Below are 103717 nucleotides of genomic sequence, written 5' to 3'. Positions count from 1 at the left end.
AACATTTGCTAGATTCATTTAGACATATATACAAATAGTACATATGGATCAATAGATGAATTTAGATATAGCCAAAACGTCCTATAATATGAAACGGAGGGAGCAGATGATACCGTTGACTTTGTTACGGGGCATTTAACTTTTTGCCACTCTTAAAAATATCACCTAATATATTTGCCACCCGCTGTCTATGACATGTGAGTTCTCATGTGTCTATGACATGTATGACATGTGTGCCCGATGACAAATATGTTAGCATCCTTCTAAGAGTGACAAAAGGTTAATTATTCCTTTTGTTACACGTTTGATCATTCGTCTTATCCAATAACTTTGTGCTAATAAAAAATTTAAGTTATAATTAAAGTATATTTGGTAATAATTCCATTCACAATAAAATAAATAATAACTTATAAGTTTTCTGAATAAAACTAATGATCAAACATATATCAAAAGTTAACTGTGTCATCTGTTAAAGTACAGATGTAGTAGTTATACATCTGTCCCATAATATAATAAATTTTATAATGGAACGTGAGTGTTAAGTTAGTTGGTGGATTAAATGGGGAATATTTATGATTAGTTAGAAACATGAAATAGGTAAAAAACTTTAGCGGTGGAAGTTTACAATTGGTTAGATAAAGAATTAATGTAGGTGTTAAAGTTATTATATGTTGGCATAAATCTTGAAGGCTAAACATTGTTATAGTTTATTACGGAACCAGCATTTCCTCTATTATTCAAAATCATCACTGACTATGGTCATCTCACTTTGACCCTAACTTACTTATTTAATACGATGACTGAAATGTGTACGATTATATTTATGATGGTACATATATACTTCTACAAACATATTTTCGTGTGCAGCAGTAAAAATATAACCTGAATAGTACCGTAAATTATTCAAGAACGGATACATAAAGTAATCAATTAATTTGTTTTGCTCAGTTTTTGGCAAGAAGCATGTACAAGTAATTAACCACTTCTAGGTAAGATTGATCAGTTGATCGTGTGAACTAGCAAGAAAGTGAAGAAACGGAAGGAATAATATATGAGTGGAAGTCGACGCTAAGTCTAATGTACATGTAGACTTTTCTTTCTGAAACGAATGTACATGGAGAAATTCACTGTACATGTAGACTTTTCTTTCTGAAACGAATGTACATGGAGAAATTCACTGCCGGAGGAAACAACACATCGGCATCGCTCTGGGCGACTTCTCCATAACGAAAATGACTTGATTTGTCTTAGCTAAGCAAAGAACCAAGAAACATCCACATGAAAAGATGGTGCTATAGCTAGAATAATGTCATGAGATTAGACACATGGGCCTTTCTAGTAGGCCAGCTCGGTTTAGACTCTCCTCCATCGATCCAGTTTCATTTTAATTGATTAATGAATTAATTTGGCCTGCTTTTTTCTATGGATGTGTCAACAATCAGGTGGCTGTTCTCTCTTTTTTTTTTTTGTTATATCGTGTAGCTTTTATCGGCTATACATTTAATGAAGAGATTGAGTTGTTTTTGTCATTTTCATTTATTTTATTAATTTCCTCTGTTGGAAATATGTGCCGCGGAGAAACTTTTTTTCAAGCTAGTAATTGTAGCAAATAATACGTCGCAATCTGATGGGGACAACCACCGACCTTGGTGAGCTTCATTCGGCTAAACTTATCACAAAATATATATCCCCAATCTCTGCAACTTTTTGGACAAATATGCAAATATCTGGTACATAAATAATTGCTTAATTATTTGGTATAATGCATGCCGCGTTGTACACTTATGTCAGCTAAATCATGTGCACATCTAGCTAGGTCGGCTGCGTGCATGACACGATAGACACAACGAATCCCCAACATGCCTGCATGTATGCACCTATTTCGTGGCACTACATTTTCCACGATGGTCGAGAAGATCAATACGCTTTCAAGATGAACGCTACAATATGCTCTGACTTCTGGCCATATATATAACAAAAATCTACCCAACATCATCCTATCTGGATGGGATGAGTAATGAACAAAACGTGACATCATAGTCTTCTTCTTCACTGAGCATTGCTTCACCAGCTGGTGCTGGCGCTGCCTCGCTCGTGCAGTGCCGATGAGTACCAGATGATACCAATCAGTATCATTTGCTTCATGACTTGTTCCGTTCGAACAGGATCACGTCCTCTAGTCGACATGATATATATAGCCATGTAGCCGTACACGTATTAAGAACAGAAATTTGACGGTCTCGAAGAGATATTGAGCTACCCAAAAAAAAACACGAAAGTGGTACCTATCAGGTATCTTGCCACATTTGTATAGCTTGGGCATCATGCACATATTAGCTATAGTTGAATCCCACAGTGGCCATGCATCAGCTCTCCAGAAACAGACCACACATATACACTGTAGACATTCCAAACAGCCAGATGTATGGTGACAAAAAGATCTGCAGTGTTCACGCATTTAAAGAAGCCAAGCTATCTCTGGTAGTGCGCGTAAAATGCATGGAACCCTACCAGCAGCTGGCCGGGAGATTCCCTGCTGCTGCAGCATGCTCGGTGATACAGTAGTAGCCACCACCACCACAGCCCGACAGCAGTGTCGTCGTCTGCCTGCGCGAAGGACGTAGGGACGGACGAAGAAGAAGGCCGGGGACCTCTCCGGCCGGCTCAATCATGCCGCCTACTATAGCTCCTCGTGAAAGAAGAAACCAAGATGCGCTACAAAAATCGATCCATCCATCCATCTGATGATGATGATTGCTGTATGGTCAGTTCGTTGGTCAGTAAATTAGAGGCGGTTTGGTTGGTGCTCTGAGTACTATGCCTGATGAATTTGCATGTCTGTGCCAAGTCCACAAATTTTGCCTGGTCAGGTAGCCTGTCTCTGTGGTTGTTTGGTTACTACAACTAATCAAATGTTAACAGGAACACAATATTACCACCATTATAATAGTGCATGGCTGCTTCAAACAAAATTCATCTTCTGTGGTAGCTTTACATAATGGATGCTTATTCCCATTCATCCGATGGGACCTTGACTTGTTGTCCCATTTTACCAGAGATATTAGAGTACTAATATAAACTACGGTGATGCCTGGAGCTCAGGCAACCAAAATCGGTAGCCTGACTCAGGCTAATTCCATGCAAGATTGCTTCAGGCTAGGCAAGGACGAAGAAGCATCAGGGTGACGACCAAACAGCCGTCTATATTTTTCAGAGAGGTGTCTAGGCCAGGCAAACTTTCTCAGGACACCAACCAAACAATCTCTTAATCTCTCTGATCAGCATCTCACTCTCACAAGAGATGTATCACTTCGTGCGTGCATTCAGATCGATTCTGAAGTAGCTATAGTACTTATCTGTCCTAAATTAAACAGTTATTTTGTTCTAGGTTATTTAGCTGTTTAAGAAAAAAGAATAACTATAATATCTTTTATTAAAGTAGGTGTGTGATTAGGGTAGAATAATATTTTTTTAATACGAGATATAAGTAGTACTTGACTATTTTGGGAAAAAAATTTGAACTCTATAAGAACAAATATTTTGAAATAGTTAAGATTGAAAGACTTAAAAGATTGTCTGACTTTTATGATAACTATAGAATAATACAAACACCCAAAGTTATTTACTGTATAAAAAATAGTTATTTTATATTAAAAATTTACGTAAGAAACACACCGTTTAGTTAGAAGGATAGCCATGAAAATTCACAATCTCCCAGTAGCAGTATAAACTAGTGTGGCCCAGTACAGATTACTTGCTCATCCTGAGCCGATCGAAAGGAGATCGAAAAAACCCTGCAATATGATGCATGGATATTGCAGATGTTGAACGGTTGGTTCAGATCTGATCCAAGCCGGCCGGCCGGCCAATCTCGTCTCGTCTCTGACACACGGTCAATCATGCTCGTACAACGGTCGATCGATCGAACACTTTGGGCAATCACGTGAGGTTGTTTGCTAGTAGTAGCTGTAGAATATACTGACACAATTTAATGGAACTAGCTTATTGCCGGTACTACGACGTACGCACACATGCTGTACACCTGTACGTACGATACGATATATACTTAGCTGCATGCAGACTTGCAGTCTTGCAGAGTGATATATGTATGACCTGTAATTCTGGCTATATATGTGCGAGAATACGCATGCGTACGTACGTCGCTGGACCACACGCACGCATGCAGATACGGACGTATGTACCACCTGCCGTGTACGATATATATATATATATATATACACACGCGCATGCAGCATGGATACATACATGTGCAGATAAAGTCAATCGCGGCAGTATAGCTACGATGATCGTTTGGCTTTTTTAAGTGAACATTCGAAAAGTCAAATAATATATTTATAAATAAAAAATAATTTATAAAAACTTATATATATATATATATATATGAATATATATTTTTAGCAATCTAAAAGATAAAAAAATAAACTACGATAAAAATTTAAATTTTAGATTATAAGTATAAACAGAAGTAAAAAGATAAGGGTATAGTATTGCTTTTTTTTTCTTCTTTTTAATTTCAACTCTTTTTTTTCTCTTCCTAACAGACGTCAACATATGTACGTGACCCTGACAAGTCAGTGCATAATGCAGCGCTTGGCTCCAAGCAGATTTGGCACGTCGTCGACGAACGTTTCGGTTTGGGTCATGGCACGCGTCGTCGTCGGATCAGATCGATCAGAGTGACATATATGACAAGTAACAAGTTATTGGTCGTGTATGGAGCATCGATCGATCACCAGTGTGATGGCGAGCTTGCTTGCAGAAACTGGCAATGAGCTAGCTTTGTCAGTCTTGACTTTTTTTTTGTTTCTCCCAGATATGATAAGCCTTGTCAACTGTCACGTACTATGTGACCTGTCCTAAGCAGTAACACACTCTCCACCCATGTGTCTCAAAATATAGCTACATTTGTAGTTAGAGAGGACTCACTTTCTCCAATCTAAAATAATCTCCTCTTTCTAGTTTAAATTGAAAAGAAGTACTAACTAATTATGTACATATATCTTTGCTATACTATTATATAGATATAAACTTTTGCAAAGATTATTATTGGTTGTAATGCATGCATGATTGTTGGTAAAAGAACATATTTAGAACCTGCGTCCTCCTTCTCAACCACACGGACAAGATTTGGTTGAAGATCGATTTACAGCTCAGTTACTCTTCGACAACTATCTACCGGTCTAGTTCGATGATAGTCGCCAATAGTGATGTGAGCAAAATTTGGTCGGCTATAGACATTGATTGCGGAGATTATGTTTCCTAGTTTAATGAAGACAAGAATTAGATGCAATTTGCAATCTAGTTGAGAAACAACGGTTATGCAGTATGTCACCAACTATATATGGAGCTTGTTTCTTTCTTCAGGATGGTATTATAATTAGTTTTTTTAATCAAGTTATAGTTTTGTAATCACTAGTTAGTCGATCTATAGCGTTTATAATAATTGGTTGTAACTTTTTTTAAGTAAAGGATAGAATAAATTGCACTGTCTAAATAAACAGTTTACTACCATTCAATCAATTCATCTGAACAGGTTGTTTTCAGCTGTTTAATATACTTTTTGCCAATTTGAATATTATCCTCCTTGCAAGAAGAGAAAAACATTCCATCCACAGATATACAAAAAAGATCATCCAGAAATTATCGTACATTAATTCAGTCGCTGTCAACATAAATTCTACAAGCCAGCATAAGCAGCAACTTCTCGGAAAGGAGAATTTCCCCTCAGCTATTCTGAAGAAACACGCTTGATCCGTATGCGTGTCTTGCAGAGTTGCAGTCGCCCACACAATTAACAATAGAATCGTGATGGGTATTCTTGATCTTTGTCAGCACACAATCACTCAAGAGAGAATTAAAAAACTGAGGATGTGTGAGAGTATACATAAGAATTGAAATTCAGATGACTCTCTCGCAATCAGAAATATATATTCAGAGCTTGACTGCTTGAGCGCCTAGCATATAAATTAACTGTATATATAGCTCGCTGTCACTACTCTCTCCGTCCCAAAATAAACCAATTTTCCATCTTTTACCTTTAATTTTTGACTTTCGTCTTATTCAAAATTTTTTTCGATTAATATTTTTGTTTTTATTAGATGATAAATCATGAATAGTACTTTACATGTAACTAATTTTTTTTCTAATTTTCTAAAAAAATTTTAAATAAGACGGATGATCAGACACGGAAACCGAAGAATTCGTTTTTTTTTTGGACAGAGAGAGTATGCGTCTAGCTTCAGTAGTGTTTCACAGAATCACAGATAATCAAATATTCAGATATATACATGATTCTCAAGTACTCACAACCAGCAAAGTTTCAGGTGTTACATTTGCTTCACTTGAGCAATTCAGCAGCTGCTCTTCCTAGCCAAATTGAGAGAGACAATTAATTAACCAACCAGATAGCTTGTGCCGCCACACTAGCCATGCATTCTATCGATCCATACAGCTAGTACACCGACCATTGATGAACACTAGTACTACTTTACCGAGTAATTGATGAGAGTGGTAGAGATGAGCTATCTCACCGCAGGAATTGAATGGATTGAATGCTACTCCCTCTTTCTCTAATCCGGCCTGATTCTCAGATATTATACTACTGTCCACTCTATCCGTTACTAAAACGAAGCTGTGTAATTTCGTACTGTTTTATGCTTTTTACGTGATGTTGTTAACTTTTAGATCCGTTTGATTATTTTTTTATTAAAAAATTATTCAAATGTACAAAATTATAAGTCATGTTTAAAGTTTATATAATAATAAATCAAATTATAACAAAATAATTAATATTTATATATTTTTAATAAGATAAATAATTTAACGTAAATATAAACTTCAACGACGTCGTATAAAAATTTGAAGAGAGTAAAGCCAGCCCGATCATACCGTCTCATCAGTCTCGTCAGCGGTCAGCCTGCTACGACTTGCCAGTAATAGCAAGTTACGAATCTGGTCAGCAACTTTGACTCCCCGTTGACTTCTGAATGATGACCTCCAATTTTCTCTGCCTTTGACATTTCTGCCGGTGGTTACATACTTACATGCATGCAAGGATTGCTGACCATTCCGATCAATAATCCCTCTTGGTGTGGTTAATTAAATCTGAAAGTTACACTTCACTTTGGGGGGAACGAGTCTGACTGTGAGGCACTGAACTGAACTGAACGACGACCACAAACCAAAAGGAGGGGGAAAAAACCCCAAAAAAATGTCAGGTTTGAGTGTCGCATTCATGTTCGGAATAATCCTTTTTTACCATGGTTAGGAAATGTCAAATTAATGTGTCTCATGTCTCCTCATCATAACATCCAGCAATATTATTTTTCCCTTTTCGTCTGATCATGACACGGAGAAAATACTTTTTTACCATAAGAGAGATGTTTTTAACTTTTTATCACTCTTACCGATTGGTTGAGTTTAATCTATCTCACAATACTCTTAGAGAGAAGATATTTTGCCATGGGCAAAAAGTTGAATTTTCCTTGAGAGGAGAGGCTGGGAATCCGTAGCAGGCCAAGATTTAGTGGCTGGGCCTAGATGGGCTGTAGGCTGTGGGCTGTGGCCTGGATGGGGTTGCTGTGTTGGCTGGGCCGCAGCCTGCTTATCGTTGGATCATGCGACAGATGGGCCCGCGTTGCAAGGTGCATCATGCGACAGACCATGCATGGCGGTGGGCCCGCTACAAAAATCAACAACAGCTCCGCTAAAACTGGTGCAAGCTTGATACAAAAGTTTTTCACCTATAAAATATATTGAGTGCTCTATCGAGAGTTACAACTTCCAATTCAATAATACATGGGTGTGTTTTTTTCGTGATGTTCGATGAAGATAAGAATTATCTAATTTTTAATAATTATTTAATAGTATAAATGATGGGATGAATTAATTTATTTTAGAAATATGAGACGATAAACTTTTCTACACAAACTTAAAAAAAATATAACGTTTAACCATTCCGAAAAAAGCATGAAATAAAAGAGATTAATCAGGGAAAGAACACACAGTTGCATGCTTCTTCAGAAAAGGCAATTTCATGGTGCAGATTAAATATCTCCTTAGGACATGTATAAAATAGCCTTCTATATATTTAGGTAGATAACCTATTGTCTATATATTGTCTACACTGTTATGTTATACATGCTCTTAGGAGCTGTTTGCGTGAACCGCGAATAGTACTACGATTTAGTACTGCCTCTACATATTAGGGGATGTTTGTTTCTATTGGCTAAACTTTAGCCTCTAGTCACATCGGATGTTTGGACACTTATTATAAATAGTAAACATAGTCTATAAATAAAAGCCATGTATAATCGTATACTAATTTGCGAGACGAATCTAATGAGCCTAATTAATCCATGATTAGCCGATGTGATGCTACAGTAAACATTTGCTCATTATGGATTAATTAGGCTCAAAAAATCCGTCTCGCGGATTAGCTCTTATTTATGAAATTAGTTTTTGATTAATCTATATTTAATACTTCAAATTATTGTCTAAACATCCAATGAGACACGAGGCTAAAAAGCTTCGTCTAAACAACCCCTTAGGAGATACGCCCTTCAGATTCCCTTTGCTGTCATCTGACCAATCAATCAATCACTCAAAATCAGTGATAGCTGATCAGTGGAGCAGTAGGCCAGGAGAGCATGCACAACAGTGCTTCAGCTCCACGGGTCATCGGTTTTTTAATGAAAAATGAAACGATATATTTAGAAATCAAAAATAATTTATAAATAATATTTTTATATGTGTTCTTAACGATTTAAAACCAAATACTGAAAATAAGTTAGGCTGAAAAAACCAAAAATAACTCTAATTTTAATATTAAAAATTTAAATTTGCTTTATAAGTATAACAATAAGTGAAATGAGTAGGCCCTCGGAGTTTAGGTTTTAGACAAAAAAAAGAAAATAAGCAAGAAGTTTATATCACGTACCAAAGTGCACATGAAAATATTCTTTAATAAACAAGGAAGGTACGAGAGCTAAAGGTTAAGTGATGATAAAATAGAAAGAATTTAGAATGAGAAGTGATTGATAGGACAATTAATGTTGTAATTAGTTCTAAAAATATTTATATTTTGTTATAAGATTCAAATCCTCTAAATGTTTTATCATGTTCTATATCCGTTCCAAAATATAATCATTTGTAAGATGTTTAGTATAGACTAAGAAGGTGTCAAAATATTTTTTTATTTTAGTCATTTTAGTGGTTAATTGTTGAATTTTTACATGATTAGGTTTAATTTCTAATTATTTGTTTAGCCCTGAAATTATTGAAATGATTGCAATTATGGAAATCAATGCATAAATGATTGTATCGCGTACAAAAACTTGAATTCTAGAAATATTTATATTTTATTATGGAGGGAGTATACAATACACGAGATTATATTCTTGCAACAAGTAAGACCTTAAAGGCTCTACTCATTTACTAAAACTAGTAATATGCCTGTGCTAACGCTACGGTTGTAAAATATATATTTGATAGCATATTATTAAATGTTTGGTAAAATATATTATTAAATATAATTATTCTAATCGAGCTTTAAATCAATCTATATCACATATTTGATAATCAGTTTAGTAATTATGCACGTGCAATGTATGTTTTTTCATGGCAAGTCACACAAAACATATAAATACACCCAAACTTTATTGTGCTTTCCACAATATATATCGCATAAAACACAAAATCTAAACTTAAGTTCAAGAATAATGTGTAATATAATGCTATATGTCATATATTTTTAACTCCTTTTTATACTTGATAAGAAAGTTCAATTAACATCATCAATTCGCATGCATAAACAAACATTTATGCAGCTAACATCCTCATTTACCAAAAAAATTGACTCGAGGAATTGGCTCGTTTATTCAGATGGATGGAACGAGACAAATGGAAAAAAGAAAGCAATGCTACCTGTGAGTTTGAGAGTGAAGGAAGAAGAAAGAACAATATCATGCAAATGAGATATCTCATTAGAGCAAGTATAATAATAAGCTATAAGCTAGTTAAATGCTGATGTGAAAGATAGTTAAATGCTGATGTGAAAGAGAGAGAGGAGGAGAGAGAGAAGAAACGGGCTATAAGCTTATAGTCAGCTCAGACAAAAGAACCAAAATACTTTGTGAGAGATATGTGGGTCCTACATTAAAGATAAAAAGCTAACCACTATATGAGTGGACTATAAAAAAACTACAAAGAGTGTTATAACCAGCATTTTTGCTATATTATTTGCCTTGCTCTTAGTAAATGATAAGTTAAGTGCTAACTATTGCAAACTTGAAAACTGAATTAATATTGCCTTGGCACATGCATATCTAGGCCGGAGAATATGCACTACATGACATGGTTTTCTGCAGCTCAACAATCACTTTCTTTGGTGGCTTTTCTGCATGAAGATTTGTCACTATACCCTTCTTGGTGTAGTAGTCAATCACCTAGAGTAAGGAAACCATTCCAAAAATTAAAACTGAACAGGCAGCAAATGCTTTGCATTATGGAAGATAAAAAACAATAGAGCTTCCACAACAAAATTCAGGATTAAAAAAATAGTGAGTGGTGAGCAGCAACCAGGGACAAATCGACTCCAATTCTTCCTATAACACCGACAACAATATATATATTAAGACCAAACATGGAAGCTTTAAATATAAGCCAATGTGATTGAATCTATTTCCAACATCTAAAATTTATAGGAACAAAAACACATTTCAAGCATCTATGGCCAGCAAAAGAACCATGAATAGATTCATTCATATGCTGATCTTAAACAAGAAAGTGTTGCCCACGTTCCATGCAATAGCCTTCCACGTTCAGTTCATAGCTTTTCCTCAACAGGTGAAGGATATTCTGAAGACCGATTAAAAAGTGCACTCTGAAAAATACAGGTGCCAATTCGGTCATTTTAAACCTAACACCTAACTCATGGGTGCTATGTGCTAATTAGACACTTGAAAGCACTGGAGTAAGCACTTCCAAAGTTACTGAGTTGTCAAAATATATTATTGATCCTGACAGATCAAAGACTTCATCACCAACTTGTCCAAACATGGCAGACCTTAAGTACTACTTTCAGCTGATAACTATAAAATCGGACAATCCTATATCAGATAAACATGTACCTTTGACATTCTATAGATGCTGCACATAACTCAAGCAATCTCTATCACATATTAACATATAACTTTGTGGGCACTTGTTGGCCATAAGCCTATGACCCAGGACTTGATGACTGAATAGTTGATACAACCCTACATAGTTCAGATAACATATTTTGACTAATGGGTCACACTTTCAACAAAAATGCCAGCTGGAAGACTTTACATCAAAAACTGTTGTGTTGTAAAAAGGATGATCGTATATTTTTATTATGCATCACATAGTATACGAAGGTTCCTGAACAAAATAATATGAACTCACTGGAATTGATGCAGGTTTGCAAACTGTCACAACATCAACCTCATTTGGAAAGATTGTAATGTCACCACCCAGAACTGGCGGTCCGTGCCTGTCATAGTAATAAACATGAAAAATATGATGATTAACCGTAATTGAGAAGCATTTTTTACCAAGAATAAAGAGCTCCAGTTGTCAAAAAGCCAAGGTAATCATGTAAGGAGAACATCAACACAAGTCAATTTTGAAAAATCTGACAGCACATAAGCAATTGGTATTTCCTTGCAACTAACTCACCATAAATTACAAGCCTATCTTAAGAATTGGTTGTTTTCTCTTGCACAAGTCATATTTTGATCTTATCATTGGATTTTTGCTTAATACATTGTCATCTTGATGCTGCCCAATGCCCCTATATTGTCTATACCATTCTTTGTCTTGTACTAATCACAGAATATCTGATATGAGATATTGAGATACTGCTGCTTGCTTTAATTTTGGGGTCTTAAAAAATAAAATCTAAACGTGAATACAAAATCAAAAAATAGACTTCCAGCCCCTTTCTTTGGAGCTCCAGTAAGTCACTAATCAAACAAGGTCTGAAATTGGTCGTGCACATCTCATGCCGAAGAACACGGGATGTAGTAGAGCACTAACTTCAGGTTGAACTGGTCTATAAAATGACAGGTCTGTAAGGCTGGAACACTGCAACCAAAAACATGTGATTTTTGCTCTAAAGGTAAGAATTCCAATTTCCAAAAGCTAAAGTATGTCCCAATCAGAAATCATGTAAAAAACAGGTTTTTGTTATTTAAAGAATTCCTTCTCATATGATGTTTTGTTACTTACCTTGTATATATATTTGTTTCATGCTTTCAACTGATGCCCTTGTGAAATTACCTTCTGTTTTACCATCTAAAGCATAGATCATGACATATTTGTTCATTTAATTTCATTCATAAAAATGTTTGTAAACAATTAACCACCAGTATTAATTAAGAATAGTACCTGAATGTTCAATCTTCAGTAAGCAGTCCTGCTTGTCTTATCAGCCAAGCACAAATAAGGTGACAGATAATATATACCTATCTACTGAATTAAACAAAATCAAGATCTGAGGACTCATGGATTTCACTAAAATTTGGATAAACAGATTATTATCTCTGAAGCTTCTTACAACCTGATTCTTAAATCATCGAATAGGGGGTAAAGGGAAACCAAAAATGCATGATTTCATCACATTCACGGAAAAGAGACAAGTAAACAGGTGACAAATTACAGCAATCACCTATGTCATGACTCATCCTCCCTAGATAAGAAACCAACATTACAGGATGAAAGAGAACGACAAAGAATGAAGAACAATAATAGTTCGGGTAGCATGAAAAAATGTATATACATTCTTTTCTGAAAACCAAAAATATTGGTGTATCACTCTTAAAAGGAGAGTTTGAATACATAAGTCTAACTGCCAATGCCACTAAAATGACAACACAAAAATGAAAATGGGGGCCAGTAAATTTTGAAAAAGGAGAATCTGAACCAACCAGTGCTGCAATTTGGATTGTCTGTTCTCTTTGAGACTTTGTTCTCCTCCTTTGCCCCAAAAAGTTTTGGGCCACAACCCTGGAACACAGTCCTCTCTTCTGAAGTCAAGTGCTTCAATTTTACATAATGCAACATTGGAAATGTAATTAACAAGTCACCTTCATTTTTCCTCTGCAGTGGAGGCCATTAATCACTGAAGTCTGTTAGCTGCCCTTTTCTGTTTGTCAGTTTCAAGTATTAATATGAGTTCAATGCATCACAAAGAATCTACAAACAACGCATCATCGTTTTCAGACACGGAAAATGCCACCAAATGGACAGTTCAAATACTAATTGTGCAGTAATTGGGTAAAGCGTAGTGCAACGAAGCGATTAAGTTGAACAAGTCATGAAAATGCAAACTTTTAGTCTTGATCAAATTAAAGCCACCAAACGTAACTCCTGTAGCTAAAAATCATTAAAATTGAACAACCGATCCATTTTATATTATCTGCTCTAAAGATAGGCAAAAAAAACACGAGAGCACACACCAATCTTCACAACTGTAGCTAGAGTTCTTCAACAATTGCTAGCTCAAAACCCACGCGACAAAGAAAATGCAATTTTGCATCCGTAAACATCGTCTCCAATGCACAATGCAACAGAAGATCTACCCACCTCGGCTCAGCCTCAAAGGAGGACCACCTCCTCCCATCTCGCAGGATCCAAAAAGCACACCCGCCCACACCGTAGCCAACAGGAGCAGCATCCGATGCTCCTGCCAACCCACACCCTCCACCTTCACCCACTCATGAGTATCCTCATACTTTAGATATTTAAGGACTGCCAAGAAGGAAAACACATTACTTATTAGAGTGACATGCTGAAGCAATGGATATTGTTTACATTTAGATATGCTAGAGGGGTGAAGGCGCGCCGAACACTGGATAATTTTAAACAGATGTCTCGAAGTAACAGAAAACCAAGTTGAGAAATCAAATATGGCACAGGGTTCATACGACCAACTTCTCTTGGAACCACCTCTTTTTATCTCCGAGAACTGTTATGGAAACAACCATTGCATATGGAATAGAAATGAACCCTCATATCTGTTGCGTTGTCTCTATATCTAGTAAGATGTAATTTGCAACCTACCAATCTTTAGGAAGCACTGCACTGTTATTCCAAATATCACCAGCATATTTCTTCATCCCAAATTCTTAATCAACATAAGGTAAGTTGGCATATTAGTCATCCAATAAGTAGAAAGTCTTGTCTATGAACCCCCAGTCCACAGTCCACACAAAGAAAAACCTGGCAACTAATAATCTAGAATGGTGCACCAATAACAAAATATTTGAATGATAACCCTAAAATTAGACTTAATCCTCCCTACCATGCAAAACCAACATCCATCAGAATAAATTATCAGGTCACCTCCCTACTGCCCTTACACACAAATCTCCCCTCCAAATGAACTGCGCAAAACTCTGTAGACCATACACACAAGCAGTGCAGCAAACCCATCACAAAAATTCAGATTTAACAGCATTCTTCCTCCTGAAACCCATCACAAAAATCATGCCACCATTGAATTCAAATACCTTGTCTTCCATGAAATCATGTTCATGCATATTTCCTCATGCAAATATTTTATATTTAAATTTGGTTTTCAGATATTGTCACTATAAGGTACCATATGACTCTGCCATGAATAACCGTACATGCACATCAACAAACAAGCTTTCATAGAGTGGTGCCAGCACACAAGTACTCAAGTAATAAGCCAAAATTTACGGCAATCATAACAATTTAGTTTTTCCTTGCCAATTGGCTCTGAGAAAGAGAATGACTTGTTTTTCAAATGTGAGAGCTATGAACTACTATCATTTAAACTTTTATTTGTACACACGATGGGCAAGCATTGTGCTCTACGGTGACCTTGGAATCTTGAGGAGAAACGCAAATGCATATCTGGTTTCCCATAGAATGGAGCAGAGGCGAACAGTGGGCGGTGGAGATCCGAGGAGCGCGGTGGAGATCATGTAGCGGGAGCGTCGGTCGCGGGCGGCGATGTGGAGCAACGGCAGCGCGGTGGATGGGCAGCGACGATGGGCGGTGGAGCGATGGCGTTGGTCACGGGCGTGATGTGGAGAGGTGGCGTCGGCTCGCGGCGTCGGCGGTCGCGGAGAGGCGGCGTCGGTCGCGGGCAGCGCAGTGGAGCGGCGGCAGCGTAGTGGAGGGGCGGTGGCGGCGGCGTCCTGCCCTGGGCAGAGGCGGCGCGCCGGAAGGGGCAGTGTCCTGGGCTGGGCGGAGGTGGCTTCCAGCGCCGGGCGACAGTGGGATGATGCGGCATCCAGTGTCGGGAGAGCGTAACCAGGGGGCGTGTCTAGAATTGCAAGAGATGTTTAAAAATATTTGGGCCATTAGATATGTGTATTTAACGGTGAAAAATGGATCTGCTAAATCCGGTGTACATTTGTTAGTGTGGCTATAAAAAAAATTCCAACTCCTCCTTTTTATATTAGTATAGATGACAGTTGTTTATTACTCCCCATCCTAAAATATAAAAAATTATAGGATTCAAATTTTATATCATAATATAAGCATTTCTACATCGATACATATAATTTTAATCATTTTAATGGTTCAATGGCTAATCAGATGCTTACAAAGTAAATAAAATCAATTCGAATTTCAAAATTGACCAGTGAGTGACTAAAAAGAATTTTTTTTAACATTTTCTTAGTCTATGATAAATAATATAAAAATACTTATATTTTGAAACAGATATAGCGCTGATTTTTCTTTTTTCGACTCTCATGCAGGTAAGCTTCCACTTCGTAGAGAGTTGTCATCAGTGATATTTTGTCTTTCTCTTTCCCTCTCCACCTGTCTCCACAAGCATTTTTAATTAGAAAGGCTAAGAGGCCCTATTTAATTACTGGTGTACAATGTCCTAAATGTCATCAGAATCTAAGAAAATGGACCTTCATGATCCAAGAAAATGGATACGAAATGGCGTAATGCAAATCACAAAGTTGATGTGTTCGTCCATCTGAAATCCATCTCTTCTCCAAAGGTACCTGCACTGCACCAACCTGAACTAACGTCTGGATTCCTGCTCATCAGTTCATCAACCTGGCGGCCATGGCGACCGCCCTGCCGCAGCGCCATGGGGCGGACTGAACCTGGAAGAAGAGGGCCGGCATGCGATGGCGAGCAGTTGGAGTTCGGGAGATGGAAAAGGAGATGGCAGCGAATGTTGCTGCCATGCCAATCTGGCCATGGCCAAGCTTTCCAAGAAGCCTACCTGCTCCTTCTTCCTGCTTCTTCTTCCACCACCATCAGTGTGGCCACTGGATGCGCTTGCTTCCATGTCCCTTTCGCGGTTGGTGCATCGGGCCCTTTCGCGCCACTCATCAAACCTGTGTCGAGATGGCGACAGCTGCAGAGGCAAAAACACTTTGCACAGTAAAACTACTTCACCAAGTTCAGGCCGTCTGCATTGTTCTTTTGTTATATACTGTTCTTTGTCATGCTGATATATAATAGTGTCCATGTAGACAAGAACAGAGTGTAGAATTTCTGTGCTAGTAGATTCTGTTCTATCATTTATATCTGGACAATGACGTATGTACATGAGTCTTACTGTGTCGATATCCATTAGTAGAAAGGTTGTTCTTGATGTAATTCGGTTGTTCCAATTGGTTAAAACCATTTCTGGTGATATATCCGTTGACAAGAACATTACTTTTTGCTTATGCTTCTAGGCTAAAATTTCATTTTTTAAATTTAATTTTAGAATTGATTTTAATTTTTTTCATCGAAGGCTATTTTTTAGACTTAACTTTTAGGTCAGTAAGAATACGTTGTTTAAAAAAATTGGTCTTCCTCATTTGATTGTTTTAGATAAGGTTGTGTGATTAAGCTTGTAAACTTTAGCTATTAATAACCTTTCAGATTTTAGTTTAAAAACACTGAGAAACCATATATAAATGCTTTAATATATATATATATCATAATAGAAAGTTATATATTCAAAGGACTGTAGATTTTAAAGACCCAACATCGACCATCAAACGGGAGAAGCACGTAAGAAAAAATCACAAGCAAAAGGAAATTACTCGAGCCTACGGTGGGCCGGGTCTATGCACCCCTCGTGGACCAAACGAACAGAACGAGCGCCGAGAGGGCTCGATTCGAAGTCCAGCGCACGCACGCACGGATCAAATGGACCGGGTTCACGTCCTCGCGTAAACGCCGACGAAAATTCTCCGCAAAAAATAAAATAGAAAATAAAAATAAAAACCCACCTCGTCTCCCTCTCCTCCTCCGTCTCTACCCCTCTCGCTTCGCCCCGTTCACACCCACCACCGCCTCGTCGGCGTCTCGTCGGCGTCGTCTCCGCGGCCGGGGACCCAAACCCTAGCCCACGCCATTGCCCAAGCGCGCGCCTCCCCCGGCACGATGGAAGGAGGAGGAGGAGGCGGCGGCGGAGGGGGAGGGGGAGGCGGGGGAGGGGGCGGGGGTGGCGCGGCGTACGCCACGCGCACGGCGGAGGAGGTCTTCCGCGACCTCCGGGGCCGCCGCGCCGGCATGATCAAGGCCCTCACCACCGGTACGGCGCCTCCACCCCCTCCCTCCCCGATTTGTTCAGTTGCCTGCAGCGGATTCGGGTGGCTGAGCTGTTTGTTTTTTCTCTCCTTTTGCTTTGTGCAGATGTGGAGAAGTTCTACAAGCTCTGCGACCCTGGTGAGTGCGCGCCGGTTTCGATCTCTTCGGGTTCCTCGCCCCGGATGCGGATTGGGAGCGGAGGGGCTTGTCGTGTTTTTTGCTGTTTGGTTTTGTTTGCTCTAGTGCGAGATTGAATGCTGAATTTGGAAAATTTTTAGCTCTTTCTCCATTGCTGGTGCTTGGAGTTGGGACTTGAAATAATTGGTGTTTCTGTAGTTTTGATCAATGCCGCGCTGTGTGGTAGTTGTTGGATTCTGGTAGGAGATTGGGGCTCGGGACTACAGTTTTCTCAGGGGAAAAAAACCCAAAAAAAATGGGAGTTGATTGAAATCTGTGAATAAATTGATAGGTTTTCGTTTTTTTCGCTGGATTGCTATCACTAGCTGCTGCCATGAGATGACATGGGATATTATCGACTAGTTGACTTTGGCATGTGGCTCGTTTGGGTGCCTAGGAATGCTGGTGTGTGCCCTTGCTTGTTAGATTTGTTGTTATTGCAACAGCCAATTTAGTAAAACCGTAGCATAATGCTTGGATAAGATGGCAGTACCGAGTTGGCAGTGTTTCTTCCATTGCATTGATGGTACTATGCGTCTGGTTGCTTGCTTGTGTTACTTGCCCTATTCGTGTAATTAATGTCCGATCTGCTTACGTGCTATTATTAAATGTTATTATGACTTGGTCCGCCTGTGCTGTCTGCATGAGCATTGCTCTCTTGTTTCGCAACTCTGCATGCATGTAGAGCAACTTCTAGACTCTGAACACCATGATTCTGTGCTCCATTGCTCAGCAAAGTTTATCGTAGGGTTTATGGATACTAATTCTTCTGTTTTGAACAGAAAAGGAGAACCTGTGCCTTTATGGATATCCTAATGAAACATGGGAGGTGACCTTGCCAGCTGAGGAAGTACCCCCGGAGATCCCTGAACCAGCATTGGGAATCAACTTCGCTAGGGATGGCATGAATGAGAAAGACTGGTTGGCGCTAGTTGCGGTTCACAGTGATTCCTGGTTACTGTCTGTGGCATTCTACTTTGGAGCCCGGTTTGGATTCGACAAAGAAGCAAGGTAATTGTTTTTGAAGAAAAAAAAGTTATGCAGTTTTCTTATTTCAAAATGACCTGTATGTTTTTTATTGCTCCTGGTTGCAGACCCCACAAGGTCATGTTCTACTTCATCTTTTGTCGTTTATATTGTCATTGATTATATTTTGCGCAATAAACCATTGTGCATCCCATATAGGATTAACTCCTGGAATTCCTGTCTTGGGACTTTTGACTAGTTTCTGAAATTCCTGGCTGTCAGCTTGGACTATGATAGGATCTTTTTTTTGGGTGGGTGGGGTGGGGGGGGGGATTGAAATGATTGACTTCAATGTTCTCGAAAGTTTTATGAGGAACAGAACAAAATTATGGATGTAAAGCCTTTAGTTCCAGTTATAACTAGTTTGAAAGTATTTCATGATACTATGTAAGCTTGGTTGGATACTTTTGTACTTGTGATCTGTGCAGTTATTAAAGATTTGCTTTAGTAGACTAGATTTCAGTCTGAACAACAGCAACAAATGCAGTTCACTGTTGCTATTATCGGCTATTCTAGTCTAAACTAGAGCAACAATGTGCATCGTCTAATATTGGGAGTGTAAAATGGAATAGGTCGGGGGCCACCTTTCTTACAGAGCACGTAAAAATGATGGGACTGTACGTTGCCAAGTTGACCTAGTGAGAATTATACCTAAATCAGTTATAGCGACACTTATACATTTCAAATTCCTCTGTGGAAACATGAATTGGCGGATATAAGATTTTGGAAGTACTATCAGTTTCAATTGCACTATTGTTTCCACTAACAGTAACATGTACTCTGGGCTTTCCACGAACAGCTAATTCACCTCTTTTCCTGAATAGTGAATACGATACTACAGGCATGTTTTAGCATCATCTTGCAGGTTATTTTACTATTCATGAGACAAAAATGTAAAACTGTTTTTGGGTCCTTCGGAGGTATTGCTTAGGTAGAGTTGTATCTGGAGGCATAAGTATAAAATGTTAACACTAGGAAATACCTCTACTTCCCAGTACCTAATTACCTCCTAAGGACCATTAAAAAACTTGGTTCTAAATCATATTTTTGCCTTGCAGTATCTGGTTCTGTCTTCTCATGTGTAGTTTGAGGCTTTGACATTCTATTTTGGAAGGCTAAATGAATGCATCAGTGAGACTGAGAGCTTGCGTTGTTAGATTTGCTTTTGGTTGCATTCCAAATTGCCAAAGGATCACATATTTGAAGTTCTAAACAATGCTAATCAGTGCATGAAATATATCATCCTTTTTTTTAGTGTTTGTTACGATGATGAAATTACAAAGACAACGCTTGTTTGCTGCTTGGAGATATCTGCTTAGTTCATCACATGTGATTGCTTTTAGACTGCTACTTTGGGATCAGATTTACACAAAGTTCAGTGTTGTCGCCACTGAGTACCTTCTTCCCTTCATCATTCTATACCTGTCTATGGTTTTGCATAATTCATATTCTGAACTGGAGCCACCATATGGCATGGACCTTCATATGGCTATTCAGGGGATGCATTTTCTTTTGAATGTGGTTTCCATAATTTTTAGAGTAACTTAATGCTGTTAGAAATGCACACATGCTGTGTGCATCATGTTTTATTCAATAATCATAATTAGCTGTGTTTATATGTAATAATTCATTTTTGTTTTTAGAAAAACTGTGAATCATTTCATCCTCTACAAAATCAAAATGCCTTCACCTTGAATCCTTACATTTGTCTTTTTCTAAACATGCATACACACCTAAGCACACAGACAAAACTGTTTCCTTTTAACTCTTTCTTGTCACAGACTCACAGATTACCGACCAAATAGGGTCAATTTTCGCCATGAATCTGAATGTTTTGCTGAATGTGGACCTGGTCAAAGACTCAGTTTACATTCAAGATAGAATCATATCTAACGTTTTGCTGTGCACTATCTTGAACTGATTGTTTTGCTGTGCACCATCTTGGTTGACTCCACTCGTTGTACAGAGTTTCATTATGCAAGGCTTTTAATGCCATAGAGGTTGTATCTCTGGTGTACAGTCTTGCTTAAAATGGTTTTGACTAGTTATTGAGCAGCAACCAAAGTGTTTTATGGTTTAATGATTTTTTTTAAAAGAATAGTGTGCTAGTGGCAGTGAGTAATTTAAAGACCTTTGTGCTGATATTTTGTTCTAGTATATTAAATAGAACTGTATACTTCTACTAAAGTAATTTCCATATGTTTTCATCATAGGGTCCATGGTACTAGAATTTTCATACGCTATCTGTAAGATTTTATTTTCTTTCTTCTCTTATGTGTGTTTCCTTTACCTTTTTTGCTCTGAATTATTCATATTCGTGATGCATTCTAAGTTCATAACATCGACTGCTCACTTTCAAGACATTCTATTAAACCTTGGTAGTAGCTCCTTATTCTAAACCTTGGACGATCTTAGGACTTAGGGACTTGGACAAATTTGCATAGAATTGGTATTTTGGTGAATCAACAAACACTATTGGCCTGCGTTCTTTATTAATACTGACCACTTTTTTTCAGTTTCTGTATGTTCGTACATCTGTAGCTTTGTTCTGTCATCTATTACTACCTCACATTGCAGTTCAAAGGTGTTTCTCTTGTATTATATTATCTACAACAGTACTTGTATTCAATTGTAACTAACAAACATTGCTTGCCGTTAATGGAGGCAAGGATAGTATTAACCTGGCTGCGTCAAGACTCAAGAGTTAAGACAACCTCACAACCATGAGACAAGAAAAATGAAGGGTTTTGCTAGTTGGTTGTTATAACTGACTGTTCTGTGATTATGGCTTATGTTGATTGAGAATGAATAGCCAAGTATTTAACCAATGTTTAGTTTATGAAGTCTAACCTAACAAACTGAACTTGATTAGAATTTGGTGTGTGTAATTTTTTCTCTTTTTTTAGAAACCTGCCACCTGGTCGCTGGTTATTTTTATCCTTAGTTCAGGCTTGTTTACCTACATTAGTTACATTTTGGTGCTACTGTTTTCTTATGCAGGAGGCGACTCTTCAACATGATAAACAATTTGCCTACAATTTTTGAGGTAGTGACAGGGGTCGCTAAGAAACAAACAAAAGAGAAGACCCCGAACAGCAGTAGCAAGAACAACAAGCCTAGTTCGAAAGTGGTAAATGTGCATGAAGTTTTGTTACATCCTGACTTGAATCTCTGCCGACTATGAATCTACGATTTCTTTCTGCAGCAGTCGAAAGGCGAGGCTCGTTCGAAATCTAAGCTGTCAGCCCCCAAAGATGAAGAGGGGAGCGGTGATGATGAAGGAGAGGAAGAGGAGGATGACCATGACAATACTCTGTGTGGAACTTGTGGAACCAATGACGGCAAGGACGAGTTCTGGATCTGCTGTGATAACTGCGAGAAGTGGTATCATGGGAAGTGCGTCAAGATCACACCCGCTCGAGCTGAGCATATCAAGCAGTACAAGTGCCCGGACTGCACCAACAAGAGGGCCAGGGCATGAGTAACAACGAGCGGTGGCAAACTGTGTTAGGATGGAGCTGTCTATCTCCAGATGTCATCATCTCTTAGATATCATTATCTTGCCTTAGCTTTTAGTAGTTTGTAAGCCTGTCTCTAATTTAATTTGAAACTGTAACTGTTGATTAACCTAACTGTGTTTGAAGCTTCACATCTTTCCTGTGTTAGCTCTAGCATTTCTGGTGTGTAAACTCGCACATCATCCTTGTGTCAACTGAAGCATGAAGGGTACGGCGACCCCTAACCATACTTACCCCCATCTTCTTCTACTTTCTAATTTAAATTTAAATTTAGAGTTGATTATAATTTTTTTATTATACTTTACTACTTAGTCTTGACTTTTAGATAAGAATATGCATATAAATTTTTTATTCACAAATTATTTTTAGTTTATAAATACGCTGCAAACAATCACTCCCTTATGTCTGTGTTCCCAGCGTCCTAAGACACGCATCGACCGGTAAATCATCCATCTTCGTTTGAGGGACGTGCGTGTACAGGATGATTGGTAAATGGTCAAAATGTCAAGGACGGAATTACTACTGCACTCTGCTCGCGTGTGCAAAGCTTCATCGCCCGGCAGGCGCGTCTCGTTGGCATTCCTTCTCTGCTGCGTAGGACTCCCGATAGAACCGCGAAGCCACCCCCACCGTACGTGATATTCGCTTTCCGATTCGGCTGGCGCAGTTCGCATCCGACTCGGACCGACCTGGGTGAGTCGCGAGTGTTTGGTTGTTTTATGAAAAAAAAACGCTAAACGCATATTTGCAAAGGAAAGATAACTTATGGATAAAAATTTTATTTACGTATTATTAGTGATCTAAAAGTCAAGACTAGAAAATAAACTCTATAAAAAAACTCTAAAACCAAATCTAAATTTAAGTTTAAAAATTCAAATTTTAGCTTATAAGTACGAGCATAAATGAATTCCGGTATTGTTTGTCTAGATTTACTAAACGACTGTACAAGTAAAACAGAGTAGATAATTAATTATGTATTAGCTAAAAAATCTTTAAAAATAGATCAATTTGATTTCTAAATTAACTTTAGACCATTTTTTTTTAAATACGTACCGTCTGTCAATTCAGGAAATGTGCATGCGTGTTTGAGCGTGAGCTGAGGTTGGAAAGGGAATGAAATTTAGACCATTTTTTGTTTCAAGGTTTCGACCGAGGCCAATTGAACACCCTGAGGTCAAGGCCCAATCCGGCCCAGGACAACCAAAACTCCACCCGAAGACGATGTCTATCTATGCCTCCGACGCCATCGGCTCCGGTGCGGCCGTGGCGCAGCCGAGCCGAACGCGGGCGGCGCCGACGACATGGCTCGGGCCCTCCTCCGAGTAGCCCGCTGCTACTGCTACTCCCCCTTCCCGCGCGCCCCGCCGCTGCTGCTCCACCGCGGCGCCTCCTCGCCTCGCCTCCGCTTCCTCTCCCTCTCGTCGCCCTCCTCCGCCGCGCCGACGGCTAGCTCGGATGGCCCCGGCGACAAGGGCCGCTGCGACGACTACCTGGGGATGAGCGACGACGAGCTGATGGGGCAGTGCGAGATGGGCACCTTCAAGGCGTCCGGCCCCGGCGGCCAGCACCGGAACAAGCGCGAGTCCGCCGTCCGCCTTCGCCACCGCCCCACCGGCATCATCGCCCAGGTTCTCCGCCTCCGTTTCCCTCTCCAATTTTGTTGCTTTAGTTTTATTTATTGCTAATCTAATTGAATGTGCGTGTTCACCTGTAATCGTTTGATAACACTGTTGCGTCTCTGAATTCTGAAGGGAAGGAAGAACATTTGAATGCACATTGGCTATTTGAAAGAATATGCCTGAGACCATGTGACAAACTTGATAGTGCTTCCATAGTCACAACTTATAGACCATGAAATCTGCTAATGTTTAATGGTTGATCAAGATCGATTTATAATCCTTTCAACTAGTGATTTTGGTGAAATTCATCAACCTGTGTTAAAACCCGTTCATCAGATCCACTTAACTTAAATGAACATTCCATACATTGCTTCTTGGGTTGTTAGTGTGAAGGATGGATAGAAGATTGGTCTATGGACCCATCATGTAGCATATCAGATTAATGCAATCACTAGAGCATTGAACTTGAGCTACGTTGAATGCCTAATTTCTGGCTTGTTTGTGGCCTCTCTGTCATCCATGGCATGCGATGTTTTTGGAATTTAACTAGCTTCGCATCCTTCTCATTATGATTCTCGTAGGCTGTGGAGGATAGATCACAGCATAAGAATCGAGCATCTGCTTTGTCTCGGCTTCGAACCTTGATTGCTCTCAAAGGTAAATTCTATTATGCTTCAAGTTAAGCATGTGCGTTGGGTAGATACATACATATCCAGCACTAGAACATTGTAAACCAAACAACTTCATCTGTAGTGAACCTGCTCACCATAGGTCAGGAATCCAATTACATGCTTTAGGGTTTGACCTAGTGTATTAAAAGTGTTAATCTTGATCAGCTTCCACTTTCATATGATTACAGCATTGCTAGTAACTGATGTTTTAACATGCTTGATCTACAAATTTCATGCCGCTATGGAACACTTGGATATTCATAAACTTGGCTTCATCAGTTAGAAAGCCAATAATTCTCGAGGAATACACTCCTCCAGTTGAGCTTCTTCAGATATTACCCCTGAAGTCTACAATCCGAGGAAAGGATGTTGGCCCCCAAATTGGTCCAAATAACCAAAAATTCGCTCCAGTAGGTTTCTGTTCTTTCCTTGACGTGCAACAGAAAGTTAATATATTGATCACCGTATTCAAAATTTGAATGCCGCATTTTCCACTATCTCTCCTTGTGAGCAGGGAATGCAAGCTTTATTAGATCTTCTTTTCGCTGCTGAAGGCTCAGTGTCAGAAGCAGCAAAAATTTTGGGGTAATGCTCCAAGTTTTGTACTTTATCATTGAGATTGTGCTACGAATTTCTATTTTATCCTCTATGCCGGCTCACAGCATGTTCATTTCATCCTGGTTTTACAATGAAGCCACCTCATACATATTAGTTCCGTAATTGTATTTCAGCCTAAGCACTGGTGCTGTGTCGAGGTTGATTCTATCAGATGATTCACTCCGAACAGCTGCAAATGAACTGCGAGCTGCCAAGGTAACCCTGCTCCAAATAACTGGTGTTGTCTAGGTTCATTGACTAGAGCATACCAGACAGCACATTCTGAAACCAAAACATAACCTTCTGGAGTTCTGGGGTCGCAGCAATGACCGCTATTGGCCCATTGCCTAGACACTATAAGCCCTGAACTTTAGACCAATGCTGATCTGTTACATGATCAGCAGTATCACAAATTATTTACAACTTTAGAATTAGAAAGTAGTTGGGAACTTAGAAATTAGATGAGCTAAACCATTGGCCACTTTATGTTACTCTTTATTATTGAACATCTCCTATATTTTGACTATTGATAAAGCTGTGAATCCAATTAATTTCATCTTAAGTTCGCTAATTTACTGCATGCTTTGCTAGTCCAGTGAAAACTACCATAACCGTGCATCTCTCTTCCCCTCTCTGTGTGTGCTAATTTACTGCATGCTTTGCTAGTCCAGTGAAAACTACCATAACCGTGCATCTCTCTTCCCCTCTCTGTGTGTGCAGGGTCTGAAGCCACTTAAATGATAGGGGACTTGCCTGCACAACATTCTCATCATCGATGATGCCACAGGTTCGTGAATGGCATAAAACTCATGACTTGAAGGCACACCGGGGTACTTGGCCCAATTTTCCTTTTCTGCAAGGAGTGATACTCAGGATGTCTTATAGATGGGACTGGTACCAGCTGTGGATGTTACACCATTCTATTTGTGGCCTCACTCTGGCCATACATAGGCATCAATATCATTCAAAAGCCAGGAACCATCGTTTTTCAGATGGATCTATCTAACATGTAACCCTGATAGTGAATTCTGTTGTACATGAACATACGTTATAATTTCTATGTATTGCCATTGCTTGATGCTGTCTTGAACAAATGAGCCATTGTATAGTATGAACTTGACAGAAACTCTTCAATTTCGAAAGAATGTTACATACATGTCAGCTATCTTGTGTCTGAGGGCTCTGAGACTTTGAGCACCATAGTAATATTCTGGGTTTCAAAACTGTGCAAATGCGAAGGAATGTTGCCTGTCGTACAGGTTTGTCTAGAATCAAGTGAAAGTTAACCTTTTCTGCCATCAGCTCTATTTCTCATTCATCAGGCGCTCAGCCAGGAGTAGGTCATCAGGAGTCGTCACCTGCAAATAAATTCACATTACAACCAATCTCTTCAAACCTAGGCACCTCAGATGAAAACATTAGAGCTAAATTGGGAATACCTTTATGTTCGTGTAAGAGCCCTCCGTGATATAAACAGGATGCTTCAAGTATTCTACAATGGATACATCATCTGTGACCTCAAGTCCATCCCTGAAAATGTAAAGTATATTCGTCAATGAAAATTGTGAATCAGGATGTTTGTGAATTCTTTTTGCAGGGACAAGACAAGAAAGGTAACCTTTTAACGAGCTCAAAACCATCTTTGAGTAAATTGGGCTTCATGACCTACAACGAGAAAATGTTCTTGTAATATTTCAAAAAACAAACACTTCCCTTTTACAGATTAGATAAGGATTAGTGTGTTCTTACCTGAGGAGTTTGCATTTCCCAAAGAGTTTTCCTATCAAGTGTTTTTACGACAAACGAATCGTTGTCAGCCTGAAGAAGAAAGAATGAAAAGGATTACACTCAAGCTTGAATGTTTTTAAACACGATGGTGCACAGAAAGAAACTTTACTGAAGATTCACTGAACACATCGGATAATTATTCAACAAGAAGTTGACAAAGACCTTTGTAAGCTCATCCTATTGATCATCATCTGGATGATAAAACTCACCTCCTTGATAGTAGCTTTCACAGGAACGCCAAGAACAGCAGCTCCATGCACCGCAGCATCTTCTAAGACCTAATAAGTGAAATGAAAACCAATATTATTCCTAGCAGCCTGCAAAACACATGGAGTTATTCCATGTTTCTTTGTATATAACTACTTCCGAGCCAGAAAATAAAGTTGTCAGGCCACAATGAAACAGAACATTTTCGACCTGTCCACAACAAGGTACAGTAACGATTGGAATCTGGTTAATTTTATTTGACAAAAGCAATGCAATCGCACATATTAGTTCATATGAACGAAGTGTAGGTTGTAAATTCAAATTAGAGTGAAAGTTTTCTGTTGGTTCAGCTATGAAAGATAAGATACTTTATGAATATTCTGGAACAAGAACATAGTAAAGAAAAATATCTTAGTTCAATTGGATCACAGGAGCTAACCTTTTTGACATCTTCAGAGGACACTAAGGGCCTTGCAGAATCATGTACACAAACAAGTTCAGAGCCTCCATCAATCTCCTGCAAAGAACACAAGACAAAGTTAGAACAACAAGGAAATACATACTATATATGTGCCCAAAGCAGCATTGTGAAACTGGGTTATTACCAACCTGTAATCCATTAAAAACAGAGTCTTGCCTCTCTTTTCCTGGGAGGGCAAATTTAATCGGTATTTGCACATTTTCAATAGAATCTGTGGAAGTGAACAATAACATGGCCATTTAATCACAGGCAGTTATAGTGGAAGAATTTGAATTTGATAGAGTTTATGTGAAAAGGCCCAGTCAAGTTTGGAACCTTCAAATACATCTTTGTAGCCTGGATCACACACCACCACAACTTCTTTGACTTCCTTCATCTGACAGAATGTCTTTAAACTGCATGATAGAATGTAGGAAGCCCAAATCTGAATTGCATTGCATGATGGTGTAGGAATCCCAGAAAGGAAGGAACCTATGCTGAAGAAATCAACCTGTGCAGTGCAATCGGCAGCCCCAATAGTGGTAGATACTGTTTTGGCATACTTGCCTGGTGCAAAAGGTGGGTTAGAATTTGGACACAACAGTCATTCTCTGGATGGCTACTCTCAGAAAAATCACACTGGAAGTACTTGACAATTTCATTGTCAAATAATTTTGGCATTGACAATTTCAATGCCAAATAACAAAGCACATTCCATTGCACACATCTAATATTCAGTGAGAATTACCCTGCATTTTGTTCCAATTGTTTTTCTGCTCCTAAAAACTACTACCTCCGTTTAAAATGTAATATTTTCTAGCATTGCCTAGATTCATATAGATGCTAATAAATCTAGACATATATACAACTACTATACATTGATCAATATACATTGATCAATAGATGTATCTAGGAATAGCTAAAAAGGCTTATAATATGAAACGGAGGGAGTAATATTCTGTAGGATGAACAACCTTGATGCATCGAATTTATCCTAATTCCTAACACGAACGTCGATGTAAAATATTCAACACCAATAGCTTCAGAAATCGAATAAGAAAGGTTATGCTTAGAAAACATCAACACGACGTTAACAACAACCCATTAAGGATTAATGTGAATAGCACATGATTACTTGGGAGCATCGATTATCACACGACAGCCATTGAGAAGCTTGTGAAGCGGAAGAGAGAAGAATACCCCCATTCTCTTTCCCTGCCCGCCGGACAAGAGCACCACCGAGACGCTCCTCTCCTTCACGGCCTCGCCCTGACGAAACAGAAGCGCGTCAGCGTCAGTACATCACTCCCTCTTGGTCAACTCAAAATCGAGCAAGCGCGCCGTGCCGCGTCCTCTGAAGACTGAAGAGCCACCGCACCTGCGCGGCTCCGGCGGCGCAGGCAACCGAACCCCAGCGCCTCCCGTGCCGCCGCGGCGCAACCGCGCAGCCCCGACCTGACCACCAGCGACCCCCCCCCCCCCAGAAAAACGAAGGCATCAGCACGGCAGAAACGAGAACTCCCATATCGGAAGCGCTGGCGGGTGGCGCTCGGGCAGAGCAAGCGCGAACCCGGGGCGGGACCGCGAGAGGACGGAGAAGCGGCGCCTCGGAGCCATCCTTACCAGTCCGGAGGCGGCGGAGCGCGAGCTCAGATGAGAGAGACGGCGGTGGCGGCGGCGGCGGGGAGGGAGCGGGCCGCGCGTGGAGGCGGAGGGAGAGGCGGAGCTCCATGCCGGAGTGGTGGCAGGTGGGGGGTGGGGGGAGACGGGCGGCGCGGGACGGAGGAGACAAAAAGGTCGTAGATGTGGTGGGTTGTGGTCAATTCGCGGCGTCCACGTGTTTTGGTTTTTCCACCGCATGGAGCATCGATTTGAATTGAAATCACATTTATGTTTCTTCATCAGTCGCTTGGTTGCTCAGGTTTGTGGTATACTGCTATGCGATTTTGACCGGGTTTTACTGAGGCGGTGAGATCTTGAGCCTCTCAAACTTCACCACCCAACTCATAGTCCAGTTGACCAAAAGTTCGTTCTTTTCCCTTAATCTGTAGCTTGCCCGCGCATTTGCACGGCTAGATTTAAATCATTTCTATGTTTTACTCATATCTCTTTTGATCTTTAAACTCTAAATTTACATCTCTTAATATAATTATATTAAATATTTTATCTATTTATATTGATTCTTTAAGCATATTAATCTTGCCATGGCGTGAAGAAGAATTGGAAGAAGAAAAGTTTTCTCAACACGAGGAGAAGGGCCCTTCGAAATTGCATTATTGTAAGGGGATTTTGAGTATTTATCTAAATGAGGGAACAAACAAGGATAAGTTCCCAACCTCTATTGCTCTCGCGTAAAGCCTTTTTTTTACGCGACAGAAAAAAGTGACTACGAATTCCTCTTTTTGTTTGCGAATCCCTGTTTGTATCCTTTCAGCGCACGCTCATAAGTAGCGATCACGGAAATCGATCAAACGATACCCATAGCTGCGTGTGAGATCTATTTATATGTTTTACTCATATTTATCTGATAAACAGAATGATAGCAGACTAATTTACATATATGAGAGATATGTTTATGTGTTCTACATACTTACAAACAGAATGATTCTATTTGTATATTTTACCCATATTTATCTATTTGTTTATCTATGTGTATCTTGAGAACAAACCTGTACATTAATGATCTCTGTTCCTATACACACAGGACTTTAGCTTTTGCCTCGTGTGGGAAATTAAGTTTCACAGTTTCCTTTTTGATTAGGCTATGTTATCATGATGGTACATGTCCACTTGTCAGATTTTGTTGTTATGCTCAAAAATTTTGTGGGTGTCCGAGTCAACGGTTATATAACTTTCTAAATTATAAAGGAGAAAATCAAATCCACCATGATCTAACCGTGCTCTTCTTACTATTTTTCTATTCTTAAACATGATACACAAATAAAATATCTCCATTCATAAAATTTTTACATAAATATACATAAACTTTACCTATAGATAAAATATTTCTTGCTATAGACTTTAAGTCAACAGTTATATAACTTTCTAAATTAGAAAGAAGATAATCGAATCCACCATAATCTAACCGTGCTCTTATTACTATTTTTCTATTCTTAAACATGATACATAAATAAAATATCTCCATTCATAAACTTTTTACATAATTACTATTTTTCTATTCTTAAACATCATACATGAATAAAATATCTCTATTCGTAAACTTTTTACATAAATATACATAAACTTTACCCATACATAAAATATTTCTTGCTATAGACCTTATGCATAGATATTCATAAACTTTAAACATAGTAAAATATTTCTGTTCATAAGCTTTATACATAAATAAAATAATTATATGTAGAAATATATTTTCTCGTTAACTTTGTACAACGATCAAAACAATCTACCGTAAAAATCACAATAATAATGATTTAATTTAAGAATTTATTTAGATGTCAAAATTTTGGTGTTAAATTTGCAATCTATTGTTTGATATATTTAATAATAAAAAATATAAAAAACAACACTATAAATTAAAACTCAAATATAAATTTTAATTGATTATTAGTCGGCGTTGCAACCTATGGGAATCGAACTCAGACTTTCAATTCCATACCTGAGTCCGATTAAAAAAATTATCTTATCTTATCTTTTTTCTTCCAATTCCAAACTTGAGTTCGATTCAAAAAAATATATTATTTTATCTTATCCTTTTTCTTATTTTAATTAAGACATAATCTGATCTCGGTGGACGGCCAACGAAAACAATTTCCGATTTTATAATATGTATATAGATAATAGATTTTACTTCTTATACAAATATATCTATTAATCTACATCGTTATAATCTAGACCCATGATCTAACGGTCCATATTTTTCTTCGATTATGTTTATATAATTATAGTTATCAATCTACACCGTTATAATCTGTACCTATCATGATCTAACGATTCATATTTTTCTTTTTCTCCGATTAACGTGGAAATTTCTAGCTTCAAGCACAAACGTGACGCCTCCTTTCAAGACTGTCTTTTATTTTTCTAAGCCATCGTGTTAGATCCATATAAAAGCTCTTGCATGATCTACCTGGAGCTGTACCACGATGGACGATTACTGAAGCAAGCTGCTACCTACCCTGTTGGAGTCAGCCATGGCGGACACGGGACACCGTCGCCGGAGCTTTCGATTAGTGGGCGCCTCGGTAAGCCATGAATTAATCTCATGAATTAATCTTTCTTGTCGGTGATTCCGGCGATTAGATGGATCGATGGCATCGTGAGCGATCATCTAACGGCACATATTTTTTTATTTTCTCTAAATAAATTGCACTATTTATACAACTATAGCTATCAATCTGCACCGTTATAATCTGGACCCATCATGATTTAACGGTCCATATTTTTTTTCTCCGATAAACGTGAAAATTTCTAACCTACAAAGCGAACGTGGAGCCTGTCTTTATATTATAATAGATAGATAGATAGGTAGGTAGGTAGATAGATAGATAGATAGATATTATAATAGATAGAACTGAGTAAAGAAAGAAGTTTTTTTTTTTTGGTTTTTTGAAGCGATATATGTTGAGTGACTGTGGGATAGAGAGAAGAGGATGTACTCGCTTTTAATTAGCAGAGACAAAGTTTTGAAACCCTTTACTTTTTACCTCTGTTTCACCTTATAAAATGTTTTGCTATCTACTTCCGTTTCTAGTCATCCTCTATTCTGGTTTCTATTTTATCTTTTATTTTATATTATAAAATATTATAAAGACATATATAAAACATATACTTGATCCATGTAGTAACATAAATTCTTCTAATATGAAGCTGACAGGGTAAACTGATGGAGTATTTTGTAGTCTTCTATTATTACCTTTGTTAATAGTCTATTTATCACTAGATTCACTATATTCACAAGGATAGTAGTAAACTTGACAAATAAAATATATTCATCATCTATGAATTGCTCTAGGTTTGGCTAAAATATATTAAAACGTGAAACAGAGTGATTACGTTGTATTCTTCTTCAGCTTGCTTCGTTGGTTTTTTTAGTGGAAGCGAACATTAAGCCACGGACAACAAGGTCACTTTCAGCGATGCGATATTCTTCGAGAACATTCTTAAATCGAGGAAAAGAACACTTACAATTATTACCAGCCACGTATGTACATTGTACAAGATGGGCTCCGTTCCATATGGACATAACTCTCTCACCATGAAGGAAAACCTCAACCTACATTTGGCCCTAAGCAAAGGTCGAAAAGGGAACAAAACATCTCAAAGATCGGCAGATCCGCAGGAATAAACAGCTTCAAGACTGAACAAAATCTCACCCTCCTAGCAAATAGAACCAGTTACAGTAGGACGGCTAAGCCAAGCTCCTACACAGCAGCAAACATATAATTTCTCCCTCTGGAATCCATCCCCGCGTCATGTGGATCCTGTCCTGATTCCTGGTATCCGCGATCATGCTCTATCTCTCTCTCTCTGGGGTTTATTCGATCAGGTGATGAGATTGCTTGGTGCTTGTTCTCATGGTTTTGGTAGCTTTGGTGCCACCAAATCGGATTTGCATGGCATGACAAGATCACTGACTGATTCATACTTGGGGGGCCCAACGTATATCAGTTCAGCTACAAACAATCGAGCATCCCGTCTAGCTGAGAAGTTTTAGTTAGTTGAAAGATGTTTTCATCCCAGAAACAGTAAAATCACTGTGGCCTTGTGGCACATAACCGAGCTTTCCCAGGGTTAAGCAGTGATTCTGACATGATCCAACCCTGAAATGCAGAAAGGGGGAAGTTGTTAGTCAAGCTGGCAGCAACCGTTTCGTTTAAGTGGCTTATCCACAATTATATCTAGTAGTTGGGGTGCAAGAGTCAGTATTTATCACAAAGACAAGGAATGATACCTGTTCTCTAGCTTTCTTCTTGAAAGTTCCATAAGAGGAAGAAACAATTTTGCAGGATTCTGCTATGTGTGCCATGAAATCCATGTTACATGGGTTTCCATAGTGATCTGATCGCTTGGAGTTCATCTGCTTCCGCACATGTGATGCATTAATGAAATGCAGTAATACATGAGCCTGTACAGCAGAATTCCATGTTAGAACAAACAATAAATGATAAAAAAAAAACCCTTAAATATGGCAATGCAGTGAGGGCAGATGCTTACATGGAAAGCCGCTTTGATAATGTCATCTGACTTTGCTTGGTCCTTGAGCAAAGCATATACTTTATCCTTTGCTGGGTTATATGTTACCATGTATCTCTCATCCTACAATTTACATATGAAGGAAATATTTCAGATATACAACAGCTGACCAGTGAATGAAATGACTCTTAAAGAGGGAAACAGAAAACACAATGTCCTCTGGGGGTTTGTGTGTATGCAGGTGGTCAAGGAACTAGGGATGTACCTCAAACAATGGCCGTATGGCAACAAATGAAGCAGGTTCTTGAAAGGCTTCACCAAATCGTGATCCTGAAATTACATACTATGAAATGCCATCCAACATGTATAAGGATTCAAGAATGATTGCAATCAGAAGCACTGGTATAAACCTATTGCGATTGGCTCATGCCGCCAAGGTGGATTAAATATCGTCTCCTGTGAGTTCCCTTCCTTCAATGAGGGGATATGCCCTGTACCACCGAAAATTAGAAATTAAAGTATTTGACAGAATGGCAAAAAGGCAATGTGCCTAAACAGGTCGCCTATCTAATTTTACATGAAAAGGTCCAGTTTCAGTTTCAAGATCAGTATTTCAGGACTTTATTTTAGATAAGAACACTAGATAAGAAAACACTTATCTTCATACTTCATAGCAATCTCATGAATTTGACTAAAAGAATATTTACATTGTGTCATATTATTATAAGAACATCATTTGTCCGGTTTTGAGTTTTCTCCACACAAAGGCACTGCTTCATTGACTCAGTAAACAATTAAGGATCAAAATTGGGCCCTCCAGAACAATCAAATATGACATTTTAGACTCAGTGACTCACCAGTCTTAATGAAGGAATCCACTGCAACAGTGAACCTTGCCCTGTTTAAAGTGTTTAGCACGACTGATCTCACCTGATAAAAGGAATGGAACCAACATATGTTATACAATCTTCCAGAGTTCACGAAAGCACTGAAACGATAACATAATAGAATGAATGCAAACCTCATGATATGAACTCAGAAGATAACCACATGAAAGGAAGGCAAATGAAGTCACCAATGATGGATTCCGTTTTGAGATAAAGATGCTCAAGCCAGTGCCCAGCTTCATGCAAAATAAAGTAAAGTCAGGGAAACTGCTGAATTAAGTCAACTAGTATGAGACTAGTAACATTCCAGCCTGAGTTAAAAACAGACTTTCAGGTCAACTTATGCTATCAAAGCAGAACTTTCAGGTGCATGTACAATCGATAAATCACAAGGGCAAAGATTAACATATAGGGCAAACCAGAGAAACACTAGTTTTTCATTCTGTAGATTTCATAGAAAAAATTGCAAATTAGACCCATAATTAGTGCTAACATAACAATCTAACACTATATGCACAATGCACATGTTTGGAGGGGCCAAAAACATGGACAATGTTTTGGCGTAGAAAATTATTTATAGTAGCATTAGGAAGCCCTGGCATTGATAAGCCACTTAGTAACAAGAAAGCTCAATAATTACCAGATCTGCAATGTTCCCAACAGATTCGCCTTTAGCAGTGACATCTCCAATGTTTTCTCCTCTTGCATAGGCCTTATAAATTGGAGTTCGAGTTGATGTTGATGTAACAGCAGCAACATTCTAAAACATTGCAGAAAGAAAGAACAACCTTCATCAATACTTTTGAAACAGATAGATATATTGTAAGTCCAATAGTAGCAGCTTGCAACAGTTGGTTAGGGCAGACCTTTACAACATTTGCTACACAAGCCATGGGCAAGAAAAACTGAGGGAAGGCTGCAGTTGCCAACTCAATTCCAGCTCCAATCTCCAGCAATAGATCACTAGAAAAGCGGAGCTGCAGAACATTTCATCCTCAGTCAATTGTGTATATGGGACCAAGAAGTTGTGAATAATGCGGATATTGCAAAAATGACATGCTTCCATATGATTTTACCTGCTTTAGGTCATAGTCAAACTTCTTTCCTTGACGCGCAAAAAGCATTTTTCCAACACGACCAGCACCATCCTGAAGCAAAAGCATAACAAGAACTAATGCTATATTACAAGGCAGATTTAAATACCTACTTTATTGGTAAGGACAAGGAATAAATATGACCAACAGGAAAACAGGAGATATTGCTAGGCTGTTCTGCAGATTGGATAGACAAAATACTAGAAGAATAAGATCCACCAGGTCGTTGTGGTATGGACAATCTATAAAGCTATTATAAGGCAACAGCTACTTCATTGGGAAGAATTGGCGATCACAGAGAAGATTATTTTAGCATATACTCACTAATTTCCACTTTTGTGTTCATGCCTGTGGTAATGGATTGACTGAATCCTTTTGTTTACACAAATTTACATAGGTCCCCAAATGACTTCAATAAATTACACGACAAGTATGGTGACAAGAAAAAATATCCTCTTGAATAGACATAATTTATTTACCTTGAGGATCCAGTTGATAGCAATGGCTCCTGGTGTTACCTTGCTTTGAGATACTCCAACAGAGCTCAGCAAGGTTCTTGTTGTAAAAACACCCATTGCTCCACCAAAGAAATGCTAAGGAATGAAAGAAATAATTTAAGATAAAAATGATTTATTTGAATTTATTATTTACAAATGACAAGCGAACACAAGTTCCAAAATATACCTTCAGGGCTCTCCAGGTCATGTATGGGACGTATGACGGAGTAACACTGTCTGGAAAGCCTTCAGGCACAACATAGGATCTTATGAATGCCATAACCTCCTGCAGCCATATTATTTTACTTGGTTATTTATTTTCAAGCTGTGTATGGTGACTGTAGATAATTTATTATAGTTTGATATCACTTCTGTCACACGGCACTTAACAATCTTCCAATAATAATAACATAGGATCTTAGGGATGCCATAACCTCCAGCGGCCATACTATTTGGCTTGGTTATTTATTTTCAAGCTGTATATGGTGACTGTAGCTTATTTATTATAGGTTGATATCACTTTTGTCACACGACACATAACGATCATCCAATAATAATAACGGAAAACTAAAATGTTAAAGAGTCGATCCTATAATACTACTCGTAGTTAAATACTTTGGACAAAACTTCAACAGCAAAATCAATCCTTCTAACCGAGAACATGCTTTGAAATAAACAAAAACGACAAAACTGAAGAACGTTGGAACTTCCGCATGTATTCATAAAGACCTCTAGTCAAGAAAAAAAAAAGCAAAATCTCGCGAGCAAAAAGAGCACAAATCTTCAACCTATCTGCTGTAGAAATTGATGTGATAAACAGTCATATGCGGAACTTACGAATCTAACACTAAACCGGGAGCCTCGACCATGTTCTACTTCTCCCAGCTTCACCTCAAATTACCTCGAAAATATCGAATCACTTAACTCAAAGGTGCCGAAGGGCAAAAATCAGCCAGCCCCCACGTCCTGAGAGAACAAACAAATATGCCGTACCAAAATGAGTTCCTATTGCATCAAATACCCCCAAAATCAAATCTGCCGATGCCTAATCCTCCAAATCAACAAATCTAAGTATCCAACTAACAACATAGACCAATTTGAACCATCCAATCACTCAAATCCGAATTTAATGCCCTAATTCGAACCCCCAGCGCAGAGCCATTTCGCAAACAGTAATCATCAAAAACATGCCAGCCTGTTACAACTCGCACCAAACATCTCACCTCGGCGGGCGGCAGCGGCGACTGCAGCGGCACGGCCCTGACGGAAGCCCCGAAGGAGACGGCGGCCGACCCGCCCCTGCCCCTCCCCCTCCCTTTCCCCTGGCCCCCATCCACCACGTAGCTCCACCGCCTTCCGTCCACCTCCTCCAGGCACAGGAACCCCTGCACCGCGGCCGCCGGAGCCGAGGCCCTCGCGGGGGCCGCCGGCGCCTCGACGGGCGGCGACGCGATGGTGGCCCGCACGGCCTCCCTCACCGCGAACCGCGCGTCGGGCGGCGGCAGCGTGATGGTCTGCGTCGCCGCCGCCGTCCTCTTCAGCCCCACCGTCGGCGCCATGGCTGCTGCTGCCGCGCGCGCCGGCGCCGGCGACCGCCGCGGGCGCGGCTTAGTCAGGTGTGCGTGCCGGTACCCTCTCCGGCGTGCCGCCGCAGAGGACGAGACACCGATGCAGTGGTTAGAGAGAGAAAGAGAGAGAGAGAGAAAATTGTATATGGCGGACAACGCGAACAATGCCAAGATGGAGGTGAGATAGAGAGAGAGAATACGAGGGTGGGAATGCTTTATAGCGGAAACCCACACCCTTCGCTACGCGCACCAGGCGAGCTGCACCTGACCGCCTCCCCGAGCCCCGTCGACATGTCAGCCCGGGCCCACCCGTCATCCACACACTCCTACCCGCGGTACGCCAACGTGGTGGTCCAGGGTGGCGTGGGTGCGCCAGATGCACGAACACCCCCCGGTGTAAAATCGGTTCGACCGCCCGCAGCTCTACCCGTCTCTCCGTCTGTAAGGTGGGTCCCACGTGGGGCCCGGATGTCATTGACGTGAGATTGAATGGTGAGGTGGGAGGCTAAGGCGGAGGTGGGGCCCGCGGTCCGGTGGTGGGCGAGCGGCAGGTGGACCGCGGGTGGAATTGGAGGCGGAGAGGGGAGGAGCGGTCGGTCCCGTCGACTGTGATATTTTTGCGGGCGCGTGGCGTGGCGGTGGGGCCAGTGGATTCATCGGAACTCCGTCAGCCATATGCCGGGACGGGCGTTAAGTACGAGGTAAGAAGAGGAGAGCGCCGTGAAAATATGAAATGGTCCGGTCTTCTCTGGCCCGTCGTTTCGTACCTGTAGAAACGTGGTACGTACTCCCCTCTGTCAAAAAAAAAAACAATTCATCGGTTTTCGTATCTAATGTTTGACCGTTCGTTTTATTTAAAAAATTTTAGAAAATTAAAAAAAATTAGTCATACGTAAAGTATTATCTATGATTTATCATCTAATAAAAACAAAAATGTCAATCGTAAAAATTTTTTGAATAAGACGAAGAGTTAAAAATTATAGGTAAAATTGAAATTTTGTTTTATTTTGGGACGGACGGAGTATCATTTTTCCTCCTAAAACAGCCATAACCAAAATGATTTGTATGATTACTGGGATTTTTTTCAAGTATGAATTAAGGTCGAGAAGAAAAAATATAATGTTTCGTAAGAAATAAATATCCGATGGAGAGTACGGGTGAGAATGAGCAAGGCCCGTAAGTTTTTTCATAATCCTATTTAATTTTTAAAAAAAATTTAGCTCAAAATTCTATATAATTTTATTTTTAACCCGTTTTGAACCCAGCTCTTAAATTTTATAGGCAAAATAGTTGGATCCATTACCGCCCACAATGGAGAGAGAGGAGTGGTAAGCACATTTCGTTTTTCCCCATTACAGGTCCATATTCACTCGTTTTTCACGTGCACGCTTCCCGAATCGCTAAACGATGTGTTTTTTACGAAAAATTTCTATATAGATGTTGCTTTTAAAATATCATATTAGTCTATTTTTTAATTTTTAAAACTAATAATAAATTAATTATCTACTACGTTTTCCGCACCAGCTAATTTAACCCCAGCTGAACACGGTTGTAATGGGCTAAGGATTTGGGGTTATTTCATATCCCTATTTAATTCTTAAAAATATTTATTTCAAGACTCTTTAACCCATTTTGAACCCAACTCTTAAATTTTAGAGTACTTTTTTCATCCTTGAGGAGGTACCATAAGGTACTACTGTTTTCTATACAAAATTTGGTATTTTCTAGTATCTAAGGTACCAAGATATACTAAATTTTACATAGAAAACAGTGATATCTCATGGTAATTCCTCAAAGATGGGAAAATTGCTCTAAATTTTATAGGTAAAGGAATTGGACTCGATGAGATGGAATGGTAGTTGAAGTTAAACTTAGAAAAAAGTTCGAATGAAAAATGATGAGACAAGTAATACTATGAGAAGTGCTACTAATAATTGTATTTTGGTACAATATTCAATTAACTGAAATAGTTATATTTTAGAACAGAAAGAGTAACATATAATTTGTAAATACAATATTTATATGTGTGTTCTTAATTATGAAAACATATGTTAAACTATCATGAAAAACTCAAAAGTAACTTTAAATTTAAGTTTTAATTTTTAAATTTCAGATCAAAAGCATACAGATGAATATAAGCAAAAGAGGAGGCAGAGGGAGGAGTGGTATGTGTACGGTACGCATTATGATCCCATATAAAATTACGCTCGTAGATGCGTCTTAACGTCAACCGCTGCGTCTTGAGATCATCAACAGCTCAAAATCACCGTGGTGGTAAGCTCAAACAGCAGAAGAGTCCCGACATTCGACAACGATCAACATGTACAGAACCATCGATCCATTCTCACGAGATTTGTCATCCACCGGCGAGAGCACTCACGGGAAAAACCAGCCTTACGTACGTGCATGATCCAATGCCAATTTCCACACGAGGCCATACCGCCGTATGGCAACAACAACCAGAAATCCCAGCCCGTGTAAATTCACAAGTGTCAAGTCCCTCTCGTTCCATAACCACGCCAAGGGCGGTTCTAGCATAGGAATATAGAGGATCAAGCCCTACTACCCATTAATGCTATGTAAGTCCTCGCTAAAGCCGCTACTAAAATTTCATATTAAAAATTAGTGAAAGAAGGATCAAATTTTATCTGATTTATTTAGACAACTCTAGCATCCGGTCAAATCCCTCACCAACCGTGGAAGATACCGAGAGCCGTCTTGTTTAGAGATTGAGATTGTTTAAAGTTACTTTCCTAACATGGTCATTATACGTGGGCTTGAGAAACGGAGGACTTACGTATGTTAGTAATCACATCATGATTAAAAATGAAAAGATTACATAGATGTCATTATAATCGCAAAATTAAATATATGTCATCATCACCCGCATATCATTGACTCATGCAGCCCCACATGCTGTTGAGATATCAATGATATATCTCTAACTTTACAAAATTTTAATAATAAGTTTGTAAATTTCCTAGAAAGCACACGTCGGAGGAACTGCGTCTGAGATCGATCAGCCCGTGAGCGAGCCGCGAAACGAGTTGTTGCTGGGAGGGGCGCAGGCGCAGGCGCAGCGAGCCAAAAACCGGATGGTGGCGAGGCGCGGGGATAGGTGGCAAACAGGCAGCGCTGCCGGTTTCGCCTGCGGCCGCGTGCACCACCAAGTGGCGAGCGCGAGCGAGCGGGTAGCTAGGCGACGGCCCGGTTTTGTTTTCTTGCTAGCTAGCTCGCGCGCGCCGCGTGCGTGAGTCGTCGATCGGGAGGGCGTAAAGATATTTTTGTCTCGTCGTCGTCGCGCGCACCTCGCAACGGTGCAACCGCGGCGCCGGTTTTAATTCTGGCGCCCGCCCGGCCGTCGCCGTCGTGTGGTTGGCCGCTCATCTGCCCTTCTCCGATCCCCCACCCCCTGGCCATCTCCCGCTGCCCGGGCGCACCGCTGCCGGCAAACTGCTCGGGTTAATTTAATTCCATTTTTTGTGTTCACACGTTTCGTTTTGTATTTAGTACTGATAGCCAGGTAAAAGTTTGGTGGTTAGGCTAGCTAGTTCGCTGCACTGAACAAACCTGGAGTGAGGCACTACTCATCAAAAACGTTTTGGTCAAAGCAAAGCATCCTCCTCTCTTCAGGTTTAGCGTGTTCTGCTACCCCGGCACATTTAGTGTGTGCATTCCTCTCCGTGATGATAACGTGATATCTGCTACCAGCTTGCGGTTCACCTAATCAGGATGAACGCTTGCGCTTCTTTTTTTTTGTCATCATGGTACTCCTCGAATCATCGAAACAGAAACAGCAGAAAACTTAACTTGTCTTTCGATTCCTCTCCTGGGTCACAGCTCACAGGCAGTGAAGAGCCCTGACAAAGTGATGACAATGCCTTTGGTTTAACGGCTTGGAGAAGTGACAAAAAAACTCTGTGTTTTTCCTCGCTCCATGCAGCGGTGTGTCTTGTCGTTGAGTTGACCTAGGACGTAGTACGTACGCACGCACGCATGGGGTGATGCGGTGCAGGAGAGTGGAGACAAACGCATGCAGCAGCCCGTCCGGTATGATGCTAGCGTATTTATTGTCATAGCGTTTGGTGTGGCGATAGTAAAGAGGGGGCATTTCTTGGTTTCCCGCCTAATCGTCACCGACTAAGCACCAAGGCGTGTGCTTTAACGTACTCGCCGTCACGATCACCGTCCAACTGTGAACCGCGCACACCATGTCGGCTGTGGACCTCTGATACTCTACCATACTTCTCGCTGATATATGATCCAATAATACGTGAAACTCATATGTAAATGTAAATGAGTACTGCATAATCAGTAAAGCTCCTCATGTGTTATCATATATAGTGATATTAATACTACTGCTAAAATGTTAGATGCATGCCACCGTTCACCCATAAATATTGTTTTTCTTCTTATTTTAAGATTATTATTTTTGTCCTAATCGGCGATTGACAAAGCTTATATCTTATCTTAACTACTCTTTCTGTAACATAAAAACTTTATTTTAAACCAATTTCATGTATATTTATACAAAGTTACAAAGACTAAATCATCCTTCATTTTTTTTCAAACTCCAATGCATATGCCCTATTTTTTTTCAAATCTCATGTATTTATATTTTACTTTACCAAACTTCCATGTAACAATTGATCGTCAAATAAAGTCTTTGTGGAACAAATAGCTTACCTTAAAAATAAAGTCTTTTTAAACGGAGATAGTACTACCTAGCGTCGCAATTCCTCCTCTTCCTCTTTGCACTCACATCTCTCTCCTTAAGAAAATAAATATGGTTTAATTATGAACTATTTTACAGTCCAACAAAAAGTAAAAAAAATATCTAAGGTACCAGTACCTCACGATACCAAATCATTTCTGATCGTTGGATCTAACATCGTACATCCTACTCAATTAAATTCAATGGTGAGAAATGATTTGGTATCTCGAGGTACTTTTTTTTACCGAAGCAAATCTCTTAATTTATACTTAATATCCCAACACCTAGTATATTAGGTTCATTCACAATAAGACCATTCGATAGCATATTAGGGCATGCTCGATGTATAGGGTGCATGAGGTATCAAGGTAGACTTCACCAAGATATGTTATATATATAGGAACATTAATTAATAATGAATAATCACACCCCCACTAAAATACCAAACATTCTAACTACTGCTGCTCCTCGCATACCATACCATTACCACCGAGGCCGAGGTCATCACGATTCACGACACACCTCTTTTCTTCTCTCCATGTCCTCGTGGCATCTCTGGTGATAGCGGCTCTAATGCTCGTAGGAGAGGCTCCATCGATAATGGTCACCGGCCTCGCGCGTGGATCCAATGGCGGTCACCTCACCTGGCTCATGGTTGTGCTAGCGAGGGAGAGATAGAGTATTAGAGTAGCAGAACATTTGAGAGGGGAGAGTGGCTAAGTGATGCTTCTTTTATTCGCTGTGAGTGGTCATGCATTATACATATATGTGCATATCTCTCATTTAAAAAACTCATGAAAAGACTACTTTCACAGTGGGTAAGGTTAATTTTAAAGGCTTAAAATATTCCTTTTACGGCTCCACCGTGAATGTCCTCATAGCAGGGTGTCTTATCGTAAAGCACACGGATACGTTAATATTCCATTTTAAAGGAACAACATGTAGCTGTTTCGTACGTACACCAGCTGGTCAAATCAATTGGGCAGCGCCGCCGGTGAAACGAGAAAAACGAAGTCAAGCCAGGCGAACGGCATGACCGCCCGCCCGCCCGGAAGCGCTCTGCTGCGTGCTCCTTCTGAAGCAGTCAAACGGGTGAAATTTAACCGGCACAGTTTGGCGGGCAGTGCCCCCTGCCCCTCTACATGCTGACGACGCACCGTGCGACGACGAGCGTACTAACACGCAAGTCTCGCCGCCCACACCGATTGACACCTCGACCCAGCCGATTTTTAACGTATCTACTACTACCAAGTACTGACGATTACTACGACTAATCATCATTATTAACTCATTTTAATATAATATGTTATATTTATTTTAACTTATATATATAGTACGAATTGATTCACGACTCAATATATATAGAGGGGTTTATATTTTTGAGAAAGGTACTGATGGTCGTATTCTTGGAGTAGCTGACCAAATGCAGTCAGGACGTTCCCGAGGCTCCCAGAGCACACACGCATCACCTCTGCCCGCGCTGTGCTGTGCATCATGCAAAAGCCGCTTCTTTTTCTTTAATACGTGAAGAATCTAAGACGATGCACTTTAATCTTCTTCTTAGTGCTACACACTACTCGCTACATATATAATATCGATCGAGAATGATCGTTCATTCACACGTTATCGGTACGTCTTTTTCGCTCAAAACTCAACTATTCAAGGAGCATTGCATACATGTTCTTTTTGGTTAATAAGATAAAATATTATCTAATCAATAATAAAACTAATTGTTAGTTATATGTACTACTAAATTAGTGGTAGTAATAAAATGTCACCTGCCCTACCTCAACCCTCACTTATTTTTTAAAAATAAAAATTAATTAAAACCTATATATTAAACTATTTTTATTAACTCTACTTTAATAAAATGCTAATGATATTTTTTAATAAAACCTCGTTGCATCGTATGTGAATTAAAAATCTGCTCTATAAGGATTTCATAAACTTATATATATATTTAAAAAACATATTATTTAATAATTTAAAAAACATACGAACATAAGTGGAGAAATTGGTTGGCCAAAATAACAGTCTACATGCATCTGGGTTTCTGGCAAATCCGTCTGCGTGGCTGCGTGCTACCAGTATGGGAAGCTCGACGTCAGATGAACACCTTGCCGCCACGTGCATGCCGACGCGCGCGCGAAAGGAGAAGATGCCTTGTTGCACGCCTCGTCGCGTCACGGCGTCACCATCTTCCGGTGACCTGGTGAATTGGTGAGTGCACCGTCAGTTGAGTTTGGTCGCATGGTTCTCGGTTATATCGACAAATTATAATGTACTCTCTCGGATTTAAAATACAATTATATCTGCTATTTAAATTTTATATTACAATATAATTATTTATGCGCTGATTCCCATGATTTTAATCATTAGCTAACCAAATAACTAGAAAGATAATTTAATCAATTTAAAGTTTAAGAAATGATCACCGATGGAGAAAAGAAAAGAATCTTTAGTATTTTCTCAATCTATATTAAATAATATTTATAATTTAAAACAAAGATAGCATTATATTATGTCCCGCTCAACTCTTACTTTTGGTCTGTGCGTGCAAAACATGGAAGCACACAAGGATTCCATCTCTTTTTTTTTCTTAGGCCATGGGAGCATCGAAATTGCGTGCAAAACATGAAACACTGAAATTCAGAGTAGAAAAACAGTCAAAAAAGACAACGGGACGCACTGGAGAGTGGGAGACTCAGCAGGGCGAGTCATCTCACATCGTTCTTTTTCCCTCTTTGGATGACAGACGACTCAATTTTTTGCTTTTGCTTTTGTTGGTAAGCTAAAATTTAAAATATTAACCTTAAATTTAAAGTTGATTTTAAGTTTATTTTCACCTAATTTTATTTTCTAGTCTTAAATTTTATATCGCTAAAAATAGATATATAAAAGTTTTATCTTTAAATTATTATTTATTTATAAATATATCATTTGATTTTTTAATGGAAAGACCAGCTATCCCTATATAGCTATAAGAGGAAGGAAGTCGAGCACATGTGTTCAGGATGGTGGAAAGAATAGCTGCGTCGGGAGAATCTGCGTTTAGCGGTCCTGTGCTGTCACACACACAACTCCCCTGCTTCGTCACGACGTCGATGTTTCGAACGGCTTCGATCGTATCGAGGCGATTAGCAACCTCGGCTTGGATTTGTATTTATAGGAGTTAAATCGTATGCGTGTAACTATAGCATATAACTATGATTGGACTAGAATGTAGTTGTAGATGTAACTAATGCGTAATCCGTCATTAAATAATTTTATTTTTTATTGATCCCACGTATATCAATAAAAACACAAAACAAATCAAATCTCAATACACTTTCCTTCCCTTTATTTACCTTCAATGCTTTTATTGACTACTTTCATAAACCAGATACAATAATTGTCCAAAAGTGAAGAGACAGTGACAAAAATAATCTTATTATAGGTCTCATGAAAAAAAAACCCACAGGTTAATGATTGCTACATTGAAATTACATGCATTATAACTATACTATGTTATATTTAAGAAAGGAATTTCTCGAATCTCTTGTAGTGAAATACTACTCTGATCCTCGGTCCAGTTATTCGCATTGTTGCTGCCCGGTCGAAAACCTAGAACGATACACTGGGCCGATCCACGATGCTCGATGGACAAAACAGCCTCATTTCTTCAGAGCCGAAACGGGCCTGTGTTGTCCTAATCAAAAATAAATTTGGGCCTTTATTGTTCGCCTTTCACCTTTGGGACCAATTGAGAAGTTTGGATTCTCTTTTTACAGAGCTGGGCTTTTCTGCATGTTATTATGGTTTAATTTAACCGCATGTATGATTGGTGATTGGTCATTTGGACCGCATCCCGAGGGATCGCGGATAGATCCAGCTCTCGCGTCATGTGCACGCACGTGACGAAACAAGGTGAGAGAGGAGAGGGGAAAAAAAAAGCACACCGATATCAGCGAATATACTTGGTCATATGTCTGCTAACTTGTTCAGTACCACGTTATATCGGATATTTGATACTAATTTAAAGTATTAAACATATACTATTAATAAAACACATCTATAATCTTAGACTAATTCACGATACGAATCTAATGAGCCTAATTAATCCATAATTAGCTTATGTGATGCTACAGTAAATATTTACTAATTATAGATTAATTAGGCTTAAAAAATTCATCTCGCGGATTAGCTCTCATTTATAAAATTAGTTTTTTTATTAATCTATTTTAAATACTTTAAATTAGTATCTAAACATCCGATATAACTAGGGACTAAAAATAAATCTCAACAAACAAACACCACCTTAGTGACGTTTCTGCTGGCCAGTGTATGCTTCCTTGTTCGTTCTCATTCCTTCGAAAAGCGTAAACTTCGTGTTACTGACTTACTGCTACTGCTTTTCAGCCAGCGTTGACATTTTTTCTCTTCATCAACAACTCCCACAAACTTCCAGTAGTTAAGCACTACAGCTAATACTTGAGCTGTTCACAAGTCAAGTATAAGCAAAAAATGCAAAATGATTATGTTGTAGACCATCTTTTTTTCTGGAAGAAACCTGTTACACAACTCCATTTTTTTTTTACTTTAAAGAAGCCACTGCCAATTATTCATGAGTTTGTAAGTCAATTAAGTGTTTTAGCCTTAGCTTATTTGAAAAGGGCAGAATGAATTTAGGCCATGGTTTGGTTCATGGCCTAAAATTGCCTTACCAATTTTTGGTAACATAATTAGTAGAAGGTAAGTTTTGGTTTGAATTCAATTTTTGGATAGCTTATAGAAAAATTGCCAATGTTGAGCTAAATAGTTGAGAAGCCCAATTTTAGTCCCTAGCCAAACACAACTTAACCTTAGGCCAATATTGGCTACCCAAAATGTACCTAAAACCAAAAATTGGTAAGACGTGTTTAGGTTCCAAACCAAACCAACCCTTAAAACCGATATAACTTTGTTCAAATAATACATGTCATACATCATACGAAAGTGTAGAGAACATGACATGCATGCTGGCTTCCTACCGGTATCATTTTGTGGTTTGTCTTTTGTTTATCTAAATTTGGATCTCGAGCTCTCCAAGCACGCAAAGATCATGCATGTCTTCTGCTTCTCCCAGCACGTCTCCGGGAGAAAAAAGCCGATCTCGTGTAACCCATAATCTTTTTATTTCTGTATATATTTATAGGCTAAAATTTAATTTTTTTAACGAGTTGGTTTTAGAATTTTTTAATCAAAGTTCTTTTAGTCTTAACTCCGAGATCGTTAAGAATATATATATATATAAATAAATTTTACTGATAAATTATCTGATAAATTATTCTTTAACAAATACACCGATGAGACTTTTCGCGTTTACCCAAAGAGTTTGCGTAAGCGAAAGCCATCCGGGAAGATAAGGTTCTCCTCCATCTCCGTTTCCCTCCCCGTCACCCCCCGCATCTGGTGGCGAGTGACCGGGCTGGTGGGTGCGGGCCCCACGTGCCTCACATGGCAGAGAGGCGGTTCCCGCAAACCGGTGGCCCACATGTCGCCCTCCCATCCAGCCCCGGCCGTTAACCGCTCCGGTCCGCAGGACGGTTGGCGCGGGCACCAGCGTCGGGGATGGCGTCCACGTCACCCCCATCCGACGGCCCGGATCGCCCCAATCAAAATCGCGGCATAACACTTGGCTCCGCCTCGGTATAAAGCGAAGCCACTCCGGCACGCCGCCCACACTCCTATTATCTCCTCTCCGTCTCGTCTCGTCTCGACCTCCACCTCCACCACCACCGCATCGGGGGAACGCTCCGCTCCCCCTCTCGCCATGTTGCGAACCTTCTCGAAGCTTCGGGAGGCGGCGGCGCCCCTCACCGCGGCGGCGGCGGTGCGGAGGTGCTGCTCCGGCGGCGGCGGCGGAGGGAGGGTCCGCGCGGAGGCCAATTGCCCGCGCTGCGCGGCGCACATGGCCGTCCAGTTCTCCGTCCACCCGCTCCCGGCCGCGGGGGCGGGGGGAGGGGGCGACGGGTCGCAGGGCTACCACCACGACGGCGCGAGCGTGTGCCCCGCGTGCAGCGCGGCGTTCATGTTCCGAGCGCACCGGATCGAGCCCCTGCGCGGCTCGTTCCTCGAGATCCCCGCGGGCATCGGCGGAGAGGACGAGGACGCCGGCCGGGAGGGGTTCGCTGATCGGATCAGGAGGATGATATCGGAGCGCCCGCCGGACGATTTCCCGATGCCGCCTCTTCCTACGCCGCCGTTGCCGGCGATGCCGCACGTTCCGTCGCGACAGCGGAGACCGGGGCGGAGGAGAGTGAGGGAGGAAGGAGGAGGAGGGGGAGGAGGAGGAGGCGGCGGCGGTGGCGGGAGCAGCGGGGATTCCTCGGGAGGGGAGGGTACGAGCGCTGCACCTAAGAGGGAATGGTGGGGAGGGGCCAGCCTGGGAGAAGAGCTTCCGACGCCGCGGGAGATGTGCCGGAGGCTTGACGAGTTCGTCATCGGGCAGGGGAAAGCTAAAAAGGTACCCATTTCCCCCAATTTCGTGTCCTTCGATCTAAATTGGGGTAGGATCCTTGTGATTTGGTGCGATTGAAGACTTGCAGTCATGGGTGATGCAATGTGGGTACCTTGTGCAGGCCGGTGCGGGTAGCTTGTTTTTGACGAGGTGAAATTTTAAGGTGTTCAGAGAGCATCTGTCAGAATGTGTGTCTGCATGACATAATTAGTTAAATTATGTCTGTCTGGGGCAATGCAGGAATGCACTGGATTTGAACACTATCTTAGCTTAGAAGTCACCGCTCGGTCGTGTGTTTGCTTGCCCGTTTGGTTCTCAAATGGGCTCCCAGTTCTGACTTTTTTTGGTTTGGTAGCAAGGTAGTTGAATTAAATTCTGTTAATAAATTCAGCAATTGCTTCATAGATCTCCATCAATGCTGCAGATTGCGGATTAGAGGCCCCTATGCAGATTGTGGATGACTGCTTGATTTGAATGATACCATGCTGTTGGTGTGTGTATGAATGTGCCATGAACCAAATTTGGCTGGAGTTACTTGTGCAATCTGCAAAACCTATAAATACTGGATTAGACACCTTTTTGGTTTTAAGAGCATCTCCAAGAGACTATCCATCCTCACTCTCTAAATCCTGACAAGGGGAGGATGACAAGAGGGTCCTACCCACGTGGGACCCACGGATAGCAATTGTGTTAGTGGGGGAATGAGTTGCTAGATTTGGCCATTGAGAACTCAAGTTTAGCCATTCAAATAGCATAGCAAGTCAAATAGCCACTCGCTTGGAGAGTATTTTTTATGCAAAATTGTCAAATTTAAGTATGACGAGTAAGATGGTCATTCTCTTAGAGATGCTCTAACTTGGAAGTACTAATAGTTGGTAGCTTGGTGCATAGCATCTTGTTATAGTGAACTGCACTAATAAGTACTACATCATTATTCTTTTCTGGGAGTCAAATTTGTTTTTTCACACTTATCCAAAGTTCCAAACCTCTTTATTTTCGTTTCAGGTACTATCTGTAGCTGTATACAACCACTACAAGAGAATATATAACGCGACTGTACAGAAAGGGTTAGTCTCTGTCATAACATTTCTGCATTATTTTAGCCTTTATAACAAACCTCCATAATAAATATCATGAGATAGAAAAAATACCGAAGTGTTTCTGCAAGCTTTTAATGCGGGAATTCATAAGGCTGCGTGTCAAAACAAGTTGCTAATTTTTGCAATTCCACGTTCTGGTTTTTATGTATGCATGTGCTGCTGCTGTATCCAGATGTTCTGCCAATTCTGGGTGGCTAGACACTGCAAACGATGATCAAAATACCATAGAAATAGATAAAAGCAATGTACTTCTAATGGGTCCAACTGGCTCAGGTCAGTGATTCTAAAGAAACATTCCATATATTCTATATAACTTTTGCATGATACCGTACAATGTATGAACAAATTTACTTTAAATTGCAACTGGCAGTGATATATCTCTAAATGTTATCTGCTGGCAGGAAAAACATTGCTCGCAAAAACACTAGCACGCATTGTAAACGTGCCATTCATTATAGCGGATGCAACATCATTAACACAGGCAAGTTTAGTGATTGTACTATGTGTTTAGGAAATTTTAGATGATGGTCTATATTAAAAGTGGCAACATTTTGCAGGCTGGTTATGTAGGTGAAGATGTAGAGTCGATATTGCAGAAGTTACTAGTGGTATGTGTAGTTGGTTATCAATTCTTTTCCTTTAGTTGTTGGATTATATCATTATACATGCTCATTTGAGAAAGAAATTCAACACTATTCGTTCTGAATTTGTTTGCAGGCTGCTGAATATAATGTTCAAGCTGCCCAACAAGGGATAGTGTACATAGACGAAGTAGATAAAATAACAAAGAAGGTACATATTTTTTTCTTGCCAAGGAGCTTTTTGACTGGAAGGTTTGTAAACCACCACCATATTGCAGGCAGAGAGTGCAAATGTTAGCAGGGATGTATCTGGTGAAGGTGTACAACAGGCGTTGTTAAAAATCCTAGAAGGAACTGTAAGTGATCAGTGATCATGCATGTTATTGGTTCTCCCCTCTAATTCCAATGTTTTGAGTAATTGCTATTTAATTTTAGCAGCTACAATATGAACTATCTTTAGATTACTTGCATCTCTGATCAAGAGACTGCAGTCTATAAAAACTGTAACAGTCACTTTCATACATGCATTACATACAGCCAAGGATTTGATTATTCAAGTAAGGACTAGGCTTAGTGTAGTGCAAACCTATGCAATACGGTCATTGATGTAATAGGCTAACAACAGCAGCTGTTGTACATAGAAGTTTCCACTTGATCCTGATCTCGTTGACCTTTCTGCTCTACCTGTAATTCAAATAATGGAAACCATTAACAGATGAAATTTGCTAACAAAGTGGTATTTTAATTTTCTATATATATAGGGGAGAGTTTTAACTTATATTTCTTACGCAGGTTGTTAGCATTCCTGAGAAAGGATCTCGCAAGAATTCTCGCAATGAAAGCATACAGGTTACATACTCTTCGGGCCCTTATTGCATACATTTAGTATCATAGGAACGCAAAATGATCACACTCAACATGAACATATTGAATTGTTGTGGTTGTGAGTAATTTTTGATGAATGGGAAGGATGCCTCTACACGGTACATAGTGAAGTGAGAAGAGTTAAGACTTGGAAAGCTATAAACTAGACTTATGGTTGGTGCAAAATTGTATGCATCCATTAACTGTCTCAGAGAGGAGTTCTATAATATTAGCATTGACCCACCGGTTGTTATATCGATGCCCAATGGCATAAAAATATTTTTATTTCTGGAGTCTTTGTTTTCACTGAGCAATGTCAGCACTTTAAGGGTATTTCCATTTCTTCATTGTTTTTCATCATGACAAGCCTGTAACGGAATCTCACAATTGCAGATAGACACAAAGGATATTCTTTTCATATGTGGTGGTGCTTTTGTCGACTTGGAGAAGACTATTTCTGAAAGGTATTGCAGGTTTATTGAGTGTAGAAGCTGGCCTTTTTCTTGCTATTTTACAGAAATTTTACAGAAAATTGAAAATTGGCATTTAGTGTCAATCATTTACTAGCCATTTCTATGGGGAGTGCGGACTTTAACTCTGATATCTGACACAAGCAGGCGCCAAGATTCATCTATAGGTTTTGGGGCACCCATTCGTACAAACATGAGAAGTTCTGGAGTGACTGATCCAATGGTTACTTCATCATTATTAGAATCCGTAAGCATTTGGGAACCTAATCAACAAAACTCCTTATGTTCTACTTGTTCGCACCAAGATTATGGACCTGTGTTTCATCTTAATGAATTATCCACATGGTCGTGAATATGAAAACACATCCTTTTGCAGGTTGAGAGTGGTGATCTTGCAAGATATGGTTTGATACCAGAGTTCATTGGACGCTTGCCTATTTTAGTTAGTTTGACAGCTCTCAATGAAGATCAGCTTGTTCAGGTAGTTGGAGCAAAATACTATGTAGATCCTCTTTCTTTTGGAAAATTGTTTTGCAAAAAAAAAGTAGGCACAATGTTGATGAGTTATGCCGTCAATGTCGTCTTAGCTCAGTATCATCATGCCTTCCATCAGATAAACTTCTATGCCCATGATGAAATCTGTTTTATATGTTCTGTACAAGTTCTATATAATATGTCATACCTGCCTACTGAAACTAACTGAAGTTATTTGATCCGCACTCAGGTCCTTACAGAACCAAAGAATTCTCTTTCCAGACAATACAGGAAAATGTTTAGCCTGAACAATGTGAGTCCACAGAAACCTACGACGCTAATAAATTTCTTATATTCAGTCACATCTAATCCCCACTCGTGTTTTTCTTTTTCAGGTTAAGTTGCACTTTACTGATGGTGCACTGAGAATGGTAGCACAGAAGTCTATGGCCAGAAACACTGGTGCACGTGGTCTGAGAGCCATCTTGGAAAGCCTTCTATTGGAGGCTATGTATGAGGTAGGCTTCATGCACTGTTTTTGTAATAGTGACGCAGTACATTCTGACGCTTCTTTTAATCAGATCCCAGACGAGAAAACAGGAAGTGAACGGGTCGACGCCGTTGTGTTGGATGAGGAGGCAATAGGTTCAATTGACAGGCCAGGATGTGGAGCTAAAATTCTTCGGGGTGACGGTGCATTGGAGGAGTACATAACAACAACTAACACGAAGAATTCTCCGGTAGGATACTCGATGCAGTCACAATGAAAATCTCTTTATATCCAACAGATCAAAAGCAATTAATCCCTCGCAATATTTATCTTATAATTGCTGTCGAGGAATAATCTGTTAAATCTTATAGCCTCGTAGGTAAAATAATGCAAAAGGAAAATGGCAGCAGAACTTTCGACTTGCATACTCGGGACTAATGTCTGTGTTTCACTTGCAGGAAACTAACGAGGGTTTGGCGGGTGAACTTGAAGATGCATATATGATGACAAGATTTGTTAGCTTGTAATTAATTTGACCAACTTCATTCAACATGTAACATGATCTTCCCCTCACACTCACATCCAAGCCGCTTGTTGTCTTACAAATTTTTCTGTAATTTATTTTTGCTTGTGTTCTGACAAGCAGGTCTATAGCGCCATTTGTTGTAATTCATGTAAAACAGGAGTTGCCTTTTCATTGAGCAACCCTCCTGATAAGTAAATTTGCCTAATATTTCCCCCCTGAAGCCACCAACTGGGCAGTTCAATTGTAGGCAAAAGTATAAAAAGATCATTATATCCTGAAATGATGATAAGGTCTCTTTTTTTTCCCAGAAACATACCGTTCAAGTTTCTGTCTGTGAAGTACTGTAGCGGCTGAGCGGTTGACGTTCTGGGGTAATGTGGAAGTATTTCAGTACGAAAAACCTGAAAAATAAGATGAAGTTCTTACTTCTCTCTCTTGATCAGAACTGAAAAGAAAAAAGTTTGGTGCATTAGGTGTTTTTACAAACAAGTAAAAATCGACGATTAAACTATCAGTTCAAACGGGAGATTAAACAGATGAAAAGAGAGAAAAAAAAGACGAAGTTCTGCATGATTCAGGGTATGCTCAGAGTTTTCACCATCACAGGTCATCTCTAGGGTGTTTGGAAGAAAATGCCAAATGACATAGTTGTAAATAAAATAATTTATGAATAAAAATTTAATATATATGTTTTTATAACGACCTAAAAGCTAAAGTTACAAAATAAAATTCGGTGAAAAAAATCTTAAAATTAACTCTAAATTTAAGGTTAAAAATTTAAATTTTAGATTATAATCCAAACTCAAAGCCAAAAGATGATCCTGACTGCATCGAGAGTGGTGGGGAGAGACCGAGAGAGGGACCATATCAGTTGCCACAGAAACGTCAGGTAGAACAAAACCTCGTCAAAACCACAGGAGAGAAAATAAACCGGTTTCATCGGACGAGGGAGATGATAAACCCGGTTTTACTGTGGAGGCCGGGCATCACCTATAGTTGAGGAGGCCAAACAGACTACTTCCACACTGGAGCACATGAATCCAGCCCAGAAATGGGCCTTAGCCCACTAGGCCTTTTACGCGCGAAACTCGCCTGCACGAATCGCAAGGCGAATCGTGTGGCAAGATGCGGCCTAACGGGACCCCCTCATCCCCCTCCCTTCCCCGACGCTGCCGTGAGCCCGTGGCGCTTGAGGAGGCCGCGCGAGTCGCTGAGAATCTCGAAGAATCTCCTCCTGCTCGCCGTGAACTCGGCGGGTGGCGCCGCCGCGCGCGCGCGCGGGAAAGCGGGGGGAGAGAGAGGAGGGATGGCGTTCGGCGGCAGGAGGGGCTCGTCGCGGTGGGGCCTCCCGGTGGTGAGGTCGGAGGCGCTGGGAAAGCTGGGGCCCTCCCTCGGCATCGGCGCCGGCTGCGGCGTCGGCGTCGGGTTCGGCCTCATCGGCGGTACGCGGCCGCTTCGCCATCCATAAACCATCACGGCTTCCTCCTCAGCTCCTCTCTCTCTCTCTCTCTCTCTCTCTCTCTCTCTCCTGTTGTCGAACGCCTTCGGTAGGGTTCGCCACGTGTTTGCGAGGGTTCTAGCGGCCAAGGCGTGCTCGAGCACTTAGGCTATTGACCAGTGTTTAATTTGGAATTTTGGTGCTCTCGGTGGGGATAAATTATCAGGTTCGCAAACTCAAATACGGATTCTCTTATCACCAATACTTACGCAAATACTATAAAGAGACGTCCATTTAGGCCCCTTTGAAATGTTGGGTTGGAGGATTCTGGTGAGGTTGATTGTTTCCTGTACTGTAGAAATCATCTGAAACTTGTGTCTCTGAATTTGAGCATATAGGTTATATTCGATTCATGTGAAAATATGAGTTAATTGCCTTGTAAACAACAGTGCAACCGTCTAATTTTGAGTGCAGATGACTGAATAGGGAAACTCGCACTTTATCGAAGAAGAGAAGTAGCATGGTATGTTCAGCGAGAAAGGTTCTGTGCAAATATTTGTAGACTTGACATTCCGTTCTGATGCTTAACGAGGATGTTGTGGTCAAACCATAGTATGATAAGGGGTACTGTTGACAATTCACTCGTCAAGAGCCACAAGGCTATCATGAATGGGAAGATATAATTTTGATATACCGATGGTATACTTCTGATGGCACAATATGTAGTCGTCTAACCTGAAAACGAGACAATGACTCATATGACCTCCCATTGTCAGAAAACTATACCCCTATTGCCCTCTTAAGAGCAGTTTCTTTCAGCATTCAATACTTGATTAATTACATCATTTACACGACCTCTATTTTTAACAGTAGTAAAGTAAGCTTGCAGAGTATTCACATCGAAGCTTGATGTCTCTGCAATAGATATTTGATTGCATATCAGTTTGTATAGCTGAGATTTGGAATAGTATGCATCCTATACGTTTTGCTCATTGCTGATAAGAAAACCAGTGCATGTGCACCTGCACTGAAGGTTAAACTGTTCCTCTTACTGTAATAAATCTATTACTAGTTGTTTCAAAATTTCAGTAGAAGATGTTATCCTCGCAAATATTAAAAAAAGAACAACTGCAAAGAACAATCTATGTAGGCAGGAACTCTGAAAACTAAATCTCATATGAATATATGATTTTGCATATGCTGATCATTGGCATTGTTTGATCTCCTGTAGTTCCGTGATCTTTTTCTGTTCCCAGTTCCCCTCACTTCTTTGTGGCTGAACAGGTGCCGGAATTGGGGCCGGATTCCCTGGTTTGCAGTTGGGATTGGGAGCTGGTGCTGGGTGTGGGATAGGAATTGGTTTTGGATATGGTTTTGGAAAAGGAATTGCATATGATGAGAATGGAAGATATTCAAACATCAGGAGATCACTCCAGAATTCCAGAAACCTTCCTTACGAGTAAGTAATCTCTATACACTGGACTTCAGTTTCTATTGTCTAAGATTCTTACATCACAGATGGAATTTAATATTCTTGTCTGTTGTTATTGGAGATATCGAAAGGGTTAGGCCTACTTTTTTATGGGAGCTTTAGGTTGAATGTGTAGAGGACTAGCTATCTGTGGTTAAGCATTCAACTGTTTCTAGCACACTGTTCCTTCATAAATGATTGATCACCACATGTTATCTCATATTCATGAATTATGTTTATAAAATTCTTGCAGTGAACAGTTTGATATCCTATTCGATGAGATGATAGAGAGCACAAGGAAACTGATCAAAGCGACATCAAAGGAGATTGATAAATGGAGGCGCATCTAGATTGTAGAGCAAACAGCACATGAAGGAACAGCTCGGTATCCACTAGCTTTGAGGCACTGCACGTGCCTGAGCTGAACTGAAGTGAACCCTTGCTTGCTTGATGTTACAGCGAATATATTTTTTTTTTCTTGAGGGATTCATGAGATATGCTGTCAATATTCTACGCTCTCTTGGAGCCCTAGAAGTGCTGGCAATATACCCGTGCTAACGCTACGGTATCATAATATTTATATCTATGCATCATTTAGTTTTATGTTAGTTAAATTATTTTTAAGTTTAATTACACTTTAGTCCTATGAAATTCAGAAATTTAATTATCTGTATCATGATTAATCTTATAAATTTCTAAAACTAACGAGCCACAACTTATTAATCTGCCAACCATGTGCGAGGATGCAACACCATGTGATGTTGACGCCGTTTCGCATTGAAATATCCCGGTGGGCGTCGCTGTCGGCGCTCCGTGCTCATCTGCTGCTGCCATGAACGCTTGTTTCGTAACTTACAATTTTTTTTGCAGAACGTCCCCTTCAAAGGCTCAATCCCTTCTAATCCATTCGTTACGTATTCCTTTGTTGACTAGTAATGCTTGTTTGTGTCGTGATCTTGATCTCATCTCAGGCATGCCACTTTGTTTAATAAGCTAGCTTACGCTGCTAAAATACTCCGAAATTTTGGGCACAGCACTGTGGACCAAACGCCCTCCACACGTAACATGAAAGTGAAATGCCACAGATGATATTATTTATTACTCAATGTCTCCTATCTCGTGGGAGGGGACGAGAGGTTGCTATTGAAAAACGTCATGCTAAAGCAGACGTCCAATTCAGCTGCACATTTTGGTTTTGAGAGGAAATTGTTAATTGTAGGAGTAGATTAGAGGGTCATGATTTCCCAACATTTTCTATCAGTGTAGTTCAAGCACCCATGGGATGGATGTTAAGAGGTGCTCTTCTGCCCAAGTCTGCCTCACTCTCCAAAGGCGTTTGCATGACTTTCGCCATCACTGCGATCAATGTCATCGAAGTACTACACAAGTAGTAAGTTGGGAGAATTGGAGCCATGGTCCTTTCAAGATTCAGTACACTATCAAAAGGCATCAGTGCAATCAGTGTCACCAAGCCACTCACTACTGCTTTTTCACTGCTTCACCAAGCCGCCGGATGAATTGCAGTTTCTGCCCTAGCTTTAGGAAACCTGACGAGACTTCTAAACCCAAAAAAAAAAAGGGGGGAAGAATTCTACAATCTTCTTCATTCAAACTTCACTTTGGACCACATGAGAAAAGAGTAAGATGATGATAGCATGGCAGGTAATCTATGGAAAGATCCATGACGTTTTTCTGCGTTGCTACTCTGGCAAAAGGCGTGAAATCAAAAGCCTGCACAAATGATTGAGATTTTTGAGAGAGAGAGAGAGAGAGAGAGAGAGAGGTTCAGAATTCAGAGAAAGCCTTTTTCTTTCTCCGGTGGGCATGCATGCCAGATCACCCTCCTCCCCACATGCAGCCATGGCCGCCGGCACTTTAATGGCCAAAACTGCCACCGTGCACATGATCTCAACCACAGGCTACCCAGCAAACATGGAGAGGAAACCACTCATCACACTGTCACACAATGCCAGTGTCAAGTGTGCATGCCAACGCCATCATCTTGCACATAAATAACATGGACAATCAGGCAGACAACAGTGCCCAGAAACAGTAGAGATTAGCTGCTTACATTCATCAATGGAGAGTTAATCAAATCACCTAGATGGAAGCTCACCTGTGGCCATGCAGAACAAGATTGCTGGATGGATGGATGAAAAATGAAGAATGAGGAGACAGGAAAACGACATGTATGAATGCAAAATAATCATTAATGGAGGTTGTCTCTGAGCTATACTTGCTTGCTTGGTTGTCTTGTACTAGCACACAAGAGCACCAGCCCCTTTGACAAATTACAACTATTCTTTCAGGTACACCGACAAAACCTGATTATTGTCCTGACAATTGGATCCCAACTTTCTAGAGTGGCCAACCAGGCCTTGTTAACTTACCCAAACCAATAATGTTAATATTCAGAAGTCAGATGCACAAAGAATAAATAATAATACCGTCAAACATCAAGCCCACAGAGACCATTCACCCCAAGGACCGAACGGGGTGATAAAACAAGGCAGATCATGACAGGCATAGGCCAGCACTGATGATCCTAGCATATGCATCACCAATCATCTCCAGAAGCACAACATGCATGTGATCAGACATAGAACCATGACCAGATTTGGAGAATAATAATGCTTTTGGAACCAAGATCACCGTCCTGTTTTCGCGCGCTTCATCCCAGTGGAGTTAAAGGGGGAGACACTGGGGCTGAGGTGAGGACTTGGACTCTCCTCTCTCAGGGTGCCATTTAGAATGGCCAGCTCCCTCAATTGTTGCTTCTTGTAGTAGTCCATGGACTCATCCTGTCAAAACCAGACCGGGTATTACCATATTAATATCGAGCATCATACATTTAAATTATTCAAGATAGTGACAGCAATGAAGAATGAGGGCGCATACAATTGGTTTGAGAAGATCCTCCAGGATAGTCACTGCTTGGTTTAGACGGGCATCAATAATATCTGCTGGGAACTCTGCTTCCACAAGCACATGCAATGGCTCATTCAGGTGCTCATACCCAGGTTTATCTCTCAGCTTGTCCTCCTACGTTAGAAAATCAGAACATCAAGTTCTAATTATATTGTATTGTGGGCCAGATACATCTTGATGAAGAAGCTTGATTTACATTATCAGGGAAAAAAACTGTATTGTGAAAGATTTAAATGAGCATTAAGTCATTAGCAAATAGCCCAGTAAACAGTCCCAACAAAATTTGAATGCTTACTAGATAACAGTTTGTGGGTGACGTAGTAACAAGTTCATGAAGAAATTACATACTTAATGAGCCTTACGTTGCAGCTCATAATACTAGAATAGCTATTATATTAATATTGAAATAGAAAAGAATCTATTTATCCTTAACTAGCATGGTGCCATGGTCTGCTATTCCTTGCATGTAACTACTGTCGTCTGGAGATTGTACTGTAAGCTTTTAACATGCAATTAATGTTGTTTAATTGATTAAGGGTTGCATATCAACATGGACCGGCCACAAGTTAAGATGGTATGCTCATAATATTGTGACAAAACGAATTAATGATGGCTAGGAAAGTAGGAACGTCCTCTAGTTTATTTAATACAAACCCCATATAATAATTAATAACAAAAATAAGGTACTGCCAAAAATGTGTCAAAACAATTCTAACTAAACAATCTTGTCAGAAACTAGAATAGGGGAATTAGAGTGTGCATTTAGATACCTTAACAGAATCTTTCACTGAACCACGTCCCCGAATATAAACTCTACACTGGGTTGAAGCTTCAACTCTTTTGAGTGAGTTACCTCGTGGCCCCAACAACCGACCAACAAAGTTGTACTGAAAAGCAACAAAAGAAGAGTGTAAACCATTCATGGTATGGCGTAGCAAGAAAACTAAGGGAAAGCACGAGGAGCATTAGAAAAGCCATGCATACATTAGGATACTTGTCCACAGGAACATCTAGCCTCACAACTTTCTTGACAACAGGGGTGCCAGTAATTGCTGGAGGACCATTCCAGCCCATAGACGATGCTTGTAGAACCCCCATATTCTGAAAAAGGAAAGAACAAGACACCATTATATGATGAGAGAAGCTTCAAGAGTTCATAAGACATGAAGTGCCGCATGGGTGTGAGCCAGTAGTCCATGACATGGGCAGAGTATAAAAAGGGCACTTATTCATGAAACAACCCTGCATTAATTATGTGGCAACATACCCAACATGGAGAAATAATGAACATGGTCTTTCAGTAATATAACTCATGCTACACATGTTATTTAAATGTATCGATGATACAAGCAGAAAAAACTTCAACGATAATCAAAGATAGCTAGAAGTTGCATTACCTCTGTTTGCATCCCTGACCATCCCTCCAGATCCATTGGCTGACCATTCACTGGGAGGCCAGGTAACCTTAATGGGCTACCATGCTCAATTCTCTCAGGATCAACATAATTATGGTTAGGTGGCAAAGAAGATGCCCGCAGAATCTCTGCATGAAATGAAACTTGATCATGATGAGAACATGGTGATGCAGAGGCTTATAATAGTTTAACAATGCCAGTAGCAATATATATGCTGCCTATATCAGGGAAAAAGGGCCAGGTGTATAGGTTACATTGCCAGATTTATAAAGTAACTTCAACTACGAAGCATTCATTCAGTTAAAGAATATAAATACAATCCAGAGTGGACATTCTTACGGTAAACTTTTTGGTTGACATAAATCTATCTATTGATAGTAGAGAATGAAGTTGATTACATGCACTGTTACCATAGCCCCTACTGGAAAAATCAACTTAGTGAGATAGTAGCTATCTGAGGAGTAGATAATAGCATAGTGGTAACTGGTAGGTGAATTGACTAAAAGAACATCTAGCCAAAAGTATTCACTGTAATACTCCTCTGAGTTCTGATCTATTAATAGTATGATACCAACAACCTTGGAATGGAGAAGCATCATGCAAACTAAAATGATGCAGCTGAGGTTACCATGAAGTCATCATAGCAATTTATAACTTATGGCCTGTAACCTAGATGGCTCAAAGGTGAACTAAAGATAGCAATTATTGGTAAAGAAATATACTGCGTCATCGGGACATTAACAAGACTAGCTTTTCTTTTCCTTTTGCCTGGTAAAGAACTCAAGCAACATTACAATATTCATGAAGGCAAGGAAACAACCTTGGTTCAAGAGCCTGGTGCAGAAGGGAAGAACTTGTACAAATGGAGCTAATTTCTGCCTCTCGGCAAGCAACTCAGCCAGATATCTGCGACACAAACAATCTCATCAGTATAGCATTAGTTACTCTGACTTTATTATTTCCATGAGAAAATTAACAGAGATTCTAAAAGACAGAACAGTAATTTAGAATCTAAATTAAGCCCACACTGTAATAAACTCAAAAACAGGAACTTTAATAAGAAATTATGTAGCAAGGTCCATAAAAGAATATGGAGTACATGCAGCTCTCAACAATGAGCAATCTATTACACACAAATTTTACATCAAGCATCAGCCAAACAAACAAAAAAAAATGGCTCCTATCTATTCCTAATAGCCATTTTTAGCTACCCTCACTTGCAAATCTATCAGCAAACAATCCCGAAAAGCCCTATTTCCACAGATCACTCCTCCATCACACCGGCGGCATTTGATCCATGCCAAACATCACATCCAGAAGTTCAGAATTACGCAGAAATCTCCACCGACGGCATCGAATCTCGTACACCCTCATAAAGATTTCCAGAAACCAGGATCAAATTGCCTAAACAAAACTCGTCCTAGAAATAGAGAGGAAACCAATCGCACAGAATAACACGAAAAAAAAAACAAGAAATTCAAGAGCAAGATGACGAAGCAGGAACCCACCTCTCTCTTTCAGAGGAAGAATACCTCAAAGAACTGAGGGGGTGAGGGGAAGAATGGACAGGAGACGGCGAGTACTGCAAGGGCGAGGGCGGGGGAATCCTATCATCCATGGCAGCGAAGGAAACACCTCAAAACACTCCCGCAAGACTGAACCCCAGGATCGGGCGAACCGGCCAAGAAACCCCAAGAAACCGCAAAATTCCAATCCCCTAAGCGATCAACAAAACCAAGAACGAAGAAGAAGAAGAAGAAGAAGAAGAGCAAAACTGGTACTGATCAAGCTACGGCCTTGAACTGGAAGAGGCCCTTGAAGCCGGAGGAAATCTACAAGGAGAGGAGGGGGCAGATTTCCAAGAACCAAGAGAAGATATGTATAAGGGATAGGAAGAAAGATAAGAGATTGATAGTAGTAGATGGGATTCTATATAGCAGAAAAACCAGGAAGGTAGTAATAGTTGGGCAATCAATGATCAAGAAGAAGCCCAGGCTGTGCAGGGTTGGCAGCAGCAGCAGCTGCTCTTCTTGGCTTTGGTTCTTGCTCTCCTCTTCTCCTCTCCTCCTCTCCACAACCAAGAGAGGGGAGGGGGTGGGTGGGAGGGGAGAGAGAGGAAGAGAGAGACAAACCCAAAGGAGGGCTTTGGATTCTCTCTCCCTGCAGTATATGTCGCTGAAATCCAGATGATTGAGGTCACTCTGCTTGCTCCCAGTTTCCTCTGTAATTTTCATGTTTTTTTCTTCTCCTCCTCCTCTTCCTAGTTTTGCTAGGTGCACCCCAAACATAGATTTTGTGTACACAGGTAAAATAAGTTAGGTGGACCAAGAGACCTGTTAAGATTGAAATTGACACTAATTGGCTTAATCATTGTTTATAGCACTCCTTATATATTTGATAAGTATGATCGATATTTAATAGTAGGCTTCTAGAAAACTTTTGTATTGTAGTAGTGATTAAGTAGAGTATAATCATTTCATGTGATGTAGCTTACGTTATTATTCTCGTTTCGCGCCTTATGTTGCAGTCGTATTTATTCGGTTCTACGAAATAGGTAAATATTCTAGTTTATCTTTATTGTCTTTAAACAACCATAAAACCACCATAAATGGTGTTGTAGAGCTAATCTGTTTTGTCTTCTAGCTAGCACATTGTTTGCTCATTAACTCTTCTTTATTAAGTGAAATGGCATCAGCTACTTTGAAAATATGATTATATTCATAACATTGATGTTTGATCAAAATTTGGTTGAATTTAGCAATGATGAAAAATCCTTATGCATCACCTGTAACTTCAAAGGTGTCAAGTCGCTATGAATTTTTATATAAATGACAAATATTACACAACATTGATCCAAGTGAAGCAAATGACCTCAAAAAAGTCGCAAAACTAAATAACTCTTAACATAAATACTCGTGTCTCTTCCTAAAATAATGTATAAGTATTTATATGTTGTTTATTATGAAATAAGGTTAAGAATAATATATTATTGTGCTTCTTAATAAAAGATTATATGTTGTTTGATTTTTCTGCATATTTAAAAAGGAAAAAATGATAAAACTTTTATATACATGTTTTTAATGATTTAAAAGCAAAGACTGAAAAATAAGCTATGATGAAAACTTTAAAATCAACTTTAATTTAAAATTAAAATTCAACTTTTGGCTTATAAACACAAACAAAATCGAAACAGAGAATTTTTTTTATCTTAAGCAACTGCGCCAATGCAGAGGGGAACATGAAAGAGGCCTCCCTTCTGTGTACCCCTAGCCATACCCTCACAAGAAAAAAAAAACACTTCTCACCGATTTAACGGAATCTTGGTGGCCGTTTGGGGGGACGGCGTTGACTACTATAGCTGCAGCTGAATCTGGACAGTGAAAAAAAAAAAACCCCGGGCCGCTCCGTCTCATCCTGGCCGTCCATTTTGCCAGGGCATCCGGCTTCAGCCCTCCGATATTTTGTAGAGGAAATTTGGGCTCTTCCAATCATTGGTCCACGCTGGCCACCTATATCAACCATTTCTTTCCTTTTCTCTCCTATTAAATAGAGTATTTTTTTACCTAGCTTTGTGCGGTCGCCGCTTCCTTGGAATTAGGCCTAAACAGCCTCTATTTAATAAACAAAACCTTATTCCCATTTTTGATATCCTTTTCATATTATAAGTCACTCCATGTGCACTGAGTCAAACGGTTTTGATAAATTTATGTAAAATATAACAATATTTCCAATAAAAATAAATAGTACCTCCATCCTATAATATAACTGAATTTCTAGACATTAATCTAGATTCATACCAATAATCTCTTAAATGTAAGAATAGATGTAGTATGATATAAAATATATTTAATTATAGATTTAATAAATATAATTTAGCGACGTACATATTAGTATATTTCCTATACACTTAGAGTTATGGCAAACTAAAAATTATTTATAATATAAAATGAATATAGTATTTGTCATGGTTGTTTGCAGCCAAAGCATGTAACCACTGTCATGGAGTTGGCCTTCTCATCATTATATTTTTTGCTAGAAAAAAATAAATAAATTCAGTATTCGATGTACTGATGTACACGTATGCGCAAAAATACAGTGCTTTTAATTATAAAAAAATGCTGGCACACGCATAGAACATGCAAATGCTAGGTGAGCGGCCAGAAAGAAACATGAGCTCCAGTTAGGCACCTGGCAGGAACTAGCTAACTACCTGAACCGGTTTTTATTTGAACAGCTAGCAAGCTAATGTGTGATTTGTGCTAATCATGGCCAATCATGACAAGATTAGAGATATAATATGTGTAGGGTATATATATGTACGTGTGCTCTCTGTCAAGGTGATCGCCATGGCTGGAGACAGTAGCTAGACTGGTGCCCGGACTAGGACTTGTTGCTCCACTGAGAATAGCTTCCGGTGGAGTTCTTTTCTTTTTTTTTTTAATCTTCGTCCATGTCCTCTCTTTGGGAGAATTAATTATCTTTGAGAGCGGTCCTTAAGTGTACTTATAAGATCCATAAATTGAAATGTGATATAATTAGTTGTTAGTGAATATTACAAACTACAAATAATTTGGCCAAACTATGATCATAAGACTGCATATATATATATATATATATATATATATATATATATATATATATATATATATATATATATATATATTTACGTCAGAGTAATATATATCACAAAACTACAACTTTTGTAACTCTAGCACATAAGTGTAGAAATATAGTTTTTTCTGTATAGATTCATCACTAAATATGCAATATTTTCATTGTCTTTCATCTTCTTACATTTGTAGTTTCATAATACATTTGTTGGTAAATCTGTAATTTTGTAATACACTACTCTAATTGTATAGTTTTACTATGTTTTGGTCAAAATGCTGTTTGTAATTTTATGAAACTATCATTAAAACATACTCGGTTAATAGAGTTTTTATTTGATCCGGTATAAAAATACTAATATTTGGACACATGGATGTACTGTACACATTGGGTAGCTGCAGGCTAGGGCGTATAGGAGCACTATCCAATCCTAAAGTGACAAGCCAAAATTTTCACTTGCTGTGTTGTCCCCTAATTAAACGAGAAATCCCTGAGATTTGAGAGGTCAGTGTAATTTGCCAGCCTGTCACACACTAAATGTTGAAATTTAATTTCATGACAGGGACAAATAAAACAGGAGAAATTATCTGTTAGAAACATTTAATCAATTAAGATACTTCATAAATGTTTGATGGGGATGTATATAGTAGGCAGGGGTGGTTTAGAGCATCCCCAACAGCTCATCTATCGCATCTTTTATTCTGAAAATAGAGGATGAAGACTATAAATTAGGCTTCAACAGAACGACTATTCTATCATCTATTTTTAAGATGTCATCCATATTAGGAGAGAGAACATTTATATTTAGATGATCTCTCTATCTTCTAAAGAAATATAGAGGATGTCATATATGGATGAGTACATAGAGATACGAAGGATGAAACTAGTTTAGATGATCATCCAAATGAAGATACGGATGACTAAATTTAGATGAGCTGTTGAGGATACTCTTATATTGCATCCAGTTTCAAATATCTGTCACTGTTTAGATGTGATTCGACTATTTATTTTTCTAATATTCAGCCAATCACCAAATCGGCCTCATTGATTTGGATATGATTCGACAGTTTTTCGGTAATGCCAGATTACTTTGTTTTTCTGAAACCGGGCCTTGAGCTTTGTTAGCTGGGCCAACAGATGGGGCCGTCTCTTTATGGATAGGCCGGAAGCCCATCATGTAATTCTGCCCATGATGGCAATAAATTTGACACTGCCACTCAGCTAGTCCAAATAAGATGACATTTTAATATGTCACTCCAAATTAAAGAGAAAACTCACAATAGTGCATATAAAAATAAAATATCTAAATGAAAATTTTTCGGTCAATAGGTAACTAGAGGTATTAATTTTTTAGTGTAAAATCTTGGTAATCCTAAGTATTTACTAGCTCGAGGTACAGAAGTTGTACACTAAAAAATATGATACACTCGTATTTTTTTAAAAAGGTGAAATTGTAGTACTTAAATATAATTGGCCATATATATCACAGCCATAACAGCACACAGAATATATATGACAATAATAATAGTAGTAGCAGCGCACACACACAAATGCGTATATATGTGGTCGTCATACATACATACGTATACGTAGACAAAGCAAACATACTATACGTACAATACAACAAACTATTTTTCGTCCTCGTCATTCTTACGGAATTCGATCAATGCATACATGCATCCATGGCGTATATATATATATGCGTGCGATCTCTAGAGGAGGCCTTTGCCGGAGTCGACCTTGAAGTAGCCGAGGTGGAGGGCGGTCTGGTGGTCCGACGAGTACTGGGCCGCGGCGGCGGCCAGCATGCTCACCGGCGGCGCCGGCGGGTAGTACTCCCTTGTGTCAAGCGTCGCCGGCAGCGCTTCCAGCTCTGTCCCCGACGACGACCCGCCGCCGGCCGCCGGCGCCACCATCTCGTCGTGATCCTGGTCCGCTGCGTGCTCCTGCTGCTGCTCATGAGCTTGCTCGGCCTCTGCCACCTGTATGTTCGTTGTCAAATCGATTAACTACTCTGTCGTCAAAATCTAAAATATATCACTGACAAACACATAAGTCTAAAAAATATCATTGATAAGTACGAGTTTTATAAAATATCATCGAATAAATGAATTTGTCTGAGAAATGCTATTATCGTTAGGGTTTCGTCCATTTTTACCGTTAAATACACTATTCATATTATAGCACTTAACGAAAAAATATTGACGGAATACTAACGATGATATTATTTCTCAGAGAAATTCGTTTATACGATGGTATTTTGTAGAACTCGCACTCGGCCGTTGATGGCATTACTTAGAATTGAGTGTTTATGTCAATGATATTTATTAGATTTTTTCATTATTAATTAACATGCTTAATTAATTTTTACAGCATACAATACATGAGAGTGTGGAAAGTGTGAATTCTGACAGTATATTGATAATTACCTTGGCTCTGAGGAACATGTTCTCATTATGAAGATCTGCTTCCTGCAGTCATGTGGAAATGCGTAAGAAATTGTTTGATCATGCAAGTTATTTGCAAGGGAATAAATTAACAAGGAGTACTTAAGCGCGATCATGCAAATCAAGTTACCCTTTTCTGCATGTATTCGATCTCGGCGAACAGCAGCTCGTGCTGAAAAAATAAAAGAAAAGAGAGAGAATCAAGATATCAGGGTGAAATTGATTGTCAGAATAATGTTTTGGTAATTGACTTAGAGGAGTGTCTCTAAACCCATGAAAATAGTTCTATTTGGTGCTAGTGCAATATGTCTATTGTCTTCGTGTTTTTAGTTAACATCAATATTGATATATGATGTTAGCATAAGAGAAACAAGATATTATACACAATAATACTACACTCTTAGAATCAGCTGACAGGGATTTCTTGTTCATTATGGGTGGTGTAAGCTTACTAATGTTATTCACCCCATCTTTTCACTTATGCTTATAAGCCAAAATTTAAATTTCCAGCCTTAAATTTAAGTTGATTTTGAGTTGTTTCACTAAAGTTTGTGTTTAATATTGGTTTTTAGATCACTAAGAATACATATACAAAAATTTTATTCATACGTCTTGATTCACTCACTTTTATTTTAATGTAAGTTCAGTATAAGCAAATATAACTATTAATATTAACCTTAGTGGAGGCATATGTAAATAGAATACTAAAGAAAATTCTCAGTATTTGTAATGTAAACCGGCATGTAATCAAACATTCCAAAGATCTAATTGTTATAATGGGCTTTTTTTATCATCCTTGAAAAGTATCTCAAGATACCAAAAATTTTAGTATAAATTTTTGGTACCTCAAGGTACCACACTTTTTAATCTTGAGGTATCTTTTCAAGGATGATAAAAAAACTCTGTTATAATTGATTGTACTATCTCGGTCCTACAATATAAGAAATTTTGACTATGTATTTGTACAGTCAAAATTGCTTATATTTTTTTACGGAGGTAGTAATTAACTAGCATGTGATCATACATGGTGACTCAATTATATTTTCACCTTCTTTGACCTAATTCGGCTGATGCCCTTTTCAAGCCGGTTCTCAAGGCTCTTGAGCTCCTTTGCAGTCATATTGCCAATCGACTCACCCATGAGGTGCCTGACAAGTTAATTAATTGCAGTCAAAATGTGGAACACTTTCACATTTATAGTATATACGCGATCATCATGCATGCATGCGTGACATATATACATATCGATATGTTTTTTTTACTGTTAATTGAGCTGCATACATATAGGGGCTTAATTACCTGTTTGCATTCTGCAAGGTCTGTATCTGGTGGCGCATTTTTGCTGCTTCTTGCTGAAAGTATTGCTGTGAAAAATACTCAGTTGATTTTAGAGGCTGAAGATAAACACAAATCATACAGTGTATGTAGTGTATGGATATACATAACCAATTAATATTAATGAATAAATAAAAATGAACTTACATGAGAATTGACGTCTATCACTGGAGCAGATCCAGAAGTGCTAGCAGAGGCTTTCTTGTACCTCTCGATTGTGGACCTTGTGCTGAACCAAAATACGAAATGTTGTAGAAAATGAAGCATCGTTTAATGAATACTATCAAGTTTAATTTCAAGTTCTCGGCAGAATTACATAGCGAGAAAAATGATCCAAGGTTAACAAGTGAAATGGCCAGTGGAACTGAAAACAACATGTATTGATGACCCAAATGGAACTGAAAGATGGCTTTAGAAACCAAACAGGTCAGCAAAAAGTATGGCAGTATATGCAATACATGCCTGTGCTGTTCACCTATCTTAGGCCTTGTTTAGTTTGTAAAATCTTTTTGCAAAAACATCACATCAAGTTTTTGGACACACATTTGAAGTATTAACCGTAGTCTAATTACAAAAACAAATTTCAGATTTCGCTTGGAAACCGCGAAACGAATCTTTTGAGTCTAATTAATCCGTCATTAGCACATGTTGGTTACTGTAGTACTTATGGCTAATCATGTCCTAATTAGGCTCAAAAGATTTATCTCACAATTTCCCCCATAACTGTGTAGTTAGTTTTAATGTTCATGTATATTTAATGCTTCATTTAGGTGTCCAAAGATTCGATGTGATGTTTTTGGAAAAAAAATTTAGGAACTAAAGAGGGCCTCTCCTGATACATTCACAGGTTCACTCTACATAGGTCTGCACTACGTACGACATGTGCCACTATCTAGATATATTTATTGTGGTTCTTACGTTGCACCAAAAGATGCAAAGGAGCCAACAAGCAGACATCATTTGAATCCTCCTACACACCGGTACAGTATTCTTTAACGCTCTTAGCACTGGCAAGAAAGGAGAACAGGGAGAACCCTGCAGTTACCTTCTCCATGCAAACATAAATTCACACAGAGCGACTCGATCATTTCAGCGTACATGAAATGAAACAAAGCCTTTTCAGGTACCTGGCTGGGCAACATGCATGCATATGCGCGTGTGAGATGCATGACTGATGATAATATGATGCATGCATGACAAAAGAAAGAGCTCCCAATAATTAATACTACTCAAAGCTTGAACTATACTAGCTAGTACTACATCCATGAAACTGGAGGTGAAGTTTCATGAATGGAAAATGAGGCCAATACTGTAACAAGTATATTATCCACATTGCACTCCAACAAGCACGTACGAACAGTACTATATATGTTAATGATGAAAGACCCAAGCAATAAATTTCCAGTCAATTCATTCATTACTAAAAGATTAATTAATGCATATGCAAAAACTGACATCCAAAAAAGTATGTGTATGTTTCTATGGTGCCTTTTCCAAGCTAGCAAATAAATCAACTAAAGTGTACGGTATAGTAGATGCATGATACGTATATATGTATACCTGTTTACATTGGAGAACTCGTAGAGGCGTCCTCGGCTGGAGAAGATGATGAGTGCGATCTCAGCATCGCAGAGTATGGCGAGCTCGTAGGCCTTCTTCAGCAGCCCGTTCCTGCGCTTGCAGAAGGTCACCTGACGGCTCGTCTTGTTCTCGATTCTCTTGATCTCAATCTTCCCCCTCCCCATGCCGATCGACCTCCCTTCAGAACACACAGCTAGCTAGCTAGCCAGCAGTTACCTCTTAATTAATTAATTAAGCAAACACATATATTCTTCAGGCTTTTAATTTGGTCAGTTTGGTCATGTCAGTAAGATGCTTATATACTTTCGGAGTGTATATATGGTGATTCGGATATATAAGCGAAAAGAAGGTTTATAAGTAGCAAATTTATATAGCTGCGAAATGAACTAACGAGCTAGATCGAGAAAACTAATCAAAAGCATGAACTTAACATAATCAAGCAAGAAAATATATCCTAGTTACTACACGGAGGTTCAGAAGAAATCTTGGCCCAAAACAAAAAAATTTAGATAACTAAAAGTTCTAACGGATTTCTACAAAGTCTCAAGACATATATTTACTTGTTTCAGTCGGTAAAATCCAGTCACAAGTTCACAAAACTGAATCTTTACATGAATTAAGAGATCTCCCAATCTTTATTCCCCAGGAAAACTCGGCAAAAAGTTGATCTCGTAGCATGGATCTGAACGACCTTGACTCAAGAGGGAAAATAAAATCGCACTACAACAAAATAGGGGTAACACAACGATTTTAGCAAGAGAGGTAAATTTTGCGAGATCGATTTGAGCAAAAGAATTGGAGAGAAGCTAGCTATTTGAACACATGACCCAGGTATATATAGCACTTGTTCTGAAGAAAGAAAGGGAAAACGCCCCAAAAGCAGCACACGTTCCAAGATGCATAGCTAGAAGAAGGCAACGAGATCGACCGATCTGTGCGCATCAAAGCGTAGAAATGGCAATCACCCCCAAATCAACACAAGGTCGATCTAGCTATAGCTTAGCTACTTGCTGCTGCAGCTGCTGCTGTTCTAAATTTCCCCTTACAAGATCAACACAAGGTCTTGTTCTTGCATGCTGATGTGGAAATTGGCGCAAAGAAAAGCTAGCAAACAATCAATTAACCAAGAACAAGACAAGCTTTCCTAGCTAGCTACTGGTTCTTACCGATCTGAAGGGTACTGGTGCTGGAGACCGATCTGGAGGAGGCCGGAGCTGTACTGAGTTGATCGATGGGAGCGGAGTGGAGAAGGCAACTAGGGCAACTGCATGGAGGAGGCCCTGGGCACTGGGAGGTTTCCTTTTAAAGCAGGGGAGTGGGTGTGTCGTTGCTGCAGGTCATGGATGGGGCACATATACACTTTGGTCCACCTAAATTTACTTATTCATGATTAGGCTGTGTTCTTCTCCTAAATATTTTCATCTTTTTCTCAGCTTTTGCACGCATGTTTCTCGAACTGTTAAATGGTGTGTTTTTGCAAAAAAAAATTGTATATAGAAGTTTATCATATTATGTTTTTAAAGTAAATTTTTAATTTTATAGAAGTCAATTTCATGTTCTACACCATTAAATTAATAGCTATCATAAAAATAAAAATTAATTCGGTTTTCAGCTTCTAACTATGTCAAACACAGCCTTAACCACAGTATTTTTTCGATTAAATGTACTCCCTTAACCATTTAGCAATTGTTTTATTTGCTAAAATTCAACAGAACTAAGTAAATGTTGAAATATATATATACTTATCAGTTAGCCTTTGAACCAAGGCAATTGCATGTTGGTTACTAGTAGCTAGACAGCAGTACATATATAGACCTACAGATCAGAAGCATTTTTCATTCTTAATTAGAGGAAACATGATGCAGGCCAGTATCTGCATGACCAAATTGCTTAATTATAGGTTCCAATTCAGTTAATCAAAGGTGAAGATATATGTTTGTCTACTTACAAACTTACAACGGCGTGCAGCAAAAAAGTTCTTCATGACCATCTCAAACCGAACTTAATAAAAATGCAGCTTTCTTCGCTTGTTATGGACATCTCAAACTGAACTGTAAAGTCATAAAATGCTGTTGATCATATATGGCAAAGATTAAGATGCGTACACGATGTTTCTACTGTATTCTAATAAGCAAGGCTTTTCTGAATACGTTTGCAACACAGAACAGACTGATGCATTTGGTTGATAGCTAGCTAGCTTATTTGCTCTGCTGCTGCATTTCTGGACTGCATACCATGCATGCTGCAAATATGAATGGTGATACCGTATATACGTACACAAACATGCAGACATGCATATTCAGTTAATTAACACCCCAAGCGCTATGATCTATCTCCATTCTTGAAGGCCTCCTTAGAAGTTAGTTAGAATAGATTCACGCTTGCCATTTCTCAGCAAGGTTCCAAGCACATTATCTTGGCCCTCATTTTAAGCAGCTTTGCTCACACTGCAGGGTTCTCTGAAACTTTACAGCCACCATCTGTTTCGAGACCCGTCCCGTCAGGGAAGAAATGCAGAGCCAATTAGTGCATATAATCAAACATGATAAATGCAGGGGCGACACGTGAGGCGATCGATGGAAAAAACCAAACACGTATTTGCAAACAAAAAATAATTTTTAATAAAACTTTTATATACGTGTTCTTAGCGATTTTAAAATGAAAGACTAAAAAATACGATGAAAAAACTCTAAAATAAAATCCAAATTTAAGGTTAAAAATTCAGATTCTGGCTTATAAGCGTAAACACAAGTAAAAAGAGGATGGCGTAAGACAATCATCCAACCCATAATAAGTTTTCAATTTGTAAGGTAAAAACACACACCAATTTGTAGTATTTGTTCATGCGCTTCTCTGAGGGAACGAGAAAATCCACAATAAGTTTTCAATCATGAAAGCATGCATGTACCCATGGCTTTGCAAAAAGGTATAGTAAGTTGTAGCCAGATTTCAAGACCCTTCATCAGTGCCATTCTTCTTTGCTGTAAGAAAACAACAGGTAACACTTTACATCTTCTCAGGCACATATAGCAAAAATTGCTCCCAGCCGTAGGATCAGAGAATGAACGAACCAGATTTCACCTCTGGCTGTTGCCTTTCATTCAGATAGCTCAACATGACACTCAACTATCAAACCATGATTTCACCTCCTGACAGTTGCAATGCACTTGGGCATCCCTTTAGCCAGGAAATGGACCACACAAACGTAATGGAGGTAAATTTGTATTCACTCAGTTCTGCCTCTTTCTTGTGCAAGTTTCCTAAGTTTCTCAGAAAGGAGTCCTTGCTAGAAATGGGTGTTTGATGTGTGAAGAAGAAATGGGCCTTCAGTTGGGGTCTTGGAGATGGAGAAGGACCCTTCCTGATTTAAGGATGCATGTGGACCATCTGATGCAATATGCTCTTCCTCAATCAGAAAGCCATCAAGCCATCCAAGTGCAGGAGCTAGTCAAGTTTGCATATCTACCTAACACTGTTTCAAGGTGTATTTGCAAATAAACCATAAGCATATAAGCATAATACGTGCTCAGTTTTTTTTTTCAGATTTCAATGCTCCTTCGCTAGAAAACCTGCCACACACCAAGTGCAAGCACACAAAATACAAGGATGGGCTCCACTGCAAAATACAGAAAAGAAATTTGTGTGCTGAAGACTGAATTGCACTCAAATGGATTGCCGCTTTAAAAAAAACCGTGTTAATTTATTTTTCAAGTCTAAAATAATTAATACTCAATTAATCATATGTTAATGATTCGTCTCGTTTTACCTATCTTCTCTTTCATTTTCTTCGCTCCTCTCTCAAACTCACCCTAATAATTAATTGTCATTTTCAAGCGAAGGGTACACATCCATAAATGGCACCTTTTATGCTTTAGTGAATAAATGTGTGACCTCTTTCGGCTAATGAATGGCAGAATGAAATTTCCTTGATCATTGGAGCGGTACTGCTTTGCTAATTTTCTGAAAGAACTTATGAAACTAGAGAGTGAGAGAGACACGAAGACAATGAAGGCCAGCTTTACCAATGAATAATCCTCTGCATTGATGCGGTTGCATGATACCACCAACATGTTTATAATAGAAATAGACGACCATACGGCAAGGTAATGGTAAGAAGATTCAGATTGTGATATGAATGATATGACTGGGGATGAAAATGGAATATGTGAAAGTGCTTGTGTTGATGGACCAAGGTAATTAATGATGTAAAGAGTGCAAAATATCATATACTTTCCTGTTTTACTTTCTGGATTTATTTAGATTTATTCATATATCAATATATTTTGTATATGTGTCTAGAGCTGCGTTCGGCGGAGAGGATATAAGTTAACTTATCTCTGGCACAGAAAACATAGTAATCGATTAGTACGTGATTAATTAATTATTAATTATTAAAAATATAAAATAGATTAATATGATTTTTTTAAAATAACTTTCCTATAGAAATTTTTTGTCAAAAATACACCGCTTAGCAGTTCGAGAAGTGTGTGCGTGGAAAACGAGAGGACTTAGTTAACTTATGCCCATGGCCGAACGTGGTCTAGATTTATTAGTACAACATATAAATCTAGACAAAAATAAAAAATCTATTAACGTGAAACGTAGGGAATACTCAGTACGATGGGGGAATGAGAAGAAATACTTCAGAACATTCCACAGCCAAATTCCCTTCATGGGCAACAAAGCCTGCATTTTTCTTCTTTTAAAAATTTGGCAACAAAATTTACTAACATAGGCACCAACATTAATAGGAATTGCACAGTATACATGAGAAAACTTGCGCTGAGATAATGCACTAATGTGTGTCCGAACGGATCAAACGCCTTATTTTTTTCGCTTATGTTTATTGGCCAAAATTTTTAACATTAAATTTAGAGTTGACTTTAGAGTTTTTTTAATTATGGTTTATTTTTAGCCAAGTTTAGATTACTAAGAACACGTATATAAAAGTTTTATTCCAAAATTATATTTATTTTGCAAATATTTTTTGTTGTTCAAAAAAAAACAAAAAATCAACCCCACTTATGTCACTGGTCTCTATTTTCAAATCTTAATAAAATATTAGTTGATAATTAGCTGCTTTGGTCCCGTAGCTCAGTTGGTTAGAGCGTTGGTCTTATGAGCCGAAGGTCGCGGGTTCGAGCCCCGCCGGGACCATTTTTTATTTGTTTATTTTATTTTCATTCTTTAAATGATTATACACCAAAATATCAACATAAATATTTAAAATATCCACATAAATATTTTTTCTCTCACTCCATAAAGGAATATACACCAAAAGATACAGCACATATAATTCTAGTTTCCTGGCTAAATATAACTTTACAATCATTTTTTGGTTTATAGTTATCTCACTCTATAGATGATTATACACCGAAATATTGACATCAGTATTTTTGCCCGCTCCATAAATGAGTATATACTAAATGCTAAAACATATATAGTTCTAGTTTCCTGGTTGAAATTTATTTTACAATCAAATTTTCATTTACCATAAAAAGAAACATACGTAAGGCAGAATATAATGTGTTCTCCTATGCAACCAAGCCACTAGTGATTAGTATTAATATAACCAGTAAAAGGCATGCAAATGCGATAACAAATTCCAGTGTCTCAAAATGCAAAAGGCATGCAAATATCTTATAAATCTGAAAAAAATGGATGCATCGTTAAACTATTAAATCTAAGTTAGAAAATATATATCAACGATAAAGTAAAAATAAACAACTACTACCTCGCTTCATAATTCGCTTCATAATGTAAGATGTTTAATTTTTTTTTAATGTTTGACCCATTTGCCTTATTCAAAAATTTAGTACAAATATAAAAAATGACAAGTTGTGCTTAAAGTTCTTTTGATAATAAAGTAAGTCACAAGCAAAATAAATGATATTTCCATAATTTTTTGTCAAACATTGCAACCAAAAAAGGTCAAACATCTTACATTAGGGAACAGAGGGAGTACATTAAGAAAGAATATAAAATAAAAGTGATCACTGAAGCAAATGATTGTGCATATTAAAATAATAGAAAAATAGTTCATAATTTCTCAATTCTAAATAATAAATGATATTATAATAATAACTAATATGAAAAAGGAAACTAAAATAATACAAATGTGTTCAAAAATCCTTTTTAACTTTGGATGTACTTGTTAGAAATTTTGTGCAAGGATGATACTCCGTCCAGTAAAAAATATCTATTATTTAGGAAAACATTTGGTCAAACTATAAATTTCGACAACCAATTCTATATTGGAAAAAAATAAAATCTAATAGTTTTATGATAATTAAGTTTAAGGAATATATATATATATAATTTGTTTTGTATTTATGCTAAGTATTTCAAAATTATTGATCATGTTCAAAATTTAAAAGTTTCATAAAATTTTGTCCTAAATAATAAATATTTATGACCAAAGAGAGCATGAGACATGACACACTGTCTGTTTTTCATTTTCTTAAACATATTTAGCTTATAAAGTGATGAATACTTTGTATATTTCATCATCAACATATACAAGTGGTTGTATTCTAGTTAGGCTATCAGCTACATATGACTTAATTTGCTTCTCTACAAGTCACCTCATAAGCAGGAGCAGTACTGTTTAAACATGAGCAAAGGATACAATCCATAGCAATCCACTGTCACATCATGATTTAGGCCCTATTTCTTTCAGATTAAGATTATTATAATCTAGATTATTGAGTCAGATTACTATAAGTTAGATTGTTATAATCTGTAGTAGAATAAGCTGTGAGTTGTTTATTTTCTAGATGATTAGAGTCTGGATTATTGGGTTGTAAGTCTAAAGAGGGAGTCGAGTGGCATGGTGGGTAATTTTTCACCCAATAATCTAGAAAAAGCTCACCTAAATGAGCTTATCAGATTATAATAAGCTACTTCAAGTTGTCTGTTTCTTTTAGCTTACTCCTAGTAATCTGGATTATAATAATTTCGAGCTGAAAGAAACATGGCCTTAGTATTTACACAAACATGTGAGCATGTAACCACCTCCCATTGAAATTTAAATTTAAATCGGGCATTGATTTTTTGAATCCAGTTGAGCATAGCACAAATTTTGCCAAATTCAGACCCGCGAAATTAAGCGGCACCGGACCCAAACCAACCGCTCTCCCTGACCCCCGGGCCCCACGGTGGGCCCCACAGCGACCTGCACTCTCTCCCTTCTCTCTTCCGATCTTATTCCACTCCGACCCGAAGGCCGAGCCACCAACCCCTCTCGCGGCCATGGACATGTGGGCCCTCCACGTGAGGAGCGGTGGGGCCTCCTGCCTCGCGCCCGCGGCGAGGCAACCCACCCCGCCGCCGCTTGCCGCCGGCGAGGCCGGCTCGCTGGCTGCGGGGCGTGCGACGTGGCGGTGGAGGCGTCAGCCGGCGCGGTGCCCGAGGCTGGTGGTCAGCGCGTCCGGGAGGAAGGGCAGGAGCGGCCGGGACGACGGCGGCGACGACGACCCGCCCAAGAACAAGGCGTCGTCATCCTCGTCCTCTCGCTCTTCTGGTGGGTTTCTCTTGATCGATTGATTGATGTCGTTGCTTCCGGTAAAATCTTGTACGCACGCGATTAGGATGGTAAAGTTGGGGATCTTTGTGTGTGGGAAGCGTTCAAACCTTGTGTGGATTCGATGAGGGTTGAAGCGATCGAAATGGTTTCGCCGTTGGAAGCTGCTTTAGATTTAAGTCATGGAATGGGTTGGTGTTAGATATGTACGACGCCATTGACTTTTTTTTATATAAGTTTGATCATTCGTCTTTATTCAAATTCTTTTGTGCAATAGGTAAATCTATATATATATATTTAACGATAAATGAAATGATATAAAAGTAATTAATAATTATGTAAATTTTTTGAATAAGACGAATGATCAAACGTACATGAAAAAGTCAACGGTGTCAGACATTTAGGGACGGAGGTAGTATATGGTATCGGAATTGGTTTATCTATGTCACAATTGGTGATATGTGAACTTCTATGCATATCCGGTGGATTTCTGGTTGTAATGGTTGAAGAGTTGTAGGTAAATTGCGCAGATAATGAACGAGCTCGCTGGATTTAGTGTTGTGGTCTCTTTGGAGATTGGAATAATTCTGGTGCAATTAGTGCACAATGGTTTGCCAAGCTTATTTGGGTGCAGGAATGTTGGAGTACTAATTATTCATATGGCAGGTTGCCATTTTTTTTAGTTTACACTGCCAAATTACCATATCATACTTATCTGGCATCTCTCATTTTCAGTACTAAACATCAAAGGAAATTGGATCGTTGTTTTTTTTTTTTTTGAAAGATCACCTATGGGTCACTGGATATGTACTTTATGGAATGCAAATGGGTAGCTTTTGATATGGGGATGGCAGTATTGATTGTTCTTTTGATGCGTGTTATCGACAAAAATATATCTTTCAATCTTCACAATATACATATGTTATCGATGGAAAACACGATTAATGAACTTAATTGATTAACTAGCTGTATGTCTTACCAAAATGATAAAATTGTGCAGGAAAAGGTGATGCATCTGCTCCTGGTGGAGATGTTTCAAATAATGAACCACAATCCAATGACACAATGTATGTACCAAGTAATTTGTCATATTGGCGAGACGTTAGAGCAAGTTTTGTTATTCCAAAGGTATGCACTATTGTTTTGAACTAGTTTAGTCTAACTGCCCATCTTTTTATAAATGAGGTTAAATTTGGGTGATCGGACCTTTACATTTTTTTACTAGATAATATTCCAAGAGAATTTGGCTTTACACATTGCATTAACTCTATTTTAGCAACTCGGTAGGATAAGCTTGATGCTATAGACCTTAAAAATCTGAAAAGGTACAGCCATTTGTTATTGATACCATCTGGGAAAGGAAGCAGCTAGTTGATTTCTGTAGTTTTAGTTGGCCTGTACTTCATCCAGTATCATGCAAACTTTTGCAGTTGCTGAAACATCCACTTGATAACCTGAGTTCTTAAGAATCAACACGCAGAGACCATATTTAGATGGTCCATGATTATACCTTTTCTGTTATATTTTATTCTAGAGTCAACTTTTGTTCAGCTTGGGATTATCCTGCATTGGCTGAAACATGTTTACATTAGCACATGCTTGCATATTCCTTGCTTTGACATTCTCACTGCGAGTTTTCTTTATCATACAACTGCCATGTAACTGTTACATAGTGGAGCAAGATTTTTCAGCGTATATTGGTAGTTGACAACTCAGAAGCATTGCTTATGTACGGAGTACTATTTTTACTTGTCCTGAAGAATGACCATTTTGCCCTGTGTGGAGAAGTGTTGTTTTTTTTATCCATAAACAAAGCAGTACCCTGTGTCTACATAATTCTAGCTAGTTTTTTTTTATTATGTAACATCTTATTGCTGCCCTTTTCCTGACGAAAGCTTATCGCTGACCATCCTTTGTCATGTCTCCAAATCAGGTGCAGACAATAGATGCAAATGCTACAGCATTGGATGGAACAGTACACTGTCTTCCTCGGAAGTGGGCCCATTCTATTCCGATGCCAGAATCTGGCTGTGTGTTGGTTGCAACCGAAGAGCTTGATGGCAATGGTACGTTCGAGAGAACTGTCATCCTCCTCCTCAGATCAGGCTCAAGAGATGCTTATGATGGCCCATTTGGTGTCATCCTAAACCGCCCATTGTATACAAAGATGAAACATGTGAACCCATCGTTCCGCAACCAGGCAACCCCGTTTAGTGATTGTTCCCTCTTCTTCGGTGGACCTGTCGACATGAGCGTATTCTTGATGAGGACTACTGATGGCAGACCAATCAAGGGGTTTGAAGAGGTGTCACCAGGTGTCTGCTTTGGTTTCAGGACTGACCTAGAGAAGGCCAGTGGTTTTCTGAAGAATGGTGTGCTCAAGCCTGAGGACCTGAATTTCTATGTTGGGTACTCTGCTTGGGATTACGACCAGCTGTTGAGTGAGATTGATCAGGGATACTGGCACGTTACTTCCTGTAGCTCAGGCCTGATAAGCGACGCTCTTGCAAGAGATCCTTCTTGCCTATGGACTGAGGTATTGAAGCTGATGGGAGGCCAGTATGCGGAGCTGAGCCAAAAGCCAAAGGAAGATGGCTCGTGAAAAATCTTGCTTGCTAGCATAGTTTGGCACAGTTGTTGCCATAAGTTTGTATATAGTTGGGAATAATCTCACCCGGTCACTGGCCAGGGTAATTGAACAGTCTTAGTAATAGTTTCATGTGGCGATCTTTTTCGTCTGTATTACCTGATCAAATATTGTGTAGTACTGGTGATAGAACAATGTTGGGCTGTGAATAATTACTGGTGTTACGTTCATCTGTCAACGTTGTGCGTGCCACAGCAAATTCAGAATTCATGATTCATCTGTTGTGGTACACCTTGGTCATTCGACCTAGTTTTCATAAGTTTCGCTCTTATGTTCGGTGTGTGTTTCTGATTACACCATTGTCAGGAACTGTTCAAGCATGGCTTAGTGGCTGCACTCACTAAGCTGAGATTAAAACGTGCTTTGCCTTTTTTTCGGCAATTCTGGTCAACCGTGTATGCCACAAGATAAGCTAAACGCGTCAGGCAAAAAGCTAGGGAGATTCAGCAGATTGCGACAGTGACAGACTTTCAGAAAACTCACCACAAGTGCACCACCATCCTGCACTCACTCATGAACACCCTTTTCTTTAGTGCCAATAACCGCGTCCATACCAAAGCTTCGCTCTCGGTACTCGTCCTCACTAGTCACTACTCGTCTAGTCCCTAGCACCCCTTCCATTTCTTTTATTTAACGTTATTGATTTTTGATTCTATGTTTAATCGTTTATTTTATTTAAAAAATAACATAATTATTAATTATTTTTTATGATTTAATTTATTACCAAAGAAACTTCAAGAATGCCTTATAATTTTGCATAATTACAAAAAAATTAAATAAGACGAACGGTCAAATAAAAAAATCAAAAGTTAATGTCTTTAAATAAAGAAACGAAGGGAATACTATGTAACCTGAGACACTCATAGTCTAAGGTCATGTTAGTTTTAAATTAGGGTTATTGTAATCTTGATTATAGGAATAATCTGAAACAAATAATTAGATTATTGTGCCAACTTATTATAATCTATAGCATACATTAATATAATCTGATAAGCTCCTCTAAGGATGTTTTTTTTATAAATTATTGAGTGGTTAAAAATCCACTGCCCTAAGGTACTTTAAATTATTTACCTATCATACCATACATTACCTATTTCAGCTTATAATAATTTAATTTGTCTTAATAGTCTAGATTGCAATGATCCCAAGTGAAAACAAACATGGTCTAAATGTTCTATATGTAGATAAAAGAAAGTGAGATACAAAGATTTTTAGGAGGAATCGAGGAGCCATTTTTCATTCATCCATTCTCTCTCACAAGTATACAATAAGTAAGCCTCCTTAGGCATCAAAAAGTTTCCGTGTTTAGCGATGGGTCTATTTAGGGGGTAATTGGGCTAAATTTTTATGGGCCGTCGGTTTTCTAACATCTATTGTCACTCTCGTTTTTAAATACATGATATCGTTGATTTTTAGAAACCATTCACTTTATTAAATATTATATCCAAAATTCACAAGATAATGCATTTAAGAATGTATTGAGTAATGGTCGCTGACTACTTGTCCTCACTGCTCGTCTAGTCCTATTGAATAATTCACATCAACGATGAAGGAATTAAGCTACCGTGTCAAGGGAAGGGTTGGGAAAAGGAACCCTGGATTTTCTCAGAGACTATCTGCGCTGCAGGTAAGTTTCAGGTGCAACTATTCAACGTTTCTGAATGCCCTGGACGAGTGGACTTCTTCTGTTCTTGGCGAAGAGTTACAGTGACTGCGTTGTGCCGTTCTCATCCCCTCGGAAGAGTCTACCGGGTTTGACGTGAGCAGATGTTACTTGTAGTTACTTTCACGTAGAACTACTGCAAAGACTAAGATAAGGCTATTGAGAAGACTAAGATAAGACTATTCTCAATTTAAGTTTTATGAACACGATTATTTAGAGTGACATGTCATCTAAAAATATTTGAAACTATGATAAAACACACCTCTCTCAATGTATTCTTAATGTATAGTTTCATCTATTGTTGTTTTCTAGACTACAGGTAAGATACAAATTTTCTAGGTAACTGTGTATATAGGGTTTCATCTTCATAAAATTCATTTCATCTCTCTTCATTAATACGTTGCTACATCATAAAAAATATCTACATGATACCATATTTATTAGTTATAAAACTTCCACTGAGAGTAACCTAATGCAGGCAAGCTAATAAACGGAGAACTACAGGTTGGCAGTGGATTGGTTTTTAGGCAGCAGATAGGGCACATTAATTTCCAATGTTAGTATTTAATAATCACATATAAATTTGACCATATATTCATAAATAATGACTTTCTGACTCATTAAAGAGGCAACAGAAAATTAAATTAGTGATATATTAGTTGACCCAAGAAGGCAATGTCTCATTCCGACCTAACTTAATTTGCTTTAAAAAAAGACATGATGTTTTATCATTATAATCTAATATAGTGGCCTACTAAATCAAATTACGGCTTCTATTGTGGCATTCTAAGTAGAATAACGCTCGTAAAGTTCTAGCTCACCGCGTTGAGCCCGGTTTTTGTTATCAAAATGTCAAGATCCAATCTCTGCAGTGCTGTAACTAATTATCAACTCACTGTTTATAAAACTAAAGAAGCAAATGGCAAGTCAAATTAAAGCATCGAAGCGAAGTTAGAGTTTGTTAATGGAAACTTCTGTCAATATTGGGGAAATAGTTTTTAAGCACTTAGGTGTAGGTATACTCGTGTACTTGCATGCCATCTAAATAGTCATTAAAAAATATGAAAAAATTTGACAAGATAGATTAATATGATAGTTTAACATGTAAGTTAAATTTGACAAATAGATTAATATGATAGTTTAACATGTAAGCTAGATTATTTTTGCTAAAACTTGTAGGAGTTAAATTTAAACTTATATGTTGGTGGAGTGATATAACTCATATTAAACTACCTTGTCATATTTTTTCATATTTTTTATGACTATTTAGATGACATACAATCAACGAGTGTCCATATACCCTTATGCTAAAAAAAACTGCTTTCTGTCAATATTGAGGTCACAGATCTATCGCGTCATTGTGTGCCTGGTCAATACAGCATCTGCCCAATTGCTCATCAGTTTTTGAACTTTATTAGTTTCGGCTAAGTAATAGGGAGTACTACCAATCTTGATTTTTTTTGTTATTTTTTGCAGTTTTATTACTGCGTGATTACATCAAAAATCTCCATGTCATCCACGCTAATTTCCTCAGCACAGACAAGCTGCTGCTCGCCGCCGCTGGTTCTGGTGCTCCCGCCGGCAAGCGCGCGAGCAGCGTACATGCCGTGCCGCGCGGCCGTCGCGCCGGCTCCAATGACGGCGACGACGTGACCCGGGTGCGCCGGCGCGGGCGCGGGCGAGGGCGATGGCGCGCTGTCCCGAGCCGCCACGAGCTGCGCGTCGGCGGCCATGCCGGCGTCGGACGCCACGCGCTGCACGGACCGCGGCGAGAGGGGCGCCGCGGCCACGGCGCCGGCGCCGTACGCGGCCGCCGCGCGCTCCGGGAAGTTGAGCGCCGCCGCCGCGCTCGCGCCGCCGCTGTCGCTGCCGCGGAGGAAGTACACGGCCGTGTCGTGCGCGACGGCCGCCGCCTCCGGCGTGGCGTAGGATCCCAGCCACAGGCGCTCCCGCGTGCCGGGCACCCGGATCTCCGACACCCACTTCCCCCACCGCCGCCGCCGCACGCCCCTGTATCTGCACCTCTCCTCCTCGCCACCGCCGCCGCCGCACCCCGCCCGGCTCATTCCTCGCTCCGGCGAGATCGACCTGACCGCGACGACCGATCTCTCTCCCCTTCTTCTTGGCTGCAAAATCTTGCAATCATCTCCTCCTCTCCTCTGTTCATGAGCATTGTGCACGTACTACGCCTATATATACATGTGCATGGGAGGTCAACCCATGGCGAGTTGACCTGCTAGCCTGCCGAATCGATTGAATCTTGCTTTGGGGTTTGACTTCTAGAGATTTCGCGCGGGAAGAACAGAAAGAAAAAAAAAAGCGAGGGAAGCAACGGGTGGACGAGTAAAGCTAGCCGTGTGTGTGCTGTGATATTTCTGGCCGGTACAAATACAACGTGAGCAAGGTAAGCTGCGGCGGCGGGGTCAAACCTCTCGGGAGGGTCAAACATGTGTTAATCCTGTATAGTTTCTGAGGGTCTAGATTATGCTTCTCGAAAGCTGGGGTTAATTCAATTCAGTTTTTTTTCTCTTTCAATAATTAAAATTAATAAAACTAAACATGTTTAACTTTTTTTGGTAGGAAATCATTTAAAGAAATACTGTTCTCCAAAGGTGGTTCGACTGGTTTCTGTTAATTTAGTGTGCTTTTGCTGTAATAAAGTTTGCATGCCAGGTTGCAAGAATCAATACAGCTAGGGCATGTTTGGTTCATACTTGAGTTTGACAGGCCACGCATTAAGCCACATCATAATTTTAACCAATAAGTTTGGTTCGCGGTCACAACTTATAGATTGCCATGTTTTATTAGCACTATGTCCCACCTAGATTTAGTTTTTAGTAACAATTTGTCTAATATGTAGTATTTGTTCTATGTATCGTATTTTTATGGCACGTCATGCATTACACCGATCATTTTCTTTTGCTTATGTTTATAAGTCAACATTTAAATCTTTAACATTAAATTTAGAGTTAATTTCGAGTGTTTAACCTAAGTTTACTTTTCAACCTAGGATTTTAGGCCGCTAAAAATACTTCCTCCATTCTAAATGTTTAGCGATGTTGAAATTTTTATATATATTTGACTCGTCGTCTTATTCAAAAAAATTTACATAATTATTCATTATTTTTAAATTATTGTATTTATTGTTAATTATACTTTTATGCACATATATAGGTTTATATATTTGACAAAAAAAATTAAATAAGACGAATAGTAAAACATATATAAAAAAAATTAACGGTGTCAAATATTTAGGAACGGAGATAATACATACATAAAAAAATTTATGAACAAATTTCATTGGCATATCAGAATTTCGGTGCTGCACCATCCAAGACCGTAGAGAGTGTAGTGCTAAACTAATTTGCATTTGGTACATCTCTCAACCGTTGGATCAAAATAGATGACCGAGATTTATCGCTACAGTTATTACTACAGTAACAAACAATATTTTGAATTACTGTTGCTACAGTGTTTTGCGCAATATTCATATCATTGATTCACCAGGTCTCTCACCTGAACAGTAATCCTCTGCACTATTCATATATTGATTCACCGTGTATCTCACATCAATAGTGATCCTCAGAGGATCCGGACCCAGAGAGAGTTGCATTGGCCAGTGATGTGACAAAAGGCTACTACCTGCATGGGCGGCACATACCTAACCACACCAAAAAGGCAGGTCAATTTCATTTAGGCAAAAGCATGTCTGAATAATTCCTTACATACCAAAAAATAATAATAAAGAAACAATGATCCAGCGAATTAAAAAGCATCAAAACGTGCGGCAAATCAAATAAAGGTGATCACGATTCACGCAAATCCGATCTGAAGTAGTCAAGGCACTAGTGACCCCGGTTAGTTGCAACGCTTGCGGGTATTGACCACTCGACCGACCTGGCTCGATTTTATTACGTCCAGTAATTTCGGGGGTGGAATATGCGCAGTACAAAGTATAATGTATTAATTAATTCAAGTAATTTTACTGCATCCGTATTTATATTAAACAAACCAATCACTCTTCCCTGATAAAGTGACGTTTTGAAGTGCATGCAGTAAACATGTTTAAATTTGTCATCATCAATCTCTTCGAATATTTCAGTTCATCTTTTGGAAAGGGCACTAGTAGATTTTGTTACTGAAAATAGCTTTTAAATCTTAAAGTTTCCTTGCTATTTCTCATAGAATATATGCTGAGACAACATATTTAATGTTGAAGATAGGATTCTGCTTAAAAGTTAAAATTACAACCATCGATCTAATATTAAATTGTTTAGAAAATGTAAGAAATATCACATGATAATGTGATTGTACTTTATTCCTAGATGTAAATCTTGATATGCCACTAAGGGTGTAAGGGGCAAGCCCGCGAACCCGCTTATAGGTCAATTAAACGGGTAACCCGACGGGCTACCCACTTAATAGGCCTATAAGCGGGTTGACGGGTCGGTCCACTTACACCTCTATATGCCATTGTTTCCAACTAAGATGTGAAGAATTTTTACTTTTTTTAGGGAAGAGTTTTTTTTACCCGACCGCAGTTATATGAAGAATTTTTACTGCATGTCATATTAAACGTTAAATATTTGTGATCAACATGTGCAATTAGTAATTAAACTACTCTAGAGTAACAAGGTCTATTTTTAAACTAGTATTACATCACAGCCCCCGTTACTCTTGTTTATTAAAGAAATGGAAACATTTCCATTTAGTGGCAAGTTTCTTGAGTTAATGAACTGTTCTATTTTTTTAATAAAAACTTTCTATATCTTATAAAATTGTTTTGATGTTTTTTAACTTTCAATAATTAATTCAATCTGTTGATATCCTCAAATAGTTATCATATAATCATCCAATTGTACACCAATTTACACCCTCATTTTTTTATTATGCTTATAAGCCAAAAATTTAATTTTTCTGCTTTAAATTTGATGATGATTTTTGAAGTCTTTTTTATCGTAATTTATTTTTCAGCCTCAACTTTTAGATCGCTAAGAACATATATATAAAAATCTTATTTACATATTATTTCTGTTGGTAAATATGTCTTTTTGCATATTCCACAGATAAATGAAAAGATGGACGACTCCTTAGCGATCGAGAGAGAAAAAGACAGAGCCCCTTATGACCAAAGCTAAGCTAATACACACAGTGATCGATGGTCAAGGGAACCGGAGCAGTAATATCTTTACTCGATCGCGGGGTGACTTGTGTGATGGCGGTGCAACGTGTGGTGCGTGTGGATGAAAGCCGATGCAGAGCTGTCACGTGTGGAATTGACCGTGCACTACTTGCACACGCCTTGCGAGAAACTTTCCCTTCTTGATCAACACCCTGGCATCTCCCTGGCACTGCCTAGTGGGGACACGACACGGGGGGGAGCCCTCTGGTGGTTGACGGTTAAAAACGGCATTGTGCTGACTGGACTTCTGGGGGAGCCGTGGTCGGCAGCTCTCGACAGCTCGGCCGGCTGTTTGGCACCTGCCTTGGCCTAGGGAGTGTTTAGTTAGAAAAATAAAAATTTTGGGTGTCATATTACACGTTCGACTGGTTGTCGGAAGTAGTTTTCGGACGAACGAATTTCGCGGCTCGCCGAGAAACCGCGAGACAAATCTTTTTGGTCTAATTAATCCATCATTAGAGCATGTGGGTTACTGTAGCACTTATGACTAATCGTCGACTAACTCAACTCAAAAGATTCGTCTCACGATTTCTCACGTAATTATGCAATTAGTTTTCCATTTTATCTATGTTTAATGGTCTATTTAGTCGTCCAAAAATTTGATGTGATGTTTTTGGACGAAAATTTTTGGAAACTAATCATGACCTAAACATCAGCTTCAAAGAGCTGTTTTATTTCGGCGATGAAACATAAAAAAAATATAATTTTCTAATATCAATTTAATAACATGAATAATAAAATTAACTAAAATAATATTGATAAATCTACTATAAAATAGAAGATGATAAAAATATACATTTTAGTGGTACGGTAAGTGTATTTAAGAAACCGATAAAAAATCAAACCTGCTAAAATCTTATAATCAAGAGGTATGCATGCTAAATTTACCATCAAAACAGTGAAAATATTGTCTCGCCTAGAACTAATAAAAACATAAAATAATAAATGATGTATCTATTAATAATAACGAGAGAAACCATGATGAGTTTATACATCTTAAAGATATGCTTTTTAAAGCCTTGGATTTAGAAATGTTTATAGGGAGAATAGAAGATAATAAGCATGTATACAGTTATACGAGGATGTACGCACGTTATGAATACGTGTTTCGTAAAAAAAGAACAGGTAGATGATTCAATAAAAAAGGTTAACAGTTTTTTTTACCCAAAGTAAAGTAGTATTAGCGTACGTACGATTAACTGTTAGTGAAGCCATTGGCAATTGGCAGGGCGAACGCTTCATAGCCCATGGAGAAAATCAAGAGCCCAAATGGTTGCCGGCCCACCTATGGCTGGGCTGAGGGCCCAACTAACGAAGTCCACGTCGCTTGCAGCCCAAGATTTCCACTTCTCACCTCTACGAATCCGTCACGACTCGATTCATTGGGCCGTTTGTTAGGGTTCTGAACTTTTAGATCCTATCTCCAAACTTCAACTCTAGTGAGGCTGTTTCTGTGAAAGCTGGAGAGTAAATCAGAACTGTTTGGCTAGCTTGATCTGCTACAGAACTCCTTAAAGAGAGGATACACAGTAGATTGACAATAATACCATTGTGGATTATGTGTGGTCATGATTAACCCATAATTTAATTATGTTATTTTTTCATGTAATTAAATACTAATTATTTTTTGAGCAACACAACTATATGGTTACAAAATAATATATGACAATTAACACACAATATAAATATTTAATAATAATATATAGTAGAATGTCATAAACATAAATGAAATGAGCACAAAATAACATGCTATGGTATAAATCTATAGTGTCGTGGCGCGCACTATCGCTGCTATGAACCGCCATGCGCTTTACGTACGAAGGGGGAAAGAGAGAATAGATTATGGTATATGAGTGACAGATTCAAGTAATTATAATAAAATAATAAAGGGTAGTGGGTCTTTTGGTGTGAAATGGAGCTATAGATGGTCAACTGGGTGGGTCGGGCTGGCACAGCCCGAGCACGGTCGGGCTCGTGCCTAAGTCTGTTGGGCCGGACGGCCTAATCAACATGTCGGGCTAGGATGGGCTAGCCCACGGGCAGCACCAGTGGCCCAGGCACAACCCAATACCACTCGGGCCGTGCCTGGCCGGCCCGAAGGCACAATGGCCCATCATGCTTCTTCAAAAAATAAGTCTATATTTGACCCCTTCACTTCTTTGGGTTATTAAAATAAGTATATTTCCGCTCTCTCTTCTTTGGGTTGTGTTATATATGGCTAGAATAAATCTATTTCACATACTATTTTTTGGGCTAGACCTTATATGAATAAATTAAGTCTATTTAAGGTCCTTAATATTTTTTTATTGAATCGGACCGTGCCGGGCCGGCCCATCGTGCCAAGGGTGCGGCCTAGGCACGGTCCAACCATCGGGTCGGGTCGGGCCGGGCCCAACACCGACCAGGCCGTGTCGTGCGTGGGCCGGGCCGCGACACCGTGCCTTGGGCCGGGCCGTCGGGCCTCGGGCCTTATGATCAACTATAAATGGAGTTGTGGAGCAGCAAAAACCTAGCTTTTAAAAATCTCCAAAAATAAAATTATTTTGCATGATATAAGATTTTGATATATGTATGTGTGTGTATGCATTCTCTTAATTCAAATGTTGTTTGTTATACTAGCATATTTATATTATACAAGTCGTATGTGATACAGTTATTTTCCCTTAAATTATTGTATCATTGTCTTTTTTTTATTAATCAAAGCACAATTAAATAATCCAGCTAAGTATGTTGCAATAAGCGCTCTCACCTAAAAGGAGGATCGAGATCAAATTTGCATCGCCTCGAACTAGTAGCAATTAAGTCAATACACCGTTATCCAACGGAGATTTGGATGGATTTTTTTATGACACACACGAAACAAGATGAGCTATTACAAATTTAAAATTTCAATTCATTTAACTTATGAAACAAACTTATATATATTTTTTATTTTATGCTATATCACGCCATTTAATGGTTTCAAAAGCGCGCTAACAGAGAATAAGGAAACAACTATCCAAAATTCAAAGGTATGTTTTTTGGGGAGAAATTAAGGATAAATAAAATAAGACTAGGATACTCTAATAAATACTAAGATGTAGGGGGTGGGATGGTTGTTCATGATAAGATAGGAATTAATTTGAATTAGAGTTGATTGATGAACAAATAGTATAGCAAAATCCATGTTTTAGGATAGGAATAGATTAAATCTCTTATATTACACTGTCTCCGTGCTCAAATAAGTTGATTGATGCGTCGTGTTGACTGCTGGTGCTTATCATGTGGGAGCCAAGGATCATCATGTTTGAGGTGCACGTCTTCCTCGGGAGGTTCACGCCGGAGATCATCACGATGAAAAATTAGTTTACATGGAGTACAGAAAAAAAAATTAACTACATTAAGGTGATGTTTTTACATGAGGTTTACAAAGTGCAGCATTGCCATGTCATCTAATTACTTTGTCTTGGCATATCTCCAACGAGTGAGAGAACATCTGTAGAATTTCACGCACGGTTGGATCTACATGTAAGCAAATCGTACCGGGACTGTTTCTCTTCAATTAGTTCAACTTATTTGTCCGACACGAAAAACTTTTGAAGTACATCATTCATGCTTGGTCTCTGGCTCCTTTCTTTCTCCAAACACAAAGTGGCCACCTCCAGCATCAACGCCACCTGTGAGTACACGAAGCTACCACTCAGCTTAGGATCCACGAAACTAATAACCCATGGCCGATCGCCATTCTTCAACCTCTCCTTGATCTTCCACACCAACTGTCTCACTGAAGTCTCAGCATCATCGACACTGTTCACAACAAGATCAGCCATTCTGGCCCCTCTAACCAGCTCCAGAAGCACGATTCCATAGCTGTACACGTCAACCTTCTCGGTAATCGGAAGGCTCGAGACCCATTCTGGAGCCATGTACCCTCTTGTCCCTCTGATCCTGAACGAGTATGGATCATCGTGATCACTTCTTTGATGCGACTTTGCGAGCCCAAAGTCACTGATCTTGGGCTCGAAACCCTCGTCGAGAAGTATGTTTTCAGGCTTGATGTCGCAGTGGATGATCCAGTCAAGACACTCGTGGTGAAGATACGCCAATCCTTTGGCCACGCGAATGGCAATGTTGTATCTTCGCTGCCAACTCAGCGTCTCCCTAGCTCCAAACAGCCACGTGGCGAGCGATCCGTTCTCCACGTACTCATAGACCAGAAGCCGGCGGTGGCGCTCCGAGCAGACGCCGCGGATCCTCACCAGGTTCATGTGGTTGATCCGGCCGATGACGCTCACCTCGGTCTCGAACTCGTCTTCTCGCTGCTGCTGCGGCGACGTGGGCTTGAGCTTCTTCACGGCCACGGCGCGGTCGTCGCCGGCGGCGAGGACGCCCCTGTACACGGAGCCGTACCTGCCGTGGCCGATCACGTCCTTGAAGCCTTTGGTTGCCTTCCTCAGCTCGCCGTAGGTGAACCTGCGGAAATGGTCGGTCACCACCCTGTACCCTTCCTCCGCGGCCCATTGCTCCGACGGCGCCGGCCGGCTCCTCGCCGTGAACCACCAGCCGAACGCGATGAAGCAGAGCTCCACGGCGAAGAACGCCGAGAGGAACCCGTAGTAGTAGCGCCACGACGCGCCTCCGCTGTCGTCCCCGGAGGCGGCCGGGAAGGAGAGGACTCTTGTCGTTACGTCCGCCGGCGACGACGCGGCGTCGCAGGCGAGCACGGGGGCGGCATCTGGAATGGCGCTGTTGTAGCTCGGCGCGTCTGTTGCCACCAGCCTTGCCGGAAGCTTGAGGTACACCGTGCCGGGGTAGCCGGGGTACGTCTTGCCGTTGAAGAGCGCCGACTTGAGGTAGCAGTCGCCGACGTCGTCCTTGTACTCAAACGCCACGCAGTTGCAGAGCTCGAGGCACGTCGTCTTGCATGCGTCGACGGAGATGGACGATACGAGGTTGAGGTCGGAGCCCCAGAAGTCTGTCTGCGGCAGCGTCGCGAAGTCCATCGCCGGCCGGCCCTCCCCGCCGCAGGTGAAGTTGAACGTCGGCCTGCAGCCCCTGCCGCGGTCGCCGGAGTCGGCGGGCACGTAGCTGGGAGGGCACGAGCAGGCCGGCCGCGGCGTGTACACGCAGAGGCCGTTCCAACCGCAGAGTCCATGGATGCCGCACGGCTGCGGGAAGGCCATCCAAGAAACCGACCAGCTCCCGTCGGCGTCGCGCAGGCTGTACAGCCGGAGGTTCCCGTCGTGGTCCAGCGTCAGCCGCCGCCTGACGCCGGCGGCGCCGAGGTCCGACGCGACGAACGTGGTGTTGTCGCTGGCGAGGAACCGGCCGGCGTCGTCGAGGACTCCCCGGCGGCTGGCGTTGTAGGAGATCCTGCCGTTGATCCAGCTGCTGGCGTCGGGGTCCGGCCAGTAGATGTTGGAGATGTCCGGGCCGTCGTACGCCAGTGAGAGGAGGTACCGGTCGTCGAACCGGAGCGCGTAGTAGCTCGTCGGGTGCACCACATCCGTCGTGGACAGCCTCGCCGTGGCCGTCACCGGCTGCCCCGGCAGCAGCGTGTCGGTCGGGTGATCGAAGCTCTGCCATAGCACGCCACCGTCCTCGCCTCTCACGACGAGGTTGCCGGCGTCCGTCATCTCGGCGGCGGCGGAGGAGGAGCTCGAGTTGGTCTGCCACACCGCCGTGCCGTCGTAGTCGGTGAGCACCAGGCTGCCGTCCTTCCGCAGCGTGACCTTCGACCCCATGCCGTGCACCGGCCTGTCGCGGTTGGCCGTCCAGGCGACGGTCCGGTCGGCCGAGGCGGCGAACCAGACGGAGAGGGTGAAGACGGTGGAGGAGAGGTTGTAGAAGCCGAACGCAAAGACGCCATTGGATGACAGGAGGATGTCAGAGGCGCGTTCCACGGACAGTGATTCACCTCTCCCAAGGTTACTGCCGCCATGAGCCGGAGCTAGAAGAAGAGCAGAGATCAAGAACACGATTACAAGCACCAATGGAGGATTTGACGCCATGGCTGGCAATTGACATCAATTCTGCACCGAAGCTGCAAGCAGCACGGCCAGCATCAGTTCTAAACTAGATTATTACTAGTAGATGAAATCGGTTATGAATTCTGAGAACCCAATTACCAAAATACCGTATCAATTATCATGTCATTGTGTCAACCCTGATGACTCGTTTGCTTGGTGTTAACAGCGTCAACTCGGCTGCAATTGAACAGTTCTGTAGTAAGGCCAGCAAGAGACAGCTTGACAAAACTGACCATACGGAAGAACATGTCTTTTGTTAATCCATGTGTCGTTTTTTTTGCCCAGCTGTCAGGTGAGATCACCCGTGTAATCCAGGGAGAACTTTCACTTACCTACGCAATAAGAACTCTTTGTTTGACATTTATTTTGAGGCTTTTTGTTTGACTTGACAACCATGGTAAGCTGCTGGCTATTCATATTGGGGTGGGGTTGTTGGGGAAATGAAATCATTCTCGATTATAGAAGATTCTTTGCCAAACCGTAGTATTAGCATCCGGTATTAGAAATGTGAAAACATGAACTCATGGAGCTTTCTTGACCTCTCAACGATAACAACAGTACTGTAGAGTGTAGACCTATTCAGTTCATAACCGAAGAGATTTTGAACGGAGTATGCCTTCGTCGAGTCAGAGGAAAACAATATACTTGCTATCTCAAAGTGAGGTTGAACTTTTACCGTATTAGTAGAACAATTTGTAACTACACATCTGTTCATTGCATGAGAACATAATTACAGGTTTTTCCACGAAGAACAGTATAACTGCAGTCGGCAGCCATGTTACATACAAGATCGATGAATCGAATGAATGAACAAATGACCCACACACAACAATGTTGGCAGTTAGATTGACCCCTCGCTGAGGTTTCTCCAGCTCGTCATATTCTACAAAACTGAATAAAAGTTTGTGATGCCTTTCATGTGTCTTCTCTCTTCATGTCATCGCCTACCCCTACCAACATACAATAGTACTGCAGCAGATATTTTTGGAACTTCAGCATCTCAATTCTGCATCCCTCTTATGGTAGTCTCGATGCGGAAGGTTGACGAAAGAATTCTAAATAGCCCATCAGGGTTATCTGCATGCACCTGAAAGAAGATAAGGTCCAAAATTAAATCTTGTTTGCTGTCAATAAATCTGTATGACACAACATCACAATTAGCACAGCTATGTCGGATGGGCTATGGCCAACGAGCAGAAGGTTCATATAAGGGTATCTAAGCTGTAATAAAAAATAAATAATACTTATTCATCACAGTATATACTTTATGGAGAATGGTGTAGATGATCTAGACTACAAGGATGTAGAACGCATACCCAATGTCCAGCATCTTCAAGCACATGCATTTCCACTCCTCCACCCTCATCTGAGGCCAATTCCTCAGCAGTATGAATTCTCTGGAGATCTTCAAGAGCCCATCTATGCAAACTTCTTTCGGCTTTAAGGAAATTAATATGAACGCCCCTTGGTACATTCTCTACAATCCCCCTGTGCATCCAAATAGTTCATAGCTTAATAGACAACATGTTTTACAGGTTTAGATGATTAAAGAAGGAATTGCAGAGGATTTACCATAAGTTAGTCTCTTCATAGGACTTGTACATGTCAGAGATGCCATTTAGGTCAAAATTCCATGAGAAGCTTGAAGACGATAGTGACCCTAATGGACTGCTTCGTCGGAGATTTGTTGCCACCCACTGAAACAAAGAATGCATGATGCACTGAAATGCCTTTTGTTTCATGGCAGATGTAAAATCAAGTGACATTTTATGCCAGTCAAATCAAGTAAGCTTGGAAGGGTGTCCTGACACCAGGAGAGTAATCAAGCATACCCGTGCAACATCCATAGAAAATTGTTCTTTAACTAGAGCATCCACCACTTCTTGCTTTGAAGAAACCTGGGTATCAAGATTAGAAAACAGAAAGCAAATGATGAAACATATAGAATCCACTTCTTTAGACTCAATTTTGCAGTGACAGAGGTGTACATATAATACTAAAAGGTCAACCTGCATAGGCATTCTTCTGAGGGACTCAATAAGTTCAGCAGGGTGATCTTCGCCATCTCCCCCAGCACGAACCTTGCCAGGAGTAGCATCAAGAACCCATACCTTTAGAGGGCATAATATACAGACGAAACTTAGACAAAAGATTAAATATATCAGTTTCTATTCCATGATTGTCACACTAAAATCATTCAGAAAAGTACTTGTGATTACCCTAACAGGACGTGCAAGCGGTTTTGCAGCTTGTTCTACCATACTCAGAGCCACTGCAAAGAACATACTTGAGGACTGGGGCATTTATGGGTTGTTATAACGGGAGACAAGGAAACAGGAAAACCTTTTCCACCAAAGCTGTGACCAACCAACACCCGTGGAGTTAACCTGAGCTGCACTATCTGTTGCATTTTAGATATGACATTTCTTAGAATTCCTCTACATTTAATTAGCATAAGGTGACAGATATATGGGGAAAAAAAGAGAGGTGAACTGAAAGCCACTGAGATATAAAATAACAAGAAATAATGCCCATTGCCAGGCAACAGATCATTTTGTAGGTTACTCTAAAGTCAGCAGATATCAGAGTCTGCTAGATATTACATGATTCTAATGAGGTATTATTCATTTCTCAAAGCTCTAATGATCATAATACAGTGTCAATCACTAAGCTAACTAACATGTGCATGATGGAAAAATGGTATGCAAAGTTCTCAAGCACTTGGAGTGCCGCATATCTATTAATGCAACAAAATGTGTGATCCATGTAAACTACACAGATATAACGCAAGCACATGCATATATTATTTTGTGACTCGATATATTGATATCTGATATCATGCCACTGACATGCTCAGTGTGTATATATTAGAAGCCAAGACAGAAATAGCTGTGAGATGAAAATACAAACCAGCTTTAGAACATCAAGAGCAGTCGAGGCAACGGTATGTGGTCCTCTTTTCTTAATTGACGTTGAATCTCCATGGCAACGCAAATCAACCAAGAGGAACTGCATGAGGAAAAGTCAGGTGCAGTTTTTTTTTTTTTCCTTTCTGCAGTGAAATGAGTCATATTGTAAGCAGAATTTCAGATAAAGTAACCTGCCACATTGGAAATTCCTGAGCCAGCCTCTTTGCAAAAGATCCTTCAAACAAAAGCAGCTAATTAATTTTGTGATTATATGCATCTATACAGCCAAAAAAACTTTAAAATGTGCCTATCTCACTCATTCGTAAACTGAACAACTACAACCAAGTCAATACACCAAGGAAAACAATGCATAATAAGAAACCAAAAACTTCTCAATTACCCCAGTTTTTCCTGCTCCCAAGGATGCCGTGAAGGAGAACAGCTGTTGGTGGATCAGGTACTGATTTGTCCATAAATGAGTTCCATTGCACCTAAGGTGAAGTGATGATTATGAGTAACTTGCAATACATAACATTTAACCATTGATCTGCTATCTACATTATTTAAAGACTAGTGGCATATCACTGCAGTTGGCATGAACGCAATACGTACAAGGCTCCCTTGAACCAGTTCATAGGCCTACAGGGAATGAACATAAATGATTAGTCAGCAAGGTATGGAGGAAGTTTGTATACATCTGAAGCTTCAACCATCCTTACCAGAACTCCACTGTGCCTGTCAACATCAGGTTGATAAGCAATACTTGTGTTGGCCACTGCCATCTGAGCACAACGGCATGGACTACCCAGAAATGACCTCGAATTGATATTAGTCGATATCAGCTGGCCATGGCAAACATTCTCCTAAAACCATAAAAGCAAAATATACAATCATGATGAGAAGCTCACAAATGCATAAGCAGTTGCTGCAAAGAATCACAAGTCATGCAGGCACGCCAGTATCCCAGAAACAAGGTCCTGAACACCGTATGTAATTCAGTACTAAGAATTTAGAGCACTAAGTTAGCCACCAGACCCACCTCCTATTGCGCTACACATTATGCGAGTATTAAAGCATTTCTCAAACCTATACTAAGAACAGATCAGCACTAAAAACGCTTAAAATGCACAAAATTTTATCTGTGACAATTAGTCCCTCCTGTACATCTGAATCTGGATTTGTATGAGTATAGGACAACAAAGCAACAATCATAATCCACCCTTAGGGTGTGTTCTTTTGGATAAAAATGGGTCGAACCAAGTTACTCATGCCAAACGAGATAAATCGTTAACATATAATTAATTACCTTTTTGCAAAAAATTCTACAGAAAAAATGCTTTAAAGCCATAAATAAACCCATTTTCAAGTTTGAAATAATTAATTTATAATTAAACATGCATAAATAAGTTAGCTCGTTTCGTGTGAGCAAATTGGTTCAGTCCATTTTTGCCCAAAATAACTCAGCCCAAGACATATAAACTAAGGCTAAGAGTTGTCATATATACGTAAGAAATGCGTGGGTTCTAAATAGTACACTTTATAGTAGTCTTGCATTTCTGCGTTGAGATGCTAAGATGCCCTGACTTGCATCTACATTCCGCTGATCACCAGGTCGCCAACCGCCACAACTTTCGTCAAAATTGCACCAAAACCTCGCACTTAGCTCCAGTTAATCAACACGAGACACGAAAGCACATACAACCCCAAATCGCATGAGCTCACCCCCACTCTACTGCCACGAATCCGACGAGTAAACCAAGGACGAGTAAGGGCAAGGGGGGGAGAAGGGAGAAATGCTACCATGCGAAGGCGCGAGGCGCGAACCCTACTCCCCCGCCGCCACGGGGAGAGCCCCACGGCGACCGGATCCCTCCTCGTCTCCGCGGAGAGGACGCGCGGCGGCGCCGCGCCGCCCGCCGCCGCGGCCGCCGCCATCAGATCACCGGGAGAGCGAGCGAAGCGAGCTCGGCGTTGTCCGTACCCGCGTGCCGCGTCACCAAAATGAGGTGGGAAAAAAAGAAACGAATTTATATTATTTATTTTTCGTGGTGGGGAAGTCGCAGACGGAACGGCGGAGGCGGAGAACACGAAGAGCGTGACGCTGACGCGTGGGGCCCACGCGCAACCCCGGGGTGTGACCGGTGGGTCCCGCGTCAGATGGACGGTGGGCGCGGGTATGTGGGGCCCAGCCTGTCTGTGGATTACGTGGGCTGGGCTGAATGGCCCAACAAGCGAGCGCAGTTACATGGGCCTCCAATATACGTAGTCCGGAATTTCGAGCGTCGCCGGCGACGAGGCCGGCGCGCGACTCGCCGTGGGAGGAGAAGCTTAGGGGGATCCAGATGGAGAAGGCGACGGGGACTGAGGAAGAAGGGAGGAAGAGAGAGCGCAGATTAGGGTAGGGGGGTCGCAGACGTGCTGGAAGACGAGGGACCCGGCAGCGAAGGAGCGGAAGCAGCTGGCGGCGGCGGAGTTTGGCGCATGATGCTGAGGAGGCCTTGAAGGAGATGGCGAGGTGAGGTGCCCGAGGAGAAGACTGGTCCGACGAACTGGGCGTGGAGGCTCGCAAGTACCGCGGGAAGTGGGAATACTTTTGGTCCAGAAGCTTCGGTTCCTTCGACACAACCTGTCAGTAATTCGTCGATGTTATTCTTCTTTGATTGATCGATTAGATTGGGTTGGATTCGTTAGGGTTCATCGGTAATACACGATCACATTCTCCACTTCATTGGAAATTGTTATATTCACGGAATCACGGGTGCTATGCTTTGTTATGATCGATTGCATCTTCTAACGCATTGGAAATGATTGGATTGATGTTAATTTGGTTGATATACTTGCTACATGCAGCGGCTAAGGAGGTAAATTTGGTTGATATACCGCACCAGGGATAACTGCAAAACGCTTACTAAGGAGGTAAATTTTGATTCCTGATGTGCAATATCTTATAACCAACATTAGGCCCTTTCATAATGATAACACCCTAGCCTCAAAAAAAATATTAATAACACCCTTACTATATCAGAATCACGAGGTAGTTTTATCTATGGAGGTGAAGTGATATCATGATTAGTGGTGCGTTGCCTGCAGGGTCGATGTTTGTTACTGACAGGTCCTACCCATGCTGTTGTGGTGTCTGATCATGTGTATTTTGAGGCTGTGCTGAAGGTGAAGGGCTCTGTTGAGTTTTTTAGCTGTCCCACTCACTGGTGTTTCTGAAAGTAGTGAAACGTGCTTGGTTAATAGAGATTATACTAGCAGGCTTAGCACGCTGGAGTTGACATTTGGCTATATTGTTGAGACCTTGGAGGCTGCAATCAGTGTTCATGTCATTGATGGATTATGGCGAGATGGTTTTCATGGTGTATTCACTGCCCATACCCCTAGTCTAATTGACAACAGAGTCTTGCTTCTTGATTCCAGATATGACATTGTGCCTGTTAATGCTGATCGCATGACCAAGCTTTCACGGAATGTTGTCTCTGTGGAATCTGTGGGAAACTTGACAGTTTTTGTGTTGTTATTGGATGTGGTGACGAGATAAAGGCTCAAAAGGATTTCACACATGACGAGGCTGGTATGAGCTGTGGTGTTTTTAGAGCAAGTTCAATAGTATAGCCAACTGTTGGCTCTAACTTGTCTATAGCCAACTTAATAGCCAATTCATATAATAGCATAGACTACACAACTAATATCCGGTCCCACCTATCATACACACATAAGTCTTGGAGTCCGTGTTGCAGCTGACTATAAATTAGTAGCCCGCTACCATTCTCTCCCCTCTTATCTTATTAAAACATGCTTACAGCCGGCTTATAGCCTGCTATTGTACCGGCTCTTAATGTGGGCTTTTTTAAAATGTAAGTCACTGTTGCCTGGCCGCTTATTTCCTTGCTTCCTCATGGCTATACTTAGTATCTCACTCTAATCTTTTTGCTTGTTGTTTAGGACATTGACATAGTTTTCGGTGTACATGTTCTACCATTGTTTTTCTAATCATATATTAGAAATTATTGAAAATATAACTAAATGAAAGTCTTTTCCATGACAAATCTAGTATTATACCTCCATTTTACATTACAAGATATTCTGGCCCTCTAAATTCATATGGATGTTATTGGACACATATACAAAACATATTCATTGATATATCGATAAATCTAGGTATAACTAAAACATCTTATAATATTGGACAGAAGGAATAATATCTTTTGTACATGTGAAATCTTAATATCGTAGTAGTTGAGCAGAAGCATATTATCTGCATTGTTCTTAAGAAATTCAATGTTCCTATAACTCAAATGTCTTTTAGCGATATGGTTTCCGATCCTTTTTTTCCCTTCTAGATTGCCATCAAAGCAGCCAGAATTCACAACATGACCGCATGACAGGATTTATACTGGTGCAGGTTATAGTTTATAATTTCTAGTACAGATTTTGCTTTGAAATTCTTTTGAGTAAATTTCACTAAACTACAGCTACTTTGATTAAACTATCGCAAGACTACATGATATCACAAAACTGTTAGAGTGTATAAAATGAATTGTTCGTCTTTCCCTATCAGCTTAGGCTTTTAGGTGCAACTGGCTGATGCATGCAACTTAACATGGTATCAGAACCAGAGGTCTCGAGTTCGAATCCTGGCTGGCGCACAATTAAATAAAATAATTGCAGCGCCCACTCCAATATTCTACGCTTGAGACTTGAGGAGGTCTCGCGTGAGGGGGAGTGTTGGAGTGTATAAAGTGAATTGCCCGTCTTTCTCTGTCAGCTTAGACTTTTAAGTGCAACTGACTGATGCATACAGTCAGCTTAGGCTTTTAGGTGCAACTGGCTGATATTGCCCGTCTTTCTCTGTCAGCTTAGACTTTTAAGTGCAACTGACTGATGCATGCAGTCAGCTTAGACTTTTAGGTGCAACTGGCTGATACATGCAACTTAACAAAAACTATAGATTTAAGGCTAAGTATCACAAAACTACAGATTCACTATTGAAGTTACTAGAAAACTATATATCTACTGCTATCACAAAATTGAAATAACCAACTCAGCCTTTTTTCTATATTGTGATTTCTCAGCCCTAACTTACACTGGAAAGATCAATACTGACAGAATTGAGTTTCTGTAATTACATTATATGCTGGTACCATATTTACTTGTTGGTTTCTGTTAGAAATAGCCACAAACTTATCTGGGAGTAAGACTGTTGAAATTGAACGCCTTTACACACAAAGGTTTATTCTTTTCATCAAACATACAATTGAGAAAAAAGAAAGAATAAAGAAAACACAAATGAGGAGGAGCTCTTTATGCCATGACAAGAAAGTCAAGCTGGTCCTTGGTGCATGTTCTTTCTTGAATCTATTATCAGTGGGCCAAGTCAATAGATAATTGCTTGTATGGTACATGCATCACAATCTTAATCTCCATGACGACATTTTGTACCTCCTTTTTTCTTCAGCGTACTCATCTCTGAAGAAACAGGCATGAAATTCGTTTGTTGGCCTTATGGATGGGGGAGGAACCCCAGTAAAGGATGTTGTCATCATTTCAGGTTCTCAACTACTCTAAGTCTCTACTGATACCATACGATCTTTGATTTGTATTCTAGCTGCACTGTATATTCTTGTTGATATTGATATGTCCATTGTCTGAAAGATCTTTGGTGATATCTGGCATCATATCTACAGCAGCAGCCTCAGCCCTCAGTATGATGTGCAGGTAACTGCAAGCGATGTCATTCAGCAGTGTGCAATGGAGAGGATATGAAGCTGCTCCATCTTCTTCTGTACTCCTGTTCTGTAATGAATACTATCCCTTTCCTTATCAACCACCAGTGCTACAAGATAACTAGTTTACTGTCCATTCCATAACCTGCTTCACCAACTAAGGGCACATTGCACAAACAAAAATTCTGTTCTTGACATGCTGTGATTAATTTTTGTGCCAACAAATGGTTCTTGCCTTCTTTTATATCTCTACAGATAAATGTTTTCTTCCTGTCCTGTTTGTGGAGTGTACGTGAGCAGTCATGTCTCTTTGTGAAACCTTTATTCTCTCTCCAAAAGTTGAGAACTGCAAATTCTGCAACTGTCTATTCATACCCCAAGCATGTTCTCTGAACAGTTACTACTTGGGACTTGAGAGAGCATGCAGATGATATCAAGTGTAAGCTTTTCATCAACAGGATCTGTTCTAATCCTCACATGTCTAACACAATGATGCCTCTCACCAAATGCACGCAGCAAAACGCTTTCTTTGTCCCATTTCAGTTTTTTCAGACATCTCTGAAGTCTGCACCTGCTTTGGGATGATGGAGGGAGGAGTACGTGGAGAAATTGATTTCAGGTACGCAGAAATAAAATAAGAAATTCGGCCCCCCATCTTGACTGATGGAAAGGAAAAGCCCAACCACCTATCCCAATCCATGCCTCACACGACATTGTTCTTTTTTCTCGGCAGATTACTAGGTGATAATCTCTCCCATGGAATATTCCTAGGCAATAACCCTACTTACAGAGTTACAGTGAATGAAATGGTAGTAAAACATTTATCACTATGTTTATTAGAAGTCACAACTTTACCACATTACCGTTTGAATTTTGAAACGCAAGGTTTACTATGATCTCTACGGAAATTATTGTCTCGTGAAATTCCTGCGTTTCAAATAAGTTTGAATTCCTTGTTTGAAATGGCGGAGTTTTAGAAAACTCGTAGAGAAACCAAACTAAATTCTATGAAAATCATGTAAACAAAATCGAGGGAGTAAAAGTTATGTATTGCAAAGAATCCCTCGGAAGTCTCGTGGATGCTACTCGCTTTGTTTCATATTATAAGATATTTTGATTTTTTTTCAAAGTAAAATTTATGTAAGTTTGATCAAAACTGAAAGAAGATATAACAACATTTTCAACATGAAACAAATATACTCACAATATATTCAGTGTTCTATTTAATGAAACTGACTTAATATTGTAGAGGTTAGTATATTTTTCTATAGATTTGATTAAACTTTAAAAAGTTTGACTTTAGA

At 39.8% G+C, this 103717-nt stretch overlaps 12 protein-coding genes, 1 long non-coding RNA gene, 1 other non-coding gene and 1 pseudogene across 18 annotated transcripts; 7 read left to right on the top strand and 8 right to left on the bottom strand.

The window, feature by feature from the left end:
• Nucleotides 1-12779: 12779 nt before the first annotated feature.
• Nucleotides 12780-13740, bottom strand: LOC107305183. Its single transcript, XR_001551295.2, has 3 exons — nucleotides 13630-13740; nucleotides 13131-13189; nucleotides 12780-13050 (listed from the first exon to the last, which is right to left on the bottom strand). It is a non-coding gene; the product is annotated as an uncharacterized LOC107305183 (long non-coding RNA).
• Nucleotides 13741-17187: 3447 nt separating this feature from the next.
• Nucleotides 17188-22516, top strand: LOC102713594 (PHD finger protein ALFIN-LIKE 6). 2 transcript variants are annotated; one of them, XM_015836077.2, is made up of 5 exons: nucleotides 17188-17572; nucleotides 17674-17706; nucleotides 18528-18756; nucleotides 21772-21901; nucleotides 21977-22516. In XM_015836077.2, exons 1-5 carry the CDS (start codon nucleotides 17422-17424, stop codon nucleotides 22250-22252), a joined length of 819 nt encoding a protein of 272 aa, XP_015691563.2. In that variant the 5' UTR covers nucleotides 17188-17421; the 3' UTR covers nucleotides 22253-22516. The 2 variants fall into 2 exon arrangements, with proteins under 2 accessions (XP_015691563.2, XP_040375878.1); XM_040519944.1 differs by having other exon boundaries at nucleotides 17232-17572; nucleotides 21980-22516.
• A 994-nt stretch (nucleotides 22517-23510) lies between these two features.
• LOC102702057 (peptide chain release factor 1) lies at nucleotides 23511-25983 on the top strand. Its single transcript, XM_006645081.3, has 6 exons — nucleotides 23511-23917; nucleotides 24490-24565; nucleotides 24859-24989; nucleotides 25094-25164; nucleotides 25311-25392; nucleotides 25897-25983. The coding sequence occupies exons 1-6, from the start codon at nucleotides 23591-23593 to the stop codon at nucleotides 25915-25917; spliced, it is 708 nt and encodes a 235-aa protein (XP_006645144.2). The 5' UTR covers nucleotides 23511-23590; the 3' UTR covers nucleotides 25918-25983.
• Nucleotides 25963-29421, bottom strand: LOC102713323 (2-C-methyl-D-erythritol 4-phosphate cytidylyltransferase, chloroplastic). Of its 2 annotated transcripts, XM_040527841.1 has the most exons (12): nucleotides 29255-29421; nucleotides 29010-29086; nucleotides 28832-28900; nucleotides 28143-28198; nucleotides 27968-28047; nucleotides 27781-27863; nucleotides 27611-27688; nucleotides 27174-27242; nucleotides 26926-26994; nucleotides 26795-26841; nucleotides 26616-26706; nucleotides 25963-26534 (listed from the first exon to the last, which is right to left on the bottom strand). In XM_040527841.1, exons 1-12 carry the CDS (start codon nucleotides 29361-29363, stop codon nucleotides 26481-26483), a joined length of 882 nt encoding a protein of 293 aa, XP_040383775.1. In that variant the 5' UTR covers nucleotides 29364-29421; the 3' UTR covers nucleotides 25963-26480. The 2 variants fall into 2 exon arrangements, with proteins under 2 accessions (XP_040383775.1, XP_040383779.1); XM_040527845.1 differs by lacking the exons at nucleotides 28832-28900; nucleotides 29010-29086; nucleotides 29255-29421 and adding an exon at nucleotides 28767-28785 and having other exon boundaries at nucleotides 25983-26534.
• Nucleotides 29422-32738: 3317 nt separating this feature from the next.
• Nucleotides 32739-37998, bottom strand: LOC102713043 (protein root UVB sensitive 6-like). The gene is made up of 13 exons (XM_006646482.3): nucleotides 37489-37998; nucleotides 36453-36551; nucleotides 36248-36361; nucleotides 35751-35822; nucleotides 35541-35651; nucleotides 35315-35434; nucleotides 34809-34910; nucleotides 34645-34717; nucleotides 34198-34278; nucleotides 34053-34117; nucleotides 33809-33910; nucleotides 33546-33719; nucleotides 32739-33414 (listed from the first exon to the last, which is right to left on the bottom strand). The coding sequence occupies exons 1-13, from the start codon at nucleotides 37822-37824 to the stop codon at nucleotides 33346-33348; spliced, it is 1518 nt and encodes a 505-aa protein (XP_006646545.2). The 5' UTR covers nucleotides 37825-37998; the 3' UTR covers nucleotides 32739-33345.
• A 10267-nt stretch (nucleotides 37999-48265) lies between these two features.
• LOC102701774 (CLP protease regulatory subunit CLPX1, mitochondrial) lies at nucleotides 48266-53810 on the top strand. The gene is made up of 15 exons (XM_006645080.3): nucleotides 48266-49031; nucleotides 50031-50092; nucleotides 50298-50398; nucleotides 50527-50606; nucleotides 50683-50733; nucleotides 50843-50917; nucleotides 50985-51062; nucleotides 51499-51555; nucleotides 51964-52034; nucleotides 52188-52287; nucleotides 52417-52521; nucleotides 52765-52827; nucleotides 52910-53032; nucleotides 53096-53254; nucleotides 53463-53810. Exons 1-15 carry the CDS (start codon nucleotides 48339-48341, stop codon nucleotides 53529-53531), a joined length of 1887 nt encoding a protein of 628 aa, XP_006645143.2. The 5' UTR covers nucleotides 48266-48338; the 3' UTR covers nucleotides 53532-53810.
• An 891-nt stretch (nucleotides 53811-54701) lies between these two features.
• On the top strand, nucleotides 54702-57047 carry LOC102701496 (keratin, type II cytoskeletal 5-like). The gene is made up of 3 exons (XM_015837725.2): nucleotides 54702-54972; nucleotides 56253-56427; nucleotides 56693-57047. Exons 1-3 carry the CDS (start codon nucleotides 54837-54839, stop codon nucleotides 56787-56789), a joined length of 408 nt encoding a protein of 135 aa, XP_015693211.1. The 5' UTR covers nucleotides 54702-54836; the 3' UTR covers nucleotides 56790-57047.
• A 1580-nt stretch (nucleotides 57048-58627) lies between these two features.
• LOC102701220 (KH domain-containing protein At1g09660/At1g09670-like) lies at nucleotides 58628-62901 on the bottom strand. Its single transcript, XM_006645078.3, has 7 exons — nucleotides 62291-62901; nucleotides 61603-61688; nucleotides 60765-60910; nucleotides 60352-60468; nucleotides 60138-60254; nucleotides 59338-59481; nucleotides 58628-59240 (listed from the first exon to the last, which is right to left on the bottom strand). Exons 1-7 carry the CDS (start codon nucleotides 62398-62400, stop codon nucleotides 59088-59090), a joined length of 873 nt encoding a protein of 290 aa, XP_006645141.1. The 5' UTR covers nucleotides 62401-62901; the 3' UTR covers nucleotides 58628-59087.
• Nucleotides 62902-66898: 3997 nt separating this feature from the next.
• LOC102700944 (MADS-box transcription factor 21) lies at nucleotides 66899-72009 on the bottom strand. Of its 3 annotated transcripts, none has more exons than XM_015839572.2 (8): nucleotides 71920-72009; nucleotides 70733-70954; nucleotides 69320-69401; nucleotides 69137-69231; nucleotides 68886-68985; nucleotides 67968-68009; nucleotides 67820-67861; nucleotides 66899-67372 (listed from the first exon to the last, which is right to left on the bottom strand). In XM_015839572.2, exons 2-8 carry the CDS (start codon nucleotides 70915-70917, stop codon nucleotides 67103-67105), a joined length of 816 nt encoding a protein of 271 aa, XP_015695058.1. In that variant the 5' UTR covers nucleotides 70918-70954; nucleotides 71920-72009; the 3' UTR covers nucleotides 66899-67102. The 3 variants fall into 3 exon arrangements, with proteins under 3 accessions (XP_015695058.1, XP_006645140.1, XP_015695061.1); XM_006645077.3 differs by having other exon boundaries at nucleotides 69137-69201; XM_015839575.2 differs by having other exon boundaries at nucleotides 70733-70950.
• A 3827-nt stretch (nucleotides 72010-75836) lies between these two features.
• Nucleotides 75837-75910, top strand: TRNAI-UAU. The gene has a single exon. It is a non-coding gene; the product is annotated as a tRNA-Ile (tRNA).
• A 2068-nt stretch (nucleotides 75911-77978) lies between these two features.
• On the top strand, nucleotides 77979-81092 carry LOC102712775 (UPF0301 protein Cpar_0662-like). Its single transcript, XM_015836776.2, has 3 exons — nucleotides 77979-78275; nucleotides 79276-79403; nucleotides 80209-81092. The coding sequence occupies exons 1-3, from the start codon at nucleotides 78005-78007 to the stop codon at nucleotides 80875-80877; spliced, it is 1068 nt and encodes a 355-aa protein (XP_015692262.2). The 5' UTR covers nucleotides 77979-78004; the 3' UTR covers nucleotides 80878-81092.
• Nucleotides 81093-83890: 2798 nt separating this feature from the next.
• Nucleotides 83891-86233, bottom strand: LOC121056726 (ethylene-responsive transcription factor ERF039-like). The gene is made up of 2 exons (XM_040529983.1): nucleotides 86228-86233; nucleotides 83891-84744 (listed from the first exon to the last, which is right to left on the bottom strand). Exons 1-2 carry the CDS (start codon nucleotides 86231-86233, stop codon nucleotides 84067-84069), a joined length of 684 nt encoding a protein of 227 aa, XP_040385917.1. The 3' UTR covers nucleotides 83891-84066.
• Nucleotides 86234-91159: 4926 nt separating this feature from the next.
• LOC102712497 (putative receptor protein kinase ZmPK1) lies at nucleotides 91160-93757 on the bottom strand. Its single transcript, XM_015841130.2, has one exon. It carries the CDS (start codon nucleotides 93755-93757, stop codon nucleotides 91319-91321), a length of 2439 nt encoding a protein of 812 aa, XP_015696616.2. The 3' UTR covers nucleotides 91160-91318.
• A 710-nt stretch (nucleotides 93758-94467) lies between these two features.
• Nucleotides 94468-98650, bottom strand: LOC102712223 (abhydrolase domain-containing protein C22H12.03). Its single transcript, XM_006646480.3, has 13 exons — nucleotides 98485-98650; nucleotides 97404-97547; nucleotides 97297-97323; nucleotides 97085-97175; nucleotides 96876-96919; nucleotides 96686-96784; nucleotides 96119-96176; nucleotides 95995-96047; nucleotides 95785-95886; nucleotides 95608-95673; nucleotides 95348-95472; nucleotides 95092-95263; nucleotides 94468-94862 (listed from the first exon to the last, which is right to left on the bottom strand). The coding sequence occupies exons 1-13, from the start codon at nucleotides 98617-98619 to the stop codon at nucleotides 94776-94778; spliced, it is 1203 nt and encodes a 400-aa protein (XP_006646543.2). The 5' UTR covers nucleotides 98620-98650; the 3' UTR covers nucleotides 94468-94775.
• A 210-nt stretch (nucleotides 98651-98860) lies between these two features.
• LOC107303869 lies at nucleotides 98861-100409 on the top strand (annotated as a pseudogene).
• Nucleotides 100410-103717: the final 3308 nt, after the last annotated feature.

Source organism: Oryza brachyantha, chromosome 1 (genome assembly GCF_000231095.2).
Source record: "Oryza brachyantha chromosome 1, ObraRS2, whole genome shotgun sequence".
In the NCBI taxonomy this organism is placed as follows: domain Eukaryota; kingdom Viridiplantae; phylum Streptophyta; class Magnoliopsida; order Poales; family Poaceae; genus Oryza; species Oryza brachyantha.
Note: the sequence above shows the minus strand (reverse complement) of the source record. Positions and strands in the feature narration are given on the sequence as shown.

Bases quoted from the DNA above. Each gene is read 5' to 3' on its own strand.
- LOC102713594 (XM_015836077.2), top strand. From the start codon at position 17,422: ATGGAAGGAGGAGGAGGAGGCGGCGGCGGAGGGGGAGGGGGAGGCGGG. The intron at 17,573-17,673 runs GTACGGCGCCTC...TGCTTTGTGCAG, and splicing joins GATCAAGGCCCTCACCACCG to ATGTGGAGAAGTTCTACAAG. The intron at 21,902-21,976 runs GTAAATGTGCAT...TTCTTTCTGCAG, and splicing joins ACAAGCCTAGTTCGAAAGTG to CAGTCGAAAGGCGAGGCTCG.
- LOC102702057 (XM_006645081.3), top strand. From the start codon at position 23,591: ATGGCTCGGGCCCTCCTCCGAGTAGCCCGCTGCTACTGCTACTCCCCC. The intron at 23,918-24,489 runs GTTCTCCGCCTC...TGATTCTCGTAG, and splicing joins CCACCGGCATCATCGCCCAG to GCTGTGGAGGATAGATCACA. The intron at 24,566-24,858 runs GTAAATTCTATT...TGGCTTCATCAG, and splicing joins AACCTTGATTGCTCTCAAAG to TTAGAAAGCCAATAATTCTC.
- LOC102713323 (XM_040527841.1), bottom strand. From the start codon at position 29,363: ATGGAGCTCCGCCTCTCCCTCCGCCTCCACGCGCGGCCCGCTCCCTCC. The intron at 28,199-28,831 runs GTATTCTTCTCT...CTTTTGCACCAG, and splicing joins GGCAGGGAAAGAGAATGGGG to GCAAGTATGCCAAAACAGTA. The intron at 27,243-27,610 runs GTTAGCTCCTGT...TTCACTTATTAG, and splicing joins CCTCTGAAGATGTCAAAAAG to GTCTTAGAAGATGCTGCGGT.
- LOC102713043 (XM_006646482.3), bottom strand. From the start codon at position 37,824: ATGGCGCCGACGGTGGGGCTGAAGAGGACGGCGGCGGCGACGCAGACC. The intron at 35,823-36,247 runs GTAAATAAATTA...CTTTTGCTTCAG, and splicing joins CTATCAACTGGATCCTCAAG to GATGGTGCTGGTCGTGTTGG. The intron at 33,720-33,808 runs GTAAGCATCTGC...TCTGCTGTACAG, and splicing joins TTATCAAAGCGGCTTTCCAT to GCTCATGTATTACTGCATTT.
- LOC102701774 (XM_006645080.3), top strand. From the start codon at position 48,339: ATGTTGCGAACCTTCTCGAAGCTTCGGGAGGCGGCGGCGCCCCTCACC. The intron at 50,399-50,526 runs GTCAGTGATTCT...ATCTGCTGGCAG, and splicing joins AATGGGTCCAACTGGCTCAG to GAAAAACATTGCTCGCAAAA. The intron at 52,035-52,187 runs GTATTGCAGGTT...TGACACAAGCAG, and splicing joins GAGAAGACTATTTCTGAAAG to GCGCCAAGATTCATCTATAG.
- LOC102701496 (XM_015837725.2), top strand. From the start codon at position 54,837: ATGGCGTTCGGCGGCAGGAGGGGCTCGTCGCGGTGGGGCCTCCCGGTG. The intron at 54,973-56,252 runs GTACGCGGCCGC...GTGGCTGAACAG, and splicing joins CGGGTTCGGCCTCATCGGCG to GTGCCGGAATTGGGGCCGGA. The intron at 56,428-56,692 runs GTAAGTAATCTC...AAATTCTTGCAG, and splicing joins TCCAGAAACCTTCCTTACGA to TGAACAGTTTGATATCCTAT.
- LOC102701220 (XM_006645078.3), bottom strand. From the start codon at position 62,400: ATGGATGATAGGATTCCCCCGCCCTCGCCCTTGCAGTACTCGCCGTCT. The intron at 61,689-62,290 runs GTGGGTTCCTGC...TTTGTGTCGCAG, and splicing joins TCTTCCTCTGAAAGAGAGAG to ATATCTGGCTGAGTTGCTTG. The intron at 59,241-59,337 runs GTATGCGCCCTC...TGGTTTTGACAG, and splicing joins AGGATCTTCTCAAACCAATT to GATGAGTCCATGGACTACTA.
- LOC102700944 (XM_015839572.2), bottom strand. From the start codon at position 70,917: ATGGGGAGGGGGAAGATTGAGATCAAGAGAATCGAGAACAAGACGAGC. The intron at 69,232-69,319 runs GTAAGTTCATTT...GTTTATCTTCAG, and splicing joins TGATAGACGTCAATTCTCAT to CCTCTAAAATCAACTGAGTA. The intron at 67,373-67,819 runs GTAATTATCAAT...ACGAACATACAG, and splicing joins ACATGTTCCTCAGAGCCAAG to GTGGCAGAGGCCGAGCAAGC.
- LOC102712775 (XM_015836776.2), top strand. From the start codon at position 78,005: ATGGACATGTGGGCCCTCCACGTGAGGAGCGGTGGGGCCTCCTGCCTC. The intron at 78,276-79,275 runs GTGGGTTTCTCT...AAAATTGTGCAG, and splicing joins CTCGTCCTCTCGCTCTTCTG to GAAAAGGTGATGCATCTGCT. The intron at 79,404-80,208 runs GTATGCACTATT...TCTCCAAATCAG, and splicing joins CAAGTTTTGTTATTCCAAAG to GTGCAGACAATAGATGCAAA.
- LOC102712497 (XM_015841130.2), bottom strand. From the start codon at position 93,757: ATGGCGTCAAATCCTCCATTGGTGCTTGTAATCGTGTTCTTGATCTCT.
- LOC102712223 (XM_006646480.3), bottom strand. From the start codon at position 98,619: ATGGCGGCGGCCGCGGCGGCGGGCGGCGCGGCGCCGCCGCGCGTCCTC. The intron at 96,920-97,084 runs GTAATTGAGAAG...TTTTGTTTGAAG, and splicing joins TGGGAGCAGGAAAAACTGGG to GATCTTTTGCAAAGAGGCTG. The intron at 96,785-96,875 runs GTTACTTTATCT...TTCCTCATGCAG, and splicing joins AGGAATTTCCAATGTGGCAG to TTCCTCTTGGTTGATTTGCG.